A 144,179-nucleotide genomic window follows, 5' to 3' on the forward strand; every position below is an offset into this window, starting at 1 on the left:
GCGAGTCCTCCGCTCGGCGGCTGCTAGGATGTAAGGAGCGGCAGCGGGAGGACTCGCAGTACAGGGCGCTGCCCGGTCCCGTCAATATCAGCACTCAGGCACAGTCTCTGGTGCCAAATTACGCTTGCAGCAAAGAAGCCTGCTTCAGCCGGGGGTGATGTGTTTTTAAAGCGCCTCCGGGCGCTCTATGACGGCGTCAGGGTGCGCCGCCGCAGGTGGACACGGGATAGCGAGTCCTCCCACGGCGGCCGCTAGGGTGTAAGGAGCGGCAGCTGGAGAACTCGCGGTACAGGGCGCTGCCCGGTCCCGTCAATATCAGCACTGCAGGTACAGTCTCTGGTCCCAAATACCACTTGCAGCAAAGGAGCCCGCTTCCGCCGGGGGTGATAGTGTTTTTAAACCGCCTCCTGGCGCTCTAGTGACGGCGTCAGGGTGCGCCGCGGCAGGTGGACACGGGATAGCGAGTCCTCCGCTCGGCGGCCGCTAGGGTGTAAGGAGTGGCAGCAGGCAGACTCGCGGTACAGGGAGCTGCCCGGTCCCGTCAATATCAGCACTGCAGGTACAGTCTCTGGTCCCAAATTACGCTTGCAGCAAAGGAGCCCGCTTCCGCCGGGGGTGATAGTGTTTTTAAAGCGCCTCCGGGCGCTCTAGTGACGCGTCAGGGTGCGCCGCCGCAGGTGGACACGGGATAGCGAGTCCTCCACTCGGCGGCCGCTAGGGTGTAAGGAGCGGCAGCGGGAGGACTCGCGGTACAGGGCGCTGCCCGGTCCCGTGAATATCAGCACTGCAGGTACAGTCTCTGGTCCCAAATTACGCTTGCAGCAAAGGAGCCATTCAAACTTGAAATCAGCTACAGAAGGAATTGTGTGAATAGAATGAGGGGCAGAATTCAAGGTTTTGCAGAATTCAAGGTTTTGCAGAATTCAAGGTTTTGCAGAATTCAAGGTTTTGGGAGGGTTGATTTCAGATGTATATGATAAAAGGGGGCAGGTCAGGGTAGAGAGTTCAAGAGCTTGTGAACGATTGAAGACCAACAGAGATTTTAAGTTTGCCAGAGAAGTAGCAGGAAGAGGCAGTGTGGAGGATCCTATGCACCAGAGAGGCCTTTTTAAAGATGCTTCCTGCTTCACCTGGGACCCATTGAAGGAAGGTGCAATGATGTGACACAAATTCACCTACGCATATTTTATTTCAATAAACATTACGGAAACAACACATATCACAAAAAGATTTGAAACAATATGCCTATTGGATTTACAAGATCGTAAGAATAATTCTAGACTACTGCTTTTCTTTGGAAATACACTCTGATAAAATGTATCTAGCAAAAATAACAAGTGATGCTCAGAATGCCGAACAAAATATAACTAGCAAGCACTGCGAGGAAGTCTGGACAGTTCACAAAACGCGTGCCATTAGATAATCAGGAGACCAGTGAACCATCAGTACAAGTTCCGACAGTGAAGATGTAATGGCCGGTGTCTTCAGCAGCTTCACTACTGTATGGACAAAGAGTCATTATTTCTGCCTGGTTGTCCTTTGGCTTCACTTTCCATTTCCATTATTTTTCAGATCAATTATGGTCAATTACTCAGGTTGGACCAAGAGCAGCTTTTCTTAGACTGAAAATTTTGTCAGCTAAAATTGTTTCCAGCAAATGCCTTTAATTTCTTTTGGAAGCTCTGGTCGGTCTGGGTGTTGTCAAGCCAGGTGTTATTATTGTCCGTCGTGGGTGACAGGAACCGTTGCTAACATGAGCACCTTTTAGAATCAAGGAAACAATTCTGGAAGCAGCGTTAACACAATAGAAACATTACGCTCAACATATTTTTTTCATTGGATGTTTTTGCGATCATATTAGATATGGTTGGAAACACGTTTAAATTACTATGTTTTCAAACTATTCGACGCCGTGATAAATTGTTAAAACATACACCATAAAAAACATGAAGGCGAAAGGACGCAGCAACATTCTACATGAGTTTTCTTGCAAAGTTTTGCTTATGCGCAGTCTGGTGAGGTCTCCGCGTCCGTGGAATCTCTGCTACTGACATTAAGGAAAAGAGGGTGAGAAGTTTCGAAATCTGCTACCTAATATAGGGTTTCAAACATTGCACGCTTCACAAAATGCAGAGGTAAAGATGCTAAAAAGGGATGCTACAGCGACCGTTCTTTATAACAAGAAACCATTCCAATGCCCCTTGAGGGCAGGAGTGACAGCTCTTGGACTGCTGCTGGGTGGACGTGAACACTGAGCACCGGCCACACTAAGGGGCAGATGTATAAGAAACTGACATATCTGTGCCGATGCGTCAGTTTCCATGTGCCTGCTTGCGATACCCTTGCGCCACCATGGATGCAGCCGTATCTACAATACAAGGGACTTATTTAAAAGACGTTGACTTTTAATCGGCGAGTGGTATCTCTATTTCACACTCTTAAGTATCCTTAGGATATCTAATTCCTTTCAAACACAGCATAAATGCATGGAAGGTACAAATAAAAATAGAGCTAGAGAAGGAAGGTTCGTTCTGAAATGAATCTTTACTTTATAAAAATGACAAGGGATGTAAACATAAATCAATTCGAGCAAAAAGGTCATGAACAAAGAAAGATAAAGAATTTTTTCTGTGGTTCATAACCAAATATATCAACTCCAAATAGTTAAGACAAACAACCCAAATTAAACAATAAAACGTGGTTGTAAGTTGGCGTCTAATGACAGCGATGGAGGAGATGATAGCAAGATGTCGACGTTTCGGTCTTTATTGTGTTCATCGATAAGACCATCATCAGGACGATGTTATGTTTCAATGCTGAAAACAACTCCCTATGTAAAAATAAATCAATTATTAAAGACTCATAACCAAATATATCAACTCCAAATAGTTAAGACAAACAACCCAAATTAAACAATAAAACGTGGTTGTAAGTTGGCGTCTAATGACAGCGATGGAGGAGATGATAGCAAGATGTCGACGTTTCGGTCTTTATTGTGTTCATCGATAAGACCATCATCAGGACGATGTTATGTTTCAATGCTGAAAACAACTCCCTATGTAAAAATAAATCAATTATTAAAGACTGGTAAAAACAAATTAAATTAACAATTTTCTTGAACCCTACAAAAGCTCTATACACATGTAACATAAAAGTTAGGGACAGTATCAACCCCTTCCCGGTGATACCTCCATTCAGTCTAAAAATCAACTAGCAGTCAATATGACTGAATACAAATTCGTGCAGATATTAGGTATAATGACCTAACTAAATCGCTCCATCAAACATTTATAAGTGATCATAGTTTAAAAAAGGGGGGTATATAACCACAATTAGGTGAATTAAATGCAAGACATTCTGTGTCATTCAAAGACTAGTGAAAAAGACTTAACCTTATTCAGTGTCACTTGTGAATGAACATTCTTCCTTATGTGTCAGGACATCTTTATCACCACATTTTAACAAATGATATAATGACACACTTCTTGAAATGTACATCTTGTAGGCGCAAAAACAGTGTCTTGAGTTAGCAATAATTAGGAGATTATATTTCAACAGCTCTTAAACAAATCCTCTATATTTAGGAACAAGACTGCATTTTTATATCCAGAACAAGAAATACTGGCACACAAATGTATTTAACCTATATTCTCGAGTTTGTCATCATAAATCACATTGTCCTCTCACAATATAGAGCATCAAAAATAAAGCTCTGGGCATGTGTATTATCAAAGACAAGTAACATACCTAAGAGTATATAGGGGGGGCCGCGTTAGGGTATTCCAGCGGTCTGTGAAGCTATCTATGGGAAGAACAAATCTACAGGGAGAAACAAAAGACCCTATCAGTTTAACAAGCAGAGCCCAGAGGTGCATTAAATTATGCTAGATAGGACTAAAAATCTACCTCACACCAAGGTGGATGCTGGCCCACGTTTTTTCAGATGTGTTTGGTAGTCCAGGCCGAAAAGTGCGCTGTTCTATCTGCAACCGAGAAAATTCAATTATATTAGGTCAGAAAAAGCGCGTGAACATGCTAATTTATACCAGTATTAGCAAAATGAGGCTCTGCACAGTTGTTAGCAGGTCAGATGCTGAGTAAATAAAAATAGCGGAGCTCAAAAGATTTAAATAGAGACCGAGAAAATTCAAAGAGGTTCTGCGCAGTTGTTAACAGTTCGGATGCAAAGTGAGGTTTGAATGAAGATCGGGAATTATTTACTTTATCTAAATGGGACTGAAAGTTATTTTCTGCCAACATTAATCTAAACCTAACATCTATGGATTTAAATGTAAAGCGCAAACGCTAAACTCTAGCTTCAAAAGGTACTTACTTCAGAAAAACCTCTAGTAGCACGGAAAAGTCACCCTCGGTTCGTTTCGATACATCGACTGAACCACGGGTCGGAGTTGTTTATACCGTCTGACCCGGAAGTGAACGACATATGTAAAAAAAGCTCTCTGGCTAAACTGATGTAACAATTTTCAGTTTTAAATGATGTGTATAAGCAGTTTATAAGTCTAATCGCGCAAGGAGCTTAAAGTTATTAACAAAATATATAACTCAAAGATCGGCTGATGATCGCGTCCAAAAACGCGGGGTCGCCATTTTGGAGCAGGTTAAAAAACCAAAAAACTGACGATGGACATATCGTGTGGCTAAAAGACAGGGGCCATCTTGGAGTGGGAATCGATCAAATACAATGGGTCAACTAAAAGCATTTCTGATATTAGGGTGCGGGAATCAATCAAAAACAGTGGATCAGCTAAAAGTGCAGACCAATTCTGATATTAGGATGACAAAAACGATGTTCACATGAAGTGCATATAATCCAATAAACAAACATTGATCAAACATAAATTGATTCTATTCATTAAATGGGCATACTGGACAGTTTTAATTTCCTTACTCCTCTTAGCTAAGGCACGCCAATGCGTGCCATTCTGTGTAAGAATTGAGGCCCGTTTTGACAGAATCGGCTAGGCAAATCCAGCGTTGTTCTTTGATAGTTAATAGGTGATCAACATTTGGTTGTCTGATATTGGGTTTGATCACTTCCACAACCCACCAATGAAAATCATTCTCAGTGTGGTTTTTAAGAGAAAAGTGCTCCACAAGTGGAGCATTTTCAGTATGGCAGCGAATCCTCGATTGGTGTTGTAAGATTCTTTTTTTGATGGGTTGGGTAGTCTTCCCGAAATACCTCATGCCACATGGGCATTGAATGCAGTAAACGACGTTCGTCGTATTGCAGTTTGAGAAGTTCCTGAGTTTAAAGCATTTATTGTTCAACTCAAATTGTTTAATATTGGAAGTGGTGTTACAAGCCAGACAATGATTGCATTTGTAATGTCCCTGTAAGGGACTTAATTGTCGCATATTGTCAACTATGTCAGAGTCTTTTTTGTACTTGTACGCATGGACTAATCTATCTCTGAGATTTTTAGCTCTCTTAAAGGCAAAAAGTGGCTTATCAGTCAGTTCAGGTAAGTCTGAGAGCAGAGACCAGTTCTTGGAAATCACTTTTTTAATGGAGTTCGTTGATGTCCCAAAGGTTGTGACACAGACTAGTTTTGGTTCTGTGGCTTTGGCTTTCACTTGTAATAGTGATTCTCGATCATTATACCAAGCCCGTTTCAAGGATTGTTTCAATAGCCTGTTGGGGTAGCCACGGGCAAGTAATTTCTGTTTCAATATTCCAGCTTCCTTGAAATAATCAGTTCTTTTTGTGCAGTTTCTGCGAAGGCGCAAAAACTGACCAAAGGGCAACCCATCCCTCAAGGCCTTGGGATGGCAGCTGTCGTATTTCAGCAGTGTGTTTTTAGCCGTAGGTTTGGTAAACAAGGTCGTATACAGGGTGTTATCTTCAGTAACTTTAATGGTGATATCAAGGAAGTCTATGCTCAATCTATCAGAGACCAGGGTAAACTTAAGATTGGGATTCTGAATGTTAATCCAATCATGAAATTCCTTTAATTCTTGAGGAGTTCCATGCCAAATGAGGAAGACATCGTCTATGTAACGTAACCAACACCTAAGGTTGGTAACGAATGGGTTGTTAATACCATAGATGGATGTATCTTCGAAATTGGAAACATAAATGTTTGCTATGTCGGGCGCAAAAACTGCGCCCATGGCTACTCCCTTCTGTTGTTGGTAGAAGGTTTTTTTGTGAATAAAGAAATTCTCACAAAGAGGTATTCGCAAGCAATCAAAGATGAAGGCAGAAGGGACCTGATGAGGTCTTTCTCTGTTCTCCAACAATGATAGTAAGATGTTTAATACTTCCTCTTGAGGGATGTTGGTGTATAGGCTTTCAATGTCCATACTTACTAGAAGTTCAGTCTCACTGTCAAAGGGGATGCCTTCAACTTTATTAATGACTGCCATAGTGTCCCTTATATAGTTCTCCTTTTCTGTAGCAAAAGGGCGGATGAAAAAAATCTGCATATTGTGCCAGGGGCTTAAGAATAGAATTGCACCCTGACACAATAGGACGCCCAGGGGGACTCGTTATACTCTTATGAATTTTGGGCAGTATGTATATTGCCGGGACTGTGGGAGCTTTGTTGATTAAAAAAGCTGCCTCCTTCTCACTTAGCCAACCACTATTAACTCCCATTGCTGATAGATTTCGGATTTTGATTTCCAGGTGTGTTGTTGGATTCCCTGGTAACTTTTTATAATTAGACACCACCGAAAGTTGTGTTTCTAGTTCTGAGTCGTATGCTTTCTCATCCCAGAGCACGATCCCCCCGCCTTTGTCAGCAGGCTTAAAGATAGTGTCTGGGAGGGATTGTAGATGTAATAGGGCTTGTTGTTGTGCTTTATTGAGGTTAAAAGGAACCCATTTGGGGTGTTTAAAGAGATGTTCAATCTCCGTCAATACAACATTTTCGAATGTTATAATTTCTTTGGTGATCTGATTATTGGTCGGAAAGAAGTTGGAAACTGGGCGTAGCCCTGTCACATCGGCCGTTTGAGTTGAATTCCTATTAGCAAAGAAATTTTTAAGGCGCACAGTTCTAAAGAACTTATAAAGTTCTAGTTTGGTGATAAACAGTTCATTTTTGTACGTGGGGACAAAAGATAATCCTTGTGAAAGAACAAATGTTTCATCAGTGGAGAGGGAGTGAGAAGATAGATTAAATATTGGTACACTTACATTCTCCGCTACCACTCGTAATACTGGTTCCGGGTTCGTCTGTACCCTGGGGTGTAGTTGTTGCGACCCCATCCTCTGCGTGATTGTCTCTGTTGGCCTCGGACTGGTTGACCTTGTCCTCTCTGGCCCTGTCCTAAAAAAGGCTGTCTTGACGTGGATGGTTGTTCTTGTGCCCCTCTTTGTTGATATTCGGGACCAATCTCGTTTTCAGAGTCCGAGTCAGTTCCAGAGAAGGTGACCCTTTTTGGGTGGCTACGAAAGGAACCTTGCTGTTGTCCTTGCGGTTGATAGAAATCTTTGTTGAGATAAGGATAGGTCCTCTCTTTGTTGTATCTTTTTATGTCTAGTTGTAATTTAGACGTCTTTTTTTGTTGATTAAAGATTTCAAAATCCTTAATAGTCTGTGATATTTTATCTAACAGTGCTTTCGCGTTGGTGATGGTGGAATCTGAATTTATTTTAAGCTCAAGTGCTTCAATATCTTTGACCAGATTTTTAATGTGTTTAAGAGCTGTCTCTATGCTCAGCACCATCCAGGTGCGTGAGCATTTATTTGAAGCAAAACTAAAGTGTAGTTTAAAATCTTCGTCTTCAGTGAAAATGATCGGGATGTTTCTAATCTGGAGGCCAGTGGGTATAATATTGGCGTTGAGGCAATCCGTCAGAAACTTAGCATGTAGCTCAGTACGGACTAGTTGTCATTTTTATAAAGTAAAGATTCATTTCAGAACGAACCTTCCTTCTCTAGCTCTATTTTTATTTGTACCTTCCATGCATTTATGCTGTGTTTGAAAGGAATTAGATATCCTAAGGATACTTAAGAGTGTGAAATAGAGATACCACTCGCCGATTAAAAGTCAACGTCTTTTAAATAAGTCCTTTGTAGCACCTTATGCTTTGAATCATAAACTGCCCAAGCCTACAAGGGTTTATTGGGTTCCCCCTGTGAAAAAACGTATCTACAATACGGCGCACAGTGGTGCAAGGATTTACAGATGCGTCAGAAATTCTGACGCATATGTTGGCCCAAAAGTCAATTATTGCGTTGTGTCACAAGCACAAGCAAACTCCAGCAATGCTTGTTGTGGCCTATACTTATTGTACTGTGTCACTCCTTATGCCTGCTTCAAGCAGACTTATGGTTTTGATGCAGTGGTGTCCTAGAAGTGGCACAGTGAAATCTATTAGATTTCACTGCATCACTTTTACGAGGCATTCTTGCACGGGAACGGCCACCCTGCATATATTATACCTGATGCAGGTAAAATGTGACGCAGGGCTTTCCAACGTGACACATCTCCCTAGATGGGTCACTATGTAAATTGGTCACATTGTTTACGCCAACGCTGTGTCACAAAAGTGGCGCAACGGCGGTTGAAAAGTGTTGTAACGGGCTTGTTAAGCTGCCGATTTGTCCCCATCTTCTGGGATCGGAATTCTGTCAGCAGCAAATCAATGAACACAGATTGCATATGGAAGGTGTGTTTACCCGCTATCATTCGTGGTTAAGGGAATCCCTGATCAACAATGGATTGTATTGTAGCATTTGTGTATGTAGGCCAGTGAAACCGATGCCCATACGGATAGCAGTATGCACCATAAATGATGTGTGTTCAGAATGGTGTTGTTTTTGTTGTGAGCCTGTGTGTGAAGCACTTTCATGTAGTTCGTCATGACTAGTGATGTGAGGTTATTGTGTTATGTGATGCAACCTCTGGCAGTGTGATGACTGAGGGATGTGAGTAATTTAAGAAGCACAAATTATAATTGTAGTAAGGACAACGTCATACTGGTAGCCACATAGCACTAGCCGGGCCATTAGAACAGTAAGATGGTCACATGTGCACAACAAAAAGAGGGGGTAGTCACGGACGGTCTAGTAGTCAAAACATCAACATGTGCCAGACTGATAATTTTTTGAATAATTAAAAGGATGCAAAAAGTGCAAGAATTAGAATTGGTTCCATGAGCAGCAGCCATGTACATTTTAAAAGGCAAGGATGCTACCTGCCGCTGAACAGATACACCCCAGGAATGAGGACGGAAGTGAATGAGCAATCAAAGCTGACAGCTTCAGCAAAAACTACACAATCTTTAAAAGGGCCACATTCCACCTACTGCTACTACGCTAAAGGAACCTGAGAAAAGTAGAATGCAAGTAGTATTTTTGCAATGGGAAGGGTCAACAGGATTGAAAATGTGCTGGAATCAATAAAGCTAAACTGAGACATTGCAACCAACTTTAAAGTGGTTGACGATAGTTTGATGTTTCCCTTGAATGTACCCACAGGTCCCAAGGCTAGGGTTGGTGCATGACAAAGTAAACAAAGGCTCTGCTGTCCCAGGGCAGACTTGGGATGAAGTATCCTGAAGACTTAATCAACACACTCTGCTGGCTGGAGCCGGCATTCATAGAAGTTGCAATATGAGTTGTCTCCAATGGCAAATGACACCTATTGTCTACTACTGCATCAGACTAAAGATCCCTTGCTAGAGGCGAGAGTAAAGGTAATAGGACAAGGGGTTGGAAATGGAAAGGGACCAGAGAAATGAGATCTCTAGGAAAGTTACGTTTTAGAGACACACAAAACATGCTTTTTCAAAAGGCTCATAGGTCAGAAAAGAGCTGTGCTAATACAGAACACAATGAAAGCTCCCACATCTGTGCCTTGTTGCTTCCTAAGCCAGAACAATGAATGGAGGGTAAGTCTTATTTCATCACATTGTCTCTTTTTTATACTAAAATATCAAACACAACTAATATTGAAAGTGGAAGTTGCCTAAGAGGTCATTTTAGAAGGTCATGAGGATGCCTCTTTATGTAAACTACAAAAAGCAAGGGTCTTAGGGTCTGATATAGTTTTGAATTGGTGAGGACAGAGGGGTTACATGAGGCAGGCTGATCAACTCTTGCACTGTCATGCCAGCGATCGACCAAGTGCTTTGTCTCTCATGTGTAGGTTACCAGTCTGGCTAGGGTCTTAGCATTAGCCCAACATGGGCTTTCCTGACTGTTACTCATCTGACTTTGAGGTCCCTTGGGAGCCGGAGGGCCTGAACCACTGCTCTAAAATTTGCCTTCCTGTGGGTTTGTAGAAGTAGGTTAAATTTGGGAGTTTTAAAAATTGCACAGTTTCTTCTCGGGTTACCTGCTTTGATTACTCTTCTGCTTCCTTCCTTGCTCACAGGTTCTGTTTGTTCAGCAGTAGTAAGTATTCTTGCATGGCTGCTGTTCATGTCACCAACTTCAATTCTTCCCCTTTTGGCATTTCTTTACTTACGTGACACGATCTCTGCCAGATGCAAGTTGCCATAAGCACTACTGGGCCTTCTCTAATGAAATCTTTTTTTAGGTCTCGCCTAGGCAGCGCATGCGCTGTCTCGTTCGAGACATACAGTATATGCTTTAGTAAGGGAGGCTCTGCCTCCGTTTTCCGTTTTAGTTTTGAGTGTGTCTTTCAAAATCTTGTACTTGCTATTGGGTAACTGTGTTTTATGTCCCTCCCTTTTCCCTGTTGGGCACGCCTATGGCTATTGGCCCTTTTACTGTTGTTAGTACTTTTTTTTAAAGTCTGTTGATTATCGTGGATCTCTTTTTTTATGTTGAGGCAAGCGCATGACGAGTAGATGCCTGTGGGTGTGCGCGCGCGTGCCCCAGTTGTTTTTCTTTTCCGCTGCCTCCTCTGCCTGGGGGTGAAATACCAGAGTCGGGAGGCGTGATGTCAGCCAGGAATCAGGGAGGCGTGTGCGCCCCTGCTGTTTTTCTTTTCCGCTGCCTCTACTGCCCAGGCGTGAAATTCTAGAGCCGGGATTCGTGACATCAGTCAGGAATCAGGGAGGTGGGAGGGAGTACTGGAGCCCTGCACCGGGCCACTTTAAAGAGCCGTACTAGTAGCTGAGGGCCCGGTGGACGCAGGAGCTGTGTGACCACTGTAAGATGAAGAGCGGGGGAGCTGTGTGACCAACGCCTGGAGCGATCCTGGCTGGGGTTAGTAGTCATGTAGGCGCTGTTCCCCAGGAGAAGCTTGGGGCCAGAGATGCTGCTGTGCCTGCACTGCCCCACCAGGAGCGCTCCGGACCGTGCAGCCTCCAGCTCCGTGGTTTTTGAGTTGGACGTTGCAGTAAACAATACTATGGGGATGGGGAGCTTCCCAGCCTGGGTCTCTGTCTTTTTTGTACATTAGAAAACAGATGCTTTTTATTTTTCACAGGGAATCAGTTCAGAAACGCATTCATTCCTTTTTAGCGTTCACTCGTCACAGTGCTTTTTGTGGCAGCCCAAGGCAGGCAACAAAAACATTTAGTTTGAAATCAGACTTCAAGAAGCACTGAAAAAAAAACAAGGGCAAAAAAGTGCCAACAACGCAGGCTGATGAAGCGAATTCGTCTGGTTTCATTTTGCTGCTGCTTGCCCTCCCATTTTGCTCTGTGGTGCAGATTTAGGTATGTCCTTAGCACTGATTTCAGTTTCATTGTGGCTTAGGAAGTTTTAAGACTCGATTGATACAGGAAACATGAGCCCAATTTGTTATGTCTTGTTGCCTGGTTTAAATATTACAGCAGTCTCCAGAAAATCTTTAGCCCCGGCGTCTACTCGTAAGACTGTCTAACACCAGGATAGGGATATATTTGCTAGTTTAATAACAGGAAAAACTTTAGCAAAACTGAAAAAAATATGCCAACATTTGTGAAGCAGTGTGACTAAAAAAGGTTTAAACAAAAGTTTCATCGCCGGTTGACGTCTCCTATAGTGATAAACATTTTATGGGGGAAGGGGTTGGCAGGAAAAAAGGTGAACATCATCATTTCATTGCAAAACAATATGGTGTCTTATGTCTAAATATGAAAGAGTGAGCATGTAAGTCAATTCTGTTCAGGCCGAGAAACGGTTAAGCCCCATTCTCTTTAAAAGAAATAATTGCAGCTTCTCCTCGGGCCTGGTAAATGATCCGGCACATTTATTGCTTTATTGGGGTGGGCCCTGGAGGTGAGGTCTTTGGTATCTTTAGAGTGCACGTTATTCAGAAGGACCTGTGCCACATTTTGCACCGAGTAGCCACCATTATTTATTGGTCCATAAATGTTCATGAAAGGCAACTAAAGTTCACGGATTGTGAGTGCCACCTATTAAACGTGATTTAATAAAAGCATGGCGCTTTGCCACTGCTAGGCACCACTTGGGCTGGGCGCCACCAAGGATGCGCTCCTCCACATGCAAATTGGAACCTCCCAACAATGAGCCTACTTTCAATAAAAGACAAGTTTTTTCTATGCATAAGCATTGTGGCAATGTTAAAATTACTTGTTTCTCAAGATGGCATGACTGCTAATGTATAACTAGACAACCTCTATTTTGAATGCTAGCCATCCACACATAGTCTCAATGTTTTATTTTGTGTATACAAAAATTATATAGCGCCACCTAAGACTATAACAACTCCAGAGAGAATATACACACTACAACGTGTTGTAAAAACTCAAGATGCATTCAGCAACTCGGTTTAGCATATCCATATAATAAGTCCACTTTGTACATAACAGTTTGTAACGCATTTTTCCGATACGACACCTTGTAAATATTAGGTATTACAGCTACCCATGTGATGGACTCGGAAGAATGAAAGACAGAATGTGTCAGACATAAACCAGGGAAATGGAGGACATCTGGCTGAGTTTCACAATATAAACAATGTTGTGTAATCAACACCTAATTACATATATTTCTAATGCATTGCTCTAATGAATGTCAGAGGTACCAAGTCTCACTAAATGTGAATGAGACAAAAAAGCGGGTGTTTGGTTAGCTCTCACTGACAGCATGCTAAATATCACACATAGGGGCAGATGTATCATCGGTTTTTTTGTCGCAAACGCTGCGATTCGGAAAATAGCAGCGTTTGCGAAAAAAAACGGGATTTGGAATGTATCATGCAAAAAGCCTCGCAATATTAAGGAATCGCTAATTTAGCGATTCCTTAATATTGCGAGGCTTTTAAGAAATAGCAAATTGCGATTTCAGATTTGAAATGTATCAAGCATTTCAGTGTTGCGATTTTTGACTAAGAATTCGCAAATTACCATCAACTTGTAGTTGGTGGTAACTTGCGAATTTTTTTCAAAAAGCACTTTTTTTAAATTCTAAAGGTGCCATATGACGTTCATACATGCCCTTAGGGCATGTATGTGCACCATATGCGTACACATATCAAATTCAGGGGTGCAGCAGGGTGTCCTTAAGACACCCTTGAAATTATTCTCAATTTGCGATTAGCTAATTGTTAATCGCAAATTGAGTATAATTTTACATTCATTCTTATGGGCCTCCTGGCCCATAGAAATGAATGGGAAATTATTCCTTAATTGCGATTAGCAATTTGCTAATCGCAATTAAGGAATTCTAAGGAATCGCTAATAAATAGCGAAATTCTACATACATACCATTTTGCACTTCTCAAATAGCGATTCCTTAACAATCGCTATTTGAGAAGTGCAAAATGGTATCTTGATACATCTGCCCCACAGTGAGGAGGTGTAGAACCTTAGTCATAAATGGACTCCTTTTACAGCTCCTTTGTGTACAAAGCAGGCCTTGGGAGAAGTAGAGGCTTCAACAACTTATGGCACCTTGGGGGAGTCTTCATAAAGACTAGCTATGGACTAGGTCCATGCGAAATCTCTGTTGCAGTGTTGTAAACTTATTCTTTTGCGAAAATCCCAAAATTGTGTTACTAAGCCACATCGCATAAATGTTTGTAATTACTCTAAAAATGTGCATAATTACGCAGGACCAAATCCATTGGTAAATGCATTAGATTTTGCCTATTTGATTAATAATACGCTGTTTTTTGTTGCAATTTGTAAGATGTAGCGTGCTGAGTATTTGTACAATATAATTTACAGAAAGTCTCTTAATGTGTTATAACTGGTTTATGTACAAAAAGGCAATATCTTGTGCTGTTACTAGCCGTATAGTGCGGTTATGTAGTAAGAGTATGTAATAGCAACATTTTGAGGAGAATAATAGAACTAATTGATGTAATAGCAATATTATGTGTTTATAGGAGTTCTGGCAACTTTTGGGTCCGTGGCCACTGCACCTCCTGCACCATTCAAATTATGCCCCTATTGTCTGTCAGATAGCTGCATTTGTGAGTGCCTGTTTTGTAGCAAAATATAGCAATATTTGGTGTTTAGAAAAGTTATGACAACTTTTGGCCCCAATGCCACTGAACCTGCTGCACCATTCAAATCATGACCCTATTACCTGTTAGGTAACTGCAATTGGGGCTGCACGTTTAATAGTAAAATATTGCAATCTTTGGTGTTTGAAGGGGTTCCTAGAGTTGTGGATTCCGGTGTCACTGCACCTGCTGCATCATTGAAATTATGACCCTTGTGACTAAAAGGTAACTTCACATGTGACTGATTGATTATTTATTAGAAATCTACATAGGAGACAGTCCAGGGCGCGCGGCTGATTATTGCGAGCTGCGTGTTCTGGTGGTTACGCCAAGCGCTATGTGCAGTTTTTAAACTTACTTTTGCTTGTTCAGGAACTTATTTTTAACTTTATTTCTTGCCTGCCTGCCTCCTCGCGCTCATCTCCCGCTCCGGCCCCGGTCCACCGCAGCTGTTGCTGTTTGTTGTGGAGGGCGGACCAGTGGAGCGAGACACGCCGCCTGCCATGTCTCTCCCAGTCCCACCCACCTCAGGCTTACAGGAGTATAAAAACAGGCATTTGCCAGGAACGCGCAGTGAAAGGGCGCAGCGGGCGCGCCAAAGGTGCGCCTAAGGTAAGCCCGTCCGCGCCCGTCCGCTCACTGCCGGGTCCAGGGGCCATGGACTTTAGCCATTCGGCCAGCTACTCCTCGGAATTGCTAAAATCATTGAGACCTCCAAGTGAGCTTTGCCCATCCCTGGCCCCCGCCACCCTTAGCCGCATTATGAAGTATGGTATTTCCGCGGCCACCAGTCACCCCTCCCCAGTAGTGACTGATATTAATCAAACTCCACTTCACGTCACGTATTGTAAAATGCGTTCATTAGTAAAACATCAATTGGATATTTTTTTACTTCTTACGTCGGATAAACCCGACGTTCTTTTCCTGACCGAAACCTGGCTCACTCAGGATTCTCTGCCTGACATCTTGGCTGCCCTCCCGTCGGACTATTACATCTTGTTCGCCATACGAACATCGGGAAAGGCAGTGGGAGTAGTCACAGCAATTATTAATAAAAACTTTAGATTTATTACCCTGACCCCCCTTGCACTCCCAGAGGTCGAGAACTTGGTTGTACAACTTAACACAGAGACTGGTTCCCTGATATTAGTCCTTATTTACCGTCCCCCTAAGTCAATGCCTCATTTTCCCTCCACCCTAAGTGAGCAATTGGCTTTGCTGGTGATCAATTATGATAAGGTGATTTTGGTCGGGGATCTTAACTATTGGTTTAACGATATCTCAGGGGGGCCACAGGCCGCTGAGCTATCTGAACTCCTATCCAATTTGAATCTTTCCTAACATGTACATAGTCCAACCCACGAAAAGGGACACATCCTGGATCACATTTGGTCACATAATGTCTCCCTTTCGATTCCGGTGATTATGCCATGTATTTGGTCAGACCCTCATATGGTAAACTTTACTGTCCCACTTATCACCCGAGGACAATGCCCTCCTTTAGTAGGGGGCGAAACGAGGAAATGGAACTCGTTAAACAAATCTGACTTTCTCGCAACCTTGGTGAACTCTGCGCTGACCCTTGGTCATGACGTTAACATTATGATGGAAGATATCACAGAATGGCTATCTTCAGCCACTAATATTCATGCCCCATTGTTAAATTCTCTCGGGCTCGTGACTTTGAGGCGCACAAATGGTTCTCCCCCGAACATAAAACAACAAACACCTGAATTGCGCAAAGCCGAGAGGAAATGGAGATCAAACTATTCAAACGCTGATAGGTTATCTTTTGTTAACACCCGTAGAGACTATAAGACTGTCATTTCCACCACCAAAACAGCCTACTTTTCCTCCAAACTCCTTAATGCTACAAATAAATCTAAAGAGATCTTTAAGATTGTCAATGAGCTATGCAACAATTGCAGAACCTCCTTGACACAGACCCCTACTGAGGAACTCTGCAATTCTTTAAACCAATTTTTCTTAGACAAAATTTTATCCATAAAATGCAGTCTCCCCAATACTCTTAATTGGGAACTGTTGGATGACACTGCCATTAATCAAAGGGTTTTAAACTTCTTTCCACCTATCTGTACAAAAACCTTAATCTCACTTGTGTCCCGCGTCAAATCAGGCTCTCCTATAGACTGTTGCCCTCTGCATGTCTTTAACCCCTTCGCTGCTGATGACGAGCTCAGCTCGTCATCAGCCACGGTGGTCGTGTGCGGATGACGAGCTGAGCTCGTCATGTAACGCGGCTTTTAGAAAAAAGCAGCACAGCAGAAAAATAACCGCCGCAGCGATGCGGTTAAAGAGATATTTACCACCTTACCCCAGTGTGTACTCCCTCTCTTAAATGAGTCACTATTACAAGGCACAGTGCCTATGCCATTCAAACATGCTACAGTAGTTCCTCTCTTAAAGAAGCCTGGGGCTGATCCCACCCAACCCGTTAACTACCGCCCCATTTCCCTCCTTCCCTTTTTCGCAAAAATCTTAGAGGCTCATATAGCCAGCAGCCTGTCTAACTTTATTGAAGACTCTGAGTATCTTGAGCCCAACCAAGCCGGTTTCCGCCCGGGTCACTCCACCGAGGCTGTTATCCTGGAGGTACTGGACACTCTCAGAGTCAATGCTGACAGGGGTGAACATCAAGCCCTGGTACTTCTGGATTTGTCGGCCGCGTTTGACACGGTCGACCACACCATCTTGTCTAACCGTGCGAGGTTAGACATTGGAATGGATTAAATCCTTCCTAGCCGGCCGCACTCAGGCGATCAGGCTAGGAAAGTTCTCTGGCCCCAATCTCCCCATTACCTGCAGGGTGCCGCAAGGCTCCTCACTCTCCTCTGTGCTCTTCGACTTATATATAAAACCTTTGCTTCACTCATTAAGAAACAGAAATGTTACAGTATTTAATTATGCAGACGATCTTCAGATTATTTTTTCCCTCAGTTCCCCCAGTGCTGTGAGTGACTTTCATTCCACCATGCTCCACATCCAACGTTGGATGGATGTGAACCACCTGAAGCTCAACCCTGGAAAAACAGAGCTAGTCCTGCCTGGAAATAGCAGGAAGAGCTGGGGCCCGCAATTTTGGCCATCTGAATTCGGTCCTCCTCCTGTCCCCTCCCACTCTGTGAAAAGTCTCGGCATTACCATCAATGCTGACCTTTCATTCAATGGACAGGTCGGCTCTGTGATCTCCTCCAGTGTTCACCAAATGCGAAAAATAAGGAAAATCGCTCATTTGCTAACTCATTCTGCTCTGATCCAGGTGGTGATTGCCCTCGTCCTCTCACGGCTTGATTTTTCCAACTCAATCTATCTTGGACTCCCTCTTGGCTTGCAAAAACGTCTGCAGATGATCCAAAACCAGGCTGTTAGACTCATCTTTAAACAGCCTAAATGGTCTTCAGTCAGACCCTACCTGGCCCAACTTCATTGGCTCCAAATAGCTCACCGGATCTCTTTCAAGGTAGGCTGTTTAGCTTTCAAAGCCTTTCATGGAAGGAGTCCTAGATTTATTGGTGGCATTCTTACCAAATGCTCCCCCCGGCGCAGCTTGTGTTCAGCCCATCTTCTGTTTGACACCCCCCCTTTCAGACTGAAACGTCAGGAAGGGTGTAGCTTTTCCCGCCTTGCCCCAAGATTGTGGAACTGCCTTCCCCTAGCTTTGAGAAGCTGCAACAACCTCCTTGGTTTTAGAAGAGCTTTAAAAACTCTGCTATTTGAGCAGGCGTACGCCTAAGGGCCCGGTTCGCACTTGACTTCAGCTATCAGCGCCATGAAACTCTTGGGTGTACTCGCGTTTAATAAATTCCTATTAACAATAAAAATAACAATAACAAGATGCAAGGCTGGCGGTAACTGCAACTTTTTTATTGGAAACTTTGCTTCTTGTAAGCAAGAGCTATAACTACAGAATGGGTGTCTACGCACCACTTACAGGTTTGCAAAACACAAACAAAAAGCATTGTCATTACAACGCCAGTAGCTCTAAATATCACAAATGCGAGACTAATTTGCATTGCAAATGCTTGTTTTATGTGCATTCACTGAGCATCCTACTGCCCTTACAGCAAGGCTTGTGCAGTTCAGCTGTCTATATGTTTATCTCTTAAAACCCCCTCCCCCAGCTGTGCAAGCAACTCATGGCCCTCCCGCCATTCCTTCTTTTCCCATCAATTATGTACACCAAGACCTTTTTTGGTGTTAGAACGGCAGCAGTTTATTCACATCATAAGTTGGTACACACTTGTCATGATGGCATTGGTCATCAACATGCTCATTTCTGGCTTATCTTAGGCTACAAAATAAAGCATTTCATAACAGGTTATACAGTGTGCCTCCTATACCTTATTGCAAATTTACAACCATAACTTGCCTAATCCGGCAATGCGATTCAGAAAAGGGGGCGGTGATGAACAGAGTGTCTGAATTAAGCAGACCACTCTTACCCAGTCCAAAGATCAGGGCTTGATCCATCACTGTTTTTTAGCTCACTGCACCATCCCAGCTCAGAACCTGGCTACATACAAATTAGTCTGTAACTGTCCCAGTGCATGATGGGAACAGGGCAAACCAAACTACCAAGCCAATTCTTGTACTGGGAAGGAAAGAAGCTTCCGGGGACCGGTTTCTGGCATTTCAGCCGTCGTCGGCCCGGCTTGCTTGAATCCTGATGGTGCAGTGAGCATCAGGATTCAAGCAAGCTGGGCCGAAGACGGCTGTAATGCCAGAAACCGGTCCCCGGAAGCTTGTTTCCTTCCCAGTATAAGAATTGGCTTGGTAGTTTGGTCTGCCCTGTTCCCATGATGCACTGGGCCAGGAACAGACTAATTTGCATGTAGCCAGGACTGAGCTGGGATGGTGCAGTGAGCTAAAAAACTGTGATGGATCAAGCCCTGATCTGTTGACTGGGTATGAGTGTTCTGTTTAATTCAGATACTCTGTCCATCACCACCCCCTTTTCTGAATCGTTTTGTCCACCATTAGCGTGGAAGGGTATATTCAGATGTGAGTCCATTGCTCATTGCACCATCAGGATTCAAGCAAGCCGGGCCGAAGACGGCTGTAATGCCAGAAACCGGTCCCCGGAAGCTTGTTTCCTTCCCAGTATAAGAATTGGCTTGGTAGTTTGGTCTGCCCTGTTCCCATGATGCACTGGGCCAGGGACAGACTAATTTGCATGTAGCCAGGTTCTGATCTGGGATGGTGCAGTGAGCTAAAAAACGGTGATGGATCAAGCCCTGATCTGTTGACTAGGTATGAGTGTTCTGTTTAATTCAGATACTCTGTCCATCACCACCCCCTTTTCTGAATCGTTTTGTACACCATAAGCGTGGAAGGGTATACTCACATGTGAGTCCCTTGCTCATTGCGCCATCAGGATTCAAGCAAGCCGGGCCGAAGACGGCTGTAATGCCAGAAACCGGTCCCCGGAAGCTTGTTTCCTTCCCAGTATAAGAATTGGCTTGGTAGTTTGGTCTGCCCTGTTCCCAAGATCACTGGGCCAGTGACAGACTAATTTGCATGTAGCCAGGTTCTGAGCTGGGATGGTGCAGTGAGCTAAAAAGCGGTGATGGATCAAGCCCTGATCTGTTGACTGGGTATGAGTGTTCTGTTTAATTCAGATACTCTGTCCATCACCACCCCCTTTTCTGAATCCTGCAATGCATTATTCTTACAGTCATGATGTCTCTTCATGGTTGTCATGAACTGAAGTGACAGCTCTACTGTTTAACCTTCCTGGTACAGTGGGTTGCGGCTTCAAGGCTTCAACTTGCTACCAAATTTCTGGCCTTCGTGGGCCCATGGCCATGCCTGGGCTGCAAGTGCTGCATCTGCGCAGCACTGACCATTTGTTACCCTTTTTGTCTGCCCTCAAGTATTCCTGCGGTGAGGCATCCCAAGGACCTTGTCCAGGCACTTGTCTCAAGAGTCTCTACCATAAGGCATCCCAAGGAGCTTGATTGGGCAATTGCCCTTTTTGCGTCCTTATTTGAAGATATTTATTGTTAAACCTTGTGACTCCCAGCCGCGCTGGAGGTTGTTTACTGACCACCGGCAGCTCCCCCATAACTAGTACAACCAGCAGCTTGAGTGTCCCTACAGTATTCAGTAGGAACACGTTGATCACTCCTCCAGACACGTTGATGAACCCGGTCATCTGTGTAATGCCTGGGGTAACAACCAGAGGTGAAGGGGGTTCCCACATCTTTGTAGCCTTGTGGCGCACCCAGGGGGAACCCTGCTGTTTGGTTAATTCAGTCCAAGCTGACCAAACAGCGTCCAGCATTTTCCAGGGCTTAGCTGCTGCCTGTTCTCGTTACCACCCCCAGCAGTCCAATTGCACCTCTCCAGACCATGTTCTACCTAACGAACCACTGCTATCTAAAACTGTGTCTGGTGGCTCAGTTGACTAATGCATTCACTGCAGGGGCCTGTGTGCTACCTCATGGTCACAGGTTCAAATCCCAGACGGTCAACTCAGCCTTTCATACGTCTGAAGTCGCTAAAATGAGTACTATTGAGTTGGGTAGAAATAACTGTTATTCAGCGCCAAGAGACCTATGGGTAAACGTGCACTTTACAAATACACATGCTAAGTTATGTTAAAGGTCTACTGAATAGATGAACCCTGTCATCTGTTTAATCCCCAAGGAAATAGCCAGATGCGAAGGCACATGAGTCTTGGGCAGGGGGCATGCCATTTTTACCTTGTGACGCACCCTCTGATTGGTCGCTTCACACCAAGATGACCAAACGGCACCAGACACTTTCCCTGGCTTAGCTGTCAACCGCTCTGAAGGTGGAGGGACACCACCCTCTTTTTACCTTGTGGTACCTCCAGGGACCCGCCCTCTCATTGACTGCTTCAAACCAAGTTGACTACTCAGTACCTGATGTTTTCCTGGACATAGCTACCATCCGCTGTCATTACCCCCCCCCACCCCCCCGGTAGGAGCTTGCAGCGTGCCACTCACCAGTCCAGCTGCGCCTCCATGGCCTACCTGCTATCTAAAGGACGAGTGATCTCCAGCATTGCCGAACCCACCTAAGATAGTGAGGTTCATGTGTTTGCCCTTCAAAAACACACAACGTAGAAGTACTGATTACGCTGGAATTATGCAGCAATAAATGCCGATTATGCTGTGCAATAGTCTTGTGTAATGGCCACCTTACTAGTTATTTGCCATCCTGTCTTTGTTGAGCACGCCTGGCCCCACGCTTCTTCCAGATCCTATCTGTACTGTATTGAAATACTGTTATTCAGGCCCAGCGCTAGGTGTGGGCAGCTGCCCAGGGCCCCGTGCCTGCTCGCATCCATGGGGCCGCACACTTTTAAAAACTCCAGCGTTTCGAGGCCCAGGGGGCCTCCTAAGAGTTTATATTTTTTCTATTTTGATCAATTTCTGCCAGCTGGTCCCTCTCTCTGTGCCTAATCGCTGCATCTGCATGAGGATAGCAGCGATTAGACAGGTACTGAAAGAGCCCTTACCTGTGAAGTGCGCCCTGCCCCTATATGAATGAAAACCAGGATAACCTGCATGGCACAGAACAAAAGATAGATCGACGGAGTATCACAATGAAAGCCGCTCAGCTCACCCAGGATGAGGGAAAGGGAGCAGAGACTAGAGGTGAATAAAAGGGGTAAGGGAAACAGTAAAGTGAGAGAAGGGGCAGAGCAGATAGGTGTGAGTACAGCAGTAAGACAAGAGGTGCACGCGGAGGAGCGGAATCAGCAGGTAAAAGTGACTGGACTAGAGCTTTAAGTATGCTGGGTCCCTTGAGTCTTAGACTCGGTGGTAAATTAAAATAGACTTGAAACTGGCTCCTTTCTGGCCTTATATTCATGTCCTTTACTTTACTGGCAAAAACAACGATCCAGTGTCTGAATGATAAATGTAACACAGTAGCCTGGTTGGACTAACCTATTGGGCAATCAGGCAGTACATGATGGCCTAATCTGTCAGGTTCGTATGTCGGCCCTTTTTTGGGATGCGTATTGGCCTGCTTTATGGTCTGGTGAGCCAATTATTACTGTTGAGTTTCATGATATTAAAACAAACATTGCCTACAACAAAATCAAATCTAACACAGTCTCCCATACTTTACAAAAAATGTATACAGCATGTTTTTACACATTCAAAATTGCCCTAATTTGTAAACATGGGGCACTTTTCTAGCTAACTAATTCATTAATGGGGCCACTTTTTTTTTTGTTGCAAGGACCTATTTTCAGACCCAGTCTCACACTGCATGTTAGGGTAATCCATGGCAGCGATTTTGTTCCTGTTTATATTTCTGGGATGTGTGTTTCTGTATTTAATTTTACAGCATATTACCCTGGTATGAGGCTCACACATTGGGAGTCCCCTCCGGGTGTTAATAACAGGCTACAGTAGAGAGCTTTGGAGTTTAGGCTGAAGGCAGTACAACTTTCACACTGCCTGTCTGTAGGTCAAAACGGTGTTCAGAATACATGATCATTCAATACATGGCCTCTCTTCTGAGCACACAGAGCAACAGTCCTATATTCCAATTGCAGCTGGGATTCTGTGCAAATGTGTGTGTGAAGGAATTACTCATTGCTCAAAACAGTGACAGGGTGATGTAAAATATTTTGTTGTTACTCATTTATCCTAAACAGCTAACAGCCATTGACAAAACCAATGCCCCTGGTTGTTTTTAGATGTAAGTCAGTTGTTGTCTTATATTTCTGGATTCAATCACAAAAAGCTGAGAGAAATATGAGAAAAAGAGTAGAGCATTGAGGGGGAGGTGGATTTAAAAGGGTGAGTATCAACAAGAAAAGATAAGATGCTCCATGAGGATGGTTGGAGAGAGGTGGATGTAAATGAAGCAGAACAAGGAAAGAAGTTATGAGGCTGAGAAAGAGATGAGAGTTGAACGGGAGTATATGGATACGCTGTGTGGATCTAAGAGAGACAGAACCAGCACCATAAACAGAGTGGATAGAGAAGTATTGGTGAGAGGTGGATGGAAGAAAGAAGGACCACTAAAAGACGTTAGAGGTTGGGTGGGATGAGGAAGGATGGGAGAGATGGAAGTTAGAAGGGTCAGAACAAGCAAGAGAAATTTCAATGTTAGAAAAAAGAATTTACCTTTCGAATCTTTCAAAAAACATAATGTACTCATTGACAATGTGATGGCTTCTGACAACTCTAGGAGTTTGAAGTAGCATTTGTACTACGTTAGATGAGTTGTGGCTTACTCTTGATCGTGGAGTTAGATCAGCCGTAATACTACTAAAACTTAACACCGCATTTGACACTGTTTCCCAGCCAGTGCCAGTAAATCAACCAGTGCAACCTGAAATGTAAGAATTCCACTGGTGTGGCTTACGTCTATCCGATTTGAGAAATTGCAAAAATACCCTTGCCACCTATTTCTATTATGTACTAAACCTCTGACTTGTGAAATTTATTGGATCTCCACTATTCTATCAATATCATTAAAACAAACAAGATGATGGACGGAATGTTGCACAATGGCAAAACATTCATCCCCAGTCACATATCTGGGTTTAATCCATCGTTATTTTGCTCACCAAGCCACCCCAGTTCAGACATGGCTAGATGCAAATCAGTCTTGACACTGTGCCTCATGGGAACAGTCAAGCCCGAACTGCCAAGCCATGACTTCCCTGGACCGGAATCAAGCATCCTAGGACCGGTTCCGGGTATCAGCCGTCTTCAGCCAGGATAGCTTGACTCCAGTGGCCTAGTAAGCACGGGACCCACGTCTGGGCATACACTTCCCACATAGAGTGAACAGCAAAACAAACAAGATGATGGAGGGAATGTTGCACAATGGCAAAACATTCACCCCCAGTCACAGATCTGGGTTTAATCCATCGTTATTTTGCTCACCAAGCCAGCCCAGTTCAGACATGGCCATATGCAAATCAGTCTTGACCCTGTGCCTCATGGGAACAGTCCAGGCTGAAATGCCAAGCCATGTCTTCCCTGGAACGGAATCAAGCATCCTAGGACCGGTTTCTGCCTATCAGCCCTCTTCAGCCAGGATAGCTTGACTCCAGTGGCCTATTGAGCACGGGAACCACGTCTGGGCATACCATTCCCACATAGGGTGAAAAGCAAAACAAACAAGATGATGGACGGAATGTTCCACAATGGCAAAACATTCACCCCCAGTGACAGATCTGGGTTTCATCCATCGTTATTTTGCTCACCAAGCCACCCCAGTTCAGACATGGCCATATGCAAATCAGTCTTGACCCAGCGCCTCATGGGAACAGTCCAGCCCGAACTGCCAAGCCATATCTTCCCTGGACCGGAATCAGGCATCCTAGGACCGGTTTCTGGCTATCAGCCACCTTCAGCCAGGATAGCTTGACTCCAGTGGCCTAGTGAGCACGGGTCCCACGTCTGGGCAAACCCTTCCTACATAGGGTGAACAGCAAAACAAACAAGGTGATGGACAGAATGTTGCACAATGGCAAAACATTCACCCCCAGTCACAGATCTGGGTTTAACCCATCGTTATTTTGCTCACCAAGCCACCGCAGTTCAGACATGGCCATATGCAAATCAGTCTTGACCCAGTGCCTCATGGAAACAGTCCAGCCCGAACTGCCATGCCATGACTTCCCTGTACCGGAATCAAGCATCCTAGGACCGGTTTCTGGCTATCAGCCGTCTTCAGCCAAGATAGCTTGACTCCAGTGGCTAGTGAGCACGGGACCCACGTCTGGGCAAACCCTTCCCACATAGGGTGAACAGGAAAACAAACAAGATGATGGACGGAATGTTGCACAATGGCAAAACATTCACCCCCAGTCACAGATCTAGGTTTAATCCATCGTTATTTTGCTCACCATGGATTAAACCCAGATGTAGTGACTGGGGTCGAGTGTTTGATTTGCTCAAATGCTCCGTCCATCATCCCCTTATGTATCACTTTGTTTGCCCTCAGTTGGCAAGGTATGCTCAGAGGTGAGTCCCTTGCTCACTTTGCCACTGGATTCAAGATAGCCTGGCTGATGAGGATTATGAATCCGATACCTTGCACATATTGATATCCAAACGTGATTTCCCTCAGTGGCATTCTGGTCTTTGCAGAAGAATATTTTTGGACTTGTATGCTAGCAGTAGATTTCCGAATGAAGACAAACCTCAGATTACAAATGAGAACTCTTAATTTGTCAAAGAATATCATACCATATGGTGTTCTCCTTGGGGCCTGGTGGAGCTGGTTCACTCGCTCATATTGGTGGAGTCAGCAAAAACATATTGGATTCATTTTTCAGCATCATCTCTTTTTTCAGAACAGATTAACTATGTTTCATTCTTTTACCTTTAAGAAATCCATAAACAACACAAAATCATCCCCTTTCTCCTCTCTCACTGCCGTGCAGTCAATTATCTTCTCACTAGATTATGCAAATGCCCTCTCACTTGGGCTTCCTACCTTTTAGCATTCGGTACCCTTCAAAACATTCAGAACAGTGCTAGGCTCCTCATCTGAGACTGCTGTATCACCATGCTATTTCTTCTCACCTTTCTGCTCTCTGTTGTGTTCTTGGTTTGAAACCCTACATCTACAAGGCACTATCCATTTGTCATTGTGAAATGCATTAAAAATGTTCTCTCTTTCGACAAGACTCCATACTATACTCTGTGCCATCCAAACTCCTGTGCCATCTTAAAATTAAGATGTCCCCGATTGGAGACAGATCCTTATCCTTTCTAGTTGTGCAGGACTAGGACTGTCTCCCTCTTGAGGTATGATGTGACTCTAATCTTATGGAAAAACACTTAAAACTGTCCTTTCCCACATTAGTAAAGTCTGCACCTTCCCATATAAAGCTCTTTTAGTGCCAGAAGGCTTGATTTGCATAGCATTTTCATTCATCCCATTCAATAGAACAACTACTAAGTTCAATTGATTTAATGTATTTCCACTTTTTCAAGATTTAAAATGTATGTACGTATTTTATAAGGATTATTAATGCTATTTTTAACCATTTTACCTAAATCCAAACTAGGTAAGTAGCTTCTTGCAAAGCGGCTTCGAACAATGTCATATAATTAATGGCCAATTGATATTACCTCCTATGATGTCAATTCCTGTCAGGTTAAATCTTATGCAAATTGTAGGGGCCTTGTATGTTCCTATTCTGCCCGGGGCCCCACAAATCCAAGGACCGGCCCTGCTGTCATTGTCGACTGAAGGTGCTTGGTTGAAACTTCTTAACTGATTTAGAGCCGTGCATGAACCCTTTGTATAAATCTTTATATCGCAGTTAGCTTGGCTGCTGAATTGTCTGACACCAGTGGCTTTGGGTGTAGTTTTGGGACTTTTCATTTGATGTTTTTACTGTTTTGCTGTTTGCAGTGTTTCACAAACACTTTACACATTGCCCATAAGTTAAGCGTGACTGCTCTGTACCGAGCTGTCAGAGGGTTAAGTAAAGGTTAATTACTTACAGAGGACATGAGGGCTCAAATGTACAAGGCCAGATCCATGGATTTCAAAGAAACCTATAAGTAAAGGTGACCTCTTCGGCATTCTGTTTTGAGGCAGTCATTCGGATGAAACCACGACTGACCTCCCAAAACTGGGGGAGTACAGATTACAAATCACTGCAAAGCCTGTTGACCAAGACAGTAGTGACTGGCTGCAGCTTGGTCAAGCTTATAGCCAGCAACATTCATGCCTGAATGACTCTTTCTAATCTGGCATTTAGGAACAGTGAGACATTTTAATTGTTTTTTCTTCTTTGGAATCAATTTACTACAGTTCTAAAGAGACTATTTGTGATTTCTCGTCATCTGACGTAACTGAATTATAGCAATCATGTCGACTCACTAACAGAATGTATTCAAGTAGAACACTGGCATCTATGCATAGTAATCACCATTACTAAATCCAAAGGAGGCCTTTAAAGCCATGCCTTAAGGTACCCTTGGGTACATTTCACAGTATACCTTTCCTCAGTGTCCCTTTCAAGAGCACCCAAGACTGCAAGTCTCTAAATAATACATGATGGTTCTACCATCATGGTTGTGCATGAATGTATACCTGTGACCCAAGCTGAAGAGTTACAAGTTGCCACACTGGACTAACATTTACCTAACTCCAGTCCAGCTGCTGCTTTTGTTACAGTCAGCCGATATTGCAGCACTGCTGTAAAACTGGCCACCTGTAACAAAACCGGCCCCCACTTTTATGGGCCACTGGGGTGATGCCCGGTGCTTGCTATGGCCATTCTGGGCCCGGCGGTATAGTGTACTCAATGCACAGTTGTCACCAAAACGATATTTCAGCAGGCTGCTGCCGAGGTAGAAGCATCCGCGGATTACTGCTAGCCAGAGAAACGACAGGAAAAGAGTCTTTTAATCATTGGGACTTCAACCAGATTAGAAAGGAGCAGAGTTTGATGTCCGGTGCACTCACACTTGATGTTTTCTCCTCCCCTTTCTAATAGGCAACATGGAGCATGCTTAATCGGTCCCTATGGTCCTGCCTGAGAATGCGCTAGACCTTGGGAGACATGCCATTGTCACTGTCTGCTCTAAAACCGGGCACAATGCCCCTGGGCCTCTGTTTTTTATTTAACCCTTGAATCTAACCAAAGTCAATTTACCTCCAGAAAGCTTCTTACATGCCACACACTTTTTACTTAAGTGAGGTTTTAGATGCACACATTGTATCTTATTAGAAATTGAAGTACCACTAAAGCTAAATGTAAACTATTGTTGCAGCCCTATTTTCGGCAGATTAGCATTCAACCTGAGGGAGGTCTCTGACGTGATGGGAATAACCAATGCACATCACTAGGTCAGTCAGGTAGATGTTTCCACCTCCCTTGGCTTTGTAAATATTTGGCAGTACTTAGTCCGCATGGCAGAGTTCTGCAGCTTATTGCTGAGAAGGCAGGAGATGAAATATGTGCACCAGGCAAGATTTATGGGGTCTGTGTTCTTTGAGACCCAGCCTCCAATACATTAGCCCTGCTCAACATGCAATACAGTGGCCCACTGGCTTCCCTACCATGTGTTGGCATATGAAGCTAAGCACCTATGCTCCTTGTTAGTTCCTTATCAGGTAAGATAGGGCGCTCAAAAGCCTGATGCCTCAATTATGCACCTAATATGGAAACTCCCCTACCAACTCTCTAGCCATATATGACATCAACCATATTTTATTCAGGACATGTCTGGCACAGCCCTTCATACTGGATATCCCGTCTCTCGTAGTGGAGTATCTACTGGTAAGTACATGCCACCAGCACCTAAGAAAGGTGCAGAGGATAAATGTGCCTTATTTTGCATCCTCCATCTTGCCCGCATGAATCTCATGAACACCTCAATTCTAATCTTTATGAGTGCTTCCACTATTTGACTCTAACAGGCACTACCTCCCAGGACCACTCCCGCCCAATCTTTAGAAGGGGCACTTTCAGCTCAGTGTTGAGGAGCAAGAACACATTCCTGGTTATTTGTAGGCGTGGCAATGTTAAGTGATTTGCCCAGAAAATACAGAATGTTGAGGCGAAGTTCATACTTGAACCTGGCTTCCCAGCTCCACAGTCAGCAGCTCTGAACTTGCGTCTACCAGTTACACCCACATCTTGTCAGCGGACACTTAATTCGGTACTTGATGCAGTTTTAGGTTGACTAAGCACATTCCCCGCAAGTTAGCGATGCAACCCCGGATGTACTATTCATTCACTACCTGATCCATTTTGTAGTAATCAGGGCGTTCCTGCGTCAAACCCGTGCTTACCTCAAAAACCCGTCCGATTGCCCCAATCCCTCCAGCACTACTCACTATGATGAAGTCTCCTGTGTGGGACTGCCACCCCTACAGAACCTCTGTGTGGGGTCCAACCTAATTAGCCACCCGATTTCCCCAAGGGCTTTCAGCTGGTCCGAAAATCTACGCCCCTTCTGGGCTGCTCCAACTGAGTACCGCCGTGATGGCTTCAGATGCTTATGGGAACCAGGCATGTTGGTCTTGTTGGTGTTAGATGTCCCGCGCTCACTGCCGTCAATCGACCACAGCTGTTCTGGCTTTAGACACTGGTATGGTGAATACAGAGCACCCCTTCCCTGCTCCCTTGTCCATCAAAAGACAGTCCTCTCTGTGAGTGCAAGCCACTTCCTGGTCATGGCCACCTTCCTCCTTGCTGCCCTGCTCCCCCTTGCAGCTCCATGCTGGCACCAGGTGTTGTACTTCCAGAAATGCTGTCTCGTTGCTGCTGGATTGCTGGAGGTTCCAAACGCTTGCTGCATTCTCTTGGATACTGCTTGTTGTCCCCATTGTGGCAGCCAGACCACCATGCTGGAGGTAATGATACAGTGCGACAGGTGCCCCACTACCACATTTTCCTTCCTCCAGCATCATCTTCTGTCACCGTCCAACGTTCCCGGGTCATCCATACCTCTGGCCAGCAGCTTGAGGTCACCGTCATGCCTTGTCCGCACCTCCTTGTTAGCGTACTCCCTCGAGAGCAGCCTTTGAATGGAATCCATTGAGGGGGTGGAGGGGGAGTATTGTTTTCCTAGTATGCCGCTCTCTCAATGGTGTCAACATCACCTTCCTCAGGTGAAAACGCTGGGGACTGCTTGCCTGGGTCACCTTTTAGGCCATTCTTGTGACCACTCCCGCATTCTTGATTGGGCACCTTGAACCCGAACTCACTTTGTCATTTGCTGATCATTTCGTTGGTGTGCTCTCGTGCCCTGCTGCTGCCGTGCCCTTTGTCTTTCCCCCAAAAGGGTGTTAGCCGCCCTCTCTCTAGGGTCAGCTGCACCTTCCGGTTGGCGGTAATTACAATTGTAATATGCACACACATCTTTCACATACCCTAACCCATTACACCATCAAGTGTTGTATCCCATAAAACAAAAATTCTACTTTTGTGATCATCACGACTATATGAAAGCAATAGTATACGTTGATTTTCTTTCACATAGAATGCTTCAATTACTTACTGGTAATTGCATTACCCGGGTATGTTTTCACCCTATTTAATTACTTAATGAGGCTGCTGAACCTCACAGATACACCCAGTTCCCTCCCCAAAAAGTTGAAAAGCCCCTCCTCCCTTCAAGACCTGGTTTATTTGACGCAAGCCCCCACCTAGTACAGTTGGTCTGGTCCCAACAGGACTGGAGGGAGGGGTTTATTAATTAGGACGAAAACATACTTAGAGTAATGAAATTACCGATAAGTAATTGAAGCATTACCTACTCATTATGTTTCACCCCTAATTAATTACCTAATGAGATATGGCAAGCAATAACATTGACCAGGGCAACTGATTATTTATGCACCACTCATTTTAATTAATCCTGGAATTAAACCTCCTATTACTTCATGGAAGACAGCACTTTTGACCCCAAAACCTCCCCCAGGCCAATTTCCGGCATTACTCTGTAATGCTGTATGTTAGATCTGGGGGTCTCTAATTGGCAGAGGTAAGCCCCTTAGACCAAGTAGGGACCCTTGATTCTAGTCAGGGTGAAGGAATACACACAGTAGATAACCCCTGCTCACCCTCTAGGTAGCTTGGCTCAAGTAGACAGGCTTATTCCCAAGGCAATGTGTACAATAAATGCACTTAACACAAACAATGATCCCCAATCCACCACAAACTGAGACCACACAGGTAAGTATATTTATAAAAATATAACTTTATCTAGTTGCAGCAAATAAAAATCAACAATACACAATGGTTGCTTCTTTGATGAAAGGTTGCACCTAATCTTGATGGTTACATTTGTATTTAGGAAGTTCTTATATAAAAGAATAGTCTCTAGTCTCTGTAAACTCAGAATTAAAAATAATATTACTGGCTTATCTCAACTCAGCTCTTTTAAAAATTATCACTAGTCTCTAGAACACGTTGGTAGCTGTAATTGCTGCCAAATCGACTTTATGGCCGTTTTAGCGCTAATGCCCTTCAGCGCTCCTCTCAGACTGCCTTACCCGCTCTGATCAGCGAGTTGTCACGTTGTACGGTAGTTTTCGGTTTCCCTCGCGCTCTCAGCGCTTCTTGTCGCCTTTCCCGTGCTCTCCACAATGCCCCCACAACAGTTGGGGCTTCCCGATGAAGGACTCACCATACGTGGGGCAGGCAAGAGGCACGCGAGGTCCCGGGGCTGGCAGGGAGACTTCCTCAGCAGCGGTGTCCCTTCTCGAGGAGCATGGGCGGGGCACCAATCAGTGCGCGGCTCTCTCGACGAGCCCCTCTATGACGATGCACAGCTTCCAGGAGTCAGCCACTCACAGCGCGGCTCCTGGGCGACTCGGCCAATCAGAGCACAGCTCTCGGGGACAGGCCCACGGCAGTGGCCAATCAGAGCGCGGCTCCTGCCAGAGAACGGCCAATCTGGTCACGGCCCCTTCTTCTTGTCGTTCGGTGTTGTCGGAGCGGGGCAGCCGCTTCAAAGCAATTTCAGGGCCCCGGGCTGCGGCGATGAACTGCAGGCAGGCGAATTTCGTCAACCACACGCTTCTGCGCCCCTGGCCTCAGGCACACAGCTGGAGGGACGGCGGGGAGCACTTATGACAGGATAATTCTGGTGGGCACAGCGTCAGGAGCAGAGCACAATCGTAGCTTCCTCGAAGTCCCGGGCTGGCGGCAATATATCAGCACGGCGCTCTTACTCAGATTAGAGAGCAGCCCGCGCCACACAGGCCAAGTATGTCGAGTCTCCTGCCAGAAGCACACAGCAGCCCAAGTTCTCTTCAGCCCACAGCGGCTTCAGAGGGCACAGCAGAGTTTTGTAGATCTTGGCAACCTTTCTGTCCCTGAGTTGCCAAACAGGAGGCCAGCTCTTCTCAGGCCCTTGGAGATTCAGTTAACAGACACAGCACACAGCAAAGTCTTTGTAGGTCAAGCAGGCAGGGTCACAGCACACAGCAAAGTCCCTCTTCTCCTCAGCTTCAGTTGGTCAGCAGAACAGGTCAGCCCTTAGAGCACACAGCAAGGCAATCTTCCTTCAGTTCTCCAGCGGTCCTTCTTCCAGCAGAGGTTCCTCTTGATTGTAGAATCTGATTTTCTGTTGTCAGGGGTCCTTCTCTTATACCCCAAAAAGTCTTTGAAGTCTTTGTGCAAGTGGGCCCTGAGCCTGGTCTAAACCAGTTCTGGGTGTTGCTGGAGCCCTTGGGCTTCCTGGCTACCTTCTTTCTTTCAGTATTAGGGACAGGGTGACAGCTGCCCAGCGGGAGGTGGAGCCAGCATTGTGGTCAGGCAGGCACAGCCCTAGTCACTCCCAGGCGCTATCTCCTCCCACTTCCTTGGCAGCAGATGCAGCCTTTCATCCACGGGCTGACTCAGACAACCTCCTGTGAGCTCTGCAGCCCCTGTCACCCTCAAACCAGACAGTCAATCCACAAGCAGTCCCAGGCACACAGAAAGGTTAGACAAGAGAACAGCCACTTTCTAAAAGTACTATTCTCAAACACAGAATTTAAAAAAAACCTTTCCTAAAAGATGTGTTATTAGATTCTGAGTTCAGGGATATCAATCACTTATGTCCCATCGTGTTCTATGGGAAGATAGGCTGGTATCCATTGGGACCAGCCTCCCCCATGTTAATCTATGGAGCAAGATAACTTTGCAGCAGTGAGCACACAAAATGGCTGCTGCTCACTACCAGAGCATGCTACCTGCACTAGTACATGCTCTACTTTACCCATACACTGCACCCTGCCCAGGGAGGTACCTTGAGCCTTCCATAGGGGTGACGGATGTGCACAGACAGGGAAGGGTTAGGCCCAGCCAGTGGGGACACTGGCCAGCCGGACATGGCAGTCCACTGACTGCACACAGGCACTGCGCTGGCAGACCTGAGACACCATTTTAGGGCTACTTATGTGGGTGGCGCAATCTGCGCTGCAGGCCCACTAGCAGCATCTGTCATCACCAGCCCTGGCACACACAGTACACTTTACTAGGGACTTCATGGTGATACAAATATGCCAATCAGGTATACTCAATCAATATGACAATTTACATAGGGAGCACTCACACTCTGGCACTGATCAGATGTGGCAGAGTGTCCAAAGCATCTAAACCAGCAAAAACGAAATCCAGCACAGCATCAAAAATACAGGAGGCAGAGGCAAAAAAAAAGATGGGGGGAAAACCACGCCAAGGGTGTCAGGTCTAACACGTGTCCCCTCCAGCTGAAAGAGGGGAGAACTACCCAACCTCTTGGGAGTCCTCATCACTAAGGCGGAAGAATCTGGACAGACCATCAGCATTGGCGTGTTCTGTACCAGGGTGGTGCTCCACCGTAAAGTCCATCCCCTGTAGGGAAATGGACCACCTCAACAGTTTAGGATTCTCACCCCTCATCTGCATTAACCATCTGAGGGGCCGTGTGTCGGTCTGAACACGGAAGTGAGTCCCAAACAGGTAGGGCCTCAGCTTCTTCAGAGCCCAGACCACAGCGAAAGCTTCCCTTTCAATCGCACTCCATCTCTGTTCCCTGGGGAGTAGCCTCCTAAAGCAGCCGGTAAGAAGGAGGTCCGTTAACAGGCAGAAAAAGGGGGCCCTCCAATACTCCGTAGCAGTGAGGACTTTCGTGTTTCTCACTGAGTTAAATCAACTATGCCAATACTCCTTATATACCACGGGCCCCCTTTTTCTGCCTGTTAACAGACCTCTTTCTTACCGGCTGCTTTTTAGTAACAGATGATGTGAGCCCATAAATGGATTTCATTGCTCTCGAGATTTCAGCCTCTCGTTAAATAATGGGTCAGACTATTCTTTTTAACATTTACGGCATATTTTCATTGAGGGTTGTTATTTTAACATCTTTTCTGGGTTTAAGAACACAGATCACGGATGGGTTTTAGGACCTTTACCTCTTCATTTATTTTCTGCGCACTTCCGATTTTGTTATTTTTTATCCATACTCATCCCGGTTCTTTCCTTATCCTCTATTTCGTACTCACCTCTTATATATTCGCAGTCCCTTTTTTATTTTTAATGACCTTTACTTCATAGGTATACGCTCTAGTCTCTTTATGCTGGCCCCACGCACTGAGTTTGCACGTCATCCAATAATCGCCCTTATTAGGCAGAGGCTCAACACATTCAGTGTCTCACTCACCCGGAGAACCGACGTACTTTCTTAGATTTCCCCATCACGGCTACAAGGTAAGATTAACAACGAGGGTATCGACTGGACTATGTTAATCTCATTTCCGTTGTATTTCACCTCGTGGGATTGTTACTCACTGCCTGCTTGTTATCTTTCCCCATAGCCCACGAGATAGGGCAAGCAGATTTGCTTCCCTACACTGTCCGACCCCATACACAGCGGCGGCCACTCGTTTCTTTATCCCGCTGTTTGACGCATTCCACATTACCTTCTTATCGCGTCTGTCTATATTTATACCCGATTAGGACCGGGTTGGAATTATCACCGGTCCCCCGGTGAGTGAAACTAACTGCACCTTTTTTACATGCTCATCATTTTCGTAAATAACTTTACCTTTTCAATACGTTTTCCTTTCCTTTAACACTCAACTTTTCCCTTCCTCTGTCCCCTTCCCACAGATATTGCCCTCAGCCTGACTACACAGGTATGCTCCGCCCCATGCCGTTTGTGTTATTTCTTATATTCTATGATCTAGAGTGGATTTTAACATGTACTTTCGGATACACCACCCTGACATTAACAGTCTTTTCTTTATCTGTTACTTGCTGTTACCCGTTTAGGCCTTGATACCTGTCCTTTTCTCTAGCCATTTAATCAGTTAATGCCTAATTTACATTTGCTCTTTTCAAATACTCCCTAGCGCCGACAAAGGTAGTTTCTTTTCTATATTACATTGTGGATACTCCTTTTATTCACCTATCACCCTGAATATTTTCTACTTTTTTCCCTTACCATGCATGCTTCTTGAGGAAGACACCACCTTGCGAATACCAAGGCCTTTGGTACATTTTTCCTTTTCCCCCATTTTTGGTTCTTGTATTTCTTTTCTCTCCTTCTAAACACCTACCTTTCACCTTTACCATTCCTTCCTATTTTACAATTCCCTCCTTATGTTTTCCAGCTTCTCCTGTTTATTATTTTCAGTTCTTTCTTCTCCTTTTTCCCGTTGCATCCTGACCTCCTTACACTTCTCTCTGTAATATTTTGCACTGCAACCAATACAACCCAACCTAAATACACAAAACTTTTACGCACAAGGTTTAGACTGTTTACACTAGAGATTAATAACTCATGCATCAGACGTTTACCTCAAAAGTTAAGAGAATGGCTAAGAAATGTTTTTGTCTCCCAAGGTACCTTCTTTCCTTACATGCTTCATCTCATTACAGTAATTGTTGACTTATTGAGACTAATCTAGACGTTAAAACACTTGTTCTTGTTTAATGGAGTACTTTTATAGCAGGATACAATAAACCCATACATGTAACTACTGACCTCAAGTGTTATGAGGAGTTGCATAGCTTAGTCTTTTTTTTTTGTCTCCCAAGGTACCCCTTCAATAGCCGAATTTCAAGAATAAGAGTTTTGTTTTTGGTTCTGAGAATTTGTTCCTTCCGAAACCCTTTAAAAGAGATTGACATTGCTTAATGACTTTTCATATAAATATGTTCTCGGGCACTACACATCACTCACCACTACTTGTATGGTAAATATCTGGATTTGTTGCTTGTTTATTTTTGTCCTCTTTTTTCCCCAGAAAAGGCTTACCAATTGATGATATATTTTGTTCGGCTTGATTATCAGAACGTTATTTGTTCTCCCCACATGACACACACCATGTGGTTCTTGCGTCGCTGCATTAGTTGGATTTGAATATTGTATTTCTGAGCAGCTCACCACCACACTTAAAACACTCACTTTGGATGTATGTCTCACTCGGGTGCTCTCTCCCCTTTAGGCACTCACCTGCTTTACCTCGGCACACATTCTTCAGTTTCCACGTTTCTCCATCGGTCCTCTATCCGATCACCTTGTCCTTTCACACCCATCCACCCTGGCCTTTCTAGACCTTCCCATCATCACTTTGCCTATTCCCTTTCTTTACACTTTATTTTGTTTTCCCAGCCCTGAAGAGTCACGGGTATACCCCGATATTGACGAGACATGTGTAGGCTGGTTTCTTGTACAAAAAAGTTCCCCCTTTGGTTAGGGGAGCTTCTCACCAGATAAATAAAAACAAACAGGACAATAACACTTGAGTGTGATTTTATCATTTCCTCAAAAGATACAAGACAATACCTATCAACTATTTTAGGTTGTGTGCGCTTGACTTTTTCTTGCATTACACAGAAGGGAGAGCTCCTCTCCCCCTTCCTTTTTCGGAGAATAGGGTTATCTCTGATCAAGAGGCACCAACCACTTAAACCTCGCAAATACCATTTGACCACTAACTGTAGAGCGCCATCACATTTCTGAACACTCTAATAACCCTCCGCTGAACTTTTGGCTCTGGGGGCATTGCTGGGAAGGTCTAATATCGGGCGCAAGTGGTTTAGAGAAAATCCATGGAGAAAAAGGGGGGTTAGGGCCTAGGGTTAGGGTTCTAAAATCTCAGTTTACACTTTACACCTAGCTTGAGGGGAAAGATCCGCAAATTTTGCTCACACTAATTTATCCTTGAAAAGGAGACTCAGAGTACGCACTTTCGAAATGATGCTTGTATGTTTTGTAATACTGTCGACTCTGAAACTGAAAGTGGTATTTTTGCACTACACAGTGTACCTCATATTTTTTTCTCCGTGGTGTTTTAATATCACTTCCTGTTTTTCCATCAACAATTTACAGGCCGGCTTTTACCCTGTGCAACGGCAAAAAGGATGACCTCAGGCTTAGCGACCTGCCATTCAGCATCCACCAGGCAGGCAGTGGACAAGGTGTCTTCTGGTCCCCAACATTTATTTGATCGGATCGTCAGATGTAATGGAGGAGTACCGAGAAAGAGAGCAATGGCTGGATGCATGCAACTTCCCAAATTCAACAGGACAACTACATACAGTTACAGTATCCATCTTCATTTCTACTTATCTTTTAAGTAATGTTATTGCTGTGAACTTCTGTGAGTGTGACTCTGTGCATTTGTTTGCTCTCTTCTTCAATTCATCCCTCCAGCCATTGCATACTTTTTTCTTTGCTATTTTTTAAACTAATTTAATATACTAAGTGGTTCTTCTCTCTGAGGGCAGATAGGCAAGTGAAATTGCGTAATTACTGCAGTCACATTGTTTCTTAAAAGTTAGTACATTGTAGAAAGTACTACTTACTTTACAGTAACCTATCCATTTAGCAAACAACTTCATGCATGCAGTAGTGCATGCACTTCCTTTATGTCCCTTAAAAGATTTATGGATTGCTTCGTATCCAAAGATTTGTTTATCTTCATTTGTTGTTTGACCATGCTGTGTTTTTTTCCTCTCTCCACAAAACTTTCCCCACATACCCCATTCCCATCCAAGTTTCAAACCCTAACCCTCTTCCCCTGGGCTATGTGGTTTTCATTGAGGTGTGAATAAATTACAACAATAATTCCCCACACTTGCTTGGGAGGATGAGGTCAAAGCAACAGAAAACATCCTTCTCCTACAAGTGGCGAATGATTACGCTGCTGTGACCTTCACCTTCAGTACTATCTCTTGTAGTAGCCAAAGCCATACTCCACGCAACTAGTATACTTTGGAAACTTTAGCATATGTTAGGCTGAATTATCGCACTGTTCTTGTGTACTGTGCTATCTATCGTACTGTTGTAATTATCCGCTCAGGCCACTCAAGGTTTAATTTTCTTTTTTTTTCATATGCTGCTACTACCACTGTGTACCATCACTACCACCACAACAATACCATTTCATCCGCCCAGGATTGCCAGCCTTCATCGCCAGTTGTCATGCAGCCAGCCCTGTGCCTATCCCTAGGCTTATTCTCGAACAAGAAAAACAGGTAAGATAAGCGTTTGGGGGGGGAGGAAGAATAATGGAGTAGGAGGAGAGGGGAGAGACTGATGGTAGTACTACTAAAGTAGTAGGACAATTGAATTTACTAACTCTGTGAGTGGCATTTACTTTTGTAAATATTTGGGCGATTACTTAGACAATTTGAATCAAGCAACCAGTTAAGTTTCAGGAAAACAAACAAATAGTTAACCCCCCCGCTTCCGCCCAAAACAGTAAAAACACATAGGCAATGTTTAAGTTGAAAGCAAATAATTATTTAAATCCATAACAAAAATAAACTATCCCGCAAGACCCAACCCACACCGCTCCCCAACCTCAAAGAATGTCTGTGAAAAAGTCCCCAAAGTCCAAGAAAAAAACAACTCCCAATTCCCACCCCCAAATGTCTTTAAAAAAGGGGCATTTAATAGTCTCTCCTCCTCTACTGCCACCGGCGGTGTCCTTTGGCCAGGTGGGCCCATTGCTCCCCGCGGAGGTTCTTCTTGAGCAGGCTCTTCATTCTCTCCTTCTCCTGCTCAAGGTTGGACACCCTGAGGGTTAGGCGGTGGATGCGGGCCTTGCACCTGCTGTGGGGGGCAGCTGATTTTTTGGCTGCTTGGCGGTGGCGGGTGGCTGTGGTACCACAGCTCCGTACCGCTGGAGGCTTGCGCTGACTGGCTGACCCAGGGAGCGCAGAGGAGAATGCAGATGTCGCGGTGGATGTTGTGGTGGTCTGTGACTGCGTGCCCTCCTCCTCCTGGGCCACCAGCCGCTGATATTCGGACACAATTGCCTCCAGCTTCCTTTGCCGGGCCCGTCTAGCCAGCTCCTTCCGTGTCAGTTTGGAAGGCGCATCTATATGAAGAAAGAAAGACATACTGTAACCAATGCTCTTCAAGATTAACACAAAATAATTCAGCCGAAAGATGTGTCACAGTAGAACTAGCAACTTGCAAGCACAGTACATAACATTTGTGGCCTGTATCTATCTAACCTCCCACTTGGTCAGCTTCTGCTCTAACATTATTGGGAGTTTCAGGAATCAATTGTACGAGCACTATATAGTCTCACTACATTAGAGTCGACTATGACAGTACACCAGTCTTATTCTTCTTCTTCTCTCTTGTTTAGCAAAATTGGTACGTAAACATCTGGAAGCCGGCATAATGTCAACTTGCACCCGAGAAAAACAGACGCAAGCCATGATGACACAGACTTGCGTTACTGTACCAGTCCAGTACATGCAGGTGGTGAAGCTCTTACTTTTCTATTACGGGTGGCACTGAGAATACTCTTTTACAAGGGCTACTGCTTAATTAATTTAACTTTCACCCTACAGTGCCAATGACTACTAGAAAAGGAAAATGAAGAAGATAAATAATATGATTATCTATTCCTTCACAGGATATTTGCTTACATATGGGATGACTTCAGGTGCTTTTTTTTTTTTTAAACACTGATAGGCCACACATGAATGACAGAGTTGTACTAAAATTATTAACAGAGGTAGTGAGTGGCCCCCGTAATCGCTGGATATATGCTGTGCTTGCAATACAAACTACTGCTACTATTCATGGTAGTTTTTGGAAAAATTACAACTTCTTTTCCTTGCCTTTGCTACACTGGAACGGACGTGCGGGTGCTGTGTTACATGCTCTTCAAAGTAACACTTACTTCATCCAGTGACCGTCTACTCTGTCTACATACACATATGCTATCTATGAGTCAGATAGTACCATGATCCAGGTATCCATCCTTTCAAAGTAAATGTCAATCAATCTTTCTTAATGTCTCAACCGGACAAACCTTAGTTTTTCTCACGGAAAAACAAAATTTTCATTTTTTTTGGGAAACCGCAAGCCATGCATCCGTGCTTAACTTGCATTTGAATTTGAAGCAAAGGATATATTGCACACACATACAGTTTCTGTTTAACCCACCCAGGCAGTCCTCTTCCCTTTCTCCTTCCACCCATCCTTGTTTCATCCTTCAACCGGCCATGCATCATATTCCCAGCCACCTCGGGCAGCATTCAAAAACACGTATCATTCTTTGCCAGTCATCATTACTTTTTAACTCGCTCATCCTTCCACAATTACTTATACTCTTCTTTCGCTTTTCGTTCATCCCATCCATCAAGTTCATCTCTGATCTGACTTGGCTTCTCGATAAAACTTTCACGGCTGAGTTGAAGTCAATTTAGAGGAGGCTACGACCTGGTTTATAAAAACTTAGTTCTAAATTTGTAAGTCTTCTTAACAGTAAAGTATACTTGTACTGTACAACACATACACCCGTGCAGAGAGCACACTCTGCAGTCTGCAATTTCAATAAGTAAGGAATATAACAGCTTACCACTGCCCGCCACTCCTGTGGCATCCCCCACAGCAGTTCCCGCTGGCTGTTGCACCGCCTCCGCTCCAGGAGTGCCTACCTCCGCGCTGGCCCCGGCACCGGTGGATGGCTGTGCCGATGTTCCGCCTAGAAAATACATTTCAGATTCTTAGATGCCATGTACACCACTCCCTAGTATTTTGTCTAGGAATGAAAAAATTTTACTACGACTACACAAACAAATTTAATCATTTGTGACTCTCTAGTCTAAACTATAAATTGCCCTTTTTTCAGGAAAGGGTGTTTTTTAGTTATGCTTAGCCGTAACATGTCTTGCTACAATTTTTGGCACAACTGATGAATGCTTGCTTTTTAACACGCACCATTTTTCTCATAACAGACAGAAGATTCCCTTCTAAGAACAAGAGCAAGATCAGATTATCATCACTTGGACGGAGTCAGCAACGATTCAGCACCACAAAGAAGACTTGAAGTTCCAACCTGGTGAGAGCTCGCCCACAATTAATGTGTGAAATCACTAAGCCCTTTTCAATTTTCAATCCACCGTTTATGTTGTATGCTGAACTTGATTTTAATAAATGTTTTTACTTTTAATAAAGCTCTAAAACTTACATAGACTCTGTGGTTTTTGTTCTTGAGTGAGTGAGCGAAAGGGTTTGCAATTTGCAAGCATGAGTCCGTGACTCTGAGAGGTCGGGACTCTGACTCCGTAATCTTATGTCCTTGGTTGTATAATCATTGGGGATCAATCATCGATGAATTCGGGAGCTAAATGACTCTGACACACTAGCTAGTCAGTAAGGAGATTGGGGGTTTAAATTCTGTTATGACGAAGGTATGTGGAAAGTCTAACTGCGCCTATTATAATTGATAAACAATGCACTATTTCGTGTCCATAGTTCTGTTTGTGCAGAATAGTCCCTGCAACAGTAGTAGTATGGATTTTCCTCCCATCCAATCAAAAAGTAAACTAGTATCTTATTCTTTCTTGGTGGCCATTGACATTTTATTGTTGGGAATTGTCAAAGCATAAACATTTAGAAAACTTCCAAAAACATTATGGACAACCCAGAGGACTGCACTCAGTGCAGTGAGCTATTGCTGAATAGAATGGGAGTTTTGTTTAACACCTTTTGCCAACTGTGCAAGCTTAGTTAGCTACACAGACAGACTAATATTATTAGAGTTATAGTAAAGGCAGGATAAGAATTTAGAAACAGTCTACAAGAAGATGAAAGACGATTTAGAAAAAATCGAATGAGGAACGTTAGGAAAAAATAGGTGCTGTAAAAGATAGGGAAGTATAATTATTATTATTAACAGGAAAACTTACTGGGGCCAGCAGAGGAGCCCTTGCCGGACCGATCCTGGCCTTCCTGATCTTGTCCCTTCTCCACCGGTGCCGCTACCTCTTCCTGTGTCCCCTTGCCCCTGGGGGTTGCTGATGTACAACATGAAAGAAAGACACAAACATGGATGATTGTTGTCAACCAAATCAAACATTTCAAAAAAACAATAACAAATTATTTCAGGGAAATAGACAACAATTGCACTAAATTTATTGACCTATCTGATGTGGTCTACTAGGATATTAGTATTTCTGGGTTCGCGGACCGTCTACTTGGAAAGTTATGTAACTTACTAAACCAACTACAAAAAGGTTCAACTAGGACTGGCAGGCAGCACTCCGCAGCATGCGAAGTGACAGACAAAGTCCATCGTGATTGCAGACCAGTGAGAAGTTCAACACTAAAAAGTTTCCTACTAAATAACCAGTCATAATATACTCAAACGATCAATCCACCACCACTATCTCTTCTTAATGGCAGGAGTACAAAGGAAGGACTGGACTTGAGTCTCTAGGGGCAGATTTACAAGCCCCTTGCGGCTCTTTTGCTCTGTCTTTGCGTGACTTTTGTGACGCAGTGGCAGCGCAAAAGAGGCGCCAAGGTGCTGGGTATATTAACAACGTGACGCATCTGGGAGATGCATCACGTTGTAAAGCCCTGCGTCATCAGGGGCATTCCGGCACAAGGGAGGGCGTTCCTGCACAGGAACGCCTCCTAAAAGTGGAAGAGTGAAATCTACAAGATTTCACTCAGTCACTTTTAGGCCAATGCTTCATCAAAACCCTGCGCCTGCTTGAAGCAGACGTACGGCTTGACGCAGCATTGGGGAGATAGGGCACCCCAGAGCATTGCTGGAGCTGCGTCATGCTTGTGACGCAACTCCAGCAATGCGCCGCCTTTACAGCACAGATGCGTTACGCATCTGTGTCGTTTTTGCCCCATGGTGCGCCGCATTGTAAATGCGGGCACCATGGGTGGTGGAGGCGTGGCTCACAATTACTGGTGCATCCCTGCTAATTTGCAGGGATGCGCCAGTAACTGTAAATCTGCCCCTTAGTGTCTAGCATTACGCAGTTCTGTAAAGTACACTCATACATAATCACTCAGGCCAATGAAATGAGCACAAAATCGAAAACAAGTAAGCATGGTAGCACCGCCACTGAGCAGGCGAGCAGTGCACCTGCAATGCAATCACAGAAGTTTTTGAAACATAATTTACCTACAATGTAATCAGCAGCATTATTGCTCTTCGGAAAAAACAAACATTTGCAATATGATAACATAGAGCAGGAGAAAACAGAGTAGTGATTAAATAGCTACTACTACTCCCCAAGGCCATGGATCTCAACGCCTAGCAGGTCAAGCAGGTTGTGTTCACGGTCCAGGATATCGGACCACTGGTGCGTGGCCTGGCTGTAGGTGCGCCGGACCCGAGACTGCCGATACATGGCCCGGCCCACCTTCCCCCACAGCTGCCGACGCTCCCGGAGCCCGTACCCACCAGCAATCCTGTCGCCTGCTGCGATGGTCTTGCGGAGGCGGCGCTGGACATAAAAAATCAGTGCGGCCACCTACTCCGCGCTAAAGATTTTCCGGGCTATGACTTGCTCCCCCCTCAATCGCCCTCATGGGAGCCGGGTATGGGGTGCGGGACCCTTCCCCTTCTCCTTCCCGGCTCCCTTTGCCATGGTCCTGGACAGGAATGGAAATAATAAATAGGAAAGAGAATAGGGAGAAAGTAAATAAAAGAAGAGGTAAAAAAAGTCGTTTTAAAGTAACCAAAAGTCAATGAAAACACAAAATATAGATCTACAAAAATAGAGGGATAGATATTAAGTAAAAAAGATTTTAAAAAACTTCAAACAAACAAAGGATGGCAAAGATTGAAGTCGGATAGAAAAAGCATGACCAGAACCATAGCAATGAATGAAAAACAAGATGGCCGCGCCCATTAAGGGCCTCGTGGGTAAGTTTGCGCGATATTTCCCCCGCGAGTACGCAAAAACACACGCAAACTCGTAATAGCGCGCCGCACACAACGCAAGATTGCCAATAGTGCCCGGAAACGGAAATACGCAACATGCACAAGATGGCCGCGCCCATGTACGACTGCATGGGTAACTTTGCGGTCGGTGCGCTGCAAGCTGCCTGCAAATACGCAAAAAACCCCGCGAACACTCAAAAAAAAGAAATCCGCAAATTCGCACGAATTCGCGAATTTTGCGGATCGCGAATTCGATTTCGCGCGAAAGTCGCAGACAGCGAATTCGCAAATTTCGCCCATACTTAGTATTATGTTCCAAATTCAGAGTTTGTCTTTCTCCAGATCAATCACTATTAAACTATACTGCCTACTAGTATGATTGTCATGTGACTCCTAGTCCGTTGCTTATGTAACATTGCTTATTGTGATTTACACATGTATGATTGATTGTCTCTGTGTAATGTGTGATATAAAGTTCTCTGACACTCTACACTGGCATCAGTGGCGCTGTAAATCAAATTAAATGCATCTGAGCGAGAATGTGGTTATGGAGACTTGAGGGGCACTGTTAAAGGGTGGTAGTGAGGGAATCCGTGGAAGAGTAAGTCTTTGGGGGGCACCAACATTGATGCATAGGGCTTCACCAGCGCTAAAGGTGGCAACTTCTACTTCCTACAGTTCTAACACCAAATCAAAAACGTTGATTTAAAAACTCATTGAATATGAAGCATACTTCAAGTCAATGTAAGATTTTGCAGTGGTCTCGGTTGTTCTAAGTCTTTTTTTTTATTTATGTACAATCTTTATTTGTTTGCAATGGTGTCTCGCAATTTTGTACTATATTTGTTGTGTTTTTGCACTTAACATAATTCTGGCGGGTAAAGAGCCAACACACAAAAAAGATTGTTCTATGTCTCTTAGCATGTGCATGTGGGATACTGGTGAGAGGATTTACGTTAAAACAAATTACGAAGAATTAATGTCCTCCTAAGGTAGCACAATAATGGCACAGAAAGATAAGGGAGCCTTTTGAAATGTGCAATTATAACCATGCTGTGAGAGGTTTTCTCTTGTGTCATTTTATATTTTGAATGATCTCCTCCCCTCATTACCTCAACATGACCTCCCCCATTTATGAGTCACAACTGGAAATAGTATCATCATTTGGAAACAATCAGATAAAAAGGAGTAAATAATATACATCTTTGTGAGACCTGCACCTAGCTTTCCCATCCAATGTGACAAATATAATTCATTTAATACAGTTTTAAAATATATAGACTTATTTCATTTGTATATTTATCTTTTTGTCCATGTTACCAATATCCATGTTAGGTCTCCTCAGGGATGTCAAATAGGATCAATAGTCCTGCGATGTCACTTTCTGTGATGCCTTGTCTTGTGATGTAACCAAGGGTGGCTCTGCCATGTGGGCGGAGGAGCATCACCCCACTCCTTTCTAACAGTGTGAGAAGCAGAAACACAAAATGCTAAAACAACCATTTTATGTTTCTGCTTCTTGCACTGCGAGAAAGCAGTAGGGTTTGGTTGGGGGCGGGCGGGCCTGCTTTAGGGCAGGGGAGGAGTGCCTTGCCCACTGCTAAGGGTGCTGACTGTTTGGTCGGCCCTCTGGGTCTGACCAAACCAGTCATACGCACATGGAGAGAATGGCCTCCCCATAGGCGCCTGGCTGGTCGGCGTCCCGATTAATCGCAATGCTACCATTGCAGCGTTACCTTTTGCGTGGGGTCCTATAAGTTTTAGAACTGGCCCTGCATGTGATGACTATAAATTCCTTACAAAGCCAAACACACTGGGAGCATGGCTACACAAATAAAAATAAATGCTCAAGCTAAATATGTTTGGAAGAACGAGGCAAACGGCCTATGCTGCTTTGGAAAAGCAGGTAGAGGGAGAGTCTCGGTGGCACCAGGAATGCACTTTTTTAGTTTTTTTTATCGAAAATGAGCAGGCTCTCACCAACCAGTCTGGTCCATTGTGGAGGTGGTCACAGAGAGGAGGACACTTGTGACTTTGCCTTAGTTCACTATTCCAGCTTGCCCCTCCAGTCACATCCTTGCCCTGCGACTCCTGAAAGCAGCGCAAGGATTGGCTGGGTCAGGGGCTTATAACGCTTTGTTGGAGACTTAGGGGCTGTGGATGCAGCCCCCACCCAATTTCAAGCATTGTAGATAGGCGAGGTTTGAAGTGCGCATGTCAGGCTGGCCAGAGCAAGGCCTCCGTCCATCCCGACATGCTCACTTCACCCCAAGGAGGCACAGTTGTGTCACACTGACTTGGCCATTCAAGTTCCACCCCCCACCATGTCCGACTCCACCCTCTATCACCTGACTCTAGCCTACAACTGTAAAATGGCAAGGTTTGCCAGTAAGTAGTGCTGCGCACTGCAAAACTGTGGCCTTTAAGCAAAGATTAAAATCATCTGTGAATCATTAAAAGTAATGAAATTACTTAATAAGGGGCCCAGGGGCATGGGGGCATTGCCCCCATGCCCAAATGAAGAAACCGCCGCTGCTTACAGGAGCTTGGTCAAATATCATACGATAGAACAGGTTTGTCCTTTATGTGGGTTTGACTTCAGATTTTTGTCACATAAATTGAATTGGAAACCGATGTAAACACATTTTATTATTCTGTACAGTTTTAAAATATAAAATGGATCAATTCAAGAAAAGTTCTTTGGGTGACCCATGTGCAATGGAGTTTGCAGATGCAAAGCCTGATATTCACAAAACCTCAGACAACCTTCCCGTGATGTACAAAAACATTTGTGACTTGGAAAAGAGGTTCTGCACTGGAGTTCCAATCGCAAGAGGAAGGGGCTGAATGAGGTGTGTACTTCTGTTTGCAATTTGCAATGATACTTATCAATTGATTTTAACTGCAATTGTCACAAATTTTTCTTGGGGTGATATCTAATTTACAAAGGGGAAGCTTTCTCCGTGAGGTGGTGGCCTTGAGAGGAGCAAATAGTGGGTCAAGGGACCACAATATGTTCTTCCTGATTTCTTCCGAAATTAGAAACTTTTTTTATTTAAACCATTGTTATTTCTCAGCAGAGCCTATCCCTTCCAGAGACGTCAACTGAGATGTCATCAGTTATGTCATCAATGATGTCATTTAATATGTCAGCAATGATATATTATGTTGGGTCATAAGCAGAGCAAGTTACAGCTAGCTCAGTAAATATAACTTGCGAATTGCAGTGCTTTTTGATTTTTAAATGTTAGCTTTTATGTCAATGCAATGCCTAACTATAACATCACTTTGACCTTTGTTTTGAGAGTTTTTTTAAATTATTCAACATGTTTTAAGATCTTAATAACATGTATAACTGTAAAGTCACTTTACCCATTGTTTTTTTCAGTGATCATTTATCATATTTAGCCACCACCATGGCTGCATGGAGCCTCCAGCTAGGCCCTGTGCCCAACCCGATCACGGGTCCCCAGCTCCAACTGTTGAGTAAGTTACAACTTTGATGTAACTCTAAAAGGTGTGCTTTCCCACCCACAGTTGACACAAGTGAATTTGGTTCAAGGCACCAGTGAAGAATGTGAAAGACATGTTATTGTAGTTCGCAGAGCACTATTCAATGTGTAATTGAGATAAAAGCATTGCTCTTGGGTTACTAACAATCCCCTAAAGGGATCAGGGACAATGAGGTAACAGCAACAGACGGGGCGGCTCCTCGATGTGGGCAGGCGAGCCTTGCCCCACTGCTTTCTCGCAGTGCGAGAAGCAGAGACATAAAATTGTATGAATACCATTTTATGTTCCTGCTTTTTGCGCTGCGAGAAAGCAGAAGAAGGGTTTGGTTGGGGGCGGGCGGATGAGCGGGTCGGGGATTAGTGGCTAGCCCAATGTTGTGGGCGCTGACTGTTTGGTCGGCCCCAGGGCCGACCAGACCAGTTATGCACACTCTCCGTTTTCTCCATGTAGGCTGCATGCAGCCTCGATTGAGGAAACAGCCTCCCCATAGACGCCGGTTTGGTTGGCGTCGCAGCCCCTCACAACGCTGCCATTGTAGTATTGTGATTGGCTTTGGGGTGGGGAGGGAGACTGCTGCTTTGCTGCTTCATGTGTGGAAGATAGGATGAGGGACCAGACCAGAGTGGGCTGTGAAGGTAAGTTACATTATTTTAAATGTATTTACAATTAACACCAGCGCGACTCCCTCCCGGCTTGTCCCCTGCCCATCCCCCCCCACCACCGAGTCATGCCGGCTGCGACTGAGCAACAGACCTTATTACCTTGTTTACAGTTACACACACACACTGTATCAGGAAGAATGCATACTTTTAAGTAAAAAGTATTTATTACTACAGGAATTATCTATTACTCAGTGTTTCTAAAACAACTACCTAATTAAATAAAAACTGCCGGAAGGCACATTATGAATTTTAAGAATAAAAGAAACACTTCTTGCATGTTTTAAAATGTTGTTTAAAACCACAAACATTAACATCTACTTCTATATGCTATACTAAGAGAGCATGGGAGGCAGTGCATCTTTCAGTCTAGAGTTTCTTTGGGAGACGAGACACACTGCATATCTTGTTAACAGCAAAGGCTGTCTTTATCAGCATAGGCGTGAATATGGTGTTCCCCTCGAAGGTCAAACACAAACTGACGTAGTAGTCAGTCGATCTTACTCCGGACATAGCTGTATCAGCTTCCAGCTTTAGGTGAAGTGTAGCATCTGAAATGAGCAAAGTGGCTGGCAGCAGGCGAGTCCATCTCTGGCAGAATCTTGGATGATAATCTGGGCAAAGGACCTCTCTTGACAAGTGGTCAAATGCTAGTTCTCATTTATTAAATATTAACAGAAAGTTTTATTTCTGACATATGTTAAGGGATGTCTAACATAGATTATATGCATTAAGGTGTGAATCCCAGATGTTTCCTTATGAACATGTCAGGTAAAAAGATGTCAATTTAGACTACATTATTTTGCTTATATGTCTGTATGTGTTATTATTTAACCCTTGACATTGTCATTTGACACAGATTAATGTTGCATTAATTGTTGTATCTAAATCATCGATAGAATGGCTTGAGGATTTCACAGTTCTTAGAAAGATAATGTCAGGCGAAATCTGTGTCTAATAGTAGACATGACAATGATTCTGCATAAATCGGCAAAGATGGTGACTTACATTGTGTGAGAGTGGGAAGATGGCGACTTCCATTATTCAAGATGGAGTCAGGGCATACATAAGATGGAGCCGGACCTTAGGGGCTTTACATCATCCCCGGATTGTACGTGTAAGTGATGTTATATGGTCATATCTAACCAATAGGTATTTATCTAGTGTATACGGAAATCTATGCTCTCCAGTTGCCGAGGTCTAAAAAACCTAACACAGAGCATACACCTAGTCAAACTATGTGTGTAAAATATAATAGAAAGCATTCAATATCAAACATGTAAATGAAGCATGAACAAAAGCAATTAATATCTCATATATGTAAAATACCAGAAGGGATACATATACAAAATATAGCAAAGCACAAATACTTCCAAGACTTGCATTGCTCAGATAATCAAAAAATATCTTATAATCTATCTAAAATGGTTTATGCATGTTGGCAATTGAACATACCAGTGATGACATGGAATAGGGCAAACTAAAAATGTGCAGTATATATAAGTAAGAAAAAGGCACCAAAAACTTTTTTAAAGTAAAACGTTTTAGGCGTTTGTGGTATACATAGAAAATGCATATTGTTGTTCATTAATTGACTCACATGTAGAGTTCATTCCTCATTGGAGGACATGTTGACATTGACAGGTGCACAGGCATCATATGTGTGATCTTTAAGGAATTGATATGGAGCATGTTCATATTTAACAGTCTGTGTATTTGGTGGACCAGCAATTGGTTGCTCATCTGAGGCACTCAATGGTAATTGCGGCTCCTCTCCAGGGGGCTTGAAATATTACAGCGAGTCAAGCTACTCGTCAAGAGCTGCATCAAAAAGTGCCACTGGTGATATTGCTCTGTCATAGGTAACATCATGTTAAAAGGACAGATGCACAGCTCTGCATTTTTCTGCTACTCATGTTTGAAGTTCACGAATCATTTCCATTTCAAGATAAGCCACCGGGTGCTGCTTATTGTAAGAAAGATGACTCGTAGACTGGTCGAATTAATGTTGTCAGCGTTGAAATCGGCACTCGGAATGACATTAAATGCGAAGTGCTCGTTGCTAGGATACAGTAAATATATTCAAGATGGCCGCCACGTTATGTTGTGATGCATGATGACGATGCTGCGTGATGACGATGCTGCGTGATGATAAACAATCCGCTACGGAAAGCCAAAGGAATGTTTCTGCTTAAGTTGCAACGATCCACACGCACGGAACGCTCATGCACCATCCACTCACGCAGGAGTCCACTTGAAAAATGCACCACACAACAAGTAAACGTTGCCGAAGGTAAAAGTTTTAAAAATAGCAATTTACCGCTCAGAAGTCCATTTAAAGATGTAGTCCTAGTAATAGGAATCAAATCCAAGTGAAGGATGGTAATTTTTAAATAATGAAGAAAAAAAAATAATCCCCCCCAAAATTTTTGATTAATTTGTGTTCAATGCCGCTACGAAATCCCGCTCGTCGCCATATATTGTAAGAAAGATGACTCGTAGACTGTCAAGGTTCTTTGTTTCTTCTTTATTCCATTAAGTAAGAAGTAAGATAGTGGCACGAACACAACAGCATCCTCCACCCTCTCCTTCAGCAACTGTCTCACCACCCACTACATTCTTCCCAGCATACATTCCACGCATTCCACACGTGCACACACATACACGCGCCACACACACACGAGACATACACGCGCACAACACTACATATACAACCAATACCACACTGCTCCAGATATAAGTCAGACAATTTCTGCACCAGAACACAGGTTTTACTTGTGTAGCGTCTATTTGGCAAAGGGTGAGCATCCAGTGCTCACTGAGTTCAGATACCAAGCATGTGCCATGTAGAATGCCAGAGCCTCTCTGAAGCTTTGTTCAGCTAGATAAGTGTACCCCAAGTTGTTAATTTTCTTTTTAGAGAAGAAAAAAGACGATGATACCACAGTCAAATAGCAGTATGATGATTGGGAATCCGTCAAAAAGGCTGGAGAACAGGGAATAAAAAAAATGACAGAGCCAGTCCAAATAGTGCTTTGAATCCAACCACCAGATCAGATCCAATATTCTTGAAAAGATGCAGCAAAACAGTTGTCACAGACTAATTAAATGTTATTTGTACGATATCAGCAAAATGTGTTAGCTAGTGCGTAAATAACAGCCTCTGAATTCCTGAAGCAGTTCTAGCTATCTGCGGATTCTAAACATCATCCGCTGAAGTCAAAGTGACTTCTTTTTGTGAAAGAGCATACAATATTTTGTTTAAATCATCATAATGCATAGCTGTCATATGTATTTATTTATTTATTTATTTGAAAGTTTTATATAGCGCTGGCTAGACCTGGGGGTATCAGAGCGCTTTACATGAGGAAGAACATAGTTTCACAACATAGTTACACAGTTACATCAGTTGCTGAAGCGTAGTTACATGAGGTACAAAAGCATAGCATAGGCATAATGATAAAGCAGGCAGGGGGAGAGAGGAAAGGATTAGGGGAGGTAGAGAAAGAATGAAGGAGTGAAGAGGTGGGGGAGGGGGTAGGAGACACAGCCTGGAGACGAGGAAGTAACAGTATCTGACGTCCGGCTGGCTAGGTGACGGGTCCCAGCGGTGAAGGGATCATTCCCATTCCTCCGTTATGTGTGATTCCCTAATCATGGTGGACTCTCTCAGAGGGGTCTCTGAGACTCAAGGGCATAAAATGTTGGATCCCTCCCCAACAAGGGGAGAGGAGTGCTTTGGCCATGAGCACACTCTAAACAATGAAGGAGGGAAAAGGTGAGGGATGGGGTAGGAAACCCAGTGGAAACACAGTGTCCGACGTCCGGCTGGGAAGGAGACGGCTCCCAGAGGTAAGGGGATCTTACCCAGTCCTCGGGGCAGAGAATACAAGGTCCTAACATAACACTGTATTGATTCTGAAACTGTTATCAAGTATGGCTTGCCAGTTCCAACTCAGAGCAAGTACCATTTGTTAAAAATAAATTAAAACAGTTATTTAGAAATTCGTGATTTGTGGGAATGGATGCAATATGAATAACAGATAAAACAAAACGTAACCCTTGTATCGAAGTGCTACACATTTCGTGCAATGATAAAGTGTCACACAAAAGGAAGTGTCCCAGGGGATTTCTGCAATTTACGGTACTAATGTACACAGGGTCATTTTTATTTTCATTTAAAAGGATACTTCCCCAAATGGAAAAATTGGGAATTGTGCATAGATTCATATCATCCAATAGATGTATATATTTGACAGTTGTGAATATGAAAGGTTGTAATTAGCAATGAAATAATACTGTGTAATAGTGAGGTAATAGGTGGAGTGTCACAAACTGTAAATGGTGCACCTTCAACTTGTTCTCATATTTGATAGGGATTTAGCCATTTGTTTTTGCGTGCGCATTAAATTATGTGGCTCAAACAGGGCTGATTCATTTAGAAGTAGCCAAGGCACGAAACCTGATCTGAGTGATTGTAGTGTCCAAATTTAGTTGTATAATTGCTCTTAATTGAGCCTGCCTGTGATAAATTCAAGTCTCAACTTAGGATATGTCAGGCTGAGGAAAAAATGTTCCTTAAGGAGTACACTCTTTTAGAAAATGTGTGCATTCCATTGTCGCTAACTTTAAAAACTGATTTCTGTATGAAGATGCTAGAAGAACAAAATTAAATGTACACACGGTCACTGGCGAAATTACATCATGATCGTTTACAAAGCTGTATTGTAGAATATGCAGTAGGCATTAAACCAGCAAGGTAGCTCTTACTAATTAACCAGCAGAAAGTACTCTAGTTGGGTAGATATTTTGTGCAAAACTGTGGGCTCTTCTTGGACAAATGTAACAGTCGAGGTTCCATTTTGGCCCTGATATCATTTTACTGAAATTAAACCTCAAAGGGAAGCACTTACAAATATAAACATAGCAAGTGCCCCAGTTGACTCTCCACTACTGTAAAGGGCAATTCATCCTAAATTCTTGTGCTTGGCAAAGGATAATCAAGTGTTTTTCTCAGCAATCTCGCATTGAAAAACAATCTGAAATTGGAGCACAATATCTTCTGTGGCATTATCTCCAGGTCTGAGAACAGATTCCATGGTTCTCCCTTTTAAATGCTGCTGAGTGGGCAAAGATGCCAAATCATCTACAAGCTCCACCACTTTGGCCCGCTCCTTCCACGTTAGTATGCAATGGTGTTCACACCATTTCTGCAGGCTGATGGACATCTCAACTCACTTCAGAGACCCAAAGTGTTTTTCACCAATTCTTGATGAAAATGTTGCTTGGATATGAATTTACCTTGAAAACATGAAAAGGTAAGAGGCGTTTGGCAAAACAGGAGCGAGTTAGTTTATTTAAGCGCAGTGGCTAGGAGAGCATCAACAGAGTCGTGTCTGAAGACAGTCTCAATGTACAGACGTTTTGGCCGATCATATATACTGTTCATGAGGTACAATAAAATGAATTTACATTCTTAGGGAACATGTGGGTCCAGTCCTAGTCATAAATCATTGATACAACTATCTGATAAGGTAGACACAGGTGGCTCCTGACCCAGAGAGAGCTAGTGCGGCCAGTGTGTATGGGTCCAGATGTCCTGCATGGGAAGTGCATGATCACTCTATGTGGTGTGCACGCTGTATCCTGATTGGCTGAGCATTCCTAACTATATGTGGTATTTAACTTTTGTGGTATTTTGGTAATGTGTGCATTTGACCCAACGTGCTTTATTGGGGCCACTTTGCTCGGACCTGTTTGTGGCATACCTGCCTATCTGTGGGATCTATCAGGGTTTTCCCTGGTAGCGCGTTTGTCTTTGGGCCCCACCTGTGGCCTATCAATTGGTAGTCCTGGGTTTGGGTCACACAGACTGTCTGACCATGCATTTCTGACTAGTGGTTAATAGGGAGGCCGTCTTGGGTGAACTCAACAGCAAAGAAACAAGTTTGTTATTGCATGTACATAGAACATGGCAGTTATTGATATCATATTTGCTGACATTCTCATTATTTCGAGTAAAGTTGTCATAGTGTACATCGAAATTGCTTTTACTGGTATTGACAAATTTGTTATGCGTGCATACATCAAGATTGCATTTATTGGAATAGCCACTGTTGTGCATGCATATATCATGGTGTACATTGACATCGCATTCACCAATATTAACATTCTCCCCTCTAGTTTAAATTTCAACGACAACATTTTCCTCGTATGTCATGACAGTCTCATTATTTGAAACAATATGTGTTGCTGTAGTGTCTGCTATTCTTTCCCTAGCTATTTGCATACACAGTATTTGAGGACTTTTACAGCAGGCTACTCCATTTGTTGTAAACCACACAAGAGAAGAACAAAAATGGAAACCTGAAGTAATGACATGAATAGTTAGACACACATAGGGGAATCCAAGAAAAAATACTATGAAACCAGTCCTGCTTAGGGGCACCACCCTCCTTTTTCATGTCAACTTGAGGATGATGCAGAACTTGGATGGCAAGAGTTCTGTTTTCCAGAAATAAAAGTACAACAGGAGGCACCAATCTTGGTAAACACAACAACCTTCATCGTGGTCATCAAGTCCAACACGTTCCTATGTTACATCACCATAAGGCGAATGGCTCTCAGTTCTTTCTTGATAGTGTTTAGGCCGAGCTCAATGTCATCTTCAAAATTTTGCACCTGATTATTTGTAACCAGTTGCTGTTCGCCTTAAAACAGTCTAAATTCTTCGGAAATGTCCTTGTACTGAGCCCAGCTAAAATAATCAGAAGTTCTTCTTCTCTCCCGATGCAACATAGTTGTTTTCTTATGTGGTAGGACAATTCAAAGGGATCTTCACCAGGGATGACCACTGTTGCGGTGTGTATGGTCATGAGGGTGCAAAGGTCCTGCCATCCGGGGACAATCTGGGTTTAAGAAAGCTTGCTACACTGCCAAATCATATCCATCAACATGGAGGTGCCCCATTGCAGGTCCGGAATATGAAGTATTACTTCACAGTTCTCATTGAAACGAAGTGGTATGTTTTCTTTGCCTCTGAAACACAAAGAATACTGTTTATGTTTCTCTACAATTAGGGGTTGCCCCTTTCCCTCCAACCATGTGTACCAATTAATCTCGGTGTCCCAGATTTTCTGGCACGGGGTGTCTATGATGGTATTTGACCCCCTCCCAATAGAATTATTTCCCTTAGCATGGTCGAGGTGAGCAGCCCTAGACTGGAATTCCATATTCAGGGTCTACTTCTCATTAAAAAGGTGGCCCAGATATGTTAAGGGCCATTCTGGGACCACAGACAGAGGTGGGAGTGGAAGTATTTGTGCGCAGGTGTGGTGGTCTTGCTACCTCCAAGAACCTCTTTTCTACAAAGTTCCAGGCCCAAACAGTGTCCTCCACTATAGTGCTGCTCCTGCGCATCCTGTCTAGTTCAGTTTGAATGTCGCTAGGTTTGGTAAAAGGTACAGTGCTGTGGGGTTGGTCTCCTACTGGGTGATGTTTACTACTGCTTTATAGGGTTCTATTCTATTGCGTAGAATCTTGAGCCTAATCCTACATAGGCACAGGTGCATGAGACATTTTGCTTTCTCCGGGCTTTCTCTTTGGATAAGTAAAGCCTCTCTGAGTCCAAGGCGTGGGGTATGAGTGAACATATGTAGCTTGACCTGTTCATGGTTTGAGTACCCACGGTCATAATGTGCTGATACCAGGTGTTGTGTAGGAATACGCTGTATAGTGCATGGAATGCTAGCGTTTGATTCAGCAAAGGTGTAAGTGAGATGGGGGAGGTCTCTCTGTATGTGTTGCAAGATTGATGAAGTAGGTTTAATAAAACTAGACATATTTTTGGCTCTGAAGGGGCGCAAGATCACCCATGCTAAACAGAGAGTGTGCTAGAATATAAAAAATATAAGTTGGAAAACATTTGTAGGTCTTGGGATGATCTTCAGGGGTGTTTTCTGTCATCTGCAATAAAGAGTCTCTTTTTCTTTTCTATAAAAGTGTTTGTAAAGTCAATTTGCAGTCTGTGTTCTTAAGCAGTTGGCCTTGTTGACGTCCTTTCGAGAGTTTCAATTGAAGGGGCGGTCGGCTGGTGTAAAGGCAGTGCACGTGTGGCTCTATTGCGAATTAGCTTGAAAAAAGCACATTGTAAGGCAGTTTTTAGAGAGGTCCTGTGTTTTCCTTTTTAGGGGTACACTCTATATCTTCCACTGTGCATGAAACTTTCTAGTGAGGTACTGGAAAGATGTGGTGGCACTTTTAAGGAATAGTCTGTTTAAGTTGGGTAGTGTTATTTTGTCAGTACTTTAGTTCCCCCTCTCCTCTGAGGGCTGCTTCCTTAAACTATATATTTGTGTGTGTGTCTGTCATTTTACTAGTGCAGGGTCATTTGACCTGCATGGGCAGCATGCAAAGTGATGGAAGGAAATTGTTTGATTTTTTTATGGGTTTTGTGAGTAATAGTAATGTTCTTGTTGTCACATGCATGTCCCTGTAGTCTCTGCACTCAGCATATAATGAGGTTCTCCCTAATGCAGTTCTGTGTTTTGACTATGCCCGTTTTCTGGAAACTTCAGTTTTTGGGCAGCTTTTGGGCATCTTCCAGCAGGTCATTGGGTCCCTACCTGAGGTTTTGTGTAGGATTGGTTGAAATGCTGCATACCGGTGGTAGTTTTAGAAGTTTCTCTGTGGCCCCTGTGATTCGGATGTGGCAATGACTTGGATCAGACCTATTGCTTCATTGGACAATGTTTGTGAGGCCCTGTGTATCTTATTGGACAAGCTGGGTGTGGTTGTGAGCATCTCCAGGCACCTTTTCCGGGAGGCTGGGATGGTCATCTATTGAACCCCTTTCCCTCCCGTTGCCCCCTCTCCCTCAGATACAGGATGCTTTGAGTTGATTGCCCTCAGCGAGAAACAAGGAATTCGTTCCCAGTGGCACGCTACTCCCACTGCTTTGGAGGGGCATGAGCCAATAAGCAGACTTTGGATGTGTTTGGAAGTATTAGGGGAGAGGAAGAGGCAGAATGTGATGCTTACAATGGGATTCAGGTGCGCTGCTGGGACTTGTTGTGCTGTGAGTAATGAACCGAAATGGCTGACTTGAAGCCAAAATTGGGCACAAACTGCAGTCATATGGGTCATCTCCACACCCCGAGTGCACTGAAAATCTGACTTCTGGCACTAAACTGTCGCCTCTTTTTGGAACAAAAAAATGAGGCCTCTGTTTGGCGGAGACCCTGGGGTTGGTGAGACTTACATAACTTATCCAAGGCCGAACTCAGACTGCTGGTTCTGGGTGCCGATTCTATATACCAGTTGGGGGCCATCCTGCTTCCTCATCAGACTGTCTTCCCGCAGGGGTGTGGTTAGCCAATCCTGCCCTAGGGGTTCAACAGCAGAGGGAGGCCCAGCCCGCAGCAGGCACCTAGATGCTGAACTCTAGTGTGAATTCCCAATCAATAGTACAGCAGTTCTAAAGTGGATTGTGAATGCCAGTAAGAGAATGTATCTGGAAGTGGTGGTAAGGTGCTAGGCCATTTTGGGAGTCAGGATTTACTTCATATTTGGATTGGCTGTGTCTGCAGCCCAGGTGTTTGTTGGGCTGGGTTCTCCGCCTGCTGCAGTTGCCATGTATTCAGCCAGCCGCCCAGCCCCTGTTGCAGTGGGGTGGATGTAGCTTGATTTCCTTGAGACTGAATTTACAATGCATTTGTGCTGCTCTGGCTTTAATTTTGGGGATAGATATTCTGTGGGGGTTCTCCTGGTACTATTCCTTTCTGCTCTTCATATGCTTTTAGGTGGCCTCGGTTGGCCATATGGCCCATTCTGTGACAATAGTCGCACTCTATGGGGCTGGACTGTAGCCAGCTTCCCTGACCTCGACACTAGGACGGGGTCGATATTCCCTGGGTTGGTGCTCCCTTAAAGACTGGTGACATTTGCATGCTTTGAAGCCAGAGCAGCCACCTCAAAGGCAGTCTTTTTCAACTTCTGTTGTACCAAATTTGTGTTGTCCCTCTGAGCCTGCTCCTGCTTTTCCCTGTCTTTCTCCTGTCTTTTTTGTAGTAATATAAAATGTGGGCCTGTATTTCCCGCCAAGGTTTGGTTTCACCATCTAATCTGTTCTGTATCTCAGCGGGCAGTCCCTTTTTGAGGATGTTGCAGAAGAATGTAACCTGGGGTCTGTGTAGGTCCAGGGCTGTCCTGTCTCTTGTCCCCATCATTCCCCCATTCTATCTCAGAAGTCAGTCAATCAATCAATCAGGTGTTTGTTAAGCATGACTACTCATCGGTACTGGTCTCAAGCCTCTGGTGTGGTCGCAGGTTCCAGTCCATCAAGGAGGGGGTCTGTCGAAGAGCCAGGTTTTGAGGCTTCTTTCAAAGATGGGGCGCGATCTTGTCTGTCTGAGGTGGAGTGGAAAGTCGTTCCAGGCTCTGGCCATGAGGAAGGAGAAGGAGAGCCCTCCTGATCTGGTCTTTCTGGCATAGGGGACCACAGTGTAGGAGAGCCGAGCTGATCGTAGGGTGCTTTGAGGTGCGTGGAATTTGAGTTGGCTGTTCAGATATGCTGGTCCTGTATCATGGAGGGCCTTGTGAGAGTGGGTTAGCATCTTGAAGGTGACTCTCGTTTCTATGGGGAGCCAGTGTAGTGCGCGCGAGTGCTGAGAGATGTGGCAGTGTCTTGGCAGGTTGATAACTAGTCTTGCGGCATCGTTTTGGATGTTCTGTAGTTTGCGGGTGAGGTTTTTGTTTAATCCGGCATAGAGTGTGTTACTGTAGTGGAGTCTGCTGGTGACCAGGGCGTGAGTGACAGTCTTTATGTGTTCAAGGGGAATCTGTTTGAAGGTCTAACATAGAAGGCGGAGGGTGTGGAAGCTGGAGGACGAGATAGAGTTGATCTGGCGGTTAATTTTGAACTCTGAGTATAGGATTACTCCCAGGTTGCGTGCATGGTCCGTGGGGGTGGGCGGGCTTCCGAGGGTGGGGTGCCACCAGGTGTTGTTCCAGGTGTCAGGGTTTGAGCCCATGATGAGTACCTCAGTTTTGTTGGTATTTAGTTGTATGTAGCTGTTTTTCATCCAGAAGTCAGTCACAGTCTACTCAGGCTCCTAGCTTTCTGCCATCAATCCTCCTACATGTGGGCGGTCGGGGAATATCTCCCTCAGGGCCATCCATATCTGGTGTCTAAATGAGTTGAATGCGGCCCGTCATGCTCGGTGATGATCAGTGTGACTTCAGTGACGCAGGCTGGAGGGAACACTGTATAGGTCTGCTCTCTAATGAGGCTGATGAGCAAACTTTTGACATCACCTATACCTAGCTTGATTCCTGCTGTCTTTTTTCCCAAAGCATCCACTTTCCTGTCCCATCCATCAATGGGGACAGTTTGTTACTTTGTCCATCTGTGCCCATGGTGTATAGATGGTCCCTGACACACGCTTATGTAGCAGAGGAAATATTTTGGCATGGAGCTGCTCTGTTAGTTTCTCTTCGACATAGCGCTCTAATTTTCTCAGGGCTTCCTGCATGTAGGGGTAGCTCCATCACAGATCTCCTCTCCGTGCCAGGTCCAGTCTTCTTTGACAGCTATATCTCCTCGGTCAAAGGATCCCTCCTCCGGCCAAGGTCTGTCATGCTGGCCTTTCCTTTTGGTTTAGTAGGCCAGTAGATGGCAAAATGATCGCACAAAGGCTTAGCCTTCTTCTCTGGACATTATCACTTAAGGGCCCAGTTTGCCTGATCAACATGTTCGGCGGAGCGTCAGATGTCATGAATGCCATTACAGTTCTCCTATGTTGTAATTATGTTTCAGTTAGGCTTTCCAGGTTTCTTATCTCTGGGTCAGACCCTCCTATGCCGATGGTTGGAAGGACTTTGGAATTCTGTTAGGGGGCCTCTCTTCTGACTCTTCCCCAGGCTCTTCCTCAAGGGAGCCCAGGGCCTAACTCTGGCTTCCTCCAGGGGAGGGTATGTTGGTCTCCCTTCCCTTTGGGCTTTGCAGGCGAGAGTTCTTTCTCTTTCTAACCTCTGCTTGTGCCTTTCTTCTAACTCCCATCTGGGCTACCATCTTCGATCAGTGCTGCGTGCTGCTCTTCTGGGTAGCATTTTGACCTCAAGCTCACTCCCTGATGCTTCCGTCGCAGCCTGCGCATACCCTGAGGGAGCATACCCCATGGCTCACCCCTCAGTTTAGGACATTTGAGGACTGGGACCCCTATCTTTCCCTCCACTGGTGGTATTCTCCACCCGAACTGCTATGAACCTCCTTCTAGCTCTAAGGTGTTTGGAGAGGTGTTTATGTGCTCCTTATCCCGCTTGGGATTTTTAGGCTGCGACCGATGGGTGGGGGGGTTGAGTTTGAGGGAGCCTGGCATTCATCAACATTAACACAGAGATATATGAGGACATCCCTACCAAAGAAGCACTTACTTCATATAATTATGAGAAAGTACCCTGGTTTGGTGGAGTTTCAACTCTTTGTCTGTAGTGTCATCATCTTCTCTATAAAAGGATTACATTTGTCACTTATTTCTGTATGAAGATGCTCCAAGAGCAATAACATTGCAAAAATTACATGTACACAAGGTCACTGCAGACAATAGATGTAGGTCTTTTACACGGCTGTAGTGTAGAATATGCACTAGACATTCACCCAACAAGGTAGAACTTATTAATTAATTAGTTGGTAAAAGCAATTCAACTTTTTGTTGTAGTGTCATAATATTCTCTTTATGAGAATTTGTCACTGATTTCTGTATGAAGAAGCTTGAGGAACAATGACATTGCCAAAATTACATGTGCACAAGTCCACTGGAGACATTACATTGTGGTCCTTTACTTTTCTGTAGTGTAGACTATGCACTAGACATTAACCCAATGATGTAGCACTTACTAATTAACTAATAAAAAAGTACTCCAGTTGGGTAGACAGTTTGTGAAAAATTGTGAATGTTTCTTAGATAAATACACAGGTGAGGTACCATTCATTCATTTCACAGAAATTAAACCTCAATGGGAAGCACTTACAAATATAAACATTTCAGGTGCCCCAGCTGAAGCTCCACTTCTGTAAAGGACAAATCATGCTAACTTCTTGTGGTTGGCCAAGGTAAAGCAAGTGTACTTTCTCAACAACTGAACTTTGAAAAATGATCTGAAAGCCTTGTTAGAGGTGAATGTATTATTTATTTATTGGAGGTTAATCTCTTCTGTAATAACTGTTCAAGAGGAGTAGGTAAGGTGACCAGATTTTGAGAAGCAAAAACCGAATAGGTTAGACATAAAAGTACTACTAAATACTTTTGTGTTACTTTTATATTTATGTACATGGATATATGTATATCTATGTTTTACATATATGTTCACTCAAAAAGATAAAGGTTGAAGTAACAACGTAGTTAGGTGAATATGTCAGTGACAACATTAACATTTTGACCAAAAAAACACAGAAATTCACAAGTTAAAGTTAGCAGACCTAACTATACCTTGCACCCCCACAATGCACTGCTTATGACCTCACATATTACATCACTGATGACATGTTCTATGGAATCATTTATGACATCACTGATGACATCTCAAATGACCTCATTGATGGCATCACTGATTATATCATCCAAGGTTCTTTTGTACATATTTGTCTGTAAACTAGTATGACATTAGAGGCTTGGAAGAAAGTACAAAATAGCCCAGAATAATACAAAGCATAATTTAATGTCAACACAGGGACAACTTCTTTAGGTGCAGCAAGGTTGTGATATGTGCAACATTGACCCTATAACTTACACTTAATGGGTAGCTGTGTTTGCATTAACAATCAACCACAGATAGATGGGTAACCTCTACTACTCATGGTGTTCAATCTGCACACAACTGATCAGAGAAAATCAAGAACCTCAAGATATTTAATGTTATTAATGCCCTACTATGGACAGTTTGTTTCTCTATCAAAACCCTTCACATTCACTGAACCTGCATTGAGAAGTGAAGTTGATATGAGTACCAAAGTGGGTACTATAAACAGTGTTTACCCTATGGAGACAATTTACAGTGTACCACACTGTTTGCAGACTGTGAAACTCTCGTGAGAAATACACCACATGGTATTAAATTATATCTACTAAGAACAGTGTACGCCTATAAAAAAGACTCTATTTGCTTAAAATAACAAAGGTCTGAAGGTGGTAAAGATCATACTACCTGTAGCCTTCATAATGTGATAAAAACTTTACAGTAGCTCATCTTCTGAATGAAAAGAAAAACACGTACATAGGTTAGTACCTGGTGCTCACAGTCTTCTTGGTTATGTGGAAATTGTCACGCTGAGACAATTCTGTCTAATAACTCAATGCTGTTTACAGTACTTAGCATGTACTATGTCAAATTCTTGTCCTGTTGGACATTTTATCTGCTGAACCAAACAACTTGTGTGGAACATACTAGACAAGTTGTCAACTGTAATCTTCATACAGAATTATTCTTCAATACAAAGATTCATGATCTGTCCCAAAGGTAGAAAAGTAATATTGTAGCTAACTTCCACTGTCTGAATTGAAAAACAAAGTAGCACACTCATTGGATGGTGTCATCAGTGATGTCATTTCAGATGTCATCAGTGATTAAATAAATGAAGTCTAAGAACATGTAATCAGTTTTGTAATTTGTGAGGTCATAAGCAGTGCATGATGAGGGTACAAGTTATAGTTAGATCTTTTAACTATAAATGGTGAATTTCTGTGGGTTTATTTTAGTTCAAAGGTTAAAGTTGTCACTGACGTATTCACCTAACTATAACATTACTTCAATCTTTGATTTTTTCTGTGAATATAAATATCAGAGCGGGAGCTGACATTTCTCCTGCCCGGAGGGAGCAGCTTTTTATGGTTGTTACCTCCGAGCTGGGTCAATGTCTGTTCCTGTCTGTTTCAGTTATTACAACTCACACACCTCCATACACAGTGTATTCAACTAGGTAGCCACATTACATTAACTACAGCTTGCACCTTCTCCGTGCACTGCTTTATAACCTTTTATATTATATCAGTTATACCTTTTTGAACTAATATTATTTACAATACTAGTTATAACATGGTAAATCATATCTTTGTGAGAACACAGTGCATGGTAGAGTGGCGAGTTATAGTTAATGTAGCGTGGGGACTGAGTTAACTACACTGTGTATGGAGGTGCACGAGTTACTATAATTTGTAAGTGTTGCTTAAATTATAAAGGAAAGTTATACATTTAGAAATGTACATTTTTGTGTACTTTTACTTTTGTTAGTAGCTAAAGAATAAATAAAGTTATACAAATTTAATGGTTGTGCATGAATTATAAATTTAAGTTATATCTATAACTAAATGGTTTCTATTGGTGTATTTTAAGTTTGCGTTGTATAGAAAGGATAAATAATATTTTCCTATATAGAAAAAAGGTTGAACCTTTGTTTTTTCTCATTAAAAATATTTTGACATTAAAGAAAGGTGGTACAGTATAGTGAATGGGAGTGTTGTAGTGTACTGTTGCAGCGAATAGTGTGGTAGAGTGGAGTAGAGTAGAGTTGAGAATAGTGGAATGTGGTACATTGAAGTGGCTTCCAGTGGAATAGTTTAAAATGGAGTGGTGTAGAGTAGAGAGGTGGAGGGCGTGGTGTTAAATAGTGCAGTGCGGTAAAGTGGAGTGGCGTATAGTGGAGTGGCTTAGAGTGGAATAGCGTAGAGTGGAGTGATGTGGAGTGGCATACAGTAGAATAGAATGCAGTGTAGTTGCATAGAGGGTAGTGTGGTAGAGTGTACTAGCGTACACTGGATTAGCATAGAGTGCAGTGGTTTTGAGTGGAGCAGCTTATAGTAGCGTGAGGTACACTGTAGTGGCATACAGTTAAGCATGGGCGTAAATTCCGTTCGCTGAATTTGCGGATTTTCTGCAATTTCGCGGTCCGCGAATCTCGCGAAATTGCAGAAAAATCCACGAAATCGCATGCTGGACGGATTTCCAAAAATTGAAGTACATGAAGCACTTACAGGGTTACAGCAGGTGCCCAAGTTTAAGCATGGGTGAGATTTGCAAATTCGCGTTCCGCAAATTTGCGAATTTTCCTGTGAAATCGCAAAAAAATCTGCAAATTCACATATTTTCCCGGGAAATCGCAGATTTTTTTGCGATTTACCCTGGAGTACTTTCTTCTGGCTAATCCAGTAAGTGCTCCCTCATTGGGTAAATGTATAGTGCTTTTACTACACTGCAGCTGAGTAAAGGGCCAGAAGACGTGTCTCCAGTGACCATGTGTGCCTGTAACACAGGCACAGGCACACATGGTCACTGGAGACAAATCTTCTGGCCCTTTACGCAGCTACAGTGTAGTAAAAGCACTATGGGGCAGATTTACAAGCCGCTTGCACCTCTGTTGCGCTGCGGTTGCGTCACTTTTGTGACGCAGCGGCAGCACAAAAGATGCGCCATGGTGCTGGGTATTAACAATGTGACGCATCTGAGAGATGCATCACGTTGTAAAGCCCTGCGCCATCAGAAGGCGTTCTGGCGCAGGGGAGGGCGTTCCTGCACAGGAACGCCTCCTAAAAGAGGCTGAGTGAACTCTACAAGATTTCACTCAGTCACTGTTAGGCCAATTCTGCATCAAAACCCTGCTCGTGCTTGAAGCAGGCGCAAGGCTTGACACAGCATTTGGGAGATAGGGCCCCCAGAGCATTGCTGGAGCTGCGTCCAGCAATACTGAGAGATGCGTCACGTTGTAAAGCCCTGCGCCATCAGGAGGCGTTCCGGCACAGGGGATGGCGTTCCTGCGCAGGAACGCCTCCTAAAAGTGGCTGAGTGAAATCTACAAGATTTCACTCATTCACTTCTAGGCCAATGCTGCATCAAAACCCTGTGCCTGATTGAAGCAGGCGCAAGGCTTGACACAGCATTGGGGAGATAGGGCCCCCAGAGCATTGCTGGAGCTGCGTCGCGCTTGCGACGCAGCTCCAGCAATGTGCTGCTTTTACGGCACAGATGCGTGACGCATCTGTGCCGTTTTTGCCATATGGTGCGCCGCATTGTAAATGCGGCGGACCATGGGTGGCAAAGCTGCGGCGCACAATAACTGGCGCATCCCTGGGGATGCGCCAGTTGTTGTAAATCTGCCCCTATACATTTAGCCAACGAGGGAGCACTTACTGATTAGGCAGTAGAAAGTACTCCAGTTGAGTAGGTGTATTGCACAAAACGGTGGCATCTTCGAGGACAAACACGCAGGGCGGGATTCATTCTGCCCCCTGTTAGACCCGTTTTTTGTGCCCTCTGTTAGACTCATTTTTCCCTTGTTTTTCTGCCCTTCTGCCCTCTGTTAGACTTGTTTTTCCCTTGTTTTTCTGCCCTTCTGCCCCCTGTTAGACTAGTTTTTTGTGTCCTTCTGCCCTCTGTTAGACTCATTTTTCCCTTGTTTTTCTGCCCTTCTGCCCTCTTTTAGACTCGTTTGTTGTGCCCTTCTGCCCCCTGTTAGACTCGTTCTTTGTGCCCTTCTGCTCTCTGTTAGACTCGTTTTTCCCTTGTTTTTCTGCCCTTCTGTCCTCTGATAGACTGGTTTTTTGTGCCCTTCTGCCCTCTGTTAGATTAGTTGTTCCCTTGTTTTTCTGCACTTCTGCCCTTTGTTAGACTGATTTTTGTGCCTTTCTGCCCTCTGCATCACCACATCATCACTCAGCTCTACCCCAGCATCACTCAGCACCACCACATTATCACTCAGCACCACCACAGCACCACTCAGCACCACCACAGCATCACTCAGCACCACCACATTATCACTCAGTACCACCATAGCACCACTCAGCAGCACCACAGCATCACTCAGCACCACCACAGCATCACTGAGCACCACCACAGCACCACTCAGTGCCACCACAGCACCACTCAGCACCACCACAGCACCACTCAGTGCCACCACAGCATCACTCAGCGCCACCACAGCATCACTCAGCGCCACCACATTATCACTCAGCACCACCACAGCACCACTCAGCACCACCACAGCATCACTCAGCACCACCACAGCACCACTCAGCGCCACCACAGCATCACTCAGCACCACCACAGCATCACTTAGCACCACCACATTATCACTCGGCACAACCACAGCACCACTCAGCACCACCACAGCATCACTCAGCACCACTATAGCATCACTCAGCACCACCACAGTACCACTCAGCACCACCCAAGCACACTCAGCACCATCCCAGTATCACTCAGCATCACCACAGTACCACTCAGCATCACCACAGCACCATTCAGCACCACCACAGCCCCACTCAGCGCCACCCCAGCATCAATCTGCGCAACCATTCAACAACAACTGGTTCAAATATGTTCTCTCAATGTTTCAAGCTTTATTACAAATGTCACAAAAAGATGTTAATATTTCACTTCTGTTCTTGGATTTTCGTCACAATAAAATACACTGAACATAATCTTCACAAAAGTTATTTACACAAGTTTAAGCTATTGCCATTATAAATTAAAATCACTTTTATTTAAGCATTAATTATTTAAAAATATTAAAAGCCATTGTAATTTGTAATATCAATACATCTAAGTCACGTAAATACAAAACATGTTGCATTACAAATACTATAGGTGTCACATTTGCGAAAGTTATAACTATTGGCATTGTAAATGACAAAGCTATTAACTTAGCTAAATTGTCATTTACAAGACCAATAGCTCAAACTTTCCTAATGTGAGACCTATTGCATTGCAAATGCTTGTTTTTATATTTAGGTGAAAAAGGCTCACAAACCCTTAGATACCATATCCACACATGTAAGAACTCAAAATATTAGAGGAAATAGAATCAAAAACAATTAAAATGATATATAGAAAATTTTACAATTTATTCAAATGATTTAAACATTCATAAAAAATACTTTCTAGTGCCATATAAAACAATTAAAAATGCGTAAATAACCATGACGAATAAAAACAGAAAGATCATAAACAAAGTTTTGTCGACGCAGCGTTTCGGTGTTATGATACGACCTTTATCAGGACAAGATTCTAGTTTAAAAAGAAACATACAATTAGATTAATTTACTATTTTTTTCCCTTTTTTTAAAACATAGTACATCAGTGACATTTGATAAGAAGAACATTCAAAACAGTTTACAAAAAACTATTAAAGGCACAGTTTTATCCTCTATTGTTTATTAAACATATGGTATGGGTTTAGGAATTCTAGGGTATTGGAGGTAGTTGAGAGGGTGTGTCGAGTACTCTCACCAAGGATTTAGCAACTGTTTTACTTAGGCTAAATCTTATTTTAATTTATTGTACCTTATATGTGGAACGGATTAGTAATCAATCCTTCTTATTCAACTGGAGGTTCCTTCCTCGAAGTTCTAGGTTACCGTTCTGTTAGAGTGGTGTTGTGTCTCTGGATGGTAGAACACGTCTAAATGATCAAAATATGGGATATGATGTTACCATAAAAAGGAGACTTTCAATAGGTGATCTAGTTATATATCTGTTACTCAAACTCCCTTTACCTTGAGATATCGGTGTCTTATTGTATAACAAGGATTCACCCCGATTAGTTGATAAAGAACCAGACATCTTATTAGGTGTCAGTATGTAGTATATTTCCTGGATGATACACGATCCTGGGTTATAAGGAACAACAGAGGGTTGGTATTAGTGATGGTAATATTGTCCATGTCTATTACTACAATCTCTAGCATTTAGTGGGTCTCCAGTTACCTTAATAATTCAAGGAGTTCTTTTGAGAGTCAAACGAGCCACCGTTTTTTGTAGATATTCTGGGGATATCCTAATCGGGATGACACAAAAAAAGTGGAAAACAATAGGATTTCCTTACAATCTTGCTCATTTTTGACTTTGTGACTAGGTAAAGAAAGGAAATACCACTTACCCACTAATATGGGCAAAGGGCCAAGTCACAGCATATGGCCAGATGCTTTGATACTGCTACTTTACAGAGAACGCTGTAGTTCATTAGCGCAATATTCTTCCAGTTTTTCAAGAACTGATTTTATAATTTATCAAGCTCTAGAAGAAAGAAGTTTTATCCATCAATGTTACAGACAATGGGGTAGTTTTGTTTAACATATCCCTGTCTGATTGTTTTTAATCACAACTAATTCTTATTTCTAGGATCATACTAACTAGTTTCTTTTACGCAATTAGTTTAAAAAAACGCGCTTTCTCTAAGAGACATCTTCTACCTTAATTCTAGAATATTTGCTGTTACTTACAAATGCAGTATATTTCTCTATTGATGTACAGTTCAACCTGTTAGGAGCTTAAATTAAAAAACGATTTATATAGATTTGACGAAATGCGATTCCTTGCTATTATACTGTTTCGCATCTCGTTTTTTTAAAAACATACACTATAACATTTTCCTTTGAGACCATTATGTTCCTTTATCATAATTAAAAAAGAAACAAGTTCTATGTTCTTAGAGCGATCAAGTTTACTTATTGTTATTAAAAAGGATAAACAGGTTTTATGCCCTTACAGCGATCGAATTTACTTATTGTTATCTTTATAAATCTTTCATACTTTTTTCAAAAAGAGTCCAGTCTACTCTGGCCTCTTAGCATTTATGCAGTGTGCCAATGTATATACCTTCACCACAAAGCGTCCCCTCTCACCTTTTGTTGATCCGACGGCCTCATTTCCTGCGCGACCTCGTGAGATCAGAACTACCCTGGTTGTTCTTGATAAAACGACCATTCCTGCCTTTGGACTTTACGGGTGGATATTTATTCGCCTTTTTTTAAAAAAAAAATGCGGATAAAGTATAATGCACAATCTATATGCCCAAAGAAATATTAGTGAAAATATTAGTGAACAACTTCTTTTAATAAAAAGGAGAATAAATATCCACTCGTAAAGTCCGAAGGCAGGAATGGTCGTTTATCACGAACTACCAGGGCAGTTCTGATCTCACGACATTGCGCAGGTAAAGACGTGGTAATTAAAGTTAATTAATCCCAGGTGAAGGCGTATGCTAGCTACAAAAACACCCCACCCCGCGCTCTCTACAAACTGCAAAACTAAAAGACACAAGAGGAGCAGGGAGGCCGTCGGATCAACAAAAGGTGAGAGGGGACGCTTTGTGGTAAAGGTATATACGCTAGCACTCTGCATAAATGCTAAGAGGCGAGAGTAGACTGGACTCTTTTTGAAAAAAGTATGAAAGATTTATAAAGATAACAATAAGTAAATTCGATCGCTGTAAGGGTATAAAACCCGTTTATCCTTTTTAATATCAATAAGTAAACTTGATCGCTCTAAGAACATAGAACTTGTTTCTTTTTTAATCATGATAAAGGAACATAATGGTCTCAAAGGAAAATGTTATAGTGTATGTTTTTAAAAAAACGAGATGCGAAACAGTACAATAGCAAGGAATCGCATTTCGTCAAATCTATATAAATCGTTTTTTAATTTAAGCTCCTAAAAGGTTGAACTGTACATCAATAGAGAAATATACTGCATTTGTATGTAACAGCAAATATTCTAGAATTAAGGTAGAAGATGTCTCTTAGAGAAAGCGTGTTTTTTTTAACCAATTGTGTAAAATAAACTAGTTAGTATGATCCTAGAAATAAGAATTAGATGTGATTAAAAACAATCAGACAGGGATATGTTAAACAAAACTACCCCATTGTCCGTAACATTGATGGATAAAACTTCTTTCTTCTAGAGCTTGATAAATTATAAAATCAGTTCTTGAAAAACTGGAAGAATATCGCGCTAATGAACTACAGCGTTCTCTGTAAAGTAGAAGTATCAAAGCATCCGGCCATGTGCTGTGACTTGGCCCTTTGCCCATATTAGTGGGTAAATGGTATATCCTTTCTTTACATAGCCACAAAGTCAAAAGTGATCAAGATTGTAAGGAAATCCAATTGTTTGCCCCTTTTTTTGTATCATCCCGATTAGGATATCCCCAGAATATCTACAAAAAACGGTGGCTCCTTTGACTCTCAAAACAATTATTAAGGTAACTGGAGACCCACTAAATGCTAGAGATTGTAGTAATAGACATGGACAATATTACCATCACTAATACCAACCCTCTGCTGTTCCTTATAACCCAGGATCGTGTATCATCCAGGAAATAGACTACAAACTGACAACTAATAAGGTGTCTAGTTCTTTATCAACTAATCGGGGTGAATCCTTGTTATACAATAAGACACTGATATCTCAAGGTAAAGGGAGTTTGAGTAACAGATATATAACTAGATCACCTATTGAAAGTTTCCTTTTTATGGTAACATCATATCCCATATTTTGATCATTTAGACGTGTTCTACCATCCAGAGATACAACACCACTCTATCAGAACGGTAACCTAGAACTTCGAGGAAGGAACCTCCATTTGAATAAGAAGGATTGATTACTAATCCGTTCCACATATAAGGTACAATAATTTGAAATAAGATTTAGCCTAAGTAAAACAGTTGCTAAATCCTTAGTGAGAGTACTCGACAAACCCTCTCAACTTCCTCCAAAACCCTCGTATTCCCAAACCCGTACCACATGTTTAATAAACAATAGAGGATACAACTGTGCCTTTAATAGTTTTTTGTAAACTGTTTTGAATGTTCTTCTTATCAAATGTCACTGATGTACTATGTTTTCAAAAAAGAGAAAAAAATAGTAAATTAATCTAATTGTATGTTTCTTTTTAAACTAGAATCTTGTCCTGATGAAGTTCGTATCATAACACCAAAACGCTGCGTCGACAAAACTTTGTTTATGATCTTTCTGTTTTTATTCATCATGTGTATTTACACATTTTTAATTGTTTTATATGGCACAAGAAAGTATTTTTTATGAATGTATAAATCATTTGAATAAATTGTACAATTTTCTATATATCAGTTTAATTGTTGTTGATTCTATTTCCTCTAATACTGTGAGTAATTACATGTGTGGATATTTTATCTAAGGGGTTGTGAGCCTTTTTCACCTACAATAATTTGTGGATGTGTTTCCCCCAATTGCTTGGAGAATTAGGGACTACTGTACATTTCCTTCTCATTACTCCTTGTACCCTATTGGATTTATAGGGCGACCTCCATACTTTTTTATATTTGTCTCATACGGTTTGTTAACCGGGGAGGTGTTTCACATACCTCTGAGCGTTATCGCTCACTGGCCATTATGGAAGTCATAAAAACCCGTAGTTATAGTGAGGACGAATTTAATAAAATCATTAATGGCACCACAAAGAACATTACGACAGTCCAGGTTAACAGTAGCGATGAAGGAGAGTGGCGTAATCTATGGAATAATAAAAAAAGAGTAGTAAGAACAGAACTGCATTCAGACTTTTTAATCGACTATTGTAAAAACAGAATAATTCCCAAGGGGCTCCAGGTGACCAACAAACCTGGAATGTTTATCAACAACCAAAAATGTATACAGAATTGGACCCTGGTGGCTAACCGTTGCAGCCGTGACTGGATGCTTTTGATAATCGAAATAGCCACAGATATTTTATTCATAGAGAGACAGGAAATAAAAGACCTAGAAAAGAAATTGGAAGAGAGTACTGCCCTGGATGATGCCAAGAAAAAGCTAGATGACATCCAAAATGATGTAAATGGATACAGAGATTATCTCTTCAATAAAAAAAAGTAACACATTTAGGAAAGACAAAGGGAAATATAATCTAGAACATGTCTATCCCTATCTCCAAAAAGATTATTATGAACGTCCTAGGGAAAATTTTCAAAATCGCAGACCATGGCGACAAAACCAAGTGAAGAATTTTCAAAAAAAGAAGATCAGATTCTTCGATACTTCATATAAGAGTTCGAATTCCGAACCAGAAACAACAGGAGATGAACTTAACCATAATCCAAAAGACAAACAAGCTGCGTTGGTTCCCAATAGAGAGTCTCTCTCTTTTTTAGAACAGCGTTAACATTTTGGACAGACACGAGGAAGAACCAGGGGGAGGGGCAACTACACCCCTCAACCTCAGTACAACCATTGGTACCAAACCAGAAGCCAGAAAACTTGGGACATGTAGATAAAGCCCCTATCATCAATCTATCCAATATAATCCTCACGGAAATTGAAATTAGACTTTTGGAAAAAGGTTTAGGCTTTGCAGTTGCATCCCCCATAGATAAATTTAATATAGAAAGGGATCTCCAAGCTTTTTTTAGGAAAGTAAGTTTACAAACCTTCTTTGAAGACATGGAACAGATGCCTTCTTTAAACAAATCAGGTTTAAAACCTAAATCGACCTGGCCCCCCCATATCAGTCAGGTCAATAAGGACATAGAGGCATTTGAGAGAGTTGTCGAGAAGGGGATCTCTGATCTCCTGGATCAAAAAAATTTGACTAATTTTAATCTAAAAATAGAAGAGAAAGAGGCTCTCAATAAACTGCAAAATTGCCATTTACTTATCATTAAGCCTGCGGATAAAGGCGGTAGTATTCTGGTCATGTCAACAGAAGACTATAATGACAAAATTAATTTATTATTAGCTAATGAAGACCACTACAAAAAGGTAAAAAGAGATGATTGGCTACAACTAAAAGATAAGATAAAAAGGATGTTAGATCTGGCCCAAGAAGACGAGGTTATTTGTAACAATGAATATAGATTTCTCTTGAATAACAACCCCACGGTACCTGCACTTTATGGATTACCCAAAGTGCACAGAAATCTCAATAATCTACTGATGAGGCCTATAGTGTCAAGCATAGGTTCCCTTACAGAACCTTTAAGTAAATATGCTGACATCTTCTTGCAACCATACGTCAGAGCCCAGAAGGCCTATGTCAAAGATACTGGTGATATTATTCAAAAAGTGGAAGGGCTCTCATTCAATAATGACACTCAAATTTTAGTGACCCTCGACATAGAGGCACTTTATACCAATATACCGCAGGACAGCACAATAAAGATGATAGAATCCCTCCTTACAAGGAATGATAGAGACCTGAATGCACACAAAATGTTCAAGTAGACTGTGTTACTATAGTCTTAAAAAATAACATATTTTTGTTTGAAAAAGACTATTTTAAACAAGTGAAAGGCACGAGCATGGGAGCTACCTGTGCTCCTAGTCTAGCATGTCTCTATGTAGCAAAATTTGAAGATACTGATATATTCAATCCTTTAGCCCCATTCTTTGAGAATATATCGAATTGGGCACAATATATCGATGATGTTTTTTTTATTTGGACCGGCACTATTGAACTTTTAAACAAATTCATTTTGTGGCTCAACCTGGGAGATCCCAATCTCAAATTACGATAGAAACCAGTGAAAGTTCCTTGACATTATAATTAAACATGAAGAAGGAAATTTGTTGGTGGAACTTTTTACAAAGAAGACAGACCGCAACACTATGTTGCATTATAAAAGTTTCCAACCACCCTGTCAAAAGGATAACATCCCTTTTGGACAGTTTTTAAGACTTAAACGGAATTGTACAAAAATGAGGGACTTTGAGAAACACGCGAAAATACTCACTGAGAAATTCGTTACTAGAGGCTACCCAAAACGCATGATAAAACATGCTTATAAAAGAGCAAAGTATTTTAACAGGGACAATCTTTTTTTAGAAAAGCAAAACAAAACTCAAATGGAAAAACCTCTTATCTTTGTAACCAACTACAGTTCAGTCAGCAATAAAATTAAAAATATAGTGAATAGAAACTGGCACTCAGTGACCAACAAAAAGAAAGAAAAGCTGCCGAACCCAATGTTTGTGTTTAGGCGCAACCAAACAATCAGGAACAGTCTGGTCCTTACCTACAGAGAGGAAGACTCTGATATCCAAACAAGCATTAATAATGATCCTTTACCGACCGGGACGTTCCCATGTGGTAATTGTTCCAACTGTACAAAGGTAATCAAAGGAGAGTGTTTAGATCATAATAACAATAAACACACGATTAAATCTTTCATCAACTGTAGGTCCAAAATTTTAATTTACTTGATCAAATGTCCATGTAACATGGCATATATAGGGGAAACATCTAGCGAAATTCGTCAAAGAATTAACGAACACAAGTCAGCAATCCGTACAATGATAAAAGGTGCACCTTTAACTGAACATTGGAAAGAGGCCAACCACTCGTTAAATGATCTAACATGGTGTGGACTAGAATTAATCCAGATTAACACCAGAGGTGGTAATGTAGATCTCAAGAGTAAAAAACGAGAACAATTTTTCATGTCACGCTTTAATACGGTAAAGAAAGGTCTGAATACTAAAGAAGACTGGGAACGTATTCTGTAAAGCAGAAATTAACAATAAATAAGATTTAGTGGCTGTGTTCTTATCTGAAATAAGTTCGTGAAAACCCATCCGACAACACTCATTTAGTATGGCCAATTTGTCAATAGATAAGATTAGTAACATTTGATAACAATAGCAGTAAGAGTATAATTCATAACCCACACCTTGCAGGATATTCAGCTGGTTATCTAATCAATGATAACATAATGAATAAGAGCTTCAATAGATAATAACATGTACACAAAATCCATCTTTTAAACAATTTTTTATTAAATAATTTTTTATGAAGTCATGCGTAATTTCATTTAGCAAATAAGGAAATAAGTGATTCCATGTATAAATATCAGGCATAAGCAGGGTCGTTAGTCTATGTGATCTAACGGTACCCTATATAGATAGGGCTGATAAATACAGTTAATAAAATTTAAAGAGAGATATTCTTTCTTGAGGCCACGCGAGAATTCGGTAAAGAAACTACATCAGTAGTCCGAGATCAACCAATTACCACGTGATGTGATAAAACAGTCACCTTTTCAAAATACAGATATGTTGAATAAACATAACGTGCATATATAAACATCATGCGTAAGTAAGGCCGTTAATAAATAGTCCGCTACGCGATCTAACAGTACCTTTAATAAATAGGGCTGACTAATATGGTTAATGAAATTTAGAGAGAAATACACTTCTCAGGTTCACGCGAGATTTCGTTAATGGAACTACCTGGGTATTTCGATAATAAATAACCACGATATGATGCAATAAGTCCGCCTTTTTAAAAAAAAAAACATGCGGATAAAGTATAATGCACAATCAATATGCCCAAAGAAATATTAGTGAACAACTCCTTTTAATAAAAAGGAGAATAAATATCCACTTGTTAAGTCCAAAGGCAGGAATGGTGGTTTTATCAAGAGCTACCAGGGTAGTTCTCATCTCACGAGGTCGCGCAGGAAATGACACGGTAATTAAAGTTAATTAATCCCAGGTGAAGGCGTATGCTAGCTACAAAAACACCCCACCAGGCGCTCTCTACAAACTGCACAACTAAGAGACACAAGAGGAGCAGGGAGGCCGTCGGATCAACAAAAGGTGAGAGGGGACACTTTGTGGTGAAGGTATATACACTAGCACTCTGCATAAATGCTAAGAGGCGAGAGTAGTATGGACTCTTTTTGAAAAAAGTCTGAAAGATTTAGAAAGATAACAATAAGTAAATTCGATCGCTGTAAGGGCATAAAACCCGTTTATCCTTTTTAATAACAATAAGTAAACTTGATTGCTCTAAGAACGTAGAACTTGTTTCTTTTTTAATTATGATAAAGGAACATAATTGTCTCAAAGGAAAATGTTATAGTGTATGTTTTTTAAAAAACGAAATGCGAAACAGTATAATAGCAAGGAATCTCATTTCGTCAAATCTATATAAATCGTTTTTTAATTTAAGCTCCTAACAGGTTGAACTGTACATCAATAGAGAAATATACTGCATTTGTATGTAACAGCAAATATTCTAGAATTAAGGTAGAAGATGTCTCTTAGAGAAAGCACGTTTTTTTAACCAATTGCGCAAAAGAAACTAGTTAGTATGATCCTAGAAATAAGAATTAGTTGTGATTAAAAACAATCAGACAGGGATATGTTAAACAAAACTACCCCATTGTCTGTAACATTGATGGATAAAACTTCTTTCTTCTAGAGCTTGATAAATTATAAAATCAGTTCTTGAAAAACTGGAAGAATATCGCGCTAATGAACTACAGCGTTCTCTGTAAAGTAGAAGTATCAAAGCATCCGGCCATGTGCTAGTAATAGACATGGACAATATTTCCATCACTAATACCAACCCACTGTTGTTCCTTATAACTCAGGATCGTGTATCATCCAGGAAATAGACTACATACTGACAACTAATAAGGTATCTGGTTCTTTATCACCTAATCAGGGTTAATCCTTGTTATACAATAAGACACTGATATCTCAAGGTAAAGGGAGTTTGAGTAACAGATATATAACTAGATCACCTATTGAAAGTTTCCTTTTTATGGTAACATCATATCCCATATTTTGATCATTTAGACGTGTTCTACCATCCAGAGACACAACAACACTCTATCAGAATGGTAACCTAGAACTTCGAGCAAGGAACCTCCATTTGAATAAGAAGGATTGATTACTAATCCGTTCCACATATAAGGTACAATAAAGATCCTCTCTTGGGCCATTGGCACATGTACAAACACCTATCTCTAAAGACAGAACTGAAATAGTTGGAAATTCTAATGGTCCTCAAAGTAATGGAACTAATGTGGATATAATTATTGCTAACGATATACTGAATATCACAGAGCGTAGTACTCTAACTGTCTCCGAATCTATTTTACAATCACCTAACAATTTACCCAATGTTCGTGCTGTACCGGTACCTGTTGAGCAAGCCAAAGTATACAATACCAGGCAGCAGAAAGGGGTGAACGCAGGGGCTATACCAAAGAATAAACAAGGGCCTGCAAACAATACTAGTGGCAAGAGAAAGAAGGGTCCTAAGCATCCTGTGTCACCTAACACTAGCCTGGAAGGGGCTGGTGGTACAAACAAGGATCTAACAGGGATTGGCGCAGAGGGGGGGGATTCTGCCTCCACTGTTATACTTGAAGCACTACGTCATATGCTCCACCCATTAGAGGAGAGACTGAGTAAAATAGAGGTATTTTTAAAACGTATAGAGAGGGACATAAAGGAGAGAATAGATATCCAACTGAGTAAGTCCAGTACTAACCCGCAACCAACATTGACAACAGCTATTCCTGTAAAAACCTCAGATGCTATACCTGCGCAAAAGGAAAAAGTAGTACCCAAATCAAATGTGGGTGACCCTATGACACCTAGTGATGTACCCAATGGCCAATCGCAAAAGCAAAGTACTCCGAACATAACAGGCAGTAAGGAGGTAACAAATGTAAATAGATCTAGTAAAGACCAGGTAAAGGATGTACTTAATCTTCCCCCGCAGGTTTGCCCATTCGTGGCTATCTTGACTGGAGTCCCAGAGCTAGGTGAACAGGAGTTGGAAAGCACATCCTACCTCTGGAAAAGGGTGACCCAATGGTTAAATACCAATAGGCCGTTGCCCCCTGGCCTGAGGGGTAACATCTTGAGTATTAGGCGAGTATCATGGGTGGGACGCATGACGAAAGACATAGAAGGGGATAGCATAGTTATCAATTTTGACAACCCAAGAATAGTTAATTATATCTGCAATTGGAAGTATCCCAATCCAGACCCAGCCACTACCATACACCCATTTAAATTAACACATTTTTACCCACCCGGTCACTTCCATCCCAGAACTGATGGGTGGACCACGGTAAGACACCGTGGAAGGAGACACCAAGGAGGAGGCTGGTTAGGACAAATCCACCACCCCTATAACTTCCTCTCCTACAACCAATTCGATTGCCTAGAGTCAGTTGATTGACTACAGGCATCACCATTGACCACTAGATCAGAGGAATCCTCTTCTTTAAATAATGTAATCCCCATACTTAATGTTATACCTCCTAAGGAGAGTGGGGAAGTGAATATACCACTTAATCATCAGGAGATTGGCTGTGAAAAACTTTGCAATAGTAACAATATGACAGGGTATGACCATGAAGTATGTACAAGACCCCGTGACCCAAAGGAAGGAGATAGCGATAACAGTGGGTTATCTGTGGATAGGCATTTAAACATCCGTACCAATATTGACAATAATCTACTTCCCACTGTTAAATCTAGTACACATTGTGCAAAAGAGAGACCCTCATTGTTAAACTTAGTTTCTTGGAACATTGCTGGTGTTGGTATAAAAATGTGTGATCCTGACTGGAATAGTTATATTAATTCATTTGATATCTGTGTGCTACAAGAAACATGGGCCACGGATCAGGTCCATAGAATAGGATATAGAACCTACCAAGTGGCGGCCGTCCCCTCAGTAAGAGGGAGAGCCTCGGGAGGATTGGTAATATGGATCAGTACAACTATCGATGTGGGGATAAAAATGTTAAACACCGATTCCTTAGACATACTTGGATTGAAATTAATTACAAGTGACAAGAGGATAATAAATCTCATAAATGTGTACAAAAGACCATGTCCCGCTAATAGGGAATCTCCATGTATAGAGAAACTGGAAATGCTTATGGACACCTTAGACCATGATGAAAGCATCATTTTATGTGGTGATCTAAATTGCAATTTTGAGCCGATTGTGGGGATGGTTAAACTGTATGAGGATGAGGATGTTGCCCATGGGATACCAGCACTAAATAATGAAACTGTTCGTGGGACCACATTAGCCCTCCAGATCTCAGGGCTGTTCACAAGCTATGGTCTAAGAGCTTGTAATGGGCGCATGCCATCAGACTCCCCGAGAGCATTTACCTTTAGTAGGGGGAATTGTAGTAGCAAGATAGATTATGTTTCTGTTTCTTTTAATTTGTGGCCATATACACATGATCTAAATGTTAGAGAACGTTTTGAGAGCGATCACTTCCCGTTAGAAATGAGTTTTTTGTCTAGTATCCTGAAAGAACCTGGTGTTACTGAGGGTATTCATAGCCTAGAAGTACCATTAACCTGTGATGTTGTACTAAGTAATAATCGAAGGGCCGTTAAATGGGCATATATTCTTGAAAGAAAGGACCTGTTGGCTAATATTTATTCCACATTTGTGAACTCATTTGAGTTCTATAATATGGATGAATGTAAACCTGGTGAATTTATTGGACTACACAAATCCTTTTGTAAAAAACTGATTGATCTTATCACAAAAAAACCGAGGAAAGGGAATGGGTCGGCGAACACAAAACCAGTAGGCAAACCCTGGTTTAACAAGGAATGCCGAGTAGCCAAGACCGACCTGATCAATGCGGTAAAAACTAAAAGCTCTGTAGAACTTAAAGTAAAAAGGAAAATTTACAACAAAACAATAGCCACCGCAAAATTATCCTGGGACGAGGATCTATGGTCCAGCATGTTATCAGCTGCAAAAGCTAAAGATCACAGGCAGTTCTGGGAGTGAGTAGCCAAAGGGAATAAGCCAGATAAAGGCTCAAGGGAGGTTTTCCTAAATGAAGCTACATGGGTTGATCACTTTACATCATTATATGCAGCCCAAATCACAGAGCAAAAGCTTATGGTAAACCCAAATGAAATAGTAACCCAGATAGAGGATGTTGAAAACTCATTGGTAATTTTTGACTTACAAGAGACCGAAACAGCAATTGCTTCTGTGAAGCAAGGGAAGGCCCCGGGTCTGGATAAGATCCCTGGTGATCTTTATAAACATAATATGGAGATCTGGGCACCTTATTTAAATCATTTATTTAATGTCATTGCAGAAGTGACCAAATCCCTGACACATGGGATGGGGCTGAAATTATCACCATTTTTAAAAAGGGGGATAGAGGGGATCCAGCGAACTATCGCCCCATTAGTCTTTTAGACATAACGCAGAAAATTTATGCCAGGCATATCCTAAACCGCGTAAATACGTGGCTAGAGGAAAACCTGATTTTATCCAAGTATCAGGCAGGGTTTAGGGAAAAGACTGGGACCATCGACCAGGTATTAAGGCTATGCTGCTTGTATTGGAAATATGTCATCATTCGCAGAGGTAATTTATATGTTACCTTTGTAGATCTACGAGCAGCATTTGACCTTATCCCCCGCGACCTATTGTGGAAATCATTGAAAAAGCAGGGGTTCCCAGATGATCTATTGAAATTAGTGATTAGGTTACACCAGAATAACTATGCCAGGGTAAGATGGGGCCCTAATGGTGAACTTACAGATGAAATCCCTATCAAGAGGGGAGTACGCCAAGGGTGCGTGCTGGCACCTACACTTTTCTCCCTTTATGTCAACGATATTGCAGTTTATATGGAGAATTGTGACAATGACTCTCCTCGCCTGGGGGGGATCGAGTTTCGTCCCTCCTCTTCGCGGATGACACGATTCTCATTTCTCAAACTCCTCGGGCCTACAGACTTTATTAGATAGGTTCCAGCAGTATTGTATCACAAAAGGGTTAGAAATTATTGTAAAAAAGACTAAATATATGGCACTTAACCCTCATAAAAGTTTCAGGAAAAACTTAACATTGAATGGAGAAAAACTTGATTATGAACTAAGTTTTACTTACTTGGGGGTACTATTAGATTCATCCTTAAGTTGGAGACCCCAATTAGAAAAATCTAAAATTGTGTTCAAACAAAATTGACTACCAATACTGAAAAGGCATAACAATTGTGCCAACAAAGCAGTTACCCCAGCGTTAGAACTGTTTAAATGCAAGGTTCAGTCAGCGGTTCTGTATGGGGCAGAACTTTGGGGACCCGTGTGTAGAAAGACTTTTGAAATCATGGAGAATAAGTTTTTAAGGGGATTATTAAAGGTTCCTGGTAACACTCCACTATTACCCCTACTCCTTGATATGGACATACGACGCACCGACCTACATGCAATATTAAGACCACTATTGTTATGGGTCAGATTGTGGATCACCCCAGAGCTAACTGAATATAAAAATGGATTGGTTGAAGTTTTGGAACTGGACACGTGTAACAAGATTCTTTGGTTTAAACACGTTAAAAGCTGGTTAACAAAATTGGGTTTATCCCATTTTTGGAGTCAACCAGAATTACTGACTGTGTCCTCAAAGAAAATAGTCAAACTCTCTTTTTGGGCCTTTGTGAGCCATGATGCTGTATATGTTGGAGCACATGGCCCCATAATCGAAAAATTCTTATTGGTGAAAAAAGGAGCCCAGTTTGAAATGTTTCTTGATGAGATTCAGCCACCATTAGCGAAAACCTTGTATATAAAGTATAGGTACGGTATACTAAGAACCCGGGAAACCGAGTCAAAATGGGGGAAAACCAGTAATGATAAATGTACCTTATGCACAAATAATGCAAGAGAAGACATTTTTCATATTTTGTTTTTCTGTCCAAGCTATGTAGAAACTAGAAGAAAATGGATAGTGCCACTGTGCGGTAATATTGGAATAACTTCGTATAAGGAAGCTGGAAGAATATTAATTACGGACACTAGTCAAGTAATAGTGTTTGGTATCAGTAGATTCCTTTTGGCAGTAAAATTCATTAGACAAAAATTGTCACTGCCATTTTAAGTGTCTGGCTGTTATAAATCAATTTAATGTTTTTTTTAACCGTGTAAATATTTTAAACTTCTTTTTAATTATATTTATTGATGTGTGTTTTAAGCCCACTCCCGTGATTTAACTGTGAAGGCTAGGGATAGTATTTGGTCATGCACTAGCACTTTTTGAATTGTACACTTTTGTACATTTGTTGATGATAATGTGGCCATGTATATTATGTATTTTTATATATACTATGTATTTGTATATCTTTTATGGTGCAATTGCAACGGAATAAAGATTATTGAATTGAATTGAATGGTAACCTAGAACTTCGAGCAAGGAACCTCCATTTGAATAGGAAGGATTGATTACTAATCCGTTCCACATATAAGGTACAATAAATTGAAATAGGATTTAGCCTAAGTAAAACAGTTGCTAATTCCTTAGTGAGAGTACTCGACAAACCCTCTCAACTACCTCCAATACCCTCGTATTCCCAAACCCATACCACATGTTTAATAAACAATAGAGGATACAACTGTGCCTTTAATAGTTTTTTGTAAACTGTTTTGAAAGTTCTTCTTATCAAATGTCACTGATGTACTATGTTTTAAAAAAAGAGAAAAAAATAGTAAATGAATCTAATTGTATGTTTCTTTTTAAACTAGAATCTTGTCCTGATGAAGGTCGTATCATAACACCGAAACGCTGCGTCGACAAAACTTTGTTTATGATCTTTCTGTTTTTATTCGTCATGTGTATTTACACATTTTTAATTGTTTTATATGGCACACAAAAGTTTTTTTTATGAATGTATAAATCATTTGAATAAATTGTACAATTTTCTGTATATCGGTTTAATTGTTTTTGATTCTATTTCCTCTAATACTGTGAGTTATTACATGTGTGGATATGGTATCTAAGGGTTTGTGAGCCTTTTTCATCTACATTAATTTGTGGATGTGTTTCTCCCAATTGCTTGGAGAATTAGGAATGACTGTACATTTCCTTCTCATTACTCCTTGTCCCCTATTGGATTTATAAGGAGCCCTCCCTACTTTTTTATATTTGTTTTTATATCTGTCAGTGCTTCCTGTTGAGGGTTAATTTTCGTGACAGGCGCCTCATTGCCTACTTGAAACTATTCTCTGACCCTGCTTCAAGGGTCAGAGCAGGGTCAGAGAATAGTTGCAAGTAGGCAACGAGGCGCCAGGAAGCACTTACAGGCTTACAGCAGCAGGTGCCCAAGTTGAAGTTAATTTCTTTGTAACCCTTTTGTGAAAGGTTACAAAAAATTAGCTTCAACTTTTGCACCTGCTGCTGTAGCCCTTTAAGTGCTTGGCTGAAAAGTCGTCCCCGCTGATTCACGGATTTTACCACGATTTTGCGAGATTCGCGGATCGCGGAATATCCGCAAATTCCGAGAGCGGAACGAATTTTCAGCCCATGCTTACCCAAGTTGAAGCTAATTTCTTTGTAACCAAGAAATTAACTTCAACTTGGGCACCTGCTGTAACCCTGTAAGTGCTTCCTGAGCGGCGCCTCCAGAGTTGTTTCCTACTTGCAACTATTCTCTGACCCTGCTCTGACCCTTGAAGCAGGGTCAGAGAATAGTTACAAGTATGGCACAATGCTCCAGGCTGTCACAAAAATTATACCGCAACTGGAAGCACTTACAGATAAGGAAGCAGGTGCTGGAGTTGAAGCTCAAATTCAGTACCACAATAACCAGCCACCGGTTGAGGCTTGGCAGGTGTGCTTTCTCCCCATAATCTACAGTGGTGAACCAGAGGCTGCTGTGATGAACCAGAAGGTGCAGTTGTGAACTAGAGGGTGCTGTGATGAACCAGAGGGTGGCAGTGGTGAACCAGAGGGTAGCAGTGGTGAACCAGAGGGTAGCAGTGGTGAACCAGAGGGTGGCAGTGGTGAACCAGAGGGTGCAGTTGTGAACCAGAGGGTGCTGTGATGAACCAGAGGGTGGCAGTGTTGAACCAGAGGATGGCAGTGATGAACCAGAGGGTGCTGTGATGAACCAGAGGGTGGCAGTGATGAATCAGAGGGTGGCAGTGATGAACAAGAGGGTGACGGTGATGTACCAGAGGGTGGAAGTGGTGAACCAGAGGATGGTAGTGGTTAAAAAGAGGGTGGCAGTGGTGAACCAGTGGGTGGCAGTGGTGAACCAGAGGGTGGCAGTGGTGAACCAGAGGGTGCTGTGATGAACCAGAGGGTGGCAGTGATGAACCAGAGGGTGACAGTGATGAACCAGAGGGTGGCAGTGGTGAACCAGAGGGTGGCAGTGATAAACCAGAGGGTGGCAGTGGTGAACCAGAGGGAGCTGTGATGCACCAGAGGGTGGCAGTGATGAACCAGAGGGTGGCAGTGGTGAACCAAAGGGTGATATGATGAACCAGAGGATGGCAGTGATCAACCAGAGGGTGGCAGTGATGAATCAGAGGGTGGCAGTGGTGAACCAGAGGGTGGCAGTGATGAACCAGAGGGTGACAGTGATGAACCAGAGGGTGGCAGTGATGAACCAGAGCATGGCAGTGGTGAACCAGAGGGTGCTGTGATGAACCAGAGGGTGGCAGTGATGAACCAGAGGGTGACAGTGATGAACCACAGGGTTGCAGTGGTGAACCAGAGGGTGCTGTGATGAAACAGAGGGTGGCAGTGATGAACCAAAGGGTGGCAGTGATGAACCAGAGGGTGACAGTGGTGAACCAGAGGGTGGCAGTGGTGAACCAGAGGGTGCTGTGATGAACCAGAGGGTGGCAGTAGTGAACCAGAGGGTGGCAGTGGTGAACCAGAGGGGGGCAGTGATGAACCAGAGGGTGGTAGTGGTGAACCAGAGGGTGCTGTGATGAACCAGAGGGTGGCAGTGATGAGCCAGAGGGTGGCAGTGATGAACGAGGGTGACAGTGGTAAACCAGAGGGTGGCAGTGGTGAACCAGAGGGTGCTGTGATGAACCAGATGGTGGCAGTAGTGAACCAGAGGGTGGCAGTGGTGAACCAGAGGGGGGCAGTGATGAACCAGAGGGTGGCAGTGATGAACCAGAGGGTGGTAGGGCTGAACCAGAGGGTGCTGTGATGAACCAGAGGGTGGCAGTGATAAACCAGAGGGTGGCAGTGGTGAACTAGAGGGTGGCAGTGATGAACCAGAGGGTGACAGTGATGATCCAGAGGGTGGGACTGGTGAACCAGAGGGTGGCAGTGATGAACTAGAGGGTGGCATTGATGAACCAGAGGGTGGCAGTGGTGAACCAGAGGTTGCTGTGATGAACCAGAGGGTGGCAGTGATGAACCAGAGGGTGGCAGTGGTGAACCAGAGGGAGTTGTGATGAACCAGAGGGTGGCAGTGGTGAACCAAAGGGTGATATGATGAACCAGAGGATGGCAGTGATCAACCAGAGGGTGGCAGTGATGAATCAGAGGGTGGCAGTGGTGAACCAGAGGGTGGCAGTGATGAACCAGAGGGTGACAGTGATGAACCAGAGGGTGGCAGTGATGAACCAGAGCATGGCAGTGGTGAACCAGAGGGTGCTGTGATGAACCAGAGGGTGGCAGTGATGAACCAGAGGGTGACAGTGATGAACCACAGGGTTGCAGTGGTGAACCAGAGGGTGCTGTGATGAAACAGAGGGTGGCAGTGATGAACCAAAGGGTGGCAGTGATGAACCAGAGGGTGACAGTGGTGAACCAGAGGGTGGCAGTGGTGAACCAGAGGGTGCTGTGATGAACCAGAGGGTGGCAGTAGTGAACCAGAGGGTGGCAGTGGTGAACCAGAGGGGGGCAGTGATGAACCAGAGGGTGGTAGTGGTGAACCAGAGGGTGCTGTGATGAACCAGAGGGTGGCAGTGATGAGCCAGAGGGTGGCAGTGATGAACGAGGGTGACAGTGGTAAACCAGAGGGTGGCAGTGGTGAACCAGAGGGTGCTGTGATGAACCAGATGGTGGCAGTAGTGAACCAGAGGGTGGCAGTGGTGAACCAGAGGGGGGCAGTGATGAACCAGAGGGTGGCAGTGATGAACCAGAGGGTGGTAGGGCTGAACCAGAGGGTGCTGTGATGAACCAGAGGGTGGCAGTGATAAACCAGAGGGTGGCAGTGGTGAACTAGAGGGTGGCAGTGATGAACCAGAGGGTGACAGTGATGATCCAGAGGGTGGGACTGGTGAACCAGAGGGTGGCAGTGATGAACTAGAGGGTGGCATTGATGAACCAGAGGGTGGCAGTGGTGAACCAGAGGTTGCTGTGATGAACCAGAGGGTGGCAGTGATGAACCAGAGGGTGGCAGTGGTGAACCAGAGGGAGTTGTGATGAACCAGAGGGTGGCAGTAATGAACCAGAGGGTGGCAGTGGTGAACCAGAGGGTACTGTGATGAACCAGAGGGTGGCAGTGATGAACCAGAGGGTGACAGTGATGAACCAGAGGGTGACAGTGGTGAACCAGAGGGTGGCAGTGGTGAACCAGAGGGTGGCACTGGTGTACCAGAGGGTGGCAGTGAAGAACCAGAGGGTGGCAGTGATGAACCAGAGGGTGGCAGTGATGAACCAGAGGGTGGCACTGCTAAACTGCCTGGGAGCCCTGTGGGTGTGAGCCCCCATGCTGCTGAGCTGCCCAGGGGTTGTGAGTCCACGCGCTACTGAACTGCCCCGGGGCTCACTGGGCGTGAGCCCCCATGCTGCTGAACTGCCCTGGAGCCCTCTCAGTCTAAAAACCATTTGTGCTCAATTGGCTGGGAGCCCTCTGGGTGTGAGCACACATTGTCCTAAGTTCCTCCCTGCCCCCAGTATATATATACCCGTACCGCACAGCACCATTATGCTATTGCACCATGAAGTGTGGTGCCTGGATACTCCTGATCCGTGTAGGTGGTACCACCGTCTGGTGCAGTCAAAATGTAAAGTCATAACTTGCTACACAGCACCAATAAACACGTGTCCCCCCTGGCACGGTATGCGCATGTACCAGGCGTGGAGCACCCGCATGCCACTGCACCCTACTGCCCAGCGTCAGCATATGCCTGTATGGGGCAGTTTAGTATGAGATGGGACATTGTCCAGCAGCAGCAGCTGCATGCGCCTGAACCCACTGAGCAGGATCAGAATGGCTTTGTACCAACACGCGCAGGAGAGCGATCTTGGACATCTGAAGGATCCTGGGGTCCTGTGCCAAATGTATTTCTGCATCCATGATTTTCCCGAGCACCATCCCCGTGTAGCTCCTGTAACCAGGAGGCTGCTTTCTCCTCATCTGCTGCTCTGCTCGGTCTCTGATCCTTTATAAACAAGATGCATGTAAACTCGCATAGAAGCCCCGCCCGTTTGGACCCGTCCACTACACACTAGCGGTATGAAACGTCTTCCCGCCCGTCCCCACTATAATGGCCAGCTCACTCAAGGGACCTCGGCGCCTTTTGGCGCGCTGGCAAAGTTACAGGCACATGTGGACACATATTTGTGCAAATGGCACAGAAATCCGTGACTTCGCGGGAAAATTCACGAACTCGCAGATTGTTTTGCCATTTCGCACGAATTCGCGTATTGCGAATTCGCAAATTTCGCCCATACTTATATACAGTACAATAGAGTAGAGTGGAGTGGCGTAGAGTGGAATAGTATATAGTGGAGTGTCGTACAGTGGAGTATCGTAGGGTGTACTGGTGCAGAGTTGAATAGCTTATAGTGGAGTGGCATACAACAAATCTGCATGCAGTGGAGTGGCCTAGCGTGGAATAGTGTAGACTGTGGTTGCAAGAGTGCAGTTGCTTACAATGGATTAGTGCAGAGTAGAGAAGCATAGACGGGACCAGTGTACTTTACAAGTGGCATAGAATGGAGTGACATAGAGTGTAGTGGTGTAGTCTGGAGTGGCATAGAGTGGAGTGGGGTACTGTGGAAAACTGATATTTAGAGTAGTGTCCCATGGAGAGTCATACAGTGATGTGACGTACAGCGGAATAGCATTGGGTAGAGTACCATACAGTGAAATATTGAAGAGTGTACTGGCATATAGTGAAGTATTTTAGAGTAGATTGTCGTACAGTGGAATAGCTTAGAGTGGAGTGGCATACACTGGGTAGCATAGAATGAAGTGGCATACAGTGGGGTGTTCTAAAGTTAACTGACATAGAGTGGAGTGAGATAGAGGGCCGTTTTGCATAGTGGAATAGCATTGAAAGGAGTGGCGTCCACTGGATTGGCATACAGTGGAATATTGTACTCTGGAGTGGAGTGGAGTGGCATAGAGTAGGTTGGAGTACAGTGAAGTTTAGTAGAGTGGATTGGCATATAGTGGACTAGTGTACAGTAGAGTGGCATAAAATGGATTGCCATACAACGGAATAAGGTAAAGTAGGGTAGAGTGGATTGGTTTAGAGTGGAGGGGTGTAGAATGGAGTGATATACAGTGTGAGAGCATACAGTGATTTGTTGCAAAGTAGAGTGGCATACAGTGAAATAGCACATATTAGAGTGCAGTGGCATACATTGGAATAGCATACAGTGGAGTATCATGTAGTGGAGTTACATACAGTGGGATGCTTCAGAGTGTACTGGTGTATAGTGAAATATCGTACAGTGGAGTGACAGACTGCAGTGTAGTACAGTTTTGAAACATATAGTGGAATGCTGCACAGGTGAGTGGTGTACAGTGCAGTGATGTACACTGGAATGTGTTAAAGTGGAATGACATATAGTGGAATAGCACAGTGTCACATGGTCAGGATAGGCCAGCTTAGAAACACCACCACATGCTTTCTCTTTTAAACATGGTGGAGTTTGACACACGTTTTCGTGAGTGGTCATGCAGGATAACATTCTCAGAATCTGCATAGCTTACATTTCCACTTCATAGACACACTATCATGACATCTTGAACATGCAAAACAAGAGGAAAAAGTTCACTGTGCAAATGTCATTGTTGTTATTTTCCTGGAGGCGATGAAGCTATCAAGCTATAATAAGCAATTGAGCCTGACAATGGTTTCAACATGGCCACATGAGCACTGTTTATTATTGTATTTTGTGTGTACTTCTTTGAGTATGCATGAGAGTCCAAGCAAAAAGGTTCTAGATCTCTTACCACAATTCCTTGGGGATTCATGGTTGTAATGTTCTGAGGTTGCACAATCTATTGTTACCTTGTCAGGTTTAGTAAAACAGATGGTGCACTGTGACCTAGCAGGGCTGCAAGCCGAAATATCCTGAGGTTGTGCATGGAATTAGTCTGGCACAATCCTGATGTTTCTGTTGTCCAACAAATGCACAGGTTTTTACTACAAAGTATAAAGCCGTACAAAAGTGGAGTAGAGTGGCATGGAGAGGAGTGGTTTAGATTGGAGTGATGGACAGCGGACTTTTGTAGAGTGGACTGGCGTAAAGTAGAATGAGGTACAGCGCACTGATGTATATTGGAATAATTTAGAGTGCATATTATGGAGTAGCATAAAGCTGAGTATCATACACTGGCTTGGGGTAGAGTGGAGTGGTGTCGAGTGGAGAGACTATAGAGTAATAGGTTAATGTGGAGTGGAGTACAGTCGAGTAGCATAGAGTGGCGTAGAATGGAGTAAGGTACAGTGTAGTGGCATAGAGTGCAGTGTTGTAGAGTGAAATACCATAGAATTGAGTGTTGTAGAGTGGAGCGGGTACAGTGTATGGGTTGAGTGTAATGCTGTACACTTTAATAGCATACTGTGGAGTGGTGTAGAGTGTAGTGCTTTAGAGCGGAGTGTGTACAGTGGAATTCCATAGAGTGTAGTGGCGTAGAGTTGGAGTGGTGCAGAGTGGAGCGGCTTACAGTATAGCAGTGTATGTTAGAGTGGTGTAGAGTGGGAACACGTTGAGTGTTCCTAGAGTACAGAGTAGTGAAGTGGAGTGGAATACAGTGTAATATCATGCAGTGGGTTGTCATAGAGTAGAGTATAGTATAGAGGTGTACAGGGAAGTGGTGTAAGGTGCTGTGACATACAGAGGAATAGTTCACAATGCAATGGTGTACACTGAACTGGCCTGCAGTGGAGCGGGATGGAGTGGAACAGCATAGAGTTTAATGTTGTGTAGAGTGAAGTTGATTACTGTGGTATTGCGTACAGGAGTAGTGTAGAGTGGAAGGGCGTACAGTCTATGGGCTAAAGCATCATAAAATGGAGTGGTGTAGAGTGTAATAGCATACAGGGTAGTGGTGTAGAGTGGAGTGGCGTTGATTGGTATAGGGTAAAGTTAAGTGGCATAGAGTGGAACAACATAGAGTGTGGTGTTGTAGAATGGAGTTGAATACCGTGGAATCACATACAGTGGAGTAACGTAGAGTAGAAGGGCATATTGGCGTACAGTGGAGTGTCATTAAATGGAGTGGTTTATTGAGTAATAGCATACAGTTTAGTGGTGTAGAGTGAAGTGGCATTGAGTTGAATGGGGTAAAGTGGAGCGGCGTGCAGTCGATTATCATATAGCGGATTGTGTATAGTGGAGTGGAATGGTGTGTAATATCATAGACTGGAGTGACAGAGTGTAATGGCATAGAGTGTAGTGGCTTACAGTGCAGTGTGGTAATTGAAGCAAATGTAGTGTGAAAGTGTGCTAACAGATGTAGAGGTAATGTTGCAGGAAAATATATGATTTTGTGTAAATGGGAATTTTGGGTAGTATGTGTGAACAGTGTAAGTAGTTTTAAAGTTATTATTAAAATACTTAGTTATATATTTTTTTTGCTGTATACTGTCGCACATGCTCATGATGAGGCAGAATATTATTGGCTAATAGGTAGAGAAATATATTAATTGTTTTCTACATAATTTTACAGAAGTTTAGTAAGAACTGCAAGATTTTCTACATACCACAAACATTTGTAGGTATTACCTTGGTACTCTGTTGGCATTTTGCTGAAGATTTAAATGCGTTAAAATGGAAAATACACTGTATTACACTACATTTGTGCAATGTAGAGTACTTCAGATATTTAAAAATGTTTAATACATTTATTTTTTGGGTACCATGGTTTTTATCTGCCTATTGCCACTTAATAAAGTGAGATACAAAAGTCTATGGAAAATGCATTGGTGGTAACATATGTTTTATCTTTGAACCCCCTTGATCAATCACAGCAAAACTTGGCATGATCTGCCAATGTAGAAGTAAGAATAGTTCTGCAAGGTTTCGGGGAGATTCATCAAATGGGCGGAAGGTTAAATAATGGCGAAACATGCATGGAATTCTTATCTCTAATCACTGGAAACCTAACTAAGCTCAGTGAGAATTTCAGTGAAAATGTCGTTTCAAACATAAAAAAACACTGAAATTCACCACATTATAGTCATTTATGGTGCCCTAAACTCATGCCCGAGGTAATTATAACTCATGCCCTCGTCATGCATAGTTTTCTTATCAATTATTTTGGGGGGAGCGCCACGGCCCCAGCTGCCCCACCGGCTTCCTGTAAGCAGCCCCATTTCATGGGGCCACGCAGGAGCTGAAATTGATTTTTAAATTAAGTTAAGGGGTTGCAATTAGGGGTTGCTGGGGGAAGCCCAGGGCCCCTACAGTCCCACCCGCTGCCCTGCCTGCACCCATCAGCATTGCTCCCTGCCCGCAGGAGCAGTTTTTGATTTGCTCCCTCACGCCAGGAACAATTCAATATACTTTCACTGCCTAAGAGCGTGGGAAGGGAAACGTTTGTTCTACCACCAGATGTGCTCTCACCCAGTGAGAGAACATCAGACAGGGAAACAAAAGGTGTCTGTAGCAATGAAAAGTACACCACTAGATCCTTGTAGTTAGGTTCTTTATTAAAACCCCCAGCACAGAGGAATAAGTCATACAACTATCAAGACACAGAGCTTCTCTAATAACAGCTCTCTAAGAATGCACATACACATATAAACATTTCTGGAACATACTCAATGTTCCACACAATACAGAGATCTTAAAGTGATACACTTACACAGATCTTAAAGTGATATACTACACAATCCCCCTTCTTTAAAAAAACACACAAAAAACACAAAAATAATAATATTAAGTACATCAAACAACTCCAAACCTTTAGGTTTTTTAACAATTCTTCCACTTGAAGTTTTGATGACAAATTCCTTAGGCACAAAGTTAGGTACATCCGATGAAACTTGTGAACCTTCCTTAACCTGAGGACTATCCCCAGATATAGGAACACCCTCATGAATGTCAACACCAGAAGGTGAATTAACACAAGAGATATACCATCCTGAGACTCATCCACCGTAATGTCCCACCACCAAGATGACAAGTTTTTGCACATCTCTTTATCTTTGTTACTTTGAACATCACCACGGGAAACAGGTGCAAAACAACTAAATTGCCATGCCTCACCATTTAGTAATAAGACAGTATTGTTCATAACTTTAACAACCATTCTGGGTTCAATGTACTTACTCTCACCTTTTGTGGTCTTCCTGGCACTCTTAACTCAAAGCCATTGACCTTTGCATAAACTGGCCTCTTTAGTTCCATGTTTAAAATCATAATAGATTTTATTCTTTGTCTGTGAATCCATAATGCTCTTTCTAACTTTAGTTAAATCACAATTAGTCATGCCACTTTTATCCATCCAACCCGGATTGATCTTAGAATGTGGAATTCTACCTCTCATTAATGAAAAGGGACTTTGATTTGTTGAGCCATGAATGGTACTCCTTTAAGCCCACAGCAATTTCTTCAATTCAACATCCCATGATACGTTACCCTTATTTGCCAACTGCAATACTCCTTCAATACTACGGTTGGCTCTTTCCACAATACCGTTCCCGCTAGGATGGTAAAGAGCAGTAAACCTTTGTTGTATACTGTAGTGTAGTTCCTATTTTCCCAATAGGCCCTGCGCATTGGAATAACATAAACAGTAGTATGGACGTAGAAGTGCGGCTCTTCCAGGTCTCCACTGACTATGCTAAACTTAATTGGGTTTGTTACCAACTAGCTCAGAGGTCACCGGAAACTTTCTTGACTGAATAGGAAGTGATCAGCTTCCCTGGTACAGACAAGAAGGGATTCAGTTTTCCAACAACCGCATAAACATGACAACTTTGCTCCTTAGAATAAGAGTCAATCTCTAGAGTTGTTTGAAACAATAGACAGTTATTTTACTCAGTCAGTTGTGTGCAGATTATTTTCACCAAGATGCAGAGAAATAGAGAGACAGGCGTTTTCCATAAAAAGGTATTATTTATTGAACAGTCTTTCTTCTCGTGCAAGAGAAATGAATTGCCACAATTGCAAGACTAGTTATTATAAAAAGTGCGTACAGTAAAATGAGGATTGCGAAATAATACTGTAAAAGCATTGATATGGTTTCTTAGCCATACAATGGTTAAAATGAATAAAATATATACATTCATATATACATTTAGCTAACGTACTCAACTGGTGCTTCTAACTATGCCTACCCCAGTGTACCTGACCTAAGCCTAATACTTGGGAGGGAGTAAGTAAGTAGCAGTTTTAGTTAAGTTGGTTTTGCCAAGGCTTGCTTCAAGAATTCTCTCTAAGGGTTTAGTCAACACCATACCTCTGGAATAGAATGTTGGAGGCCTTGTATGTCCTTCCAGGACTCGATATCCCAGTCACTCGCAAGAGTAGGCTGGAAACGACGGAGCTGGATTTTCTCGGCAGGAGAAAAGACAGCGTCTCTCTCAGCGCGTCGAGGAGGAGGAGGGGCAGCGTCCGTGGGCAGCTTGTATCTGCTGGGCTCTGCAGGGGACAGCTGTTCTGCTCCTATGTTCACCACACCATCGCTATCATCGATGTCGTTGAGGCAGCAGCGTTTGCTTAAGGCAACGTTGGTAATATTTATACCTGAAAGGTGCCTTGTTTGACGCACGTTTTTGGACATAAGACGTCAATAAAGATGTCACTAGGAAGTGATCGTCTCTCAGTGCTCATTAGAGTTCTATTACTAATCAAAACATAGCAAGCGGGGCTTTCCCAGGTTGCTGAGTTTTATCTTGTTGAAGAACTCGGAGTGTAATCTAGGAATCTTAGATAGTGGCTTCTGCTGTGTCATTTGCTCTAATGAGCTGCAGAGGAAGCTGCAGAGGAAGAGATTCTGAAATGTGGCTCTGATCGTGTTAGGCCAGAGACGAGTTTCTGAAATATTGCTCTTGATCGTTTATGCCATTATAGGGGTACAAGTGGATTATAGCCGTATAGGGGCATAAGGTCACAGTATTGATCGGGGTCCTAGATTAGAACGCGACAATACCTGAAGCTAATAAATAGTTTTTCAACTCCATGGATTTAAATTGCACACCATTGTCTGATAATATATACTTAGGAAAGCCTTCCCTTAAGAAAATCTCATCTAGAAAAGTAATGACAGTTTTAGTAATAATCACATTTACTACACTGATCTCTAACCATCATGAAAATGTGTCAATTAAGACTAGGATGTACTTCTGAACTCCATCTTGCCAAGTGACAGGACCCATAAAATCAATAGCTACAACCTCCCAAGGAAATTTAGGACAATCAGGAGGAGCTAATTGTGGATTAAAAGTTTTAAAGGTTTTATCAGAGACTTCACACTGTACACATGATCTCACACATCTTTCAACCTCTACATCCATCTTAGGCCACCAATAAAGTTCTTTAATACGTCTACGTTTAATAGGTTTTATCAGAGACTTCACACTGTACACATGATCTCACACATCTTTCAACCTCTACATCCATCTTAGGCCACCAATAAAGTTCTTTAATATGAAGTTTTGCGCAAGTAATCCCTGAATGTCCTTCATGACAAAAATCAATGATTTTTTTTCTTAAGTCCTTAGGTGGAATGATTCTATCATCTCGTACAACTAACATATTGGACATACTAAGTTCACCTCGAACTTCCCAAAAACCTCTTAAATCATCATTGATGATTTTCTTGTCCATGCCATTCCAACCTTTGACAATCAATTGTTTCAAAACAAGTAAAACTTGGTAATTGTTTTCCGCTTCAAGCCATTCTTCTTGCGTAAAACTACCGTGAGTTTTATCGAAAGAAATATGTCCAATAGAAAAATCATTCCACTGATTTTTATCTAACTCAATTAGCGGTAATGACATACGGCTTAAAAAATCAGCCGTGAAGTTTCTTGTGCCTGGCACGTATTGCACCTCATACATAAAGTCTTGCAGCCTCATGGACAACCTTGCTATCCTTGCTGTGGCATTGGTAAGACCATCCGTTGTAAGTAACTTCGTTCAAGGTTTATGGTCACAGCGAACAATAAACTTCCTTCCTTACAAAAACTTCCTGAAATGCTCTAAAGCCCACACAGCAAGGGTCTCCCTTTCAACAACTGAATAACGTTCTTCTGTGGGAGAAAGCGACCGAGAAGCAAATACTATGATGACCTCTTTGTTGTTCTCATTGATTTGGGTAAGGACACTACCCAACCCCTTGCTACTGGCATCAGTTGTGACTATAGAATCAATCTTAGGATCAAAACCTTGCAAACTAGGAGCCTGTGAAATCGCCTTTTTAATTTCATCAAACGATCTCTGGCACAGTTCATACCAATTAAATTGTACTTTGTTCTTAATTAGAGACCTCATAATATGTTTTTTTCTGAAAATCTATCTACAAACTTTGCATAAAACTCACCAAGTCCTAGAAATGCTCTAAGATCTTCTTTAGATTTAGGTGCAGGTGCATCTCTAATTGCACTCACCAAACTAGACTTTGGCCTTATACCAGATGAGCTAACTTCATGCCCCAGGTAAGTAACACTTTTATCCGCAAACTTACACTTGGAAGGTTCCGCTGTAACTCCCTTATTATGCAAAATAGCCATTACCTTCCTTAAACGCTCATCATGTATCTTCTTGTTTGGGCCCATAATAAGGATGTCGTCCTGAAAAAATACTACAACTTGCATATCACCAAATAACTCTTGTATAAGCATGACATGGACATTCTTATTCTTACTACACATCACAACTTGATCCCTAATCATATCATCATGCAGGGGTCCAAACTTCCACTTGATGGTCAAATTCTTTAGAACAAAGATATAATCCTCAATGGTCTCATTTGTATTTTGTTTACGCTTATAGAAGGCGCGTCTAGAAACTGCGGCACATACAATTGGGGAATAATGGTCATCAAGATCAGCTATAGCACACTTAAATAGATCCAGATCTCCACTTCTTTCAATCTTTTGCATCTGTAAATACACTCTGAGACCTTCAGGTCCTAAACATTGCATTAAAATTCTTTTTTTTTCTTTCTGGAGACATGATACTGCCATTATCCTCTAGAGTGGCAATATAATTCAAAAAATATTATTTCCAATCCAACCATTTGATATTAGGTTCACCTGGATTAACTAAAAATTATTTTGGATCACTCAAGGTAATACTCATGTTACTCTGTGAAGAAGAAGCTGTCATAATACTTGTGGAAGCTGTTCTTGACTCTCCATCCATTTCTTTTTTTTTTTAACACAAGAACAGATACATAATGAAAACTTGTAATCTTACTGTATAAGAACGATGAAGTCTGGGAAAGCACAGGTTAATTCCTTAAAATTGCTGTTGTTATCGTGTGTAAGAACGGTAAATTATAAGCTTTTAAAAGTACAGGTTAACTGCTCGCTTTCCTGTTGTTCGCGCTGAATAAAGAAGAAGAAAAAAAATGATTAAAAATAGCAGACACGTTGTGTGCCCCTTGCGTGACCTGTGACGTCAATCAGTTGAATATCTGGTTAAGACAACAACGAGCGCCGGTTGTTACACACGCGCCGGTTGTTTGAAGGGAAACGCGCTGTAACAATTGCAGCAAGCTCGCGCTCCACGCTTCTGATTCACAGGCAGATCCTGGCTCAGATTTTGTAAATAAACAACGCGCTCCCACGATGCTGGCTAACACTTGAGTTCACGGAAACTTGGAAATAAACACAGCTGGATGGCATTTGTCATCAGCATTAAATTTAAAGATAAAGAAGATTACTTCAGAGCTGGCCGCTCATTAATTTTGACTGCTTTTAAACTTTAAACAAAGTAATATCGAAATAGATAGCAGTAATAAAAGTCAGAATAAAGAACAACTCACTGATAGAAGGAGGTCAGGAGTATTTTTCTTCCATGTAGATTTGAATACGCCAGTGCAATTTCTTGAATTTTCCCAGTAGTTCGTTCTTTTGTTGAAAATACAAAGTTCATTTAAATTCCTTATGAAGCTTGCACTGAGGGTTCCTGTTCCTCGTTGCCAAATCAGTGTAGCAATGAAAATTACACCAGTAGATCCTTGTAGTTAGGTTCTTTATTAAAACCCCCAGCACAGAGGCATAAGTCATACAGCTATCAAGACACAGAGCTTCTCTAATAACAGCTCTCTAAGAATGCACATACACATATAAACAATTCTGGAACATACTCAATGTTCCACACAATACAGAGATCATAAAGTGATATACTTACACAGAGTCCCAGGTTTCCCAGGTTTTGAGACCCTATAAACAACACCATCCTTTATCCGGTCTTTGGGAATGTGGTCCCTGGGGCCATGTATGAGGAGCTGCATGGTCACCAGCCCCAATCCATAGTTTACAATCTTGGCAGCAGGATCCCCAGGGCCTCTTCAGGCTTGGGAAGGAGGATGCAAACCCTGCTCCCAATAATTAAATGATAGCCCTGGTGGATTGAGTTCCCAGTGCCTTTTTAGCCCATACTTTGTTATACCGCCCTTGAGATGATGTCCCCGGAGCATATTTTGGCGTGTGGAGGGGGGCCACGCACCCCCTTCCCTTAATTTGTTCTATAGCCTTTAGGAATGGGTCAGTCAGTGATATCATCAACGATGTCATTTGAGATTTCATGAGTGACATCAAAAATGATGATAGAACATGTCACGAGTAATATTTGAGGTCAGAAGCATTGACTGATGGGGTCAAGCTATAGTTAGCTCTGCTAACTATAACTGGTAAATTTCCATGGTCACTGACATGTTCAACTAACTCACTTCAAGCTTTTGTTTTTTTCAGTTTAATAGTAAATACTTGGATAGGACTCCGGAGTGTCTTCTGCTTCCGAATTCTGAGCGCACGTGCATGCCCACTCGGTATCTCTTTCGCTTTATTCCAACCATCATGGTTCCCCTAACATCATTTTCAAGCGCTGCCGTCAAACACTATTTTGGGCTTGTCTGTTCACAAGGGGCATTTCCAACTCCATCATGGCATGTGGTAACGCTGGTTCATCTCCCTACCTGACTTTGGGCTCCACAACATGCACAGAGAGTAAGTCTTTTTCCGTTTCTTTCCAACCATGTGGGTTCCCTCAGCAACCTCAGATGCTATGAGCCCTTAGGCTCTCATTCTACATTCCGAACATTGCATTACAAGCAGGCTGACAAGCCGATGTAGAAACCCCCCTGAGTCACTCCTCCAGTTACACTTTCCGGAGCGTACTTTTCTCTTTCTTTTCATCTCTTTCTATATATACCGGCCCACCTCCCACCAATAGATTCCACTATCATCCAGAGGCAGTGCGAGGAAGGAGCACGATTATACCCCGGCTCCAGTTAAGCGGGGAGCTTTACCACATGGGTTATCACTTCTCCAGGACACATGACTCACCCAGCCCCATTCCATCTTCACTTGCACACTTTACTTATCCAATTTTCCCACCTACCTCCGCTCACACCACTTTGTGTGCTACACTGTCCTGCCTCAGTTCGCTGCCGACACCCTGTGATTGACTTTGGCCTTACCTCCAAAGGCCAAAGCCTGACACCCTTACTATTCTTGCTCGCCAGGCCTGATACTCTCGAACTTCTGACTTTATCATTGGTCTTTAAATTGTTTCCTACTGCCATCGCCCTGCATGTCCTGAGCTACATGAGCCACTTTTATCCTAAAGTCTCATGCTGGCTATGCCTGATATTACCAACCTGTCTAGCTTTGGCGTTGGTCTTTTAATTGTACCTCACTGTCATCCCCCTGAACTCGCGGGCCCCCGGAGCCACTTTTATCTTTAGTCTGATTCTCTGCTTGGAGATTCAGCTTCACTCAGAGTCATTACTTGCCCTCCCAACACCTCTGTCCCCTGCCATCTACTACAGCTGCTGTTTCCGTATCAGTATTACGTCCGGCCACCCACACCCCATACTGCGATGGCCGGCACTGCACACTTTTGCTCTGTCTGTCTTTATCCAGCTACGCATCTGTCTCTCTCCGCGCTTTTCCACCTTTGCCTACAGGCCGAGACACCCCTTGACCTATATAGCTGCGGTTTCCATACCCCTGACATGTTCAATCCCACATGTCCCTTACCATGACGCTCGGCGCTGCACGCCCTTTTCCCTTCTCTCTCTGATCGGCCACAAACATGCTTCCTCCACCCATCCCCGAGTGGTACGGATATTCTACTGATACCCTTTGCATTTGGATGATTGCATCTTTACCTCCTTTGGCAGATCGCTCTATTGGGCCCTTCTCAAGGAGGCACCCTCTGTCCTCGGAGCCGCCGTTATACTCATGACTGCTACTACAGCAATACCTGGTCATTTACTAACAGAGGACCACACCATCACAGAACCCATAGGAGTCATTCTTCAATATTACATACGGTATGTTCTTTTACATGTCTTTATCTCCCCCATCTGACTACTGATGTTGCCCTCAACTTTTTGATACTCGTCCTCTTGCTTTGCTCCTCTCCCTTGAGCTTTTGTGATCTCGTCACCACTAGTATCTACAGCTTGGACCGCTCTTAGCTGTGTGCCTATTTGTCTTTTGCTGCATATTTCCTACGTACGTAACCGCCTCCACTTGGTTTTATTGTATACAGTACCTCAATCCCTCATAGATCTCGTAAATGGGGTAGGCAGGTCCTAATCACAAGAGGGATTCTGACCACATAGTTGCTTGGGGTCCACTACTTTAGACCCATGCCTGTGACTATATTTCAAACTTAAGTCCAGTATTTTGATCCTACAAGCGCAACACAAATGGTAGATTAGTCAGAACAATGATGGTCCATGAATATACAAATGTGCAGGGTATACGCCGGCAGGTCTAGGCCTGTCATTTCACCATCTTACACACATCCACCTTTCCTGGTTACTGTCCTCCAGCCAAACCATCCCCCCAGGATATGAATACTAAGAATGATTGCAATTTTTAAATTGACTTCTAATATGACCAGTTCTCATTCAATAGGTAGGGGTGCCATATATCCCTGTATAGACTGGCCTATCCTATGATTCAGTCTTGTTTGATGTGCACTGTTTTTCATTTCTGTTATTAGTTTTGTACTGTTTTTAGCTCAAGTGTTGACCTAATGTAAGTGCATATTGTAACTTTGGGGTCATGTCCCATGTTGATAATTTGGTGTCATTTTGAAGCATGTGTTATATGTACTCGTTTGCATTTCTTTGTCCTGTGTTCACTTAGTCATCTGTACATATTTATAGTGGTATCATTTTGGATTATGTCTTATATATTCATTTGCTTGTTTTGCCCTGTGTCCACCTAGTCATTTGTATATATTTTTTAAGCATGGGCGGAAAATCCGTTCCGCTCGCGGATTTTGCGGATTTTCTGTAAATTCGCAATCCGCGAGATTCGCGAATTTCCTGCACAATCCGCGAGTGGAACGGATTGGGTCAAAGGTTCAAGCTGACTTTTTGTAACTATTTTAGAATGGCGCCGGCAAGCTGCCAGAGCCTCTAAAATTGTTACAAAAGTCAGCTTCAACAGGAAGCACTAATAGATAAAGTAAAACAGGTGCTAGAGTTGAATCTCAAATTCAGTTACACAATCATTAATCACCCCAAACTTGGGGTGATTGATGACTGTGTAACTTAATTTGACCTTCAACTCAAGCACCTGCTATACTATATCTATTAGTGCTTCCTGTTGAAGCTGACTTATGGCTGAGGGCAGAAGGGCACAAAGTGGGACAGAGGGCATGAGTTAGGCAGAGGGCAGAAGGGCACAGAAACCAGTGGGGCAGAGGGCAAAAGGGCACAAACAAGTGTGGGGAAGAGGGCAGAAAGGCACAAAAACAAGTGGTACAGAGGGCAGAAGGGCATAAAAAACGAGAGGGTGGCAGTGATGAACCAGGCAAAAAAAAAAACAGCGAACACGCAAAGCGCCCCGCAAAATACGCAAAGTTCCCCGCGAACACCCGCGAAAGCCCGCGAACACGCAAAAAAGAAATCCGCAAATTCGCACGAATTCGCGAATTTTGCAGATTGCGAATTCGCAAATCCGCAAATTCGCGGATCGCGAATTCGCAAAATTTGCCCATGCTTAATATTTTTATTATCCATGTTACACCTCTTTTCAGCCCTGACGAAGTTCATTCTGCTGAACGAAATGCGTTGGCTGAGACTCTTTGCACAATTTCATTGGATTATTTGGAATAAAGAACATTTTTTCACTAAAATAAACTTCTACTTGTTGCTTAAACATTTTACCAGGGGGATGTATGACGTTACAACGCATGCTTTTACCACGCATGCCTTTACAACGTGGTTTTTACAACGCATGCCTTTACAACGCATAGTGCTTTGGGGCGCTGGATAGTGAATAGTTTAATTTACTATTCCAACTCCATTCCCCGTGGATAGTAGAGAAGGTGTTGGATAGTAAATTAAACCTATTCCCTATCCTAGAGCGCCCCCCAGCGCAATGCGTTGTAATGGTTTGCGTTGTAAAAGTTGCGTCGTAAAGCACTGCACGGTAAAAGTTGCGTTGTATAGGATGTTTTCCCGAGCAGGGTAGTGCACCACTCCATCTTTTCCCTAATAGTAAATACTTGTTTATTAGTCAACAAACCATAAACATCACAAAAAATGTGCAATTAGAGGAACCATAAATAAGATAAAAATTTGGAGATGAATAACCAACCATATGCAATCAATATGTACGAGTACAATTTGGCTAGTTCTAATGTTACCATCATGTGCAAAATAGTGCGTTAAGTACAACCGCGGAGATATTCTTTCTTATTTGGTCAGTAGCCAGAAACCAAAGCCAAATAGCCCTAAGTCTGTCTAGCATCCCACAGTGGCCTGCACTAATACAGAAATGGCAGGGGCCAATGTAATGTGAAAAATTACACAGAAAGTGCAAAAAATGCTGATATTTGATATGTAAAGCTGGCAGAGTCCTATGCAATGTGCCAATTAACGCAAAAAGTGCAACACTGCTAATATTTGATCATAAGAACTTTTTGGGGAAAGCCGGACTGGTATCTAACCTGAAATGATAGGGAACCAACAGAGTTACAGAGTCCCTAGCAGTCCGCCATTGTGTAAGTAGCTTTCAAGGGTTCTTATCAAGAGCATTTGTTACTGTCCGTCTTGATCCCCACCTGAGTCTGTGGATCTGCTTTGGTGAGGGATATAAAGAATCAAAGAACTGTTAAGCATTGAATTCCTTGGATCTAATGGCTCAATTAGACCAGATCGCAAAACACACAAGATGACGGACGGAATGTTGCACATTGGCAAAACATTAACCCCAGTCACAGATCTGGGTTTTATCCATTGTTATTTTGCTCACCAAGCCACCCCAGTTCAAACATGACCATATGCACATTCGTCTTGACCCTGTGCCTCATGGGAACAGTCCAGCCTGAACTGCCAAGCCATGTTCCCTGGACCGGAATCAAGCATCCCAGACCGGTTACTGGCTATCAGCTGTCATCAGCCAGGATAGCTTGACTCCAGTGGCGTAGTGAGCACGGGACCCACGTCTGGGCATACCCTTCCCACATATGGCAAACAGCAAAACACACAAGAAGTGTAAGTAGCTTTCAAGGGTTCTTATCAGGAGCCTTCTTCAATGTCCGTCTTGATCCCCACCTGAGTCTGTGGATCTGCTTTGGTGAGGGATATAAAGAATCAAAGAACTGTACCAATCAAATGTTAAGGATTGTATTCCTTGGATCTAATGGCTCAATTAGAGATGATCTACAGGACCGAATCCATAGTGTATTGAATTATTCTTTCAACATGCTTCTTCTCTGTTGGGCCAGGGCAAGGCAGATACAGGAGACATGCTGCATTCTTTCGCCTGCATGATGGCATAAACAGCATTTCTGGTCTCCCCTTTGGCCATCCCCTCTCCACTTTGGGAAAAAGTTTAAGGTTGGGATATCACCATATCTGAATGTCAATAATCTCTGTTTAATCTTCAGGGGGTAGGGAGCTTCCAGGAGAGGACTCTCTCTTTGGGTATCATAGGATTTCTGTATCAGCCACCTATGCGAACCCTTGGCTACTTCTTTTTTGTTGTCCAGCCAACTTTGCAATGTAATTAATTTATGTACTGCGTTCTGAAAGCTTGGCTGGATATATTAATGTTACATAGGTCACACAACTCGAGCTCTTTAATGCTATTATTAGGTATATTTTAGATTCACCATTCCCCCTTTGAAGGTTGATTTCAGACTAGATTAGCCAGTGAACGCTCGGCGACTAACCACAATTTGTGTCAGCATTTAACAAATGCTGCAGACATGGCAAGTGACTGCTTTATGAGTGAAAACTCCAGCTTTACTTGGGCGGGTGGTGCAGATCTCATTAGCCAGAAGACATTTTTATAAGATCTCATCATGATTTCGTCAAGGATGCTGGCCTCTGTGCCTATCGTTATTTCCGATCCATGTGAGAGAGCAGGTAACAGTTTAGCCTTCATTAGTGGTACCTATGACTGGAGATTGTGCCCCCTAATGAATCTTGTGAATATAACAGGAGTAAACCCTTCAACCACGTTGGGATTGGGGTAGAGAGTATGCAATTAATATATAGTATCCCAACTGGTCTAACTTGGAGACAATTAGAGAAGATATGTATAAAACATTATCACAAGGAGATAAGGAGCCTCTTTTGGTATTTCATTTAAGTGCACACGGCATCATATTTGTTACAGGAAAAAGAAATAGAAACACACAATTAAAAAGGAATACATTTTGCAGTTATTGCAGCACTGCAAAAGGCATTAGGACACAATCTAGAAAAACCACAATTGTACTTGGTGCTCAGTGCATGTGAGTGAACGGCACGGTAGCAGCACAAGTGACAATAATCAGCGACGGCGGCGCAGGTGACTGGTGATAATTATATACAGTGAGTAAAAGTCAGCAAAATGGTTCCTCATTTGTTTGGAATAGACTTCGGTGAAGCAGTTATTGTTTTCGGAACCATATGGACAGGGGCGCCTATGTTCGCGCTGGACGGTCGACGGCGTTTCGATCATAATCAAATCAGGATCATCATCAGGACCTGGGTAAGGTGCAGTGCGGACGCCGCATGAGTCTGGCGCCTGTTCCCGGGTAGGTAGGAATCCGAGAAAGGGGAGACAAGCAACGGAGGAAATCCAAGTGGCAGGGAAGGCGATCGGGCAATGGATGGGATCAGGAATCAACCATCGGAGAGTAAATCTCCAAAATGCGAGGTCTGGGCCGGGGAGGGAATCCAAGCTTGTGTCCCCTGGAGCTTTCTCTCTTCCTTGTATCTCTCTCTTTCTCTCTCTCACTCGCTCTCTGTCTCCTCTCTATCTTACTCTTTCTTTCTGTCTTCCTCTCTCTATTTCTCTTTCGCTCTCTCTCTTCCACTCTCTATCTCTCTTTCTCTCTCTTCCTCTCTCTCACACTGTTTCTCTCTTTCTATCTTCCTTGTATCTTACTCTTACTCTTTTTCTCTCTCTTTTGCTGTACACATTATGCACCATCTTATTTTTCTTTTTGTCTTGCAGGCTGTGATTCACAAATTGTCAAGGGATGACACTCCATGGCTATACATAGTTTTATTTGTTGCTGTGTTGTTTTAATAAAATGTTTTGCATACATAGTTTTATTTGTTGTGGGGTGGGCGACCAGCTACGCTCCGTGCACGGAGTGTGCGTAGTGCCGCCTACTCCGCATTTTGCGGAGCTGGCGGAGCCAGGCGGCACTACGCACGCTCCGCAGACGGAGCGTAGCTGGCCGCCACCCGCCTCCCTCCAGCCCTCCCTAAATACTTTCAAATAAAGGAATCAAATAATTTAAAAAGCACTTACCTTGCCGCCGCTGCCCGCCGCGTCCCCGGGGCTCGCTATCTTCCGTCTTCCGTCCGCTTTACTATAGCGCAAGCGCGGGCGGCCGCGCATGCGCATTTTCACGAGAAAATGCGCATGCGCGGCCGCCCGCTTATGCGCATTAGTAAAGCGGACGGAAGACGGAAGATAGCGAGCCCCGGGGACGCGGCGGGCAGCGGCGGCAAGGTAAGTGCTTTTTAAATTATTTGATTCCTTTATTTAAAAGTATTTAGGGAGGGCAGGAGGGAGGCGGGTGGCGGGGCTGGCGGCCAGTGGTGTTTGCGGAGTGGGGCTACGCGGAGTGCGGAGGTGGGCGTAGTTTCTCGCCCACTTCGCGTAGCTCCGCGAAGCCCCACTCCGCGAACTCCGCCCAGGGTTAGTTTTAATAAAATGTTTTATATGTAAATCCATACATAACTAAGATTCTTATTTGTTGAACCTCAAAAGTATATCTTTTATTAAAACTGCAACACCAGCCGATTTGTTAGGCCCCACATTTAAAAACGTTCCTGTCACATTTGTTTGTGGAGGGTGAGTGGGGATGGCGGACAAGGAGCTGCTGCATGGGAGATGTCTGAGTAGTGTTGGGTGTCCGACCTGCATCCCCATTGCCTCCATTGCATCTCTTCTCAGAGACCTGCAAGCCGGCGGGCTGCTCTAAAAATGCGGGCCGGAGAAGTCGCACCGGAAGAGCTGCAAGCCCACCAGCGGTTCGCAGAGGGAGATTTGCGTTCCCAAGAAGGTTGTTGACGGTATGCTAGTGATGTGGGAAGAGGGTGCATTTCCTGCTGATGTGGGGAGAGGCAGCGTGAAAGGGGTATGTCTCGCAGACAGAGCTCCGGTATGTTTCAGAAATGCCTCAGACAGATGGCAGCGGAAAGATTGATTCACAAAATGGCTTTTCAATACACATATAGTGAGACTTATGAACAGTTCGTACCCAGGCTCACAGAGGGACAACTGTGGCCCGTCTGCTCAACTCACAGAGGCAGAACTATGAGCCGTCTGCTCCCAAAGGAACAGCAGCATAGTAGCTCACAGAGATACAGGCACAGCAGCGTACTAGCTCAGAAAGGTAGAGAGCAGCGAGCTAACGGACTGGCTTCTAAAGACATACCTCGGAAGTAGTGATGTTGGGCACAGGGAGCGTGAAAGGGTTATCTTCCTAGTAGTGTTCTGGAGTGGAAGTTGTGCTGCCTGGCGCTCACCTGTTTCTCCTTTATTATTAATCAATCTTAAACCTTCACTGAGTCCAAATCATCATTACACAGATCTCTGCTATATTAAATTGCCCCCGGAACCTTTATTTTATTTTCTCACTCAATGCGGGGCACAAGATGGCTGCTTACACTGCCTGGTTTCAAGTCTTAGCAGCCAATCAGAGGACACTTCCTATTTGAAGAGTTAGCTGCCAATCAGAGGCAAGCTTGTGCTCAGAAGTAAGGCACTGAGCAGATACATATATAATTCTTCCTTAAATATCTCAAGAACTACTGAACGGATTTACAAAATCGCGCTCTCTAGACCAAGACCTTTCTCCCTGCCAAATTTAGTGTAATTCCGTTCAGCAGTTTGACCTGTAGCCTTGCCTAAAGTTTCTGAGGAAAAAAAAATGTAAAAACGTTTTCTCACCCCCTTTTTCTCAGCCCCCCCTTGATCAATCACCCCTTAACTTTCAAGATAGGATCTGATCAAAAAAGAGAAAATGTTATAAAGAATCGTCAAACGACGCCATAGTTATAAGCAGATGGAGAGCTCCAGAAGGGGGACCACGCAACCCCCTCCCAACATGAGTGAAGCCCCAAGACTGCAGGGACCCAAGTGGGCACACACAGCCCCAGCGAGCCCCCGCTATTATTTTTTAATAAATGACCCCGGGACCTACCCACCCCGAGGTCTCATTCAAATAAAACACGAGAACCTGTGACCCCAGCTCGAATTAAGCTGATTCTTTTTTTTATAGTAATTTTTTGGGGACCCTGGGGGTCCTTCTTGGACCCTCTGACCAGGCCTAGGAGGTCAGGGTGTTTCTTCTCTGCCCCCTTCCCTTGTTTCCTACCTTTGCTTTTCTGTTTTCTAGCGACTCACTTCTACTGAGTCACAAGATGGCTGCCAACACATCCTGGTTTGGAGTGTTGGCAGCCAATCACAATAAAGTTTGCGCTCGCAACTTAGGATCCCCCAGATATCAACATTTTTATTTTTTGAATTTTTCAGCAACTACTGAATCGATTTACACTTTTTTTCAAAAAAGTCACTTTCTGACCCACGCACTACCTTTCTGCCTAATTTGAAGTAATTCCGTTCAGTAGTTTCGGCTGTAGCCTTGCACAAAGTTACCTATGGGAAAATGATTTTTTCACTCTTAGTTTTTTAATTTAAAAAAAACTACTAAATGAATTTGTACCATTGAAAAAAATCTTGCTTTCTGAACCAAGCTCTACCTTTCTGCCAAATGTAGGGTAATTCCATTCAGCAGTTCGGGCTGTAGCCCATCACAAAGTTTCCTATGGAAATTAACGTAGGGAAAACGTGCTTTGGGACCCCCCCTTTTTTCTCTGCCCCGCTTGACGAATTACTGCCAAACTTTCACGATAGGGGCTGACCTGGATAGCCCTTTTTTTGGAGAATTTTGTGAAGATTTGTGAAACAACACCAAAGTTACAAATCAAAAAATGCTTTTCCTATGGAAACTAGGTCCCAACTATAACTACCTACAGGCGACCACCAGTAGGTATTATATATATACATATATATATTACCTACTGGAGGTCGTCACTTTCTCTAAAGTTTCCCACGGAAAATTACATGGGGAAAATCCGTTTTGGGACCCCCTTTTTTCTCGGCCCCCTCTTGATGAATCATCCCGAAACTTCCAAGACAGGAGCTGGCCACTAGTTTTGAAAATTTCACGAAGATTCGTCAAAGGGCGCCAAAGTTATTGAGAAAACAGAAAACGCTTTTCTTATGGAAATTAGGTCTTAACTATAACTACCTACTGGCGACCTCAGTAGTTAATAAACTAATTGACCCTACACTATTACTGATTCATTGGTACTACAATATTTTTGACCCACAAAATTGTGGGGTTTTAATCACCCTTAAAAAGGAAAATGATAAAGACCCGAGTAGATTTTTCCCATTATGCTTAATTTGGGTTGGTGATATTAATTGTACACTAGGTCAGCACAATATGCATAACATATGTGGGATTGTAGACACCGCAGATCAACCTTTGTCACATTTTAAGCATACCCCACAGGGTGAAGCCTTAAATACTATCATTGTAGTAAATGATTTATGCATGATTGATACTCTGGTTAGTACTCCTTCTGCCCAGCTTCTAACTTATCAGGGTGGTGGTACAGTCAGTACAACAGATTTTATGCTGATTTCTAAAGGTATGCATGCTTTGTAAATAGTTTTGTAATATAACCAAACCCGGCTAGCGATCTCAATCCCCTTACTGCATCAATGCATGTTATTGCACAGGACATGGGTGATGATTATCAATTAAAACATAATAGCAATCATGGGGTCAGGTTAAAGTGGAGCACAATAGATCCAGCAACATTTGAGGAGACTACTATAAAAGCATATCTAAGTAAAATCATGACATGCTCAGTGTAAGACTCCCATCCATATGCTATAATTCAATGTTTCAAATCTATTTGTGAAGATGTGGCTAAAAATATAAATAAAACAGTGAGGAGACTGGATTTAAATAAGTTCAATGTATTCCTGCCCTTTCCCCACTGTGATGGAAGGCTTACTCAAGGGACCTCAGAGCCTTTTGGCGCAGTGGTATTTCACAGCGCTAGTGTGATGCAGAGACCTCCTCAAGGTTACAGCTCATTTTCGGGGGCAGATATGGGGATGAAGGACACTTGCCGAGCCTCGACCTTGCTCACAACTTTTTAGGGCTGATTATTACTTTACTGAATTTGAGCTTCAACTCGGGCACCTGCTTAATTTGTATCTGTAAGTGCTTCCTGTTGAAGTTTAATTTTTGTGACAGGAGCATCGTGCCGGAATGAATCCTGCCCTGCGTATTTGCCCACGAAGATGCCACTGTTTTTTACAATACCTCTACTCAACTGGAGTACTTTCTACTGGCTAATAAGTAAGTGCTCCCTTGTTGGGTAAATGTATAGTGCCTTTACTACACTGCAGCTGCGTAAAGGGCCAGAAGATGTGTCTCCAGTGACCATGTGTGCCTGTAACAAACTGCATGTTTTTTACGGGCACACATGGTCACTGGAGACACATCTTCTGGCCCTTTACGCAGCTGCAGTGTAGTAAAAGCACTATACATTTACCCAATGAGGGATCACTTACTGGAGTAGCCAGTAGAAAGTACTTCAGTGCAAATCACAAAAGAATCCGCGATTTTTGCGGAAAATCCGCAAATTCACTGATTTTTTTGTGATTTCACAAATTTCGCCCATACTTATAATAGATCGACAATGTCACATCCTTTATTGCCGGTGCTGACTATCAGGCGAACGGTCCACGGGAATCAACCATAAAGAGTCCATGAAAAGTTGAGCAGAAGGTTAGTCCCACCCTCAGCTGTATGGCGGTCAGCGGCCTACCATCTCATTGGTGCAGACTTCATATGCATAGGTTTAGTGCCACCCCAAACTCAAGTGGCCATCAGGAGCCTATCACAACATGGCACAAACTTGGGTTCCACAGGCTTAGCGACACCAAACCCTGAGGTGGTCTCCCCCTTTGACGACTCAGGACTCAGCGACATGTGTGAGATCTGCGGGCCACAGAGAAGCTGTAGTGGTCTCCACCATTCAGGACTCAGCGACACCCGGGAGATCTGCGAAGAAGCTGATGTGGTCTCCGCCATTCATGACTCAGGACTCAGCAACACATCTGAGATCGGCGGAGTAGCTGATGTGGTCTCCGCCATTCAGGACTCAGGACTCATCTGAGATCGGCGGGGTTTTGATGGGCATGTGGAGTCCGCCCACTGCTGCACACTCCGCTGGCACCAGGTAATTATTTGCTCATGGATGCGCAGAGGCGACAGTCTCTCTCTCTCACTTTCCTCTCTTCTCTATCTCACCCTCTTCATTCCTTTCCTTCTAACTGTCTCTCCCTTCTCCCTTTCTCACTCCCTTTCTTTCCTTCCCTCCCTTTTTCTCCCTGGCTTGTTTTTCCTTCTCTGCTTCTCCCTCTCAGTCCTCTGATATGCGCATTACACACGTCCTTATTTTGTGCTTTATTGTCCAGGCTCTGTCGTCGACATTCATGGTCCCCACAGGACTTTTCCACCTTGTTGTTTTGTATTATGTTTGTTAAATTTTGTTTATTGGTTTATTTTTTATATATATATATATATTAACAAAAAAATCAAATGTAAAAATAGCTTATGGTTTATATATGTTTATGAAAAAATAAAATTTGCCCAAAAAAACTATTAACCTTTTCTGTTGTTTTCTTAACTGCTGTGTGACTCTTTCTTGTTCTTATTACGGTTATTTTCTGGTATCCATAATGGTGTTAAATTTTGGAGCACTTATCGCGGCAATACTGCTGATCTCTGCAGTTTGCACCAACTTCTGAATACGGTGTTTGATTTATCTCAAATTTAGTTGCATTAAAGTGCTGCTAATGAAATGCAGAATAGCTGTCCCGTGCAAAAAGACACGAGATGCACCTTTGCATTTTATTCAAAATACTAAAATCCTGTATTGAATTGCACTGAGGGAGTGCCTGCACTTACAGTGTTCACACAAAATCAATGAAGAAATCTCATTGTATTTATATTGATTAGGAATAGTACATCAGGTGCTGGATCCTGACGGGATACACTACCCAGTTCGTATATTGTTCTGCACACGAAAGAATGAAATCACAACTTTCACAACTGTAATGCGAAATTCATTCGGGAGATAACTCACGTTACCACTAGGAATTTTACAACTGCTTTCTGCTGGTGTTAAGCAGGACAACTACCTGCAGCATGAAAGGAAACACAGCCAAGAGCCACATCAGAACACCCACAGGTGCCATAGAGTCAATTAGCACAATACAGATATACCCATGAGGGCCACAAGACAAATCGCAACAAAGCCAGGACCACCAACGCCCCCCAAACCTGCATCTGAGAAAGTGTATCCGTGTGGTCATTATGTTAGCGTGAAAGGCACGGGTCATGCAACATCACAGTGTGCTGTCTTCAGCAGACGTTATCATGTCACTTCAGCACTGGCAGTGACCCTGGACATGTAGCTACGCACGCATCCTCCTGCAAGCACAACACACGTGTGCTGGTCGGGGGTACATAGGTCAGCGCAGGGCTGTGCTCATCCGGCAAGGGAAATGGTGTGTTTCGGACATGTCCGTGTGCAGGTAGTTCGGTAAGTGTGTCTCTGTGTTCTGGTGTGGCCTGCCACAAGGGCCGCAGCACACGATGTTGTAAAGCGAGATACACCACCACCAAATGGCACTCTCATGGTGTAGTTCAAATGCCGCAGGAAATGCCAGAATAGGTATTACAATGCTGTGCTGTACGACTGCACAGGATACAACAGCACACCGTACAAAAGTGTGGGGGCTCGTGGGAGGGAGGTGCAGCTGTTTGGCAACATAACACACAGTGAACCCGCCCATGTGCCATGTGCTGGGCATCTCATCCATGATGACCACGGTTGCATACATTCCACAACACCCGCAACAAGCCTTTGTACACATCCTGTATGAATGCAGTGTGGTTTTCACTTCTATGCTCGTTAAGTGGTGTGATGTTGCCAGGTTGTGTGACTTGTGCTCCTTGTTTGTGTGTTTCATTATGGCCATTCTTTGTCTATACTTGTGCTGTACTTCATTCTACATGTGTGCCATTTGCCCATCTCTCCCCGTCCCCCCACTCCCTACGTCTTTCTCTGCCTGGTGCTGTTTCTATAATTGTGTTCCTCCACACATAAATACAAGTAAAGAACAAATTAGAAAACTTCCTTGATTCTTTTACATTTCAAAACTTCTCTCTATTAGTTTCTTTTTAATTTAACGACACAACGAAGTCAGCAGTGCAACGTATTCTATCAACACACTTTCTAGAACAGTCTACAACACATGCAGGTTAAAAGTTCATCCATTTTTTCAAACCTAACGATATTTTTTTGCAACATTTTCACGAACATTTAACAGCACGTGCAGGTTAAAAGTTCACGATTGTTTTAAGTTCGAGCAGTGCCTTTCAAATGCAAGTAGCAGGTATGATTGATTTGAGAAAATGTTATCCTATAATATGTACTCCATATTCAAACTGCTTTTTCTTAACCAATCACAAACATGCTTTTCCACATAAATAATGTGCACCCTACTTTTAAAAAGCAATGCTTTTCATCTCCCAATCAGGTATTCTTTTGCATGTGAAAAAACGAGTTCCACATCTTTAAACATATCTCTTATTCTACGAAGGAACTGCATGAGCTACAGATATCTTTCAATACCTTTCAGCCATACCTTCAAAATGCTAGTGTGGATCGTAGGACATAGGTATGTTTTCTGGTGCAAGAGATATGCAGAACAGAGACTTATTGACTTAGACCTAGGTTTACAAAATGTGAACATTAAATGGTTTGCACAGAGAGGATTGAAGTGGCACCAATTGTTGCCCTTGGTTAAAACCTGTTTGCGTCTCCAACACCTTGACCTCATGATTGTGCACTGTGGGGGAAACAACCTAGGCACATTGACTGGGGTAGGTTTGGAAACACTTATGAAGAACACCTTTGGACAATTGATGTTACTTTTGCCTCAAACTGTCTTTGTATATTCCAATATATGCCAAAGACAGAAGCGGAAATGGTCAAAACAATGTTGTCCTCATATTGAAAAATCTAGGAAAAAAGTCAACAAAGCTGTGTCTGCATACCTCAGAGACCACAAAATGGGGTCCATCTACAACAACAACATACGTTTTGATATGGCTGATACCTACAGAAGTGATGGAGTACACTTTACAGATCAGGGAAATCGAGTTATCCTGTATAACTTGAAGCTGTGAATCTGCACTTATATGTAGCTCCAACTAATCAACACAAAAGATCTTTTTAGAGCGACCCTATAACTTACAACTAAGGCCCGCTATTTTAGGGCCAGGTAACGGCAACTCCTGGACCCTCGCTAAAATGTATTCTCCACACAGCTTTGGCACAGCAGCCACACCATCTCACTTTGCAGCACAGAGCTCTCGCTTTGATCACCGGCTCTACTCACCCATGGGGGTCAGTAGTTTGCGCTTTACAAATACCGTATTGATTTACCTTCACACTCCCTATACAACACCAGCTAAGCACCATATACAAGTTGGACAGGTGTGGCACAGTGCCCAGAGCACATAACTTCACAGCATAGCACACACAGTTTAGGCTAACGGTTTCATCCCCAAGTCCAGCAGCAGCTCAAATTAGCAGCATGACACTCTAGGCAATACCTCACCTAATTTCCGTACCCAGCACTTTCAGTCCGGTAGGGGGCATTAGTTCAGCCACTTTACCCCGACTCCTTAAGTAGCTCAGCTTACTCACCCAGCGCCATCACACCCTTAGGAGTGAGTAGTTTGTACTTAACAAATACCGAATTGATTTGATACGTGCAAATTTACCTTTGCACTCACTGTATAACACCCCCTAAGCACCATACACATGTTACAATGTTCGAATCAAAAGTTCCTCTGAGTAGCTACAACTACATCCTCAAACTACTTGGACAGATATGGCACAGTGGCCAGAGCAAAGGACTTCACAGCATATGACACACAGTTTGGACTCACGCTTTCATCCCCAAGTCCGGCAGTAGATCAGCTTAGCAGTATGAAACTCGAGACAATACCTCACATATTTTGCGTACCACAGGACTTTCAGACCAGTAGGGGTCAGTAGTAAACATGAGCGCAAAATCCGTTCTGCTCGCGGATTTCTCGGATTTTCGGTAAATACGCGATCCGCGAACTCCCGCGAATTTACTGAAAATCCGCGAAATCTGCGAGTGGCGAATTTGGGGGGCAAAAGTTCAAGCCTGTTGAACTTGTAACTATTTTAGGATGGCGCCAGCAAGCTGCCAGCGCCATCCTAAAATAGTTACTAAGTTAGCTTCAACAGGAAGCACTAATAGATAAAATAAAGCAGGTGCTCGAGCACCTGCTTTATTTTATCTATTAGTGCTTCCTGATGAAGCTAATTTAGTAACTATTTTAGGATGGCGCTGGCAGCTTGCCGGTGCCATCCTAAAATAGTTACAGGACAAAAATGTGAGTTTTGTCGAGGTTGGGCAGGTGTGCGTTCTCCCCATATATATCGTCGAAAATTAGCTATGATGCTTGATGGAGGCCTTTGCATTATTGACTTTCACGAGCTCAATGCCTGTGCAGTTCCTGTGACCACGAGCTTCTCTGATCCGTGCCTGTCCTTTTATGCACACAAGAGGCATGTGAACTCGCATATAAGGCTCGCCCATTTGGCCCTGCCCCTCACCCTAGCGATGTGCACTGTTTTCCAGCCCTTTACCCACTATGAAGGACAGCTCGCTCAAGGGACCCCGGTGCTCTTCGGTGTGATGGCAAAGTTAATCAGCCCCCCAAAAATGTGAGTTTTGTCGAGGCTGGGTAGGTGTGCGTTCGCCCCATATCTATCGTCGAAAAATAGCTATGATGCTTGATGGAGGCCTTTGCATTATTGACTTTCACGAGCTCAATCCCTTTGCAGTTCCTGTGACCACGAGCTTCTCTGATCCGTGCCTGTCCTTTTATGCACACAAGAGGCATGTGAACTCGCATATAAGGCTCGCCCGTTTGGCCCTGCCCCTCACACTAGCGATGTGCACCGTTTTTCAGCCCTTTACCCACTATGAAGGACAGCTCACTCGAGGGACCCTGGTGCTCTTCGGTGTGATGGCAAAGTTAATCAGCCCCCCCAAAAATGTGAGTTTTGTCGAGGCTGGGCAGGTGTGCGTTCTCCCCATATCTATCGTCGAAAAATAGCTATGATGCTTGATGGAGGCCTTTGCATTATTGACTTTCACGAGCTCAATCCCTGTGCAGTTCCTGTGACCACGAGCTTCTCTGATCCGTGCCTGTCCTTTTATACACACAAGAGGCATGTGAACTCACATATAAGCCTCGCCCGTTTGGCCCTGCCCCTCACGCTAGCAATGTGCACCGTTTTCCCGCCCGGCCTTTACCCACACAATCCGCAAAATCCGCGAATCCGCAAATTCGCGGATTTTGCGGATCGCGAATTCGCAAATTCACAAATTCGCAAATTGCTAATTTGCAAAATTCACCCATGCTTAGTCAGTAGTCCATCCTAGTAGGTATAAGTACATGCTGACACTACTTCAACAGGTGTAGTACAGCGGCCATGGCACATGACTTCACAGCATAAGACACACAATTTGGGCTCTAATCCCCGGGTCCCGCACCAGCTCACCTTACCAGCATCACACCCTATGCAATACCTCACAAAATTTTCCTAGCCCAGCACTTTCACACTGGTAGAGGCGAATACTTTGCTTCACATCCCTCCTATAGCACACCCTAAACACCCCACAAAGGTTAGAGTACTCCTCCCCTCCTATTTCCTACTTTTCTCGCCCTTTTTTCCCCTTTCACGCTTCAACTGAATCACAAAATGGCGGCCAACACTTCCTAGTTGCAAACCCTCCCAGCGCTCGCAACCAATAAGCAGCAAGCTCGTGCTCGTAACGCCTTAGTCAATCAGATGGCAGAATTCCCAAATATTTATATCTGTAAATTTTGATATTTCTCAAAAACTGCGGAACAGATATACACCACATCAACAAAAGAGTGCTTTCTAGACCAAGACCCTTCTCCCTGCCAAATTTGGGGTAATTCGCTTCACCCATTCGACCTGTAGCCTTGTGTAAAGTTTCCTATGGAAATTAACATGGAGAAAACAAGTTTTGGGACCCCCCCTTTTTTCTCAGCCCCCCTTTGACAAATCACCCCCAAACTTTCAACATAGGAGCTGATATAAACAACAAATTAGTTTGGAAAACGTCATGAAGATTCATCAAATGATGCAAAAGTTATAAGCAAAACAGAAAATGCTCTTCCATTGGAAACTAGGTCCTAACTATAACTATAACTACCTACTGGCAACCGCCAGGAGGTAATATATATATATGTATGTTTGTATGTATGTATGTATGTATGAATGTATGTATAGATAGATAGATAGATAGATAGATAGATAGATAGATAGATAGATAGATAGATAGATAGATAGATAGATAGATAGATAGATAGATAGATAGATAGATAGATAGATTGATATTACCTAATGGCGGTCGCCCGTAGGTAGTTATAGTTTGAACCTAGTTTCCATTGGAAAAACGTTTTTTGATTTGCTAAAAACTTTAGCATTGTTTGACAAATTTTCGCAAAATTCTTCCGAAAAAAAGTCTATCCAGGTCAGCTCCTATCCTGAAAGTTTAGGGGTGATTTATCAAGCGGGCTGATTAAAAAGAGGGTCCCGAAACACGTTTTCCCCATGTTAATTTCCATAGGAAATTTTGTGACGGGTTACAGCTAGAACTGCTCCACTGAATTATCCCAAATTTGGCAAAAAGGTAGAGCTTAGTTTAGAAAGCGACCTTTTTTTTAAATTGTGTAATTCCGTTCAGTAGTTTTTGAGAAATTCAAAAAATAAGAGTCAAAAAATCAATTACCCAAAGAAAACTTTGGGCAAGGCTACAGCCGAAACTACTCAACTGAATTACCCTAAATTTGACCAAAATGTAGTGCTTGGATCAGAAAGCAACCTTTTTATTAATGGTGTAAATCAGTTCAGTAGTTGCTGAGAAATTTGAAAAATAAAAGTTTTGATATCTGGGCGGAGCCTAAGTCCCGAGCACGAGCTTCACTGTGATTGGCTGCAAACACTCCAACCCAGGAAGTGTTGCCATCTTGTGACTAGGTGGAAGCGAGAAACAAAGATATAAAACAAGAGAAGGGGCAGGGTAGAAACACCCTGACACTCTTGGCCTGCTCAGGGGTTCCCAGAAGGATCCACAAGGCCAAAAAAAGCATTAAAAAAATAAGGCACAATGTGCACTGGGGTTGCGGGTTCCTGCGTTTTATTTTAATGAGGACCCAGGGTGGGCAAGGTTCCAGGGGCATTTCTTAAAAAAATAATTGTGGGGGCTCGATGGGGCTGCGGGAGCCCGCTGGGGTCCCTCCAGCCAAAGGGCTTCACTCATGTTGTGAGGCGGGTTGAGTGGTCCCCCTCCTGGAGCCTTCCATGTGCTTATAACTTTGGCGTCGTATGACAAATCTTTACGAAATTTTCCAAAAAGTTTATCTTTTTAATCAGCTGCTATCTTGAATGTTTGGGGGTGATTGGTCAAGGGGAGACTGAGAAAAAAAGGGGGTCCCAAAACGTGTTTTCTCAATGCAATTTCCATTGGAAACTTTAGGCTACAGGTCAAACTGCCTAACGGAATTACGCCAAATTTGACAGGGAGAAAGGTCTTGGTCCAGAAAGCACACTTTTGTTTAAATGGTGTAAATCTGTTCAGTAGTTTTTGAGAAATATCAAATTTTACTGATATCAATATTTGAAAATTCTGACATCTGATTGGCTGAGGGGTTACGAGCTTTGGGTGTGAACTATTGATACTAGGAAGTAATGGCAGGCATTTTGTGATTTAGTCCGTCAGCTCGCATCTCTTCCTCAATAAGCCATCGGGTCTGTAGTTCTACCTCTGCGAGGCAACACTGAAAGTATACCGCTGCTCTGTCTCCGCGAGAAACCCCCTTCACGGTTCCTCTCCCCACATCACCAGTTTGCACTTATGGTTTTAGAAGCCAGCGCGTCGGCTCGCAGCTCTGGGTCGGCAAGCTGTCAGACATTTTGTGACTCAGTCTGAGAGGTTACATATCTCCCTGTACAAGCCATCGGGTCTGTAATTCTACCTGTGTGAGGCCACACTGAAAATATTCTGCATATGTGTCTGTGTGAGATACCCCTTTCACGCTGCCTCTCAGCAGGTTGTGGCTTTGCTTTTAGAAGCCAGTCCGTCGGCTCGGAGTTTTGTGAGTCAGTCCGTCGCCATGACCCCATACACTACCCAAACACAACAGCATTACCCTAAACACTAAAACTACTCCCAGCACGACCTCCTACACTACTCGACTATCCTAAAACACTACTCCCAGCATGACGTCCTTCAGCACACAAACACCACTGCGCTACCCTAAATCCTATACCTCTACTCCTAGCATGACCTCCTACACTACACAAACACTGCTGCACTGCCATAAACCCTAAAACACTATTCCCAACACAAACCTCCGAACAGTACACAAACACCACTGCACTACTCTAAATCCTAAAACACACCCCTCAGCATGACCCCTCTTTTTGCCAAAAACCACTGCACTACCCTAAATCTTTAAAAAAAACTACCCCAGCACAACCCCCTACACTACCCAAACACCACTGCACCACCCTAAACATTAAAACATTACTCCCAGTCTGACCCCCTACACTCCCGAAACACCACTGCATTGTTGTAAACTCTAAAACACTACCCCCAGCAGGCCCCCTACACTACACAAACATCACTGCACTATCCTAAACCCTAAAATGCTATCCCCAGCATGACCCCCTACACTACACTAACACCACTGCACTTCCCAAAACCCTAAAACACTACTCCCAGCATGACCCCCTACACTACCCAAATACTACTGTACTACCCTAAGCCCTAAAACACTATTCTCAGTAGATCCCCTACACTACCCAAACACTACTGCACTGGCCTAAACCCTAAAACACTGCCCAACACCCCTGCCACCAGACAGTTGTCCGTTAACCCCCCATCATCCCCCACAAACAAATGTGGGAGAAACCTTGAAAAATCTGGAACGTAACAAATTGGCTGATGTCGCACAATTATAATTGAAAAGATGCATGTGAGGTTGGACAAATACGAATGACAGTCATGAATGGATTTACATATAAAACATTTTCTTTAAACAAAACAGCAACAAATAAAACTATGTACAGCCATGGCGTGTCATCCGTGGACCATTTGTGAATTACAGCCTGCAAGACAAAAAGCAAATTAAGATTGTGCGTCATGCTACCAGCAAAGGAGAGAGAGAGAGAAAGAGTGGGAGAGAGGAAGAGAGAGAAAGAAAGAAAGAGTGTGTGAGAGAGGAAGACAGAGAAAGTGGAAAGAGTGAGAGAGAGAGGAAGAGAGCGAAAAAGAGAGAAATAGTGAGATAAAAGGACAAGATAGAGAAAGAGACAAACAGTGTGAGAGTGAGGAAGAGAAAGAATGAGAGAGAGAGGAAGAGAGGAAGAGACAGAGAAAGAGAGAGAGTGTGAGAGAGAGAAAGGAAGCGATAGAGAGTGAGAGAGAGAGAGTGTGAGTGACAGAAAGGAAGAGATGTAGAGGGATAGTGAGTGTTCACACTGTGGAGAAACTCCTCACAGCTCACCTTTCAGCCACTGGTGTGTCTCCAACCACGTGCCGGGATATAGGGCAGCCCTCAAACTTAGTCGTCTGAAACGGTACACAGACAAAATATCGAGTTTTAAATTTCGATATACAATTATATCGAAGTTTAAATATTGATGGGACATAATATAGAAGGTAAGTAATATCGACAGTCTTAATATCGATATTAGTATGATATTAGTAATTTCGAAGTTTTAAATATCGATGTCAATAATATCGAAATAAATAATTTCGATGTTACTAATATCGATTTTTAAATAAATTTTGTGTATATTATATTGTATTTATTATGTTTTATTATTTATTTTTAATGTAATTTAATTAAATATTGTCTTTTAGTACTGTAGCGGGTTGTGGGTTTATAGGGGAATAGGGTGGGAAGTAATTTAATTATGTTAAATTAATTATTAATTAGTAGGAATTATTAATTAATTAATTAGAGAATTAATTTTTAATTAATTTTAATTAATTGATTAATTGATAAATATGTTCTGTAGCGGGTTATGGGTTTATAGGGGAATAGGGTGGGAAGTAATTTAATGATGTTAAATAAATTATTAATTAGTAGGATTTATTAATTAATTAATTGAGAATTAATTTTTAATTAATTTTTATTAATTGATTAATTGATAAATATGTTCTGTAGCGGGTTATGGGTTTATAGGGAAATAGGGTGGGAAGTAATTTAATTATGTTAAATTAATTATTAATTAGTAGGAATGATTAATTAATTAATTGAGAATTATTTGTAAATAATTGTAATTAATTGATTAATTGATAATTATGTTCTGTAGCGGGTTATGGGTTCATAGGGGAATAGGGTTGGAAGTAATGTAATAATGTTTAAATAATTATTAATTAGTAGGAATCATACATTAATTAAAAATAATTGGTAATTATATTTAATTATTTTGGTAATTATTTTTAATGAATTGATAAATATGTTCTGTAGCAGGTTATGGGTTTATAGGGGAATAGGGTGGGAAGTAATTTCATTATGTAGAATTATTATTAATTAGTAGGAAGCATACATTTATTTTTATTAATTGGTAAATAAATTTAATTAATTGGTTATTAATTTTAAATAATTAATTAATTGATAGATGTAATTTATAAGTATGTAATTTAAACCCCTACGCTATCCAACACTTTCCCTACTGTTGCACTCTCTGGAGTTGGAATAGTAATTGTTACCCCTACGCTATCCAACACTTTCCCTACTCTTGCACTCTTTGGAGTGGGAATAGTAATTTTTACCCCTATGCTATCCAACACTTTCCCTACTGTTGCACTCTCTGGAGTTGGAATAGTAATTGTTACCCCTACGCTATCCAACACTTTCCCTACTGTTGCACTCTCTGGAGTGGGAATAGTATTTGTTACCCCTACGCTATCCAACACTTTCCCTACTGTTGCACTCTCTGGAATTGGAATAGTAATTGTTACCCCTACGCTATCCAACACTTTCCCTACTGTTGCACTCTCTGGAGTTAGAATAGTATTTTTTAGTCCTACGCTATCCAACACTTTCCCTACTGTTGCACTCTCTTGAGTTGGAATAATAATTTTTAAACCTACGCTATCCAACACTTTCCCTACTGTTGCACTCTCTGGAGTTGGAATAGTAATTCTTACCCTGACGCTATCCAACACTTTCCCTACTGTTGCACTCTCTGGAGTTGGAATAGTAATTTTTAATCCTACGCTATCCAACACTTTCCCTACTGTTGCACTCTCTGGAGTTGGAATAGTAATTGTTACCCTGACGCTATCCAACACTTTCCCTACTGTTGCACTCTCTGGAGTGGGAATACTAATTTTTACCCCTACGCTATCCAAAACTTTCCCTACTGTTGCACTCTTTGGAGTAGGAATATTAATAGTTACCCTTACACTATCCAACACTTTCCCTACTGTTGCACTCTCTGGAGTGGGAATAGTAATTGTTACTGCTACGCTATCCAACACTTTCCCTACTGTCGCACTCTCTGGAGTGGGAATAGTAATTTTTACTCATACGCTATCTAAAATGTATTTAGCTTTTTTATTAGTATTATGTTGTTATTAATTGTTATTTATGTGAATATTTTATGTAAATAAATGTATTAGTAATTTATTACATTTTTATTTGTTTTTAAGTTATGACAATAATTAATTTAGAGTTATTATTAATGAAAAATATATTATGTATTATATATTTATTAACATTAATTTGTATTACAATATGTATTAATTTTAAATATTATAGTACATTTTTAAATATGATTATTACATTTATAAGTATTATTTTGTTAATATTACTTTTTTATTATATTAAAAAAAACGATATTTTACAAAAAACAATATTTTTGTCATTCTATATTTTATTTTCAATATTTTTGTACTTACCTTGTTAGGGATAGGATTCCTAAATTTTTGACTTCAATATTTTTGTTCCGATATTTTTGTATATCTATATTTTTGTTTTCGATATTTTGTCAGACATTCATCTGAAACATAGTATGGAATTAGTAATGGAAGAGTACATACAACTGCGCACGCCTAAGTCGCTGTCCCACCTTTGTGTATCCAGGCTAGTGTACCACATCCAGTTCCACTGCACAGAGGGGCCTGCCCGCTGCTGCGCACCCAGGATGCTGCATCCCATCCACTTCCACTGCCCAGAGGTGTCTCTCCGCTGCTGTACACCCAGGCTGCTGCACCCCATCCACTCCCACTGTCAATAGGTTTTTGCCCGCCGCTGCGCACCCAGCCTTCTGCACCCCATCCACTCACACTGCCCAGAGGTGTATGACGGCTGCTGCACACCTAGACTACTGCACCCCATGCACTCCCACTGCCCTGAAGTGACTGCCCGCTGCTGCACCCAGGCTGCTGCACCACTTCCACTCCCACTGCCCAGAGGTGACTGCCCGCCGCTGCGCAAATAAGCCTCTCTGCTCACCTTCCGCCACCGGCGTGTGTCGAAGAGGGTCCACCACGTGCCGAAGAAACATCCTCACCCATTGTGTACATGCGGTGAAGCAGAGCTCACTGTTCAGAATGAGTGTTGATTGCAGGATGGACACACATCATCGCAGGCCTTCTAAACAAAAAGCAAGATAATATTGTGCGTCACATGTCCATCAAAGGAGAGAGAGAAGAGAGAGAGAGAGAGAAAAAAGAGTGAGAGAGAAGAAGAGAGAGAGAGAAAGAGTGAGAGGAAGACAGAGAGAAAGAGTGAGAGAGAGAGAGGAAGAAACAGACAAACAGTGAGAAAGAGGATGGGAGAGAGAAAGAGAGACAGTGTGAGGAAGAGAGAAACAGCGGCAGAGTGAGAGAGAGAGAGAAACAGATAGTGAAAGAGTGTGACAGAGAGAAAAGAAGCGATGTAGAGGGACAGTGAGAGCCCACCTTGTGTACAAAACCCTCACAGCTCACCTTTCCACCACGGGCGTGTCTCTAACCACATTCTGGGACACAGTGGAGCCCTCAAGCTTACTCATCTTAAAAGTAGTATGGAATCATTAATGGCAGAGTACATACAACTGTGCACGCCTAAATAGCTGTCCCGCCACTCCGCACCCAGGCCTCTGCACCCATCCACCTCCACTGCCCAGAGGTGTTTGCCCACTGCTGCGCACCCAGGCTGCTGCACCCCATGCACTACCAATACCAGGAGGTGACTGCCCGCTGCTGCGTAAGCAAGCCTCTCCACTCACCTTTCGCAACCTGCGTGTAGAAAAGAGGGCCTAACACGTGCCACTGCAAGCTCCAAGCCCAAGGCCCACAGACTGGGTATTCTGCATATCATGCAGCCCCACTCCGTAGGTCACCAGGTATCACATTTGGTGCTGGGTCTTGATTTTTCCATGACAGAGGACATACCAGTGCACCTGGCTTTTCATCACAGGCTGCACACCCGCTCAGCCTTTGCAGTGCCACTAACTCAGTGACTGGTCTTTTTTATTGGCAGGATGCCATGCCCTGTGATGCCTGTGCTGGATGGGTGTGGTGTGGGTATATACCAGCTGTGAGGGAGTGGCTGTGGTATACTGACAACTAGGCTGTGACCAGCAGATCACTGCAATTAAAACGTGGGCCATGAAGCATTGTTGTCCTTCCCTGTAAGCGTATGCGGAGTGGGCTGGCCTGGCGTATGCCAGTCCTGCGTGAGGTTGTGAAGAATGACTCGGAGCTATGGGCGTGGCTCTGTAGTGAGCTGTATGAATAATCAACTGATACGGGTGTCCGTGTTGTAGTGCTGCCGTGACCCGGGTCGCAAGTGCCAATGTGTCACTCTATGAATCAAGTCCCACGACATGCCCAACATGGAAGGTACGGGGAATCACTGACCGTACATTCATCCATAGTTCCACACATGAAAGATGGTGGACATGACACATCTGTGTGGATATGAATGTTTATTGCACATTCATTGGAGTGTTGCAGCTGTAGCAATACAGGGCCATGGAAAGTTCAAGTTTCTATTTTTGGCACATGGAGGGCAGCCAATTAGAGCCAAGCTCGTGTACAGGGTTAGACTGTTTCCAACATATGTAGTTAAACAATCTCTCCGCCAAGCACTTCACTATACACTCTCCTTGCAGTACTCTAATGATCAAGTCTCTACGTACGTACTTGTACAATGACTGAGACAAAGTTACATACCCAAAGTTTTCCACCACTGCCAAAGGTAACATGGTTGCATACGCTGTACACAGCACAATGTAATTTGGCAGCGCCCAGGGGCATCATCTTGCATACATAATGAATACACGGACACAGATAGATAGTGGAACTGGGTACGGGCACATGCGCTCGACTCCTTTTTATTACCAGGGTCCCATGTCCAGTGACAGCTGTGCTGGATGCGTGTGGGGTGAGTGTAAGCCTGCCCTCCGGGAATGGTTGGTGCTGGTAACAAGTACAACCGTAATCATTGTATCAGACACAGAGATTCAATCATATAGGGCCCATGAATTATGCTGTATTGAGATAGGGGCATCAGAAGCATTTAGCGTGTGCGCAGCTAGCGATGATGCGTGGTGTGGACGAGCCACAGAAGGAGCAATGTCGTTGCCTACTGGACTGCGTCATCTGCAATTGCAACTCAATGTGAATTGTGAGCCCTGATATCCACAGTGTAGATCAAAGGCAGTAGTCAGTACAGACATCGAGGAATGGTTTTTGTCACATCCTCTTAACAAAATCCGAGGACTTAGAGCACAATTCTCTCTGCAATTAATAAAACAAGACTAAATTAAAATTGTGAGCTCGGCTGACCGCAGTGTAGGTGTAGGTGTATGGTAGAAAACATTAAATATGGAATACGTTGTTGAAATATGTGGGTTTCAGGGACGTTATAGTTCAAATTGTGAGCTCTGCTGTCCGCAGCGTAGACTGTCATTCAGTGTTCCTTTGGACTTGCAAGATGAACATGTAGTAACGCTATAACTGATAATAAACAAGTTCTTGAAGCAAGGATGATAAAAGGATAATATGTAGGTTTTAGGAATGTTGTAGTTAGTTGCCTACAGTACTCTGTGATTAATGAATCAAGACTCAATTTTAATTGTTAGCTCTGCTGACCGCACAGTAGGCCGGAGGCAGCGGTCAGGAAGGGCCCACAGACACGTGGTGTTGAGTTGCACTGCACAGTTAGTGGCATCTGAGGCAACAAGCATGTGCGAAGCCTGCAATGATGCCTGGTCCGGGCAGGCTGCACTGGTAGCAACGTGTTTTAGCTAATTAATTCTGCCTTAATAAGGCTATGTGGCGATAACTTGTTGTGCACTGAGTTAGGGGAACCTGAAGCGCTCAGCGTGTGTGCAACCTGTAATGATGCCTGGTCCGGGCGGGCCACACTGGGAGCAATGTCTTTTGCCTACTGAATTCTGCCTTAATAAGGCTTCGCGGCGATGACTTGTGGTGCAGTGAGTTAGTGGCACCTGAAGCACTCAGTGTGTGCGCACCCTGCGATGGTGCGTGGTCCGGGTGGGCCGCACTGGTAGAAATGTCTTTTGTCTAATGAATTCTGCCTTAATAAGGCCATTTGGCTTTGACTTGTGGTATACTGAGTTAGTAGTATCTCTGGCGCTCAGCATGTGCGCAGCCTGCGATGATGCGTGGTCTGGGCGGGCCGCACTGGAAGCAATGTGTCCTGCCTACTGGACTGACTCATCTGTAATCTCCACTCCATCTGAATTGTGAGCCCTGCTGTCCGCAGTATAGATCAAAGGCAGTAGTCTGTACAGACATAAGTCTTCAGTGCTGTGCCACTGGGTTTGCAGGGGGCCTGTGTCGAGGAGGCTGGCGGTCATGGCAACAGCCATGTGGCAGGGTGAAGGTCACCACCATGGCAGATGCATTGGCCTTCACAGAAGTGAACCACGCCCAGAGCCCCAGCCTGTATATTCATACTCCTACGCTGGATTGGCATACGTTGGACCAGCCCACTGGGCTTCCACTTCAAGGGGGACAACACAGGTACATGACCGAGATCTTCTCACCTGCCTGAGGTAACATGGCTGCATCCACTGTGCACAACACTACAAGTACCAGCAGTATATGTCCACATGGAAAGGTTTGTGCTCTGCATACTGAGGTCTGTCCCACACAACACAGCACCGCTACACTTGGTATTGTGTGCATTATTATTGATGGGTGACTTGCGTCCTTCACATATACTTGGTTGCCACATCTCCCAACATTCAGCTATTGTGTGGGTGAGGGACCATGCCATGTTTGGATGGTCCGCTGTCCTGTTCTGCGCTGCCTCGGTGGTAGTAGGGAGGGGGTGGTTCGGGGGGAGGTCCTGTGGGTGGTGGCAGTGAATGTTTTGGCCTACTTGGGTGTCGGAGCTGCATGATCAGTACCTCTATGACATGTGTTGTCCTTCAGATGTGATTCTGGGGTGGACTTCCCTTCACACTGTAGGTAGTCGTCCTGCTTTACACCCGTAAAAGGCAGATGTCAGATTCCTACTGCTAACACGGCTTATTGCCTGTTTTTGGATCGCACCACAGATTTGGCTGCTCGTTGAAACTATCGGAAGTGGTGTTTTTGTGTTATTTTTGCACGGGAACGTCTACTTTGCATATTATTATCATTAGTTGTTCCTCTCATTTGTGCCGATTTTTTTTGCGGAAGCTATTGCTGGAAAACTGGTGATATCTGCTGTTGTCACCAGGTTGAGAATGGAACGATAATTTAAAATCATTGAAAAAATTATAGGTTTAGTGAACATTATAATTAGAAATTAGCATTTAAAAAACCATTGAAATTCACTGAAAAAGCCATAGGTTTCAGGAACATTATAGTTAGAAATTAGCATTTAAAAAAACATAGAAATGCACTTAAAAAAACATAGGTTTCAGGGAATTTATAGTTAGTTGGACATTTCACTCATACAAAACCAGAGAAATTCAAACATTATAGTTAGTAGAGCTGACTATAACTCGCAGTGATATCACTGATGACATCACTGATGACATCTCAAAAGACATCACTGATGACATCATCCACGTGATAAATTGATGCACATCCTCACACCATTATATAATCTTTGATACACCCACTCCAAAAAACAGACTTTCCATTTTTGAAACCATAGACAAACCAATAGCAGTTATTATATACCCACTGACTAATTCCTAGCTATACACACACATTTCTTAATTCACGCATATAGTTACTCATACATGAAGTCACGCATCAATACATCACTATTATATGTACTCATACACCTATACAAACTCTCATACGCTGTCACTCATCCATAAAGTTATTGACACACCTAGCTAGTCATGTACAGAATCAATAACAATGCCAACTACTCAGCTATACAGTTATACATTCACTATCTAACCTATTCATACAGATACTAGCATATACTAAGTCTTTTATACAATCCTTGACACAAGCAAATGAGGACAAAAAAATCATTGACACAAGCACACACTCATTTATACAGCCACTCTCATAATTACTCACTCTCACATTTATAAGAGGCACATTTATATCACTCGCAGTCAATTATACACTCCAACACTTGCATATACTGCCTTTCACATATGTAGTTACTCACACATATGCCACCAAGACATACATTTACTCGCCAACACACTGGTGCACTACTCACTCACCTATACAGCTATTTCTACATGCACTATTGAACCCATAAACCCAGTAAAATATCCACTCATACATGTAGACAGAAAGTCACACACCCCACCCACTCACACACACAAACACTGAGGCTGCCATACAGACACTCATGCAACCAATAAGTAACCCATATAGACAGTCATGTACCTACTCATCAACTCATGCAGCAGCTTACACAACAACAGAGTGACTGATACAGAAATTCACACAGTTTAGTCACAAACCCATGCATTCAGTAAGACACAATTAATCACTCACTTATACAGTCAGTCACACACCTATTAAATCCTCCATCCAGACACATGTACACCAACTTATTCTTCAATTCACCTTGGCATTAACATATATAAAATATATTTAAACTTTAGGAAACCACTCATTCACTGGATGATGTCATCAGTGATGGCATCAGTGATGTCATTTGAGATGTCATCAGTGATGTCACTGACCATGTCATGAGTGATGTAATATGTGACGTCATCAGCAATGCATTGCGGGGGCGCGAGTTATAGTTAGCTCTAATAACTATAACGTTAGAATTTCTCTGGTTTTGTACGAGTGAAATGTCCAACTAACCATAACATCCCTGAAACCTATGTTTTTTCAGTGAAAAAAAATAAAATATATATATATATATATATATATATATATATATATATATATATCACTCCTCCTCGCCTCGGAAAATAGCCACCGCCTCCAAAACAACGGGTGTCTCACCTGGATCAGAGACCTCCGGTGCCGGGTCTCTTAAAATTTCAGTATCAACGGGCAGAAAAACCACGCGCTGGCGAGACTGTGTACCAGACAAATAAGTTTATTTGTCAAACCTCGGACGCGTTTCGCCTGTCCCGCAGGCTTGTTCACCAAAGTTACAATGAAAACAATCACCATTTAAAGTGCAAAGTCGTGGGTCACATGATCGGGACCAATCAACAACAGTGACGATAGAAGAAAGACGAATGGTTTCTCTATTTATAAACTTAATATAAACACTGTTTATAATTCATTGTCATTACATTCAACAGTTTTAATGCTTTAACTCATGGTCACATTGTATCAAAACCTGCATTGTAAAGAAGGTTTGACAAGTGGACGCGCATTCGATGGTATAGCGCATGCGCCACCTGTTCGTGTGTATGGGTATTTTTTTATATATATTTTTTCACCGACTGGCTGAGCTTTATTTGTATACAAACACAAGAGAATTAACACTAGTGTTCGCTACTCACACGATCTTTTAGGACATAAATACGCTTGACCTAATGCTAATAATGCCCAAGTGGGCTATCATAACACCGTGCAATGCAATCGCTGTAGTCTAGTTACATTGTCACAATTTCAATACTTTAGCTGTTATTGCTGATAGTAATGTTGATAATACAGCCCAAGTGGGCGTATATATTTGATGGTTCCCGATATTGCCCACAATGAAAGTGCCTCGCTTAAACAAATACCATAAAAAAGTGAATTTAAAAATAACTTCATAGTAGGAGCGGGATTCATCAACCTGCCTCCCCCCTTCCTCCCATGACCCTATCGGCAAACAATCAATTAATTCATACTATCTAGCTCATTGTACAACCGTTGAAGCCCTGGACAGGTCCACATCTAGAGGTGTGTTTTCAGATCTTCCTCCAAAATTAGGCCCCTTAGGGGCTTTGGCATTGAGTTCCAGGATATACCTGGATTCCAAACGCCTAAGTTTTTGAAGGCGGTCCCCACCCCGAATGCTGAAAGGAATTGAATCAATAACGAAATAGCAGAGCCCTGCTACATCTTTATTGTGGAATGCTTCAAAATGTCGGGCTACCGGGTAAGTTTGGTCTGCATGCTTAATGGCCCTCATATGCTGCAAAATACGGACATTCACTGGATGGATTGTGCTGCCCACGTACCTCAGCCCACAAGGGCACTGGAGCACGTAGACAGCATGGTCCGTTTGCCAGTTAAAGAAGCCTTTTATTTGTTTTACTCTTTTGGATACCCCTGCCTGGTATGTGCGTGTGTTCACTCCCACTGTACACGCTTTGCATTTTGTGCATTTTAAGAATCCTGATTTCTTCCTTAGCCAGTCTGCCCCACTTTTCTGTTTTTGAAGTACTGCCGGTAGCATGTTGGAAACCAGCATTTGCTTAAAGGATCTAGCTTTCCTGAAAGTATTCTCTGGTCTCTTTTTCACCAAACTCTATTTTTAAATTTACTTTTTTATGGTATTTGTTTAAGCAAGGCACATTTATTGTGGGCAATATCGGGAACCATCAAATATATACGCCCACTTGGGCTGTATTATCAACATTACTATCAGCAATAAGGTTCTATGACAGAATTTCGACAGACAGAATTTCGACCTACACAAATATCGGCGTAATTATATCGATTGCAAGAATATCGACGCCCTATGTACAACATGATAAGTGCCAAAATATCGAAAAAATAATATTGATGTTAAAAATATCGTTGTCAAATATATCGGTTTTTTGGGGGTTTAAAATAACATGAAAAATACTGTAAATAATACTTATAAATTACTTAAACATATTTAAATATATTTAATAATGGTAAAAAAAATAATAATACATATTTAATAATATTAACAAATCATATATAATATATACTTACTTAACAATAATTACTATTCCCACTCCAGAGGGTGCAACAGTAGAGAAAGTGTTGGATAGCGTAGGGGTAAAAATTACTATTCCCACTCCAGAGGGTGCAACAGTAGGGAAAGTGTTGGATAGCGTAGGGGTTAAAATTACTATTCCCACACCAGTGGGTGCAACAGTAGGGAAAACTGACCCTGAACCCAAAAAATATCCCTTTACCCAAGAACTGAAAACTGACCCTGAACCCTAAAAATACCCCTTTGCCCAAAAACCCAAAACTGACCCTGAACCCTAAAAATACCCCTTTTCCCAAAAACTGAAAACTGACCCTGAACCCAAAAAATACCCCTTTACCCAAGAACTGAAAACTGACCCTGAACCCTAAAAATACCCCTTTACCCAAAAACTGAAAACTGACCCTGAACCCTAAAAATACCCCTTTAACCAAAAACTGAAAACTGACCCTGAACCCTAACCCTAAAAATACCCCTTTACCCAAAAACTGAAAACTGACCCTGAACCCTAAAAATACCCCTTTACCCAAAAACTGAAAACTGACCCTGAACCCTAAAAATACCCCTTTACCCAAAAACTGAAAACTGACCCTGAACCCTAAAAATACCCCTTTACCCAAAAAACCAAAACTGACCCTGAACCCTAAAAATACCCCTTTACCCAAAAACCCAAAACTGACCCTGAACCCTAAAAATACTCCTTTACCCAAAATTAATTAATATTACAATTAAATTACTTCCCACCCTATTCCCCTATAAACCCACAACCCGCTCCAGTAGTAAAACATATAATTTAGTTAAAACTATACATAAATTATCAATTAATTATTCAATTAATCAATTAAAATAATTCATTGCCAATTAATATTTAATTGCAAAATAAATTAATCATTAAAAAAGAATTATTTAATTACAAATAAATTACTTCCCACCCTATTCCCCTAAAAACCCACAACCCGCTCTGGTAGTAAAACATATAATTTACTTTTATATATTTTTGATTTATAAAAACATATTAAACACATATTATAACAATTAATTTAAATACTTAAATACTTAACTAAAATTTATATATGCTATCGATATAAGTAATTTCGATATTACTTACCTTAGGGTCGATATTCTGGCCATCGATATTCTGGACATCGATATTCTGTCCCTTCGATATTAGCAACTCGATATAAGTGTAAGTCAAAATTAAAGATTCGATATTTTGACTGTGTACCCAGCAATAACAGCTAAAGTATTGAAATTGTCACAATGTAACTAGACTACAGCGATTGCATTGCACGGTGTTATGATAGCCCACTTGGGCATTATTAGCATTAGGTCAAGCGTATTTATGTCCTAAAAGATCGTGTGAGTAGCGAACACGAGTGTTAATTCTCTTGTGTTTGTATACAAATAAAGCTCAGCCAGTCGGTGAAAAAATATATATAAAAAAATACCCATACACACGAACAGGCGCGCATGCGCTATACCATCGAATGCGCGTCCACTTGTCAAACCTTCTTTACAATGCAGGTTTTGATACAATGTGACCATGAGTTAAAGCATTAAAACTGTTGAATGTAATGACAATGAATTATAAACAGTGTTTATATTAAGTTTGTAAATAGAGAAACCAGTAGTCTTTCTTCTATCGTCACTTTGTTGATTGGTCCCGATCATGTGACCCACGACTTTGCACTTTAAATGGTGATTGTTTTTATTGTAACTTTGGTGAACAAGCCTGCGGGACAGGCGAAACGCGTCCGAGGGTTGACAAATAAACGTATTTGTCTGGTACACAGTCTCGCCAGCGTGTGGTTTTTCTGCCCGTTGATACTGAAAAAAACAAATATATATATATATATATATATATATATATATATATATATATATATATATATATATATATATATATATATATGTATATGTATATATATATATATATATATTATATTATATATATATATATATATATATATATATATATATATATATATATATATATAAATCATACTTTATCAGAAACACACAGTCACTGGATGATGTCATCAGTGATGTCATTTGAGATGTCATCAGTGATGTTACTGGCCATGTCATGAATGATGTAAAATGTGACGTCATAAGCAAAGAGAGAGAGAGAGAGAGAGAGAAAGAGAGAGAGAGAGAGGAAATACTTTTTTTATGGCGAGATTATAAACTATGAGGCAGAAGGTCAAATGGTTCATAAATGTTTCCAGAGCCCCTTGCAGAATATTATGCCATTAAACATATTAGCTATTATTTCATTACATATTCCATTTTGGATTTAGGAGTTTATCTTGAAAAAACAGTTTTCTTCAAAGAGAAGCTAACAATGGGCTCTGATTGGAATTTGAATGTTTAGGTGTTGGTTATCATTCATAAAGAAATTGTTGATACAGCAACTGACTATGGTGAAGGCCAGTGGATTTATGCGGTTCGTGCAGTTATGTAAGTAAAGTAGAGCTTTTTAAAGCACACCACTACTCAAAAGACTGGCTACAGAAGTTACTTCATGATTACAAATGTAATGCAGTTGCCACATAACGTGCCACCTAATTAGCAGATTTTACAGAAAATAGTCTTTCTAGCTAAAAGAGATGAAACCTATATTACACTTCCAGGGTATTTGATGCATAATTCGGATTTGTTGCTGCATAATATGGTCCCTAATGATTCATAATCATAGTAGCCTTGACAACGGTAAAGCTCTGCTGAGTGGTTTGGGTACTGCCATGATGAAATTATTTCTTATATGTCACTGTTCCCTCTGAAATAAGGTTTGTATACCATTACACTTTGTGCAGTAAAAGTACCACGGGCCTGGCCCAAGGCAGAGTGCAGCACGGTTGGCTGTGCCTTGAGGGTTAGTGATGCAATTGATAAAGCACTCTCACTGTCTCAACCGCCTGAGAATGCTGAAGAGAGGCCTGCATTCCATAACAATATACGTTCTGAATTTTTTCGGTGTTTGCTGTCTTTTAGGAACAATTTCATATTTTGGTGGCAAAAAACACAACGTAATATATTTCAGGGTTATGCATGTTTATGTGCTCCTTCATAATATTGAAGTGAGAATAGGTGAGGAAGTACAATTATATAATCACACATACAGGGGGGACATTAAAGGATCAAATACAATATTCTTTAGAAGAGTTAGTTCACATAGAACTGTATGCAAAATTTATAGTAGAGGTTATATTTTATTGAGAAAAGGGGATGCTGTTATAGAATTTATTCTTGAAACCATTCTTAGGAAAAAAAATAAAAATGGTCTACCGTGCCAATTGTTCATATTCTGTTTCTGACGAGCAGTGACAGAAATGGGTTAAGGTCTTAACTATGGTATTAAATATAACTAGCACAGAGAATTTGCTTCATATGAGAAAAAAAGTGAAAAAGCGGTATTTCTGAAGTTCAGATTTTATTTACGAAAACAAATCAGAGACATTGTTTCTTCATTTGTATAGGCCATTTGAAAAGAGAAACACATTTCTCATGTATTCTTAATAATGAATGTCATTTACTTCCACAGTTTGCACAGCTATAAATAACATGGGTTACAAATCACTTATTATTTTGTCATTTATGCTCAGTCACAGCAGGATAAAGGGATATGTAGCATCTCCTGGGATCCAATCTAGTAAACTGAAGGTCACACACATGTCACTCGCCATGACATATTTCATCGTGATCCTGGGTATGCATTGTAGGGGCCATCTGACACACCAGGAAAATGCACCGGACGAGCCCCCGTGTTAGGTTATAGGATTCCAGTAACAGAGTCAGCTGAGCTGACAAAGCAGCAGGTTTGGCAGAGCAGGTGTCCTCTTGATTTACATTGGCGTTACCACTACATAAAACTCTAAATGAGCACATTAAATTAATTACTCACCTCAAAGTTTTCACTGACTGACAACTGACTCTTAATTGACATTCAACAGAGCCTGCTGGACCTTTTTGAGGTTGGTACCCGGACCAGGGATGTTTGAAGCTGTGAAGGCCTTCCTTCTGTAAATTAGTGACATTTTCAAAAGTTGTTTAATTTACAAAGTGCAGCTCCCAAATCCATTACACTTCTAAAGTTGAGAAGTAAATGTTGAATTTGATTTTAGTTTACTATATAAAAATAAAACGACATACTTGGCATTTGTGCCGACCCCCCTGAGCACACTGGGTGCTTCTTCTGCCTTGACCAGGTACCATCGGCCACATACATCATTGTTACATTTTGCGATTTCTTAATTGCGAAAATTAAGGAATCACAATTAAGAAATCGCAAAATGCTATGCATTGAGAAATCGCAATATTTTTTGCGGTTCCTTACTTTTCCATAATTGCGATTCACAATTTGCGAATCACAATTATGGAATCCCTTCCCATTGATTCCTATGTGCCTAGAAGCCCATAGGAATGAATGGGAATCCATTCTCATTTTGCGATTCGCAATTAAGGAATCGCAAAATGAGAATGCTATTTCAAGGGTGCAGGGGGGGTTCCAAGGACCCCCCCTGCACCCCTGAAATTTAACTTTAAGAACATTTTTCACACACACATGCCCCAACGGCATGTGTGTGTGTGTAAAATGAAACTTTAAAAAATGCACTTTTGTGCATTTTTGAAAGTTTTAGCAAATTACCATGAAGTTCAACTTCATGGTAATTTACCTCTTCCTATTTGCGAATTCGCAAAAAAAAAATATTCGTGCATTGCATTTAAGAAATCACAAATTGCGATTTCTTAAATGAATTCGCAATTCAAGAAATTGCAACATAATTGCGATTCCTTAAATTGCAAAAAAATAAAAAAACATGATGCATCCCAAAAAAGGAAATTGCATTCGCAAACGTCCGAATTTTGCGATTCGCACCGTTTGCGAATGCAATTTACCTTGATGCATGTGGGCACATAAGCGCACCTGTTTCTAACCATTAAACAAACAATAGCAAAACCAACATGTCTTAACTTTGAAGACCTTTTGGTTCTTGGTTATATTGTAAACTTTAGAGCATGAACAAACTGACAAAAAAAGGTGTGATGAAGTGGACGCATAATTTTTTATGTGTGCAAAAGCATGTTGACGTATGTGTACCCATGAGCCATTATGCAAGCGTGCATGAGTGACTTCACATGCACACTTCTAAAATTACACTAATGCCACTTTATTTCATGTTGATAAATAAATAAAAATAAAGTAGTGCAAAAATGCTTCGTTTTTAAAGTATAATAATGTAAAAAGAATTCAACAAATAAAACTGTGGTGTGGGAGGCATTTGAAGAACTGTTGGGGTGGAAATCAGCGGGAAGAGAGTGGGGGGAAAGTAGCACATGAGGGAGTCTAACACGTGGCAACACAGTGGAAGCATACAAGTGAGTGAGAGCAGCATAGTGTGTAGAGGAGGTAAAAGAAGGACATGGACAAGAGAAGCTAACACAGAATATGGGCGGGAAAGTACACGGATCAGAGAAAACAACTCAGAGCTCTGGGGACACAGAGCTCACAAGGAAGACAACAGAAACCATATGCACTCCTATGGAGTGCCTAAGCTAAAAGAAACATTTAGTTCCCTCAATGTGAGCAGTAGAAGGACACTAGTAAAGAGGTGATGCTTCATGAGAGGGAAAAACAAATGATGGTCTGCCAGCTACTCCTTGGTCAGATTCTAGTCTGCTTCCACTAGAGAGCAGCAGAGAGCAGAGAGATACGCACAAGCCACAGAGCGTGGATTCCAGCCTCGAGGGGAGAGGTGGTAGCAGCGGTCTGTTCAGCGTCCTGAACAAAACTTTTGAAGTACTCCTGAAGCTAAGAGCAGGAAGCCGCCAGCGGTCAACTGCGTGGGCGTTTGCTGGCTCCTTGTCATGGCCGCTGCCGGTGCTGCTGCAGAGCTCGAGGTTTGAGCAGAGGGCGTGTAGAGGCTGACATCGGTGAATCGGAGGCTGGAGGCTGGAGAACCGGGGAGTGCGCTTTGGAATCAGCTCCAGCCCCCGCTCCCGCCCCTCCCTACGGGCGTTCGGCCAGGTTTTCAGCAGTCTCTCCTGGGATCCTGCACGCCGATTACTGGTGATAGTCGGACTGCTGGTCTGCAGGACTCGGCAAACCCAGCTCCCGAGGACCCGTTGACCCCTTCAAGCTGCCTCCTCAGCGGCTGACCGGCGCTCCACGAACCCCCTGAGCCCGAGCTGCGCTGCACCTTGCTCGGACCTGTGGTGGTGGAGGAGGGGGAGGAGAGGCGACGCAGGCACAGTGGGGAGGTGAGATACCCCTTTCCTCGCCCCCCCCCCAACGAGGGCAATTACACCAACAAACTCCCGACTTGTACTGCCAGCAAGTGAGCCCGAGGACTCACCACTGTTTCCCTAGTGTGTGTTGTCTCGTCTGTGTGCTCGCCTACATGTACAACAAGGCATGTACAACAATGCTTCACGCGACTGCTAAATTGCCACAGACGTCATAGCACCTACAATTTTAACATAGCCACTTGTCACTAAGTAATCAGGAGGTCCTGTTAGTCAACCGCAGCTGCAGCGAACAATTGAGTCACTGACGCAGCAAGCTGCAGTCGCATCACCTTTCGCCCAGTCTAGCGAGGATCAGCGTTCGACACTCTGCGATTCTGGAGCCTGTCTCTCCCCCCAGCGAGTCCCACCTCTGAACGAGCACCTCTGAGTAACAGTCGGCAACAGTCAGCAACAGACAGTAAAGCTAAGCGTGCTCTTGCTCCCACTGGCTTAAGCCACTGCTCAATCTCATTATGAGGTCTGGCAAAAAAAGGGTTCAAATCGAGAGCAAGCCAAAGCCAAAGCCAAAGGGCAAGGCAAAAGCCATAGCCAAGCAGAATGCAGCTGTTAACATAAAGGACAACGCACCTGGTGTTAGCGGGGGCTGGGACTTTCCCCTAGGAGAAAGCGCTGTGGCTGGCGACCAAACTCTGCAAGACTCTAATCCTCGCTCCAACCTTCGGCAGCCAAAAATCACATCTAAGTTCTACTTTCTGAAAGACCCACTTTCTACCATCTTCTCGTCCAGCGAGAATGTCTTGGGTCTCCCGAATTCATTACTCCCACTATCGCCTTGTGAAGTGCAAAACGACCAACCCCTGGGCCACGGAAGTGGTATCACGAACAGCGTTCCAACCGTAGGTGGCCAATCGGTTTCGTGCTCTTCTGTGGAGGGAAACCCTTGTCCCACAGGTACAGACAATCTCACAGTCACGGCCGTCTGTAGCCCAGCAGGCCCACGGCTGGATGACACCGCGGTCACGTCCGCCCCACAGGTACCTACATCTCCTATGTGTATCAATTCCCGCCCGCTATTAACTACTTTACCTGCACAAGGCACCAGTCAGAACTCAAACTATGTCTCGCACAACCCCACAACTTGCAGCTGTAAGGACCACTTCCAACGGCAAGAAGTCTTAAGCAGTGACAACTTACATAATGCAAACAACTCCTTGACCATCGACAAAAGTTTTCTAGACCTATCAGTCCATCCGGACAGCTCAACATCTCACCCTATGCCAAAGGATGGCACTGGAATAGTTCAGATCTCTGGAGACCATCTAACAGAGGACAGGGATAACACGACAAACCCTGGGAGTGACGGCCCCGCCAATTTAACCTACCTGGGCTCTCAGGAATGGGCTGAACTAGTTGCCTCATACATTCCGGAAACATCGGCGAATCCTTCCTCGCTCACAGAGGCACCAACAAAAGAAAATCAGCAAACAAAAAGGGGCCACGACTGTGAGGGCGCTCTGCAGGATCTAACCACCTTACCGAATTCCTCTTTGTCGTCTACCCCCAACGAAAGGAAAACCCAAAAAAGCCCTCCACCAAGGTCTCAAACATCAGACATGGCAAACACGTGGGATATTTTGCTAAACACCTTCCAACGAACTGTAGACACTCTTCATTTTCAATCCGACAAAATGGACTTGCAGCTGACCCTACTAGACACTCTGGCTGTTTTTGTTGGGCGAATAGACGAGAAACTTGGCCAACTCAACTCGTTAATCATCAGAGCCCAGCAAGAGGCAAAGCTAGTGTGCAGCTGTGGGCCTATTGTCGACAAACTGTCAGCCCTCCCCGAAATAGTTTCATCCCTTATTGAAGGGTTACCAAAAGGGCAAAATCCAAGGCACGAGTACACCATTTCCAGTGAAACAGGTTTCTCCGGACAGTCAAACAGAGAGCCTACAGCAGCCAGTTCTGCCGAGAAGGGGGGATTGACACCACCATCAGCTGATCAGGCGTTACCAGAGGGCCATCCGACAACAACCACCACGCCTCCCCTAAAGAATAACACTCTGCCCCTGAACGCGAAAGGACGAAGGCAGCAAAGGAGGAAAGGCCGCAATAAACTGTCTACTACAAGCATGCCAGTAGTGTATCCGCTTTTTAAGGCAGTGAGAAAGCAGGAGCAGCTAGCCCACGGCTCGACGCCAGGACCAGTGACCTCCGGAAAACCCACCGCTACGTGGCCAAGACCCTCCGCTAACGAACCACACCCTGTAGACCCCACTGGGGTCCTCTCACAGGTGGAGTGGACGGCCCTGCCTGGCTCCGACAATGTCAACCACCGCACGCCGGGAAACTGCCACCCGAATAACGAAAAAGCCAACAATTCCATCATCCCGCCTTCAACATCTGAAACAAGAGGGGAACAGTCTAAGCATAACTCGGACTGGGGACAAGCAGGTCTCATCAGCACCTACCGGGAAGGATCCCGAGCTCAAGAGTACAGGCCAACAACACCTCAGAGTCTCCAAATTCAGCTATACTCCACCGTAACGAGCGCCCCTCTTGCTCCAGCTGCTCCAGTTTTTAAGAATTTTTCTCCCGGGGGTACTCGCCCAGGAAATCCATCCCAGCCCGTTAACAGCGAGCTAGGGACTCAAAGTCATCCCCATCTGCCAATCGTTCAGGCGACTGTTCTAAGCAAGACACCTACCACTGTTCTCTTCACCCCAGAGTACGTTTCAAAAGGCTCTTTTGATATCCTGAACAGAGGCAATCTCATACGATTACTCAGGACAATACCAGCATTAAATAACCTATCTTCAGCCGACCTTCTCTCTATAGAATTTCTAGAACCTGACAAACCACACGGTAACGAAGCAACAAAAGCAACATGGATTTCATCCGAAATCGCTAGTAAAATCTTAGAAGAGCAAAATCTCCTCAAAAAATGGGGGATTAAATCTGCCCTTTATCACAACATCGGATACCCGCTGCCCCTGCTTGAGAGGCCCAAGGAGGGAGTACCTATAACAACTTCGAAAACAAGGTCGGTGCTGAAAGGTGCATTGGGTCGATCTCCAACAACCTGCCAGGTGTCAGGGCTTAAAAACAGTTCATGGACGGCAAATCCCCATGGCACGGTAGAAGACCGACTCTTCAGAATATGTAACACATCTCATACCCGCCATTGACAAAGACAACAAACTGAGTCAGGCCTGTGCCCGGCTACACCACGCTTGAAGCTATGTTCGTGGAATCTAAACGGCCTTAATAATAAAGCAGCGGACACCGACTTCCTACAATACCTGAAACTATTTGACATCATTCTCTTCCAGGAGGCATGGCTGGAGGAGCCGGTCCATCTAGAGGGCTATACCTGCCATCATTCCCCAGCCATAAGAAGAAGTAAGTTCGGTCGGTTGGCAGGTGGCCTAGCAACTTACACTAAAATCTCAACTGTTGGCAATGTACAGGTGCTCACCTCCAACTCTCCATCCATAAATACTGTCGAGTTGGTATTAAATCTTGGTGGTAACAAGAAAGAGGTCCAGCTGATCAACACCTACATTAATCCAAAAAAGAAAAAACAAGAGGCAAAGCGTTTAACAGACTATTTACATCATGTCCTGACAACGCAAACTACACCCTACCTAATTGTTTCTGGTGACTTCAACCAATGTATTCTAGGGTCATCCCTGAACAGTGAAATTCAGACCCAGTCCTACCATTGGAACATCCCAAATCAAACTTGGAGCAGCCAAGGGAAAATCGCCAAGTCGGCAAAGGTCCTGTTGGAAGACTTAGAACATATGGGCTTGAGGGTCCTAAATGGAAGATTCCCTGAAGACTCTCCACCCACGGCCACGTTCAACTCAGGCTACGTATCCTCGATAATTGACTATACGCTGGTCTCTCTTCCTCTTTTCCATAACATTTTGGGCTTCAATCTAGGGGACAAGGGAGACAGTGACCATCGCCCTCAGGAAGTCTCTCTTTGTGCCCCCCCGGACCTGATACTTCTAAATCCAACAGGCCCACATGCCAGCCACACCATAGACTTTAAACGGATCAAATCCTCAGTCGCTAATACGCCTGAGGTATTACAAGCTGCTAAACACCAACTAAAAAGCATAAACTACCCCACAGGCGATCCTGTAGCAGGCTGGGAACAATTTACGGCCAATTTTGCAAACCAATATTCAGCTATCGTACGGCACAGCTCATCTGCTGGCTCCGGTGCCCTAACGAGGATCTCAAGCTCCCAGAAATCAGCCCTAAAAACCCACAAAAAAGAGATTAACAGACAGCTAAGAACGCTAAGAAAAAACCCGGGGGATAAGGTCCTTCTTGCAAAACTTCAGAAGGTTCGGACGGACCTTAAAAAACTGAAATGGAGAGTCAAAAGATCCAACGAAGAGGACCTCTGGGCAAAACTTCATCATGACTCAAAGGGCAACAACAGCTCCCAGTTTTGGTCAACAATAAACAAAATTATAAATCCAAAAAACAGCGGAATAACGTCCCACATCACTAAATCTTCATGGGAATCCTTCTTAGACTCGCATTTTAACCAGCAGGTCGCCACCACAAGTAAGCCCCAGGGAGTCCTAGAGGGCCAACCGTCACAAACAATAAAAACTTGGTTAGAATTCGAATCTGGAATCTCCGCGGCTCTGGTTAAGCTAATTGCGAAGGGAAGGAAGGACGGTGCAGCAGGGCCAAACGGGATTCCTCCGGCCCTCTTCAAACTTGAGCCAGAATACTGGGCAAAAACGCTGACCTCTCTTTACATATCTGTGAGTCGATTTAGAACTCTTCCTGCCTCATGGAGGGGTTCAATCATTTCACCAATTTATAAAGCGGGGGATAGAATGCTGCCAAAAAATTATCGGCTGATAGCACTCCTGGATATCGAGGCCAAATATTTTGCGGGGCTCCTGCTGACCCACCTGTGCGAATGGGCAACACACCACAACATAATTCCTTCGAGTCAAACTGGGTTCAGCAGAGAAACGGGAACTACGACAAACTTGCTGGCAATTTCGCAACTTATCGACAAAGCGAGGGTGAATAAACAGGCTCTTCACCTTTGCTTTGTCGACTTTAAGGCGGCGTTTGATAACGTTAACCGGGGTCTCCTCTGGAGAAAATTGGCCTCCTGGGGGATCCCCGACCCCCTTCTGCACTCTTTGATCGAACTGCATACCAATACGTGGGTCCAGGTAAAACTCGGCAACGGCACACACCTCTCCAGGCGCATCCCGACCACTAACGGCCTAAAGCAAGGGTGCGTTTTAGCACCGACCCTCTTCAACTTATTTACAGCCGACTTACCACCCGCCCTAGAAATCTGCAATGGGCACGCCCCACGCTTGGGAGGTAAAGCGTTGCCCAGTATATCTTACGCAGACGACGTGGTCCTGGTCAGCCACACCAAAATAGGTCTCCAAAACCTCATCAACGCACTGCAAGGATATGCCGAAGCGAACCTGTTGGAAATAAATCTTGACAAGACCAAAGTTCTGTCTATAAATGGGAACAAAAAGCTGCATACTTGGTTCCTTGGAACAAAGGTTGTCGCAAACTGTTTAGAATATAAATACCTGGGAATATTGTTTGACAAAGGAGGTCGCTTCTCGAACCAATTAGAGGGAATCAGGAGGAAAGGGATGCTGATAGCGACCACGCTCAAACAGCTAAAGTCTAATCTAAATGGTCCTACTCTACTCCCACTGCTCCGTGTGGTACAAGTTAAGCTAGAGTCATCTATTACATACGGCAGTGAGGCTCTAAAAGGCAAAGACACGAAACTGCTGGACACAACAATTGCAAAGGCTTATCGACTTCTCTTTAACCTGCCAACCTATACCTCACAGGCCCAGATCCGGCTAGAGTTTGGACTGACCTCCCAAAACCTTGCGAGGAGAGGCGCGTACATAAAGTGCTGGCAGAAAATCAAGAACTCGCCAGAAAATTCACTTAACCATCTGCTATGGCTAGACTTAAGCAGCTCTCTTCAATTGCCGGCAAAAACTTTCTTAGAGGAATCCCTGACTGTCACAGGTCTCAAAGAACTATGGGAAACTCCTTTACCGCATGCGCAGTTCAAGCGTGTTGTAAACAAGAGCATAAAAAGTCAATCGCACTTGGAAGATAAAGCGACTTTTTCACAAAGGCGACACGCTTGGATGACTCTGGCCACATATAAATCGCCTGGGCGACAGGCATACTTTAGTCTGGGGTACGGCAGGAAATCAAAAGAAGCCTTTTTAAAATACAGGCTAGGAATTTTACCCTCTATTCCACATTTGCAACCATGGTTGAGAAGGGACTGTGGGACAAAATGCAGGCTGTGCGGGGCAGAAAATGAAGATCTCGAACACCTATTATGTATCTGCCCAAGGCTGAAAGAGGAAAGAGTAGCCCTGTTAAAAACTGCCTTCAACGAACAAAAAATCCGCACACGTAGACAAGCGGTTCTTGCTTGTTTTGACCCAGGCCTTCCCCCACTAAACGGGAAGTTGGTAAAATTCTTGAAATGTCTGGAACTGAAACTAAAAAATCTGGCAGAGAGCACAAGACTGGACTAGTTGAAAAATGGCCAAGACTTTACATCATGACCACATAGCCGTACCAAAACGTTTTTATTAAGTTCTCTTGTTTTAAAAAACTAATATATCTTTCTTTACAATCTTTTATCTGAATGCATGAACTATCAATGTACTTTTGTAATGGTTTTAATTAACCTAAAAACAATAAAAATACTTACTTACTTACTTAAATGATGGACATGGCAAGCCATTGAATAAAAGGCAAGGAATTCAGAATGACAATGAAGCCAACTAATGGTAAGCAATGTGTGGAGTGTAACTCTTTGTAGGTTGTTAGAGGGAAACGGGGGTGACGGTGCAGGAAGGGAGGCGCGGAGACAAAAAAAATACGTACATTTTGCCGGCCGCCTTCTCTCCCCTTCAGTCCCTTCACATGCTGCCTTTTCCTCTGCTTCACTAAGAGAAGGAAGCAGGAAGCACATAGGCAGAGCAATGATTGGTTAGGTGCTCAGACAGTAAATGGGAGGCTGGGCATGTTCCTCACCAGGCTGTGCATTACAGCCTGGTGGGGGACAAACAAAGTGTGCAATGACTGTTTGGCTGGCCCAAGAGAGCCGTCCAAGCAGTCAGGTGCACTTGGAGTGTGCAAACTATTTTTCCTCTGTAACCCAAGCCTCGTCCGGCACTAACTCAGCCTGTAGCGAAAAATTAAATGATAATAACCAAGTTATTATAATTTTATTCTTTCGCTCCACTGCACTTAAAGCAATAGGGTGACTCTCCTGCACCTTAGCGGAGGAGACACCACTGACAGTCAGGCAAGCCTCACCTAAAAATATTCTCAATCTACTTTCTGACCACACAGGCTTGTTCAATATTAATGAAGAAGATGGGCTTAACTATCATTAAAAATCTACAAATGGTGCTGATGGAGAAGGGGGCTTGGGAAAGTACAGTATGTTAGCAAATTCCTCTTTTTATATCCCAACCGTGATGAACTTTTCAGTGCCTATACTTAAGAGCCCTGCCCACACACCCTGCACAGAGGTATAGACCCTTTGATCCAGCCCACTGACCTTAAAAGGCATTAAATCAGTCGGTCTCTCTCATACCCATGTACATACATACCTGGAAATTATGTCCATCATGCCGCCCTTCCACTTTATTATAGTACTTTACCACTACTACCACTCTTCTGATTTTGACACTGCTTCTCATTCTACTGGTACTCCCACTGTATGCGCAAGTATTACAAGTGTAGTGGAGTGTTTTCTAGGTTTAGATTTTTATGAAAAAATAATGATGGTGAATAATGATTTTTATGATAGATCCAATACGCAAATACTGAATTAACACAATTGCATTTGAAACAAGTGTCATTTGATAAGTAGAAGTGTGTTTATTGATGTAATTTTGCTGTGCCACATTTTTATAAACCTC

This window comes from Lissotriton vulgaris, chromosome 3_1 (assembly GCF_964263255.1).
Source record: "Lissotriton vulgaris chromosome 3_1, aLisVul1.2, whole genome shotgun sequence".
Taxonomy (NCBI): domain Eukaryota; kingdom Metazoa; phylum Chordata; class Amphibia; order Caudata; family Salamandridae; genus Lissotriton; species Lissotriton vulgaris.